The sequence below is a fragment of the Tiliqua scincoides genome, chromosome 9 (genome assembly GCF_035046505.1).
Source record: "Tiliqua scincoides isolate rTilSci1 chromosome 9, rTilSci1.hap2, whole genome shotgun sequence".
NCBI lineage: Eukaryota > Metazoa > Chordata > Lepidosauria > Squamata > Scincidae > Tiliqua > Tiliqua scincoides.
In genome coordinates this window covers 13,334,713-13,478,891 of record NC_089829.1, presented here as the reverse complement: position 1 = coordinate 13,478,891, position 144,179 = coordinate 13,334,713, and the positions used below count along the sequence as shown (strand labels likewise).

General features: G+C 48.8%; 1 protein-coding gene and 2 pseudogenes across 2 annotated transcripts; 1 reads left to right on the top strand and 2 right to left on the bottom strand.

The window, feature by feature from the left end:
• The first annotated feature begins 20,196 nt into the window (after positions 1-20,196).
• Positions 20,197-20,312, top strand: LOC136660732 (5S ribosomal RNA; annotated as a pseudogene).
• A 23,990-nt stretch (positions 20,313-44,302) lies between these two features.
• EPHA8 (EPH receptor A8) lies at positions 44,303-102,038 on the bottom strand. 2 transcript variants are annotated; one of them, XM_066636815.1, is made up of 16 exons: positions 101,979-102,038; positions 98,596-99,259; positions 76,342-76,497; positions 68,970-69,305; positions 67,306-67,430; positions 65,717-65,879; positions 63,481-63,574; positions 59,679-59,746; positions 57,892-58,017; positions 56,040-56,225; positions 53,170-53,231; positions 51,598-51,807; positions 49,165-49,314; positions 47,833-48,023; positions 45,460-45,615; positions 44,303-44,417 (listed from the first exon to the last, which is right to left on the bottom strand). In XM_066636815.1, exons 2-16 carry the CDS (start codon positions 99,239-99,241, stop codon positions 44,303-44,305), a joined length of 2,784 nt encoding a protein of 927 aa, XP_066492912.1. In that variant the 5' UTR covers positions 99,242-99,259; positions 101,979-102,038. The 2 variants fall into 2 exon arrangements, with proteins under 2 accessions (XP_066492912.1, XP_066492911.1); XM_066636814.1 differs by lacking the exon at positions 63,481-63,574 and having other exon boundaries at positions 65,617-65,879.
• Positions 97,833-97,952, bottom strand: LOC136660941 (5S ribosomal RNA; annotated as a pseudogene).
• Positions 102,039-144,179: the final 42,141 nt, after the last annotated feature.

The following is a 144,179-nucleotide window of genomic DNA, read 5'->3' as shown; positions in this document are numbered from 1 at the left end:
CAAGGATCTGTCCTGGGACCAGTGCTTTTCAACCTCTTCATAAATGACCTGGAGACAGGGTTGAGCAGTGAAGTGGCTAAGTTTGCAGACGACACCAAACTTTTCCGAGTGGTGAAGACCAGAAGTGATTGTGAGGAGCTCCAGAAGGATCTCTCCAGACTGGCAGAATGGGCAGCAAAATGGCAGATGCGCTTCAATGTCAGTAAGTGTAAAGTCATGCACATTGGGGCAAAAAATCAAAACTTTAGATATAGGCTGATGGGTTCTGAGCTGTCTGTGACAGATCAGGAGAGAGATCTTGGGGTGGTGGTGGACAGGTCGATGAAAGTGTCGACCCAATGTGCGGCGGCAGTGAAGAAGGCCAATTCTATGCTTGGGATCATTAGGAAGGGTATTGAGAACAAAACGGCTAATATTATAATGCCGTTGTACAAATCGATGGTAAGGCCACACCTGGAGTATTGTGTCCAGTTCTGGTCGCCGCATCTCAAAAAAGACATAGTGGAAATGGAGAAGGTGCAAAAGAGAGCGACTAAGCTGATTACGGGGCTGGGGCACCTTCCTTATGAGGAAAGGCTACGGCGTTTGGGCCTCTTCAGCCTAGAAAAGAGACGCTTGAGGGGGGACATGATTGAGACATACAAAATTATGCAGGGGATGGACAGAGTGGATAGGGAGATGCTCTTTACACTCTCACATAATACCAGAACCAGGGGACATCCACTAAAATTGAGTGTTGGGCGGGTTAGGACAGACAAAAGAAAATATTTCTTTACTCAGCGCGTGGTCAGTCTGTGGAACTCCTTGCCACAGGATGTGGTGCTGGCGTCTAGCCTAGACGCCTTTAAAAGGGGATTGGACGAGTTTCTGGAGGAAAAATCCATTATGGGGTACAAGCCATGATGTGTATGCGCAACCTCCTGATTTTAGGAATGGGTTAAGTCAGAATGCCAGATGTAGGGGAGAGCACCAGGACGAGGTCTCTTGTTATCTGGTGTGCTCCCTGGGGCAGTTGGTGGGCCGCTGTGAGATACAGGAAGCTGGACTAGATGGGCCTATGGCCTGATCCAGTGGGGCTGTTCTTATGTTCTTATGTTCTTATGTTCTTATGAATATACGTAGTAGCTTGTTAAAAGTACAGGTCTGTAACATTTCCCCAAGTGCAGTCACATACCATGGCAGCATCAAGTCTGCTATATTAAAAATAAAATATTGAAATGAATGGGGACCCACCCGAAATGGGCTCACGACCCACCTAGTGGGTCCCAACCTACAGTTTGAGAAACACTGCTATACATTGTATAGGATGACGGTTTTTTTTGCGGGGATTCTGCAGCTCCCCTGGGTGGCTTCCGTGGCTCCCCAGGGAGCCGTGGCTCACAGTTTGGGAACCGCTGCCAAATGTGTAGCCCAAAGCAACTTGGTTCACCCTGCTGCATAGGAGGGATGGCCTTGGACTGTATCTTAACATTGCACAGACCATCTTATTCATTTCCTATTTCCACCTTCCATCGCCATCTCAATGTCTGCCAGTAGGGGGAGGCGTATCCCCAATCTAGCTACTCGGAGGCCCTTTAAGTAGTTAACCAGCTCCTGTTTTTTTTCCAAGGGAAGCATTCTCCTTGTGGATCCCCTGCAGGATTCCATAATGGGGAATCGTTAGATTCAGAATTAAAATATCCTCAAAGAGGCGTGCGAGGCTGAAAAAGGCTGGCCTCCGACCTCTTGGCAAAGCACGGCCTCGCTTCATAATTAGCTGTGTTTGCACCCAGCTAACATGAACCTTCCTTGGGTTTAAAGGGGAGCTGTGTGCAGCTGCCGTGTTGCCAGAGTGCTGGTGGCGCCCTGGGGACCAAAGGTATGCCCCGCAACTGCTTTCCAGAATGTTCTTAAAGTGTAGAAAATTGATTGCAGGAAAGGATTGCCCCCAACCCCTTCACTTTTAGACCCCCTTCGGGCCCTCAAGGGGTGCCATCAGACCTTGGCCAAGGGCTCATGCAGGTCGAGAGCCCACCTGGTAAGGTCAATACCGAGGGCCATAGTAGCACCCAATGGCCTTTTCACATTAAAAGCAATGCAAAGAGGAAGGTTGGGGGTGATGTGATCACTCCTGAACTTCCAGATCACCGAGCCTCTCTGGGGTAGCACCGCAGTGGGTGGCACCCACTCTGGGGATGCCTCTGTTCTAAGGTTCCAGGGAAGGATCTTTCCCAACCCTTCCTGAAAATGCCAGAGACTGAAACTGGGACCTTCTACTGCAAAGCTCTCTACAATTGGGCCACGATCCCTCAACCCAAAGTGTCAGACGCACACAAAAGAAATGGACTCTGCTGATTTTCTATTCCATGGTGTGCCAGGAAGCCAACCCATTTGCCAAGCATGAGTACCATGTAATGAAAAGAACCTTATGAGCATCATAGAAGTTCTTAAAATACCAAGACGGGGAGCCAGGGATGGCAAATAACAGGAGAGCAGGATTGTGCGAGACTTTTGCTGTAGGCAAAATTCCAGGCCGTCTCTCCAGGTGAGACTTTCCAAATGGAGCGAAGTGCTTTTGATGTCTCTCCGTCCTCAGCTGCAAACCTTTAATTAACTTCTTTTATTACCGCATTTGTATATATCAGCATGGACTATATTTATTCTCAGGCCAGAGTCCTATGTTATTCAGAGCAAACCTGGGGTTGAACGCCAGGATGGACTGTGTCTTTCCAACAAGATTTTAACAGCCTGATCCTATTGGGCATATCTTCCACGCTTTGCCTTAACTCTGGCTCCGTAAAAATGCTGCAAGGCACTCCAGCACTAATGGTAAGGTCACAGTGCCTGAGCTGAGGTCAGCGCCAGTCAGCTCTGGGGCTCAGTGCCGAGAAGATGCATTGGGGGGCTATAGGTAGTCAGTATCGCCACCAATTAGTGGCAAGGCTTTTTGTGGTGGGGAGAAGGCAGAGGGAGGGCAGAACTGGGCAGAGGGAGGGTAGAACGAAGGGAGGAGAGCGGGGATAGTGGCAGAGGTTGCCGCTGCATCTTGTACCCCCTCCTGAGCAACAAAACCAACTCAGATCTCCTTGGTTCTGCACCCACTCAATAGCGGGTGCATATCCAAGGAGACCCATCACCTGGGCTCCAAACAGAGTAAGGGAACCAAGGCTCCCCTCCCCAGAGGAGATCTTGGGCAGCTTCCTCAGCCCCACAGGACACAGCAACGGCCATTTTGGTGCTGCTGCTCCTCCAGGCATTGGAAAAGTTGAGGATTGGGCCCTAACACTGCAATTTTCTGCACTCTTACCTGTGAGTAAATCCCATTGACCACAATGAGACTTACTTTTGAGTAGACATCCATAGGATTGTGCAGTAAAAAAGGGTCTAGGTAGCAGTAGTAGCCAGATAGACGTGAGAAAATCACCATCCAATGGCCACCGAGAATGTTGCTTCGCTGGGGTGATGAGGGACAGCTTCTCTCCCCCTCCATCATGTCAGCGAGTCTCCCTTGTTGCCCAGTTTCTTCTGCTCAGAGCCAAACTCAGAGGCAAAGGCTTGCCTTTTCTCTAAGTCAATTGAACTCACAGCGCTTCACGCGCATGGAAGAGAACTGGCTGTAAGTGGGTCACCAGGAGCGGTTGGAAGTCAGCCCCGGCTGGAGATGATTGCCACGTTCTTCCCAATGGGTTCGCCGTTTCCCTCCGAGTGACCTTGGCTGCCTGATCGATAGGAAGTTGTGTTCCGCATCGCACGTCCTCGGCTCAATTTCGAAGGCATCTGATTGTCATTTAAGGAGCCCTGATTGCCTCCTCCGCTAGCGTCCCTCTATCCACTCTATCCATCCCCTACATAATTTTGTATGTCTCAATCATGCCCCCCCTCAGGCGCCTCTTTTCTAGACCAAAGAGCCCCAGACGCTGTCGCCTTTCCTCATAAGGGAAGTGCCCCAGCCCAGTAATCATTTTGGTTGCTCTCTTCTGGTTGGTGGGTCAGGTACAGGGTGCTGGGGGTGTTTTGCTGGGGCACTCTGATGGGGGGGCATGTTAAACAGAACAGTCAACTGCCTTTAAATGAGCATCAAATGTACCAATTGATTATTCAGGTGGGGCCATTGCTCTATTTCTAGCCCTCTCAATTCCATAAGCGTTCCGGGGCTAGAAAGGTGGTCTTCAAGGGGGGGGGGGATCATCCTTGTCCAAGCAGGAACAGAAAACGTGCTATGGTTCCAACTAGTTTGCACCTGAAATTGAGAACATTTTACTCCAGATTATTATATGGTTTTGATTTGGTTGGCGTAAGTCTGAGTAGGCCCCAGGGAGCACGTCAAGGCTTGGAAGGGGGCATTGGATATTGGGCTCTGCTGCTGCCACTGATGTCTGCCCCCTGTCTTTCCCCAACATGCTCCGAGCCAGCCCAAATTCTTTCCCTGGTCCTCCCCTTCCCTCCCCATGGCCCAAACCTGCCAGCAACTTACTAGCACCGGTGGAGGTTGGGCATTCTAGTCAGGGATGGCTTTAATGAGACTTCAGTGATTTTGCCCAATTGGGCCCTTTGCCGTGGGGTGGGGGGGGTGCGCACTATGGAGGGAAGCAGCTTGTCCGCAGCCACATCTTTCCCATGGAGGTAAATTTCCATTCAGAGGCTGGCGTGGCAAGCTCTCACAGACCCTACGGACCATCACTGCTTCCAAATGGCCTGAAATTTGGCCAGTCCAGAAGCAGCTCCCACCAAGCACTGCTTCTGATTGACCCGAAATTGGCCACTTTGGAAGCAGTAAGACCCTGGCTCAGACTGCTGGTGGGTAAGCAGAGCCCCCCTCCCCCCGTGTGCTAAGACAGTGCAGCGAGGGAGGCCCTGCAAGGACTGTGCGGAACTGGGCCCTGCACTTCCTAAGGCCAGTCCTGATTCCAGTAACGTGCCTGGGAGGTCATCAGCCATTCACACTGGCCGCCCTACTCCATGCACTGTTGCAGTGGCTGCCGCGCCAGAGCCCAGACCTTGTGGTCGATTCCAAAAGTGGGTTCCATCAGGGAAGGCCTGGGTGGGACGGGGCAACTAGCCTCTTGCTTCGATGCATCCTCTGCTCTGGGCATGAGACTGCATGCTCGGGGCCACCCACTGCACTTATAAGACACACTCGGTTTGGGGCTCCTGATTGCAATGCACACTCCACTTCGCCAGGCTCCCAACAGGCCGATCTGCGCCGCGGCGGCACGTGGAGGAGGGGAGGGGGTGGGAGAGGGAAAGGCTGCTTGTCTTTCATGTCTGCCTCTCCGGCCTCCCCTCCTGCAGCTTTCCTTGCGCTTGCCTCCGCGGCCCTCCCTCCACCCACCCTTCCACGCCGGCATTAGCGACCCAGTGGGACGCACAACAAAGCTAGTTACTTAAGTATCAAAATAGCAAATTACAAAGACACAAATTAATGAGGGGAAAAAAAATCCCTCCGACGGGCACTTTGCAGGCGCGGCATGTGGAATTCCCAAGGATGATCAGAATTTAAATGCCGATCCCCGCTGAGCAGACGTGTCCCAGTTGCCGGATTCAAAAGTTCACTCCGGCTCTCCTGGCACCAGTCGTCATCTGAACGATGACCTCAGGGCAAGAGGGGTGAGACTTCTCCACTGCTCAGCCCTTCCCAGCCCCCCACTCAGGGCTGGCCCAAGCCCTCCTAATCCCCACGCCAGGCACTGCCCCCTTACCTGATCGTGTGCCAGCCTCTGCTCCTCCCACTCTCCAATGCTCTTGCTCAGCCCTCCCCTCCACACTTCCTCTTCCTCGCTGTCCTCTTCTTGCAGTGTGTGTGTGGGGGGGGGCAGTCACCCCAGGCAGCATGTGTAGGGAAATGGCGTTCGCTGTCACCCCATCTCCACCAGTCCAAGCTGACTGGCCTGTTTGCTTGCCCACTGCCGCATCTCCTCTCTTGCTGCTACCATAAATGTACCAGGTGGCCTTCAGCAAGCCACTCTCTCTCAGCCAGGCAGCCCAAGCCTAACAAAATCTCACACAGCAATGCAGTGGCACCGGCATTGCTTCCGCTGAATCCTGTGGGGGATTTTGAGCTGCTGGAGGTCTCCTTGGGGTAAGAGGACATTTGTCTCCTGGGGTAAGCCCCAGCAGTCACCATGGGTCAACTCAGATTTGTGCCAGTTTGATCATTGGCAGAAGTTCCATCTTGATCTGGGAAGGTGGATCAGGCCCAGGAAGGAGCCAAGGATTTGACATATACCACGGAGGCTGAACCTGCCCCCACCTGCCTGATCCACCCTCCTCCCTGCCCTGTCACCACCCCGTTCTGCTCATCAACTTCCTGATCCACCCTCCCCCCCGTTATCTTGCCCAACACTGCCTTGTACCACCCACTCTCTTCCTGTTCTACCCTCTCCCACCTTCACCCCAACCCTTTCTATCCCCTGCATGGCCTTATCTGCTCCAGCAGGTCTTTGGCTGTCTACTGGCACACAGGAGGCCTCTCCAGTCTCCCTACCAGTGGCCTGGTGATGCATGTTGGTAGAAACTGCTTTGTAACTGCCAGAACTTTGCAACTTTGCCACAGCCCCTGCCTCCTCAACATGTGGTGCACCGGTGCTCAGCCAGCAGAGTATTGGGGCAACAGTCTTCCCCATCTGCGACGTGAGGATCATAATGCTTAATTATCTTACAGGGTTGTTGAGAGGACCATGGCAAGATAATATCCGCAAAGTGCGTTGCCCTCACAGCAAATGTGGTAACAATCAATGCTCAGTATTATACTGGTCTGTTCATGTCTTCTTCTGCAGCATGGCACATTACAGAGTTCCAGTGAATTCTGGTCTCTCTTGTCTGCAGCAGACTTAGTTTAACGGTGAATCCTGCCTTGGCTCTTTCCAGCAGGCAAAAGTACCGTGTATGACCCTTGCAGCTCTGTCCTGACAAAATGCCCCTTTGTCCTCCCCACCCCACCCGATCAGGCTACCTGTACGAATGGTCTCAGACAGGTGCTGCAAGTGACCCTCCTAACCAGGGAAACCAGGGAGCTGTGAGCTCCCCTTTTCTGCCTTTTCTGCCCCCAACCACATCAGCTTTTTGCACCCCACCCCTTGAGTGCACTCAGGAGCTGCAAGGAGGTTTCAGAAGGAACACTTGAGAGCACCTGTTTTTGGGAACATTGGAGAAGGATGTTCAGTGCTGCCCAGCTCCCTCCTGACAATGCACAGATAATGGAGCTATCAGACCATTTGTGCCAGCAACTAATTTAGTGGAAAGGCCCCCCACTAGGCTGCACTGGCAGGTTTGCCACTAAAAGCTCTGCTCTGGAGTCAGAGGGAAAAGGCACAGACAGGAGCTAGAACCTTGCCCTGTACGGTACACAGCAGCGGCGGAGGAGACCACCGACCCGAGAACGGCCATGGGCAAAGAGTGGGACCTCTTCTTGCAAGCCCCCATGGAAGAACAGGAAGGGGGCACCCTGGGGCCAAGGACAGTGCTCTAGGATATGGGACAGGTGAGTGACAGATTCCAAACGTGGTTTTATTTTCTGTGTGTGAGCATTTTTTTCTCCAGGCACCCCATGAGAAAAATGGAGATGAAGGACCATCCATGGGATGTTCTGTTTCCTAGTTTCACCTGGTGCCCATAGTCGATCACTGCAGGCACCTGACACATAGATTTACCATGTTTGGCCTTGTTGTTGTGCAGGGTTTGGAAGCCGGTTTGTTGGAAGGTCCACTTGCGCAGGACCGTAAGGGCCATCTTGCTTGATCTCACCAAAATCCAACTAGGTAGGTCCAACGGCGTTGGATTTCTGGTGATATTTGGAAACATATATCCTGTATCTCATAGCTCCCAAAGTGGGCATGAAGGGATCGATCTCCCTTGCTGAACTTGACTGTAGCACCTGGCATTCAGAGGTATGTTTTCTGGTTCAGTGGAAAGTCCCATTGATATGGCTAACAACTGGTTTTTTTTTGGGGGGGGGGGGGGAGTGTGGATGGTGCCAGCTCTCCCTACTCCCGACTTCCATGTCTCGTATTCCACTCAGGGCCAGTCTGTTCATGAGACAGACTAAAGTGATCACCTCTGGCAGGCATGGCCACTTCCCATATTGCCCTTGCATTCTGCCATGCTTATGCATCTTGAATAGGAAGAGGAAAACCGGAGCAGAAGAGGAAGTAGAAGAGAGGAGAGTGATGGGAGTCACTCTAGCCTTGCATTCTCCTCTCCTCCAGTGCACCGAGGTGAAGAATGGAATGACGCCCTTCATGCACTGCCACGGAACCAGTTGAACATCTGCCTGCCAGGTGCAAGGAAGATGTGACAGGCTATGGGTATTTTGTCTCGAGTGCTCCCTGAGGCATCTGGTGGGTCACTGTGAGTGAGGTACAGGATGCTGTACTAGACCAGTCTCGAGCTTGAGCCAGCTGGGTTATCCTCAGGGCTGGCCCAACAAGAGGCCAACTGAAGCAGTTGCCTCAGGTAACAGATTGGTGGCTGGAGCACCCATCTCTGTCCACCAACTTGTCTCCACTGCTCCTGCTCCTCCTTCCACTCCCTGGATTGGACAAGGAAGAGGGGGACCGAAAGGAAGAGGACATGTGTAGGGGAGGAGAGTGCTGAGCTAGAGCATTGGAGAGTAGGAGGCACAGAGCTGGCATATCATCAAGTAAGGGGGGCAAAATTTGGCATGCCACACTAGACCACAGGAGATTTTGGTCTAGCCCTGATTCTCCTTACGTTCATATATATCCCATTTCATTGTATTTTTTTCTTCCTTAAACAAGGTCCTTTGTCATTCTTGGAAGGGAAGGTGTTCCAACTCATGGCTCTTTCCAGTTTGTCCTTTCCTATACATCTTCCTGTTGTGTGACATCCTTTTAGGGAGGGGGTTTGAGATGGGCCAATCTGAACAGCCGGAGCTGGGAATTTTTGTACGGAGGAACATTTAGTCTTCTCTAAAGTCAAGACACAAGTTTATTCCCCCTGGGAGAACTAGACCCTCATCTCTCCCAAAACACCTTCAGAATGTTGATTGAGTGTGGAGCTAGAGCAAAGATGGCATTTACTGTGTGAATTTTCTCCCTTGGCATTTGTCCTATGACTGTTCTCCATATGAAAAAAGCAATCAAATGGGGAATCAGTCATGCTCTGCCCCCTCCCAACTTGGGCTCAAAGAAGCCACAACCTCTACAAAGTACCCTGGCCAGTGACACCGATGGTGCCCCCCTCCTATCCCCAACTTCCTGCCTGGCCTTTAAAAAGTTAGCAAGGGTGAGAGAGGTAAAGAGGGAGTGAAGAGAGGATCCACTCTAGCCCAGCACTCTTCTCTCCTTCCCTTACTTCCTCCCCCCTCCTTTGCCTTTTGAAATGCTGAAGAGCAGGAAGGGAACACACAAGGAGAAGGGTGACAGTGTCAGTGACCAGGAGGGAAGCTCAGAGGCTGCACTGAGGTGATTGGGACGGGGCTTGAGGAGATGAAGGGGGCGATCCGGAACATTAACTGGGGTGGGAGAGTTTTGGAGGAGGCCTGGGGGAGATTAGGGGAGGCCAAGGCGGTGCAGGGAGATTGGGGCATTGCTGAAAAGGAGATGAGAATGCAAAAAGATTCATGGTGTGGTTTGCACACTGCAATTGACCCTAAGTCTCAGGGGGGCAGGGGGCCCTCCTTTGTACGTGCCAGTCATCTTGTAGAGGCATTCAGATCACTGAGGGCATTCCTGTACGTGGGGCAGTCCACGTCGATCTGCTGTCTGAGCAGCTGCGTTTTCCTTTTCTGTTTATTTGGTTCTGATCTTTGATAGAATACAGATATTTCATTGTGATTTGCTTCATTGTATTCTGCATGAAATTACCCATTGAATGATATATTACATGATGGTATTCAAAAATACCAAGGTTTTCACACTTTTGGCCAGTAGTGGTGTCACTCCCGCCCCCACCTGAGTGCGTCACCTGGTGCAGTCTGCACCCTCACACCTCCTAGTGATGCCACTGCTTGCTTCCCACTGTGATGGAAATATTGGAAGTGTCCAAGTGCACTGTTGATTCCAGTGACATCATCGCTTTGTCAAAAGTTCTCCAGTTATGAGAGGATTGCGTCTCAATCTGTGAATGGCAGCTCTAAGAGAAAACCAAGTGTGGGTGAGTTTGCTGGGGAAGGAGGGGCAGCTCTACACACCCCTTCACGACACTTGAACGTGTGAAACTGCCCACTGAGTCTGTCCATGGGTTCATTCTAGGCTATGATTCGGAACACTGGCAGCAGCCCACCATAGGGTCAGACAAGAGTCTTTCTCAGCCCTACATGCAGACGCTGCCAGGGATTGGAGTATTCTCAACACAAAGCAGTGCTCCACCACTCAGCTGTATCCACTCCAATATCTTACCGTCTGTGCAATCAACCCCATGCCAATTGTTAGATTGTAAGCTACTCAGGGCAGAGATCTCTCTTATGAACATTTGAAGCTGATTTATAGTGTCAGACTGAAGACCTCCTGATGCATGAGGCATCCTGCAAATGCTGTCCCCTCTTACCCAATGTTGTCCCTGCTCCTCCCACTCTCCAATGTTCTAGCTGAGCCTAACCCTCCCCTCCACATTTCCTCTTTCTTCTTGTCCTCTCTATTTTATTTTTTTTTACCAATCCAGGGAGTAGAAGGAGGAGGAGGAGCAGTGGAGGTAAGTAGGCAGATAGAGATTGATGCTCTCCACTGAACCGCTACCTGAGGCAATCATTTCAGTTGGCCTCATGGACGGGCCAATATTTGGTTTATCCTATCCAATCCTAGTCCAATCCTATCTCGCATTGGACTGTTAGGGAGAGGAATATCTGACAGTGGAAGAGGCTCTGCTTCTGTTGTCAGTTCCCACAGTGCCCTCAGGACCAAGTAAGGCAACAGTGGGGCAGGGAGAGGGAGGGGACAGAGGTGGGGCAAAACTGGTCAGGCAGTGGGAGGAACAGGGGCAGGGAGGCTGCGGGAGGGGGTAGATCCAGCACGCCAGATCCTGTCTTCTCTTTTAGCAGCTATCCCACCCACTTCTTTCCCTTGGACTTGTGCCAGCTACAGAGTTGGTGCAGGCCTGAGGAAAGCCATTGCTTATGGACGGTAAGGGAAAATAATTCCCTTTTCCCCTCTGAAGCCTCCTGATCTGCCCCCTTCCTGCCCCCCTTGCTTTTGGTACAGCTGCATCAGCAGTCGGGAAGGATAGGATTGGGCTCTTGTTGTCCATGCTGACTGACAGAGACTCTCCATCAGGAACGAAAGTGAGAAATTTTCTGCTTGGAAGGCAGGTACCGCCCCCACTTTGCTAAGTCCCCCCCCCCCCACTTCTGTGGTATAGCATCCTTGGCAGCGGCTCCTAATACAAGAATGCTCTCAAACCAACCTCCAAGAGGCACAGGGATGGGAACAGTCTTGTGGAACGGTCTTGTGTCAGCCTGGCACCGGGGTTGGACTAGATGACCTCCGCGATCCCTTCTGCCGCCAACGTTCTATGATACCAAGCAAATTATCTGCATGCATGGAGCTTCCCCCAGCTCACAGCAAGCTTGTCCAGCAGAGACAGGAATCAGGGAGATGGGAAAGGGTTTATTATGCCTGGGATTAGGGAAGTGTTTGACAACTGCTCGCCCTAAGCCGATCAGAGGGAAAGAAAGGACGCTGCTCTGCATTCTGATGAGTCTCCATGGAGGCGGACAAGCAGAGGCAACTCCGATTCTGCAATGCCACCCCCTCCACATCCCCCAAGTCGCCTGCCTCCCCTTTTGGTCTTCCGGTTTTCTGCCACTTAATTTTGCCATCATCCATGTGTGTAGGCAAAAAGAAAGGGGATAATAGAGGCCTGGCCGATAAGGGCAACCAAAAAATACAAGCCAGTGCTGCCTTCCCAAGCAAAATCTGGTGCAAATATATGGCACAGAGAGAAAGAGAGAGAGAGAGAGAGAGAGAGAGAGAGAGAGAGAGAGAGAGAGAGCCAATATGATCCCAAGGAGACAAAGACAACCCCCAATGGTGCAGGGAGGAGGAATCCCCCAGTGATAGCATGCATTGCAAACACAATGTTTTTATATTTTCTTTGAAAGATAAAAGATGGCTTTTGAGGCAGTGGCTTCAAGAAGCAGATTGAGGGGAGGGGTTGTCTATCCATCCACCCACTGTTGTTGCTCAAGCCACCCACCCACTGTACCACTCCCTGAGTTAGATTAGAAAAAGAGGAGGCTGAAGCAGAAGAGGAACCATGGAAGAGAGGAGAATGGAGATAGCCCAGTTGGAGACACTCTAGCCCACCACTCTCCTCTCCTCCTCACATCCTTTTCTTCCTTTATCTCCTTCTTCCGTTCCCAATCCAGGGAATGAGAGGAGAAGAGGCTGGCACTTCTCCAGGTGAGGTGGACCAACATTTGGCATGTCACTTCGAGAGCCCAGGTGTCTTGGGCTGGTCTTGCTTACATCTGTATGCAACTTACCCTCACTTATCCTAGGTTGGGCCCTTGGGCCCAGGTCTGACTGCATCCCACATATACTACTGAACCTGCACAGTGAGATCTCCCTTCAATTGGACCTTTTTTTGGTTTGTGGGGTGAGAAGTAACCACACTACAGCGGCTTCTGCACCGTGTAGGCAACACATAGCTCAGTGGTAGAGCATGTGCAGAAGGTCTCCAGCATCTCGAAGTAGGGTGGGGAGAGACCCTGACATGAACCCCGATGAGTGCTGCCAATCAGTGTAGATCATTCTGACCCAAGATGACCAATGGTCTGACTCAGTTGGCAGCAGCCTCCAGCGAGCCTCTGAGGCAGCATCCTTTGCACAGGACTCAACCCTGCACCTGAACCCGTACAAGCTGCTGTGGGCGGCCTCTAGGAGACATCACTGATGCACAGCCTGTGGCTTCCAACCTTTTCACAGAGCTGCTGGCAGCTGTTTTGAGAACACTTTTCCTCCCCCCCCCCCACACTTTCCAGGTTTGGCAGGGGGAATCTCAGCCACTTCTACAGCTCCCCTGTGGAGGTGGTGACATGTGCCCGCCATGCGCCCAATTGGTATTCCTTGCGCACGTAGCATTTCTGCAAGTTCAGCAGCATTTCTGGGAGAGAGAGAGAGAGAGAGAGAGAGAGAGAGAGAGAGAGAGAGAGAGAGAGAGAGAGAGCATCCCTCCCCTCCACTTCCAAGAGCCTGTGATCTGCTCCCACAAGGAAATATCTGTCATCTTTTTCTTGTCACAGCTGCCAACCCCTCCCAGGGTCAAGTTGGTTTTGAGGTCCTCCTTTAACACAGGGGTGCAGCTATGGCTTGAATGTTGGCCAAGCTGCCTGTCGCAGCAGCAGAGCCACAGCGTTGAAACGGATCTCCCCCATTCACATGTAAAACAGTGAGGGGCATTTTCCAAAGAAACACAGATGTGGGGGTAAGGGGTTCTGATGCAGGGGGTGGATAGAGAGAGACGCTCTTCTCCCTCTCACATAACACCCGAACCAGGAGACAGCCACTAAAATTGAGTGTTGGGAGAGTTAGGAGAACATATTTCTTTACCCAGCATGTAATTAGTCTGTGGAACTCCTTGCCACAGGCTGTTGTGATGGCACTTCGCCTGGATGCCTTTAAAAGGGGGTTTGAAAAATTTCTGGAGGAAAAGGTCACAGGTTACGTTATGATAGCTATGTGCAAGCTCCTGGTTTTAGAGGTAGGCTGCCTCAGAGTGCCAGATAAAAGGGAGGGCACTAGGACACAGGTTGTGTCTTGTGTGCTCCTTGAAGCATTTGGTGGGCCACTGTGAGATACAGGAAGCTGGAGTAGATGGGTCTTTGGCTTGATCCAGCAGGGCTTTTCTTAAGTTTTTATGTTAAACCTTAACCCTCTTAACCCTCTCTTAAACCTTAATCCCTTAATTAACCCTCTCCCTTAATTACTTACCTTCCAACAGTCTCCAGTCCCTGCCACTCCCCCCCCTCCACCAAAAAAAAGCTGGGTTCACCTCTGTTAAATGAGTCCATCTGGGGGTGCTAGAGAACAGATTGGTGAACCCTTTGGGGAGAAAGGTGGGGTATAAATAAAGTAAACAATAATAATAAATAATTGGTGAGAATTGTGCTGTGGGTAGGAGAGAGTTACAGCAGAGGGTTACAGCAACCCTCACCTGCATTGCCCTTCAGGTGTTTAAGGTCCCCCTCCAATTCATACACGAGAAGCAAGCGTTTCACTAGGCAGGCAAGAGAACTGTGAAGTAGCTGTGAGATCTCAGGAGAAGCATAAGATCTCACATAATCCTGGCCAGCCAAGATGGTATCACCTGGCAGAGCAGGGCAGAAGGGGCTTCTGGGGACGTCCCGCAGCACCCTTGTAAGTGTGGCACGTCACCCTTGAACGCCATGGCAGACAGTTTGGGAACCACTGACCTAAGGTTAGGTTGACAGGCACCCAGACCCAGGTACTATGCATTGAGCACACCTTGCAGTTCTGATGTCCTGAAATCTGGTAAAATATTTTTCCCCTTTGTAAAATTTCAAAGCCTGGTTCAGCCTGACCTTGAGAGGAGGTTGACTTCACAGTAGCGCAGCCAAGCCGGGGCTGGTGGGATTCACTCCCCCCCTCTCCTGTGGCGGAGTGGCGGTATTCTGCCATCTCTTCTGGGGGGAGAGGGGATGACAGCACTTACTGTTGTTACATGGTAAACACAGCAGAATCAGCCCTCCTGCCCACCCTAGTATTTCCAGGGCCTGGGCCATGCATGAACAGAGGAAAGGGTGACCACGCAGGCTCATGGGGGGGGGTGATGCAATGATGTGGGGGGCATCATTGCATCACCCTGACTCAGGTAACTGCCCCCCCCAGCTACACTACTGTGTCTTGAATAGCAGATTGGGGGCTATTCCCACCGGTGTGTGCAGCCGCCCACATCAGCCTTCTCCTCACCCTTCTCCACTACGGCTGGCAGCTGGCATGGCTGCTTCCATACACCCTGGGTTTAAAAAGGGAAAGGGGAAAGATCCTAATCCGAAACTCTGAAGGGCCGTTGCCAAAGAGGCAAAAGGGCCCAAGGATGGCCATTGGGCGTAAGACTTGAGACTTCTCTGGATCTGGATAATACCCCATTCTGCTTAGGAGGACTGACTCCTCTCTCTGGCAATCCACCCTGCAGGTGTAACATAAGCTTTGAAAGAGATCAGTTGCAGCAAAGCGGCATGCTGCCTTTACCCAGCGCACACCCTTTCCCACGTGCTCTTAGCTTGCTGCGCCCGAAGAAGAAAGACATGATAAGATGCTCTTTGTCATTCCACCCACGTCTGTGTAGTAGAGGTGGAAAGAGAAGGGTGGGTGTGAGGAAGGGGGGAGGCTTTCATGTTTCTCAGACCGGAGACAGCTGACAGTTTCCAAGAGTTGAAGGTGGTCTGAACGAGGCACTCTTTCCCCACAGTGCGCCTGCTTTGGTCCCCGCCGTTGTCTCCAGTCAAAGCCGTGTTGCGGGTTTTTTGAAGCGTTACAAAACGTTGCCAAGCAGGTGAGCGGAGGCAATATTGGGAGAGGTCTGAACACAGACGGTGTCGTCTCTGTCTGACCACCTTCAACTTTGAACAGCTGCTGTCTGTCTCTGGTTTGTGAGCTGGGGCTCAGCAGAAAAGGAAAGGGAGAGAAGAGGGAAGGCTGAGTGGGCCAGAAAAAAGGAAGGGAATATGTAAGGCTCTTGTGGATCTAGCCTTCCTGGGGACAGTATCGGTCCCCTCGCTCAGCTCTAACTAAGGCTGCAAACTGGATGTAAACCCCACTAGATACAGTGGGGTTTACTTCTGAGTAAGCGTGCATAGGATTGCACTGTAAGGTTAATAGCAGGACTTGCTTCAAATCTGCTGAGACCTAGGGGGCAAAATATCATCTCCCAGGTCCGGCCCATTCATGAGGCCAACTGAAGCCATCGCCTCAGGCAGCTGATTAGTGAGGGCCACGACCACCCTCTTACTTACCTCTACTGCTCCTCTTTCTCCTTTCCTCTCTGATCTGGAAAAGGAAGAGGGGGACAGAGAGGAAGAGGAAATGTGGAGGGCTGAAGAGTGCTAAATTGAAGCAGAATGGGAAGAGCAGAGGCTGGGAAGGGGAACAGCATTTGCCTTGCAGCGTCAGGCATCAGGAGGTCTTGGGCTGGTCCTCCCTGCCTCCCTTATCTGGCAGCACTACTTTTGCTGCTTCCCCTCCTCCTTCTCCCTCAACTGAAAAGGAAGAAGGGAACAGAGCAGGAGAGGAAGGGTGTGGAAGAGTAGTGGGCTAGGAAATGGGGAACAGAACAAAAGATTTGGAGACTCTGGGAGACAGTCTCCTGGGAGACAGTCTAGCATACCACTCTCCTCTCTTCCACACTTCATCTTCTGCTCTGTTCCCCTCTTCCTTTCTTAATCGAGAACAATGGAGAGGGGTGCATGGAGTCAGGCACTCTCCTACCTGAGGCAACCACCACAGCCTGTGTCATGGACAGCCGGACGCAGTGGCGTAGCTAAGACATCTGGCACTTGGGGTAGAAAATTTTTTTAGTAACACCCCATAGCATAGCAGCAACTCTAATATATTTAAACACACACATATACACTGTAGTTAATTAATTTAGCCAAGATCTCACTGACTGCTCCCTTGTCTAGCACCAGAGGGCTCACAGGCATCAGAACCACTTGCTTTTTTGACTCCTTGTATATGTACCCACCATGTCCCACTTAGTCACAGGGGGTGTATACTGAAGCCAGATCCTTCTCAACATCTGGAATTGAGACCCCAGGGCAAGCCATTTGGAGGGAGGCTTCCAAGCCCTGTCCCTGATCTTCTAGGCTTGTTTTGGCATGGCACACCTCAGAGTAACGCTCCAACACAAAACTCTGGTCAGGCTTGTCAGCTAAGAGGCTTTTCCTTCTCCATAACTGACAACTGGATTCCCCAATCAGCCCTTGTTGGCCAACGCAAAATGGGCTTTCAGAACCAGCACCCAATCCAAGCCCAATTTAAATCCCAAGGAGACCAGCAAACAAGAGAAGGCAGATTCAACACCAACACAGCCACATACCCCTCCTCAGAGATGCCAACGGGCAAGAGGTTTCATTAGGGTTTGTGTCACCCAGCGCAAGAGCTTATTGCCTCACCCCCAGGGTGGACCTCCTCCTGTACTAGACCACATGAAATAAATTACATGCATAGCTTAAATGCAGTGGCATCACTAGAGTTGGTTTAACTTCCATTAACTGGTTTAAATTCCATTAATTTTACTATAGAACAGTACAGGTTACCCAACGAATCAGTAGCCAACAAAAAACTAGTGGCCAACTTGACACTTATGCAACTGAATAAGAGTTCTGTTATTAGCTCGGAGACATGGAAATGAGAGCTGCCTTATACTAATACCTTACTGGTTCCCTGCTGTGTCATCATAACACCTCCTTGGCTCTCAGAACAATCCATCTCGTTGGTCAGTTTTGAGTTACGGAAATCCACTTTTTGTTACACAAGGCAGTTGTGTTTTCTTTGTCTGGTTAATTGGCCATACCTTTGGATAGAGTACAGATACTTCAACATGGTTTGTTTCATTTCATTCTGCCTTTCTAATAATATATGCTATGATTGCATTATTCACAAATACAAGTTGTCCAAAAGGTTTTCAGAATTTTGGCCACTAGTGGTGCCACTCCCCTGGGTGTCACCTGATGCAGCCTACATCCCTCTAGTGCAGCCATTTTCAACCACTGTGCCATGGCACACTAGTGTGCCGCGAACGGTCCCCAGGTGTGTTGCGGGAGTTTGGTGGAGGGTCATTTATTAATCCGACCATTGGGGCATATGAGCCCCCCACCATCAGCATGGTGTGCCTTGTCACTTGTCCAAAAACTGATGGTGTGCCTTGACAATTTTAGTACTTTGTCAGTGTGCCATGAGACAAAAAAGGTTGACAATCACTGCTCTAGTGACAGCACTGTCAACAAGGGAAGAGAGAAGCGAGTACGGATCAGGTTCTCTCCCCCCCCCCCCCAAGTTGCTCCAGGTTTACCCCTGAAGTTGCTCCTCCTCCTGGAGGCTTTAGAAGGGCACTTCTGTTTTCAAAAAAAAAACAAAAGTGTCTTTCTAAGGCCTCCAGGAGGCCTTCTGAGGCATAAGGAACCACATGCTGTTGCTGGGGGGTTCTGGAGGGGAGATTGAATGGGATTCCTACTGAAATGACAGATGGCCTGACATGGAACCTCAGGATCCGGTGGAGCAAGCTTCACCGGTCCCGCCTCCTTCCCACCCTCTCCCCCTTCCTCTGTCTCCCCCCACCCGCCCTGGAATGCCTTCTCCCCTCCTCTCCCCACACCCCCACCTACCTCTCTGCTGCCTGACGGTCCACGCGACTGCCAAGTGGCAGAGCCCTGGTGTTCCACCAGCTCTAGCCTAGCGCCGGCCAGTGCTAGGTTAGCACCAGTGCTTCATCAGTGCTAGGGCCCTCAAATGTACCTTACAGCACATTTATGACAGTGTGGCTGGCGGTAAGCCAGCACACACTCTTTAGGATTGGACCCTAAGTAAGTAAATGTCTACTACAGGTAAGTTTAAACATTTATTTAAAATAAAGAAGAACCCTCCTAATCCTCCAAGCAGTTGCTGATCTGTTTAAATAAAATTCCCCAAACATCCCAAAGGCTTCAATCTTATCCACACTTACCTGGGAGTAAGCCCCACTGACTACTGTTTTTTAAAGCATATATATAGTAGCCTGTTCAAAGTACATCCACAATTCCTCAAATGCAGTCACATACCATGGTAACATCATATATTAAAAATAAAATACATATTGAAATGAATGGGGACCCACGTGAAATTGACTCACAACCCACCAAGTGGGTCCCGACAGATAGTTTGAGACACACTGGAGTAGCAAGCTTGAATTAAACCATTGCTTTAATTCAGAGGGTGTATCTTTCGCCTCCCTTCCCAGGCTCCCCTCCCTTTGCAATGCATTGCTGTTAAGGACCCCAACCCTTTTAACCGCCAAGAGTCTTTTTACTTGCAGGAAAAATTCCACCCACCCTTTAAAGATCATTGTGCAGTTTTACAGAATAATACCAGGGAGTCTTGAAATTCGATTCTACTCTATCACTACTAGCAGTGAAATGAAAGCAAAAAACTGCCCAGAGCAGCCGGTTGTGATGGTGTGTGTGTGTGTGTGTGTGTGTGTGTGTGTGTGTGTGTGTGTTGCTGAACTGTGCAAATAAAAAAAAAAAACTGTTTGTGCTAAGAAATGTGCTGGTCGGCCTGGTCCCAACTGTTAGAAAGAGGTTACTGGACCTGATGGTCCAATCAGGCAAGGCAGGTCTCATGTTCTCCTCTGCCGCATCCACCTTGCCTTTGTTAGCGAGACAAAGTGGCCCCCCCCACAACACAACCCCTCCTCCCTTTGGTCACAAATAGCCCGGCGGCCTCTTGGTTTGCCCAGGGAGCGAGGGAACACTTGAAAAGCAAACGAACGTATGTTTCATGCTTTTTAAGATGTTGAGCGGAGTACAAAAGTTCATCTTTAATAGGAGGGCAATGCTGCCTGCTTAGAGCTGAAGTTTGACACAGATAGGGAGCTCCGATGCCTTTGAAGTTGCTTCTGATTTTCCATGCTGCCTGAAGTAAGTTTCTTATTTATGCAGCAGCTGGGAAATGGTCCCTGGGTGCCCGGCTCTCTTTTCCAGCACTGGCTCTGAAGCCCGATGCCCAGCCCAGCACACTTTAAAAGCTGTTAGACAGTGCCTCGGTCTTCGGGGGCTCCCAGGCTTGCTATCCATATTTTCCCCTGGTCCCCCTCCTCCCCTCCCCCCCAATTCCTCCATTTATTCTGGGTCAGTTCAACGTGGCACGACCATCATCAAAGGCAAGGCGCAAGGAGTTTGGCTCCCGGTGCAAAAGGTGAACCGCTTTTGAAAAAAACCAACACAGTCTCATTTGTAGGCAGGACTTCAAGCGGGCGTGGATAAAACGGCTCTTTGCTGGCCCGCTTTTGAAGACATCAACTGTGGCCAAGTCAGGTGCTCCATGAAGGCCCATGTGATATTGCCCCAATGCTCCTTTCAAACCAGAGAGCCAAAATGGAGTAGTGGTTCAGGTGTCAGCCACAGGGCGCAATCCGAACCAACTTTCCTGCACTGACTTAGCCACAATGCAGCCCCCAAGGTAAGGTAAGAAACATGTCCTTTCCTTGAGGAGGCCCCCTTGACTGCCTCCCCACCGCAGGATGCAGTGCACACCGCATTGGCACAGCTATGACAGTGCCCTGCACATGCCTGATCTCGTCTGATCTCGGAAGCTAAGCAGGGTCAGGCCTGGTTAGTACTTGGATGGGAGACCGCCTGGGAATACCAGGTGCTGTAGGCTTATACCATAGTCTTTCGAGACTGAAGCTTACCAACCATTTGTGCCCTTAGACCCGATCCTGCTCAACCATGAAGCTTCCAGGGTGACTTTGGGCCAGTCACTCTCTCTCAGCCTAGCCTACCACACAAGGTTGTGGGGCGGACAAAAGGAGAAAAGGAACCATGTACTCCGACCCTGAGCTCCTTGGAGGAAGGGCAGTTTTAAATTGTGAAAAATAAGTAAGAAAATAAATGGGAAACGCTGCATTACGATGGGCCAAGCAGAATCAGAGGACATTGGGAGATGGGGGGGGGGATGATAGTGCCCTTGCCCTGCCTCCCACCCCAGATCTCCCCAGAGGGTCATTTTCCACCATGAAGTTCAAAGTGCATGGTTGGGTCCTCCAGACATGTGGTTTTTATTCTAGTTTAAAAACAGACATGGTTTAATTGGGGGTTTGGGAATTAATAGGTAAGAGCAGGAATGGGATAGTTTCTGAAATATGTGATTTGGCGCAAATCTTGCCTTGAATTTTATTAAAGCCTTCCCACTACAAGGTGACCCAGCTGCAACCGGAAACCTCAGAGACAAAGCAGGTGTGATGTTAGTCCTGAATCTAAATTTGGAGTCCCATTGGAATGAATCTCTACCTGGTTCTCTTGTCACACATGCCCCTACTTTTTCTGTCTTTTCACATGTGTCTTGTTCTGTGCCTAACTGCCACTGGGCTAAGCCAGAGGTTCCCAAACTTACTGTGGTCATGGCACCCTTCTTTCATGGTGGCCTCTTCCTCCTGGCTCTCCTGGATGCCACTATCTTGGATCACTCAAGTCCTTGCACGAGTCTCATGAGAATTTATTGCGAGAATTGCACAACATCTCACATGATCCAAGATGGTGGCGCCCAAGAGAGCCGGGAAGGCTGCTGGGGACATCCTGCAGGAACTTTGTGAGTTCACCATGGTGTCTCATGGTGCCATGGTACACAGTTTGGGAACCACTGGGCTGTACAATTGTGCAGTGCTCTGCTTCCACAAAGATTATGACATTGCTGGGCAGGGCCAGCCCAACCATGAGACAACATGATGTGGCTTGCATCAGCAGTGATTTTTGAGTAGTGCATACCAACCACAGACTCAGGATGTGCTTCACCCCGAGCTTGCTGCCATCTCCTCCCAGCCCATGACTAACACAAGCCACATTGCTTCTCCTCCTGACTGTCTGCCTTATGCAGTTTCCTCAAAGCTGGAAGTACAGGACGTCCAGTTTCATTTCAATTAACAGGGGTTCCTTATTGGCACAGTCCTTATGAATAAAACCGACAATCCCACACTACTGGGTTTGAAGAAATGAAAGGAACGGATTGCTGAGGGAGGTGGTGGATTCTCCCTCACTGGGGATCATCAAGCAGGCTTGACAGACACCTGCTGGAGATGCTCTAAGACAGGGTTTCTCAAACTGTGGGTTGCGAGCCAATTTCAGGTGGGTCCCCATTCATTTCAATATTTTATTTTTAGTATATTAGACTGGATGCCAACGTGGCATGTGACTGCATTTGGGGAGATCTGCACTTTGAATAGGTTACAGTGCTTTAAACAATGATAGTGGGACTTGTTCCTGGATAAGCGTGGATAGGATGGCAGCCTAGTATGGTTATTTATTTATTTTTCACATTTTCATAACGCCCTTCCTCCAAAGAGCTCAGGGCAGTGTACACAGCTCCTCTCCTCCTTTTGTCCTCACAGCAACCCTGTGAGGTAGGTGAGGCTGAGAGAAAGTGACTGGCCCAAGGTCACCCAGGAAGCTTCAGGGCTGAGAGGGGATTCGAATCTGGATCTTCCAGGTCTAACAGCCCAATCCTATGCATGTCTACTCAGAAGTAAGTTCCATTACAGTCAATGGGGCTTACTCCCAGGAAAGTGTGGATAGGATTGGGCTGTAAGTCCACCTCCCAAACCACTACACCACCCTGGCTCTTATCGTTAGAATTTTTTCCTGCTTGAGGATGTCCTTTCCAGTCATGACATAACTTCCAGATTAATGACATCACTTCTGGCGGGTCCTTACAGATTATCGTTCTTATAAAGGGGGTCCTGGGTTAAAACATTTGAGAACCACTGCTCTAGGATGATTCCCTGCTACAGGCAGAGGGTTGGACTAGATGACCTTGTGGGTCCCTTCCAACTCTATGATTCTTTGAAGAGGAGAATATAATGGTTTGTTTTTCTACATGCTGCAGCAGAGGCAATGGTGGCCTCACTGGGCAGAATCTGAGGCCCTGTTCCTGAGTGACTCTAAATGCATTTCGACAATCTCTGCGGCTAAAGGTTAATTTTGCCGATAGCTGATCTGAGACTGGAGGAGGCAGCAGGGAAAGCAGTACAGACTGGGTTCGATAAAACAACGAAATGAGCTTGCTCATGTCCACGCTTGTTCCGGCCTGAAACTGGTGTCGGTACAGAGTGCAGTTCGCATCTTTCCAACGTAAGAAAAGTGGGCGATGAACCCATTTCAAACCCTCGCACCGCAAGGCCCCTGCCCCGTCACGTCCGCTCTGCCCGCGGCGCAAGAAATGAAATTGACCTTTGCATTTGCATAACGGGCAAGCCTTTAACTGGAGGAGAGGAGAACACATTGGCACTCAAACTATTACCAGAAGCATATCAAAACAGAATTAGCCTCATTGCCCACAGATAAATGTGCGCGACCTTCAGGAAATGAAGGTGCAGGGACGTGAGAGCGCGCCGGTTGAATGACACATCCAATTTTAATGCCGCAATTGGCCGGGACTGGAGCTTTCTTGTTGGCTCTCTACAGGTCAAATTATAGTCCTGCGCTGGATATATTTTTTCCCCCCAGTTCTGAATATCTTTTGTCTTCCTGTTTAACCTCCCTTTGTTGTGACACTGATTGGGTGAAGTCATGTTCATGTCGTCCCCCGTGCATCGTGTGACATTCTGTTCATTACATTAGGAAGGCCTGCCCCATTTCCCTCCCCGTTTGTTTCACAATGAAGGGCACAGGCTTACCTTGTAAGAGGGCAGAGCAGAAAGACCCTCTTTTCTATCATTTAAACTCTTTTTGAACTCTTACGTCTGCTGGACTCAGCAGTGGCATGAGCCAGCAGCCCGATTGCACACTGAATACAGAGACTCATCAGTGCATTCACCTGGCTTGGCTGTAGTGGCGTCACAATAGGGGTGCAGCTGGTGGAGGTTGCACTGGGTGTCACTCACACAATGGGGTGACACCACCCCACCTGAACCTCCATTCAGCAATCATTCAGCTTCATTTTTCAGCTGCTTCACATTGTCACCAGTTATTGTGCTTCTGTCGCCCCCCTGCAAGAACAGAAAGCAACAGGGCCCAGAGCAGAAATCACTGAATAGAGGTGGGCCAGAGGCGGGCTTATAGAATTAAAAGCAATGCGAGAGCCTGGAAGGTTGAGGGAGACATGACTACATAATTACATCACCCCTGAAATTCTGGGATGCCATGCAGGGAAGTGACTGAGTAAAAATCACCCCGGGACACCTCTGCTTGGTTGACCCCTGAACCTCTGCCTGGCACACTCATCCACAAATTGAAGTGTCCTTCCCCCAGTCCCTTGTGTCATTGAGGGGCCTCTATAGGACACACTCATTGGCCAGTGGGGAGGGCAAGAGAAGAGGAACTGCTGCCAAGTTTATCGTGGCCAAGAAATGTGTGTGGCAGCTCACATTTCTCTCCCTGAATTATGCCCATTTTGCAGATGGGGAAGATTGAGGCTTGGAGGAAGTTGCTATAGTCGTCTAGTGAGTTCCTGGCAGAGATGATACTCAAACTGGTGTCCTGATCTGCAGCTCAGGCTGTGGTCCTGTACACCCATTGTGTGATTATTCTGTGGAACACCTTGCCACAGGATGTGATGATGGCACCTGGCCCAGATGCCTTTCAAAGGAGATTGGGCAGAGTGTTGGAGGGAAATCAATCAATCACAGACAAGATTGGTGGGGTCAGTTCAGAGCTCCTCACAGTCTGATTCTGAGAGCTGGTAGTTCCTGATGTCTCCCCACTGTTGCTGTGTGGTCTAGATAAACATGTGAAAGGGAAAAGATGGATGACAGCAGTGGCCATTATGCATACATTTCCAGTTTTGTTTGGACTTCAGAGAGAGAAACAGAGCCATTGTCATCACAAGCATTAGAGCTGAGCTGGGACTTGAACTCAGGTCCTTTCCTCAAAGCAAAATCATCAGAAAGCACTGAAGCTTTGCCTGTCTCATGGCACCAGACATCAGAGCCACTGATGCTCTGATGGAGTCAGGCAGCGAGGGACAGTGGGCGGTGCCTACTCCAGAAGCTGTTTGTCTCGTCCTTTGCAATGAGACACTAATTAGTTCTCCCAATTGGGTGTCTGGCTGCTGCAGGGCCGGTGCTGGCTTTCAGCTTTGAAGTTCTCCCTGTAGATCAGATGCCCATCGAGCTGAAGTTCATCCTCTCACCTGTTGGGGTATTCTACTCCAGGCTGCCGTTAAGATTTGCCTGGCATCAGATACATCGTTTGCAAGTGGCATGCAATTTGGAAGCATGCCCTAATTAAAAATGACTTTAAATGTTTGACTTCCCAACAGATTTTTGGCATAGTTCAACCTCAGGTGAATGTGAAAGGAGCGTCATCATGTCAGCTCAGCTCATACAAGTCAGACCCCAGTATCTGTAGGGGTTTGGTGCTTGAGCCTCCCGTAGATACCGGAATTGTGACACGTTCTAGGGCAAACCTGGGAGGTGCAAGGAACCTCCATGTGACCTGGAAGTGGGTCTTTCAGCCCTGAAAATAACTTGGAGGCTTGGAAACGATGCAGTTTTGCCACAAATGGTAGGAGCCCCAATTTTCACATCTTTTTAAAAATATATTTAGATACATTTAAACTTGGATCTCAGTATCCACTGGCATCTGCAGTAAGTCAAAATCATGGCTGCTGGATCCATGGACACTGGGGTCTGACTTGACTGACTACAGGTGTCTCCTCTGGGTTTGTGTCACCCAGAGCTCACTGCATCACCCCCATGATGGACCACTTCCTGTATCAGACCATACAGAATAAATTATCATGCACACAGCCAGCCTAAATGCAGTGGCATCACTAGAGTTGGTGTAACCCACATTCAATTTATGCATTTAATATATATCACTCAACAAATCACTAACCAGCATAAAACCACTGGACTTCTTGATGGCAGCCACACAACTGAACAACAGCCCACTGGTTGGTTGGCAACCTTCAGTCTCGAAAGACTATGATATAAGCCTACAGCACCCGGTATCCCCAGGCGGTCTCCCATCCAAGTACTAACCAGGCCTGACTCAGGCTGCAGTCCTATGCTCACTGACCTGGGAGTAAGCCCCATGGATTCTAATGGGACTGAGTAGACCTACATAGGCTTGGGCTCTCAGTTCAGGTCCATCAGAAGATCAACAGAGAGGAGTGAAGTTCGGATGCAACAGCAGCAGTGCTCAAATTGCTGTGTCCAGGAAGAGAGAATAGAGACAGTTGCCTTCAGGAGGAAGACTCATTTCCCCCTGCTAGGCTCCTCTGGCGTTCTGATTGCTCATTCTGTGGTCTCCTCCTGAACTCTGGTTTAACTTGGAATTGGGAACCTGGGCAGGTCCTATAAGCTCTCGGTTTCTTCATTTCATTTGCACATTAGCACTTTTCTGTGCTAACACTGCACACGTGAGCATTGATAAAACACTGCAAAAAAGGGACCCTTGATGCAATTGTACATCAAGATTCGACAGCATCAAGATTCTTTCTGCTGAGTGTTTTACTTGATGTGCACAGGAGTGCTTGCATGTAGATAAAACCCCACACCGCACTGTCTTTTTCTGCTTACATCAAGAGTCATGTCTAGACTCTTGATATAAACAGACTCTGAACTTTTTTTTTCTTCAGAGTTCATCAGTGCACAGGTGCCCATCAATAACATGGGGGCTGACAGGGTGGGGGTGGGGAGAAAGGTGCCAATGATCTGAAGGCATTGGGAGCTGCTACAGACGGTTCGCGCACAGTGCGGTGTTGAAAATTCAGACACGAAAAACAACAAAGGGACAACAGGGAATTCCGGATGCACTGGATCCACTTCAAAAACAAGACCCAGGCATTTGAAACGCGAACATCTGGAGAGAAATTTAGATGAGAGTTTTGGAAGAATCCTTGCCTCTCACATATGTGTGTGCACACAGAGCTACTGCCTCTCTACTTGCAGAGAAGACGAGGCATTTACCCTCCTGCCTCCTTCCTGGCTTGCCTGCACTGGACTAGATGACCTCTAAGAACCCTCCCAACTCTAATATAGGCTTGCTGCAACATGGCATGCTGCATCCCACAGGGGAATTTCGGTTGCTGGAGGTCTCCTTTCAGTAAAGGGAACACGTCTCCCCTTACCCCTGGGTAAGCCCTGGAAGTTGCAATGGGTCAAATTGGACCTGTGCCAGCTATATCGCTGGTGCAAGTCCAAGTTGATCTGTGCCAGAGGATCAGACCCAGGAAGGGGGATAGGATATGGTGCATGCTAGTGCCACAAATCCTGTCCCTTCCCAAAATTGATCTGACCACCCCACCCCCTTCGCTACCCTCCCCAGCCCCATTGCACCTCCTCCCTGCCCTCCTCAACCCTTGCACCAGATTTATCTGCTCCCACAAGCATCCTCTTTATCTGTGAATGCGGGAAGGCTCTGACCTTGCCACTGGTGCACTGGCGAGTAATGCTATCACAATGCACTTTACAATACTTTTGCAACTGCGTGAAGGCAGGTGTGCTGGTGGAACACAGTTTCTGCTGGTACTTCACTTAGTCAGTATCAGGCTGCAAGTCTCCTAGGTGACTAAAGTACTGCCACCCCCTCTGTGGTTTGCACACCACTCTGCACCTCCTTTCCCTAGCTGCTACCCCCCCACTCCTTTCTCGTCCTCCTCTCCCCACCGCCCACTTTCTTCCTTGACCTGTTCATCTCCTCCTTATCGAGGTTGTCCCTCGCCCTTCTCTTTCTTCCCTTTCCACTTGCTTCCCAATTGGAAAAGCCTGGGAATGGGAAAGACAAGGAAGTGTATGGAGGGAAGTGGAGGGGAGGAACAGGCCTAAGGCATCTGCCCCCTCTCTCTTCCATAGAGAAGCAGGAAGAGGAGGGAGAAGGAAGTGTGGCAGCAGCAACAGCTGAGTCTGGGTCTCTCTCTCTCTCTCTCTCTCTCTCTCTCTGCCCAACTGGGGTTACCAAGACCAAGGACAAGGGGAGGTGGCAGATGATACTGTGGGTTTCTTGCTCGCTGTTGGTCAGACTGGACTGGCAGAGAACAAAGAGAGGCGAGTGCTCCACCTAGACACAACAGCTGCTGTTGCTTGTTTGCTCATTCACTCTTTCTCTTAGCCAGGGATGTCAGTGGTCCAGCAGAAGCCATTGGTACCATCTCCAGGCTCTTTGCAAGGGTGCACCACAAGCTGCGAGAGGGAGAGAGAGGCACCAGTGGGGAAGGATAAGTGACAGACCAAATTGGTTTACACAGTGTGGGGTGTGAACAGGACATCCTCGCTCACTACCATCTTCCATCTGCCACCTGAAATCACAGTCCTGGCTGTGGACAACTATGGAGGGAGAAACCAGAACCCCCAATTCACAAGCCAGGAGCCAAGGAAGCCGAACGCGTGGGTACTGTGATGTATTGGCTCGGACCAAAGCCCAGTCTGACTCAGAAGGTTTTATAGCCATTCAGGTTGGGCGGCAGCGAGAACCAAGTGCCACCCCATCACAGTGCATGGATGTAGTTTAGGTGGCTCACCACCAGGGGGCAGCAACACACCTCTGTGGGCCACATGTTGGAGCTCCAACTGTGCTGATCAGAGCTTGGGTGGAGTAGGGCTGCAGCATGGGGGACAGTGTCGGCCGACTCTCCTCCCCAGTGCACAGCCTTTCATGCAAGCTGTCGTCGCAGCTCCTCCTTGCCTAAGGCCAGCTGTCCAATTTGCTTCTGCTGTAGGCAGTGAGAAACAGCAGGGATCCTCCTCACTTGACACGATGTAGCAGAGGTGACTGGATCAGACTGTGGGGGGGGGGAGAGCGAGAGGCTCCCCCCTGCCAAAGGCCAGCCCCTGAAGGAAACAGAAGACAGCCAACAACCCTAGGGAGGTCCCCCTTGGGTGTGCAGTTAAATGAGGGAAGAGGAGGGAAGTCTGGAGCTTTGGAATAAGCCATGCGGTGCAAAACTTGCGTGCATGGAGGATATGCTCCTGGGCTTCAGAGCAATGATGATGAAGGAACTCCTGGAAGTGGAGAGGCGGCTGCTTGTGGCAGGCTAAACGTCTCCAGTTCAGACCCTAGTTTGGCAAAAATGTATCCAGCTGGAGGCCCTGCCAATCAGTGGTGGAGCATCAGCTTGGCATGTACAAGGCCCCTGGTTCAATCCGTAGCACCTCCAGTAAGGTTCAGATAGCAGGTGCTGGAAATAGCCACCATCGAAGAACATGGGACGAGGTTGCTGGGAAGACATAGGCAGTACCGGGTGTCAGGACTCAGCCATGGGCAGCGGCTACAGGAGTGTCAGAGCTGGAAGCCAGGATCAAGGAGTTTGGAAGGGAGTCAGGAGAAGAAATGGAGAAGAGAGCTGAGATAGTGGGGTAAACCAGAAGACATGGGGGGCACCTCAGGGCCAAGTGAATTTCATTGTCTAGACAGAAACGATAGTACTTCTTGTTCCAGAAAGATCCAAAGACCAGAGTAGATGGGTGGGGTTAATTAAGAGCCCTTAATTCCTGCGATGCTGTTGCAATTCTGGCAGTTTATCACATGGGGTATGTAAGCATAGGAAGAGCCCTGATGGATCAGGCCATGGGCTTATCTAGTCCAGCATCCTGTACCTCATGTTGGCCTACTGATTGCCTCTGTTAGCACACCGACAACAAGATATCTGTATCCTGCACCCACTCCCTTGCAACTAGAGATCAGCTACCTCTAAATCCAAGGGGTTGTGTGCAGTCATCAAGACCTGTCACCTGTGATGAACTTTTCCACCATAAAATCTGTCTGGTTCCTTTTTTAAAGGCATCTAGGTCAGGTGCCATCACCACATCCCGTGGCAAGGAGTTCCACAGATTAATCCTGTGCTGAGTAAATACATGCCACCCCAGGCAACTCCTGACAATTGTCAAGTTGGACCAATGTGGTAAAACACATCAGTTTCATAGGTTGCTGACTGAGTAGGTAGACCTACGCGCTCCTAATTTCAAAAGCTTTTTTGCAGTGGGAAAGGTTTGGGGTGGGTACTGCAGGTTCTGCTAGCTGCCATAAACATATGCAGCAGGGTCAAAGGGCTGCCAGGAACCGTGGGAACTGTAGTTCTTGACAAAGACCCCACTGCAGGGTTGGTTGTGAGTCCTCTTGCCTTGTTCCTAGTCTTTCAGGAAAGAGAAGGGAGCTGTCCAGCAGTAAGGTTAATTAATATTGGGTCCCAGGGACAAATTCAGTGCAGCAGGGGAGCTGTCCAGGAGGAAGAAAAAGCAAAGAGCTTGTTAATGTGGTGCGCATGATCAGTGTGCCATGCTCTCTACCTGAGCCAGTCACTCAGAGTCCAACCCTGTGGAAGGAGAAATGGTTGGAATGGAAAAACTATTCCCATCACAGGCTGAAGTTTGGAGAACCAGGAGCCCTCACAACTTAAGCCAGGAGACCTGCGACTGACAGCTGGGAGATCACAGAACTAGAGTGGAGTCATCAATAACTATAGCCCTTCAAGGAACCAGCTCTTCCCATACCCAGAACCTTGAATTTTGCTGAACCTGCATGTTGGTGTCACCCTGGGCCAGGAGAAAGGCAGGGTAGCAAAGAAGGGGTGTAAGACTCAAAGACAGTTAGTTGGCTTGGCCCTTCAGCAGCCCAGTCCTAACCTGCACTAAAACAACCAAACCACAGTGGCCTGTGCTGTATCCAGCACAGGTTAGGTGAAGGCTGGAGGCCACCTTTGGGTAAGGGGATATTTTCCCGCTTACCCCATGCTGAGCGCCAATCTGCTCTATGCGGCTACTCAGGAATCCGAGCAGACTGTGTAAGGTAGCAAGGCCTGGCAGTGGGATTAGTAACTGCCTCTGCCAATCCCACCCCCTTCCCAGGCCCAATTTGCCTCCCATTCTGCCCTCCCAAGCCCAAAACACCCCTCCCCGCTCCCAGAACATTTCCCCACTAGCTGTGCTCCCCTGCACAAACTTATGCGTCCAGCCAGCATAGGGGCAGATCTAGTTCTCCTGAGCGGGCATGGGCCTCCAGGCTGCCCCAGCCCCAGCCAACCTCTGAGTTAGTACAAATGTGCCTTGTGACACTCAGGAGCCAGCGCAGGGAGGCCTGGTCTGGCTCAATGCAGTGTCTGGATTGTGCCATCGGTCTCCACAGAACAAAGCAGAACCCAAGAGGGGTAGTTGCACGCCGAGAAGTATTTAAGTCCTCATTCCTCTCTGGGCCTTGCTGGAGCAAGTTGTTTACTTGACGCTCTTTAGCCCTGCCAGTCCATGTGGAGGACACGGGCAGGAGAACGGTAGTATTTGATGGTGCCACTTAGCTTCCCATCGATGATGCCCTTTGCCCACGAAAGCTCACAGCAATCAGCAGAGTAACCTTAAACACAAACGGGCCTGGAACCTTCCAAGCTCACCTGCGAGCCTTGGAGGCTGCAAGCCGGCGTCTCCGATACACTGATGTGTGTATTAAGTCAGTGGAAGGCGACAGCAAGGTGAGCCAGGGACTGGCATGTCTGAAATGGGCTGTCAAGCAGCACGATCGGCTGGCTTGATTATTCCTCCTTTCCACGAGCCTCCTCGGCTGAGAAGTCCAGGAGGCCCCGAGCTGTGGCAACAGAGGAGGAGATGAAATAAGAGCCGTCACAAGGGCCGCTTCCGAGAACATGCAATTTGTGTTCCTCTGATTGGCACTTGCTCGAAGAAAGGACAGCAGAGAGAGCTGAGGCAGAGGGGAGATGGCTGACAGGGAAGGAGAGGCTGTCAGCGCTCCCTTGGCCAAGAACCCAGAAGTGGAGAAGCTTTGTGGCATGCAAGCCATCCAAAATCTAAAGAGCCCAGCAACTGAAGTCTTGGACACTTCCATTCAAGAGAACCCATTCACAGCCCTATCCTATCCACACTTTCCTGGGAGGAAGCCCCATTAACACTAATGGGACTTACTTCTGAGTAGACATGCATAGGATTGGGCTGTTAAGTCATTTTGTGGAACCACTGAGGTGTGCAACGAAGAAGACCCAGGTTCAAATCCTGACTTGGCCATGCAGTTCAGTGGTGACTTTGGGGCCGTTCATTGTCAGTCTGCCTCACCAGATTTTTCTGCGGATAACAGGGGGAGACCACGAGAGTTGCCTGTTTGCTCAAAAAGACACTGTTTTTCCAGCTATTTTCCTTTTTCCAGTGAACAGGGTTGATTTCAAGGCAGTTTGGGGGGGGGGGTACTGAAGTATCTGAGTCCTGGTCAAATGCATTCTGGTCATTGGTGTCCCTGGACATTCACATCTGTTTTATTTTTTAATTTTTTTTTTTTTGCATCCCTGGACATTCACATCTTTATGTGTGTGGTTGTGTATGTATCCCAATCATTTGATTCCCACTATGACTGGGGCAACAAGCCACATAGTATATATCCTAAACCTCTTATTCAAGGCCTAACCCTACCTTGGTGTTTTAAAAATAAAAAGACACAAATATCTAGGATGCAAAAAGAATGGATGTAAATGTCCAATATGGGAACACGTTGACTGGGACACAGTTGTCCATGTAATGCTCCCATCACTGTTGAGTCCAAACTCTATACTATTGGGCCTCAACTTAACTACTGGGCCTCAAAGGATTGAGCCATGCCATTTTTTTTCCCAGAATTTCTCAAGGGTGGCATTCTTGTGACATCACAACACTCCCACCCATAAATCTTTGAGTTTTGGTGCCAACCGACCTGATGACTCTAGAGACAGCGTGCGCAATCTTAACCCTTTATGTCAGTACTTTCCATCACTGGTATAGTGGTGCCAATGGGACGTGTGCTGCATCCTGCAGTTGGGTGTCACTCATGGAGGCCTCCTCAAAGTAAGGGAATATTTATTCCCTTACCTCAGAGCTGCATTGCCCTTATGTCAGTGCTAGAAAGCACTGACATAAGGGGTTAGGATTGCGCCCAGCGTGTGCTGCTCTGAGATTCCTGGAGGAAGGGTACAATTTCAAACAAAAGGAAATAAAATCAACATACTGGTGAACATAAGAACAGCCCCACTGGATCAGGCCATAGGCCCATCTAGTCCAGTTTCCTGTATCTCACAGCTGCTCACCAAATGCCTCAGATGGTGGAACCTTGGTGGATCAAGGGATTGAGACCGGGTGTGGGGAGGGAAGGGGGTGACTCACCTTGGTAGCAGAAGGGATGTTTGCTATTTGGGTCACTCATGAAGAACCACCAAATTTGACTCAGACACTGTTAGGAAAGGGAGGATGGAGGAAGCCCAGAAGTGCCAAGGGGGTTGCTGTGGCAGGATGAAGCCTCCTGGGGACAAATGAGGGGAATCAAATCCTTGAAGGAAATTAATAGAGCAGAAAATTCCAAATGTTGGCATAAATCATGTCTCCAGCTTAAAGAGAGGCTCTGTGACATAAATTTCAGGGAGTTACAGGTTTCCCTATCGGCAGATGACTATTGCAAAGAGCAGACACCCCACCCCCCCCAAAAGAAATTGAAAATATATGCCAGCCGAACTTTTCTGCCCCTGCCCAGAGTGCTCCTGAGCAGGGAAAGGCAGAAAAGGGAGGAAGATTAAGTCAGAGCCTGTATGTAGTTAATGCAGATGGTCTAAATCCATCAGGGTCTAGCCTCTGTGGAAGCAACAGACGGCTGGGGACAGCCAGCAGGGTTCTGTAGATGGGGAGCCAGTGGTGTAGCTAATATTCTGAGAAATTTCTGTAAAATGTGTGCTGATCATCATCATCATCATCATCATCATCATCATCATCATCAGTGATATCACAATCCACCAGGTGTTTGGACAAGGGTTCTTGGGTTCTCACTACTTCAAACTCTACCCAAGTGTTTAAGAACTGGTGAGAATGAGTGAGTTTAAGAACTGGTGAGGCCTCCACATCCTGTGGCAAAGTGTTCCACAGACTAATTATGTAGCCGTTCACCCACTCTAGCTTTGCTTCTGTCAGCTCCTGAGCCTGACTTTCTGTTCCATCCGTGGCTCTGGCTGTATCAGCATATCTCCGTCACCCTTCAGCAAACTCAAGGGAGTGTCTGTAGCCATATAAAATGTGATGTTTGTAGTAGTGTGGCTTGTTGCGGTTGTTCAGCTATTGATAATGTTGCTGGCCTGGTTATATTCTGCAGTTTGAGATCAAGCAATGCTGTTTTCTGGAACTGAGCTGGTGTAATTTGCTCAAGGCGGAGAATGTTGAGATGTTTCTTCAGATCTCTAGGCACTGCTCCAAAGGCTCCAGTGGCACTGGTAAAATGCTGATATCATCATCATCATCATCATCATCATCATCATCATAGTTGTTGTGAGCAATTGTGATGCTGTGCAGTTTTCAATATGACAGCGACCATTTCAAGGATCCCAAAAGATCCACAGACCCATCCCATCCTTTGCAAAAATGCTCCTCCAGCTCGGCCCCTCCATCCTCCCCTGTTTCAACATGGTTTTTCTACATCTTTCTGTAGCCATTGTGTCCGTGATCCCTTCTCGCTTCATTCTGCACATGAAAGGCACATTGCCCATGCGCCTTTTCCCTGCTCCGTTCTCTGAGCCGCCGTGTACACTAATGCACATTTTAAAAGACTCTTTATAAAAACCCACTTGCTGTGCGCTGATGTGTAGAAATGTCAAACTTTAAAAACAATGGCGTGAGTCAAAGAGTTTTCAAAAAGCCAGTTACTGTGCATTAATGTGAATTACGAAATTGGTTGCTGTGCATTAATGCACAGATTCATGAGCATTAAATAACCATGGCGAAGAGGGAATGAGCTAAGAGAGTTACGCTCTTGCAAGACTACAATTTCAGACAAGAAGCATCCACTGCCAATTCATGCCAGTCCCTTTTACGCTGCTGGACATTAGGAGTAAGTAGGGCTTACTCAGTAGGGCTGAGTAATGTGCTTTAAAACATTTCTTTTTGGCTATCAGGAAAGGCATCTTAATGAATGGAGGTCTTAAAATCTTGACACCATTTGTGTATAAAATATCAGCCCTGCTGGATCAGGCCAAAAGCCAACCTAGTCCAGCTTCCTGCATCTCTACATTTGCCTCTGGGAGCACATAGACAGCAAATCACCAACATGCTGTTGCCTTGCATCTGGTGTTCAAAGGGAAGCTACTTCTAAAACCTGGAGGTTGCATATAGTCATCGTGCTTGTAACCTATAATGGACTTCCCCCCCCCCCCCGATAAATCTGTCCAAGCCCTTTTTAAAGACATCTGGACCTGGTGCCATCACCACATCCTGTGGCAAGGAGTTCCACAGGCTAATTACATAGCCTTGCACTCATTCTAGCTTTGCCTGCATCTGCTCCTGAGCCTGACTTCAGTTCCATCCATGGTGCTGGCTACAACAGCATACCTTCATCATCCTTCAGCAAGCTCAGGTGAGTACCATCCCAGTGCCATGTCATTGGCATCCTGTTGCCACTTCCTTGCACCTGGCATTACCTGCCTTGCCTCTGCGCCTGGAGGAAGTAGCAAGGGGGAATTTGGAAATCAGGAGGACGAATGATCAAAAGTGAGGAGTGGGGAGAGCAAAAGCAGGGATGGGTGACATCAAAGAGCAAAGAGGGAGAAACTTAAGGACTAGGAGCTTTATAATATGTGGCCTCTTGGCCCCCTCTCTCCCTTCCACGCTTGCTTCTCTGCCGTAGATGTAGACTTGGCTGTTCATGTGACATTGCAGAGGCTGAAATGCTTAATAGAGACACTCCCTGGAGAATGGAAGCAAGGAAGGCAGACAAGAAAGAGATCGAGAGGAGCCAAAGTCAAGGGAAGAGAAGAAAGGCAGGAGAAAGGAAAGGAGAGGCCAAGGAAAGAATCCCCTCCGAATTCTCTTTGCAGCTCTTTTGAAGACATTCATCTCTTTTCCCCCAGGAGCCGGTGTCTTGTGCCTTGAAGGCCCAGCTGCCATGCACGGTGGAGAGAGCTGTCTGTGCCTGTGTGTGTGTGTCAGTCAGAGAATCTCCCCGGCTAATTGCCCTGTTGTGACAGCGGTGGCGTGTAAAGGGGCTGTCCGTCGGAGAGGAATCGCGTGTCAAGTGCACCCGGGGGAAGTGGGGAGGGGGATCATTGCTCGGCTGCTACTTCTCGCCCCCCCATTCCCTTGGAACCAGAGGTGGGGAGGAGGAGGCAGAAGGCAAAGGGAAGCTCTGTTGGGAGTCAGCTCTGGTTTGCCTCTGTGTGCTTTTGCCTCTGGTGTGTGAGCCCCCTCAAGCCCTCCCAGCCTTCTCTGCACAGTTCACTGAGCTGCTTTGCAGGGCCAGGTCACATATTGTCTGAAGGGGATTGGCGGCCTACAAGGGGCCCACTGCAGAAACGGGCAAGCAGAATAGAAGAGTTTGCAGTGAGCCTGACGGAGAGGGTAGATTAGGGGCACAGCCCAGAAAGAATCAGATGCTTTGGCTGCTAGGAGATCAACAAGATCTGCCACAGGGAGTGGCAAGGTCAGGCTCTCCAGACTAGGAACAGGTCTGCAGTTCCAGCTGCCACCCCAGTTCTCAGCAAGCCGATAGCCCTAGTCAGGTGTTCAGACAGTTCAGACGCTCTGAACATACACAGGCAGTAAAAGAATGTCAGGAAACCTGCCCTGATGTGCTCCATAGCTTGGCTCCAATTCTGTGAACCTGGAGGTTGCATATGGTCATCATGTCTTGTCACTGGTAATTGACTTTCCTTCATAAGTCTGTCTACTCCCCTTATAAAGGTATCCAGGCCAAGTGCTATCATGACAGCCTGTGGCATGGAGTTCCACAGATCAATTCCATGCTGGGTAAGGAAATATTACCTTTTGTCTGTTCGAACTCTCCTGCCAGTCAATTTTAGTGGATGTCTCTTGGTTTAGCTGTTGTGTGAGAGAGAAAAGAACTTCCCCAAAACAGTAGCCCTTTCCTCGTAAGGGAAGTGTCCCAGGCCACCAACCAATCTCTTCTGCAGTTCCATTCTCCCCATGCTCAGAATTTGCCTGCACATGTAAATGCTGTCCACGGGAAAAGATCTTTCCTCGGATTGCTTTTTTGCTGTGTTTTATCCATGTACAACTGTGCATGTATAGCGTAGAGGGCAGAGGAAAGACACTAGTATATCAAAAGGGAGGAAGCTGGGTCAAAAGTCATGTGGTTGGCTCTCTGCCAGTGGTGTCGCTAGGGGGTGCAGGGGGGTGCAGGCCGCACTAGGTGATGTGCACAGGGGGGGTGACACCACTACTCATCAAAATTTTTAAAAATCTTTGTATTTTCAAATAATACCATCATGTTATACATCAATCAATGTGTAATTTCAAGCAGAATGCAATGAAGCAAACCACGTTGAAATATCTCTGTTCTATCAAAAGGTATAGCCAAAAAACCAGTGGGGTGAGGCAATGGTTCATTGCCACCCACACTGCCCGGGGTGTTGCCCTGCCCACTGTATGGGAGGAGATTCATCACGGGGTGACATGTTGGCCTCCTGCACCGGGTGGCGCAAACCCTACTGACGCCACTGCTCTCTGCACAACCTTTGGATATCTTAAAAAAAAGGGGGGGGAGCAATGGAGAATTCATTCCACCTCTGAAAGGACAGGATCTGGTTTGGATGAGGGTAAGAAAGGAGAACAACCGGTTTTCCTAGCCGGGCTTCGATATTTGCCCTGCCGTCTTGGCTCCAAGAGAGCAGGGCTGCTTTCTCTGTGACCCTTCCTGGGCTGCGCTGAGAGTGCCAGGAGAGGCGAGGAGGAACATGCCGGCTGCACGAAAGCGGGGGCGAGGCAGCCCTGCACAGCGGGAGGCATTGATCTGTTTGCATGTTTCCGTGACAAGGTTTTCGTGCCTGGCTGGTAAGTGGATGGATTCCATTCCCTCCTTGTCACCTCGTTTAAAGCTCACACAGCAGCGATAGCGTGCGGGGAGACCGACACGGTCAATGCCAGAGCAGTGGGGGGTGAGGCGGAAAGCAGGCAGTCTGGCCATGAAACGCTTTGGGGAGGCTCCCAGAGGGTACAGCGGCTTCTCAGGCCTATAGCCAGGGAGTAGCATCTTTCCTCCTCTTTGTGCTCTTGCAGCTGGTGCAGAATTCAGAAGGAGGCCTCGCCGCTTTGGCCGCAGTCAAGGTAAGCCAAATCGAAAATGGCTGCGTGAAGGAGTCCAACCCTTGAGCCAGCTCTCTTAGGATTGTCAACACTGACTGGTAGCAGCTTCTGAGTTTTGTTTGCTTGTTTGTTTTCAGGCCTACTTGGAGTGCCCAGGGATTGAGCTCAGGACTGTCTGCACGTGAATCAGGTATGCAACCACCCAACAGTGACTCTGGGTCAGGTATACCTCTCAGGGAGGTGCTCCTCAGGGCTTCTGAGAGAAATTTTATCAGAGGGTACAGAGATTATTTTGGACTAAAGTGGGAGGGGAAGGGGTGAAACAGAGTGGGGAGAAGATGGTGATGGGCTGGGCAGAATGGGTGCAGGGAGGTGGTAAAGCAAAGTGGAGGAACTGTGGCAACAAACTGACAAGTCTTTGGAGCCCAGGAATACCTTCCTAATGTGGAGTCCAGGTCTACCCACCCACTTGGAACCAGCAGCTAGATTCAGTAATATTGAAAACCTTACGTGGGGGCCACAGACCATTGAACTGACCACAGCAATGGTGGCTCGTGCAATAGAATGGTAGACCACAAGATCCACAAGCCCGGCTTGGGCTGTTAGTGTCATGGAGAGGATGAAATGCAAATGTATGTAAGGTCCCAAACGCTCCAAAAAATTGCCCCATTCCAGAGGTACCTTAGATATTCTCATAGTTAAACTGGAATGATGAACGAGCAGAACGCGCTTCTTCTCCTCCTGAAAGTCAATCAGCCTACTGAATGAACCTCTTCTTGGCACTTGGCCACAGTGGTCTCTTGAGTGGTCTCGGGAGCGGCGGGGCTTTGCTTGTTGCAAGGAGATGCTGAGAATGGAGGCTTCCTCTCTAGGGAGCTCCCTGCCCCCAGCTGCTTTGGCCAGTGTTCCAGCCCTGCCTTCCACCCCCTCCCCAGCTGCCAGCCAGGCAGGGCGTCGCATCAAAGGCAGCGCTTTGACATCTGCCTGTTTGAAGTCCATTGTTCACAGTTGGTATGCGGAGTACAGCCGGGCCGATTTTCCGCTCCCACCGCAAACCCTCATCGCTTGGCTCTGAAATGATCGGAGACACCTGCACCCAGGCAGTTTTCATCTTTTATTCATCGGCTCCTGCCTGCTCAGTCTCAATGCTGGTAAGAAGGGGAGGGTTTGGAAGTGTTCTTGACCCTCTTCCAGCACACAGATTGGGGGAGGGGGCAAAACACAGCTGCCCCACCCACTTGGGCAGTGGGCTGTAAGCCGCACAACATGGATGGCTCAGGGAGTGAAGTGTGGCCAAATCTAGGAAGGACTCAGATGAATGGGAGAGGGTGACTGAAGCCAGTGCCAGTTGAGACTTGGGCGCACACTGGGCTCCCTCCCATTAATCTTCTCCCTCATGTTGAAGAAAAAGATGGTCAGAGGAGTTGGCAAGTCAAAGGCAGTCTCGATTCTTGGACTTACTGCTGTGACGCAGACTACCTGAAAATGGCAGACCAGACAATCCCTCCCAATGGCCTATTTAATGGGCTTTTATCCTATGGAAACATCTTACATTCAACATTATCTGAAAGGCATTGAAGCCAGCCTTCTCTTACATAGAAGAACGTCCTGGTTGTATAGTTTCTCCTAAAGGTGAAGGTCAGTCTGTAACATGGTTATCTAGGAACAGTTTGTAAAATAGCATATCTTGTAAGCATCCCTCTCATTCCATTTATAATGAACTGCTTAAGGTCTAAAACCCACTTTTACTTCTGCTCTGGGTTTGGTAGGTTAAGACCACTGCATACAAAGACCCCTACTGGATTAGGCTAAAGGCTGACCTAATCCAGAATCCTTTCTCAACTATGATCCACCAGAAGCTTCTGGGATGCCCGCAAGCAGGAAGTGAAGGCACACCCCTCTTTTGTCATTCTTCCTGAATTCTAAGGTAGACTGCCTCTCAACAGGAAAGTTCTACATAGCTGCCATGATAGACCTATCCTCCACAACATGAACTAATCTCCTTTTAAAGGCATCCAAACTTGTGGGCAGCACCACGTTTTGGGGCAGCAAACCCCAGATCGGCATTTCCCAAACTGTGGGTTGTGACCCACCAGTGGGTTACCTCCTGATTGTTGGTGGATCGTGAAACTGACAAGCTGATAGCTGACTAGGAAAATGTATTGAGTCCTATGGAAAGCAAAACTGAGCTGTATGCGCTTGTTTACTTGCAAGTAGGCAAACGTGCCTCAGTATACTTCGAAGGGTAGGTCAAGAGGAACACATCACCACCAGAATGGTCCTGATTGAATGCATGCCCCCCAAAACACTCAAAGGAGGTCTCCCCTCAAACCTGACAAGGAAAGTATATTGAGATCTATGGGCCATATGTGCATGTTTACTTGCAAGTAGGTGGATGTACCTCAGCTCCTATCCAAGGCCAGGTGAAGGGGAATGCAAGGCCACCAGAAAGGCCCTGACTGATCAACATGGAATTCAACAAACACTCCAGAAGGTGGTCCCTCCCCACCATAGTAAAAAGGATGGAAACAGTGGCTTGAGCAACTGGTAAGGTGAAACTGGTTTTGTTAAGTCTTGTAAAGCTATGTGGGTCGTGGTAGTGTCATTTAAAAAAGTGGGTCCTGGTTGGGATGGATCCAAGAGGGGGTGCCATGGGTGCATGCCCTCCAAACGTCTGCCAGCGGGCAAGGAAGCCCGCCTGGTTGGGGAGCAAAATTGGGCACGAGGAGAATGCCCACTGGGCAGGTGCTGGCGGGATTGACTGGAATGGGAGCCCAGGTCTACCCAGTTGGTAGACCTGGGCTCCAAGTCCAGGTGGGAGCTTAGGTCTATCTACCCAGGAAATCTTGACCACAGAGGCCATCAACCCGGAGCCCAAGTCTACCTGCCTGGTTGACCACGGCTCTGGAGTTGTTAGTGTTCATGCCCCTCCCAAACACAAACACTGGATTTGCTTCTGGTCCCAGTACTAAAACGTTTGGGAACCACTGACCTAGGTTAATTATACACTGTGTGAATAAGTCCTTCCCTTCACCCATCCAAAATCTCCTGCCAACCAGTTTCACTAGAGGACCTCCTGGATCTCATACTGGACAAACTCTCTATCCGTTTTCTCCAGACTCTGTATTGTTTCAGATTCTTTAGCCACGTTTCCCTTTAATTTTTTTCCTAAACGGAGAGCCCCAGTGTCGTGGTTCTCCTCCCTCTGTAATGAATGGTCTCCTTTCTTTTCTGACAAATTCCCCACTGAAGGGGTTGATTGATTAAAATCAAATTCACTTTGAATGACCCCATTCAGCAAGGATCATTGACATTAATATGTGGGCTATCAGTGTAGCATTTTTTTTTTTTTGGGGGGGGGTTGTTTAGCAGCTCAACTGTCCCACATATACTTTAAAGCCTAGTTGCTCAGTAAGTGTTTCCCCCCCCCTCACCACTTTATCCTATTAAAATCAGACTTCCTCCCCCTCAATATTCCATCGTCCTTTCAAATATTTTTGAAGACGGAGGGCAGGTACAGGGCTGTTTTGCTTTTATTCCTCTTAAGATCATCCATGAGGAGGTTGCTGGGTGGGCTGCTGATCTGCTCCTGAAAACAGATCTACATCTGCCCACATCCACCTCCTGAAGTGGTTCACTTTGCTGCATGGTAGGACAGGCCTTGCCTTCGATCCATCTAGCTCAGGCCTATCTGAGGTTAACTGCCATCCGCTCTCCAGAGTTTCAGGTAATCCTAACCATAGCTGGAAGTTATGGTTCAAAACTTGAGCCTGGGATGTTCTGCAGTGGTTTCTCTGCTACTGAATGGCAGTCCTGCCTCCATCAATTGCCTCTTCTGATGAAGTGTACAGTGACAGAGCACCCACACTTCATCTGGTCTGGAGGGGCCAATTATGCTGTCATCGGGGATGGAGAATGAGTCTGTCCCTACCTGTTCTCTGCTCTGCAGTTCCTGGAGTTGAAATTGCTGTGAATCCTGCCACAGTTTTAAAGCAAAAGAGAGTGGCATGAAATTGACAAGATGGTTTCAATTTCACTGTTTTGGGCCTGGACACCAGAGAGGAAGGCAGGAAGCCTGTCAGTTTCACCTTTGGAAAAATACTGCACTATTTTTTTGTGGGGGGGGGGAGGGGGAGAGGAGAAGCTCACTGCCTCCATCCATGTAGTGTAGAGAAGAGTATCATAGATAGGTTTGCTTATGGGGAATGTGGTCAGCTGGCAGTTATCCCCGAGCACAGGAATGTAAGATGCTCTAGTTAAGGGAGAAGGCCAAAGGAATATTGCCAAGCACAGCAATAAAGTGATCCAGTGTACTTAGGGGCTTCATAGAACATAATGAGTGCTGTATGACATTAGTGTTGCTGTCATTTGGATGTACCTATGGGGAGATCTCGAGATAAACAGCAACAGGCTGGAGAGGACAGAAAATGCATCTCTTACCAAGGGCAGACTGCTGGGGGGGGGGTACCAGATGAGCAAGACACAGACCCCAGTCAATTAAAAACAAACAAGGACGCAGACTGTGTATGGAAGAGTTTTATTCTCTGAAGACAGCAGTGTTGCAGGTATAGAAACAGCAGTGCGGGTGAGGGGGACTTCCCCAAATCTCCCCATGGCAGCCTAGCAGGATCTTCATCTGATCCTACACCCGGGGGGGGGGGGAGGGGGTACAGGGCCAATCTGGAACCCATTATGGGGAGCAAGTTCTGTCCTGCAGCTTCTTCTCCCCAACCCCACCTTTCCCTCTCTCCACTCACAAGTCCTTTTGGAGTGGCCTCACCCTTCCCCTGTTGCAAAAACATTAGATTCCAGAGACACCCCTCCCTCCCCCCATCATCTACATGAGGCTGGCAGAGCCCCACGCTCCCTTCCTTCCTCTGCTGCCAAATGTATGCTTAAAAACAATGTTTTGCATCTATCCCTGTGTTTATCCTGTGTTTAAAAAGCTTCCATAGGAAGAAAGAGTCACTTGCGATGCAACTGTAGAGGAGAACCGAGGTGGTTTTTGCCCTGCAGAGATGGCTAAACAAAGCACGAGAAAGAGCCTGTTTAGCTAAGAGTATTGCATTCTGAAGAACGGCTCTTGTTCCCTTCCTGGTCCCACTTTCCTACGCAGGTCAATCTGGAGTGAATACGCATCACTGGCTTGCCTCAAGTCAAACCACTGGGCTACGTAGCTCTGTACTCTCTTTCTCCAACAGGCAGAAGATTTCATTGGGGTTGTCTTCTACTGATCAAACCATTAGTCCATCAATCCAGTATTGTTCAACACTGACTAGCAGCATCATCCTGGGGTTTCAGATAGGAATTTTTCCTCTACCCCACCTGAAGATGTCAAGTATTGAAGACTTCTCCACTGAGTTATGGTCCCCACCTAGTTTTGGCAAAGTGCAAGGGATGACTGGAATCAAATTCTTATGATAGAAGGCCAGGCATATATCAAGCCTTCCAAAGAGATTGACCTTGCTGATGTAGTGTGGTCATTTTTGCTCGCTTTTTCAAGCAAGGAACAGGTAAACAAAGAGAATAATTTGGAATGTGATAGAAAATCTTATTGAAAGGGAAAGGAAGTTTGGAGGCTGAAGGCTCCCTCATGTTCTGCTGGTCTCATTTATTGGTCTCCGGACATGGCTCAGTGCCTGGCACTAAGGGAATGGATTGTCTCGGCACCAAAATGTCTGGATTTTCTGGCTGGCTGAAAAACAACTGGATCACCCAGACCCAAGCTTTGTGCTTGCAGCTGGCCATGTGAGCCCACCACAGAACCCCCCCCCCCAAAGTTCCACCCACCTCAGTGTTCCACAATATAAGACCACAGTCATGCTTCATAGCAGTTGGACAAACCTCTTGTCCTAGTATTAGGGTCTGGGTACTGCTCTGTCCCAGGGAAGACAAATCTTTTGTATATCATAGGTTGAGTGCTGCTTTTGCTGCTTAGCAGCAATGGAAGAACAGATAGAATCTCCAGGACCTGGAAGAAGGACTGGGTGACTGTCCACCATTGTCACACAGGCAGGTTATTTCCTGGGTTGCGGTGTTTGTGAGCTGGAATGTGGGAAACCTGAGTTTGTGGTCTGAAGTCCTGGGCCTGCAGCCAGGTTTCAGGCTCATTGATGTGAACTGCTGGTAGATTCAAGGTGTGGGGGTGCTAGTTGGCTTTGCTCCCTGCAAGCAATGTTCTCCACTTCCCAGGATATCTGCATGATTTTGAGAAACAGGGCTTGGCAGGCACCTTCCCCATCTATGCTGAAGCCCTATGCTTTGAGGGCCTTTTAGGGTGCCTGCCAGAGTTTATTGCAATGGCCTTGGCAGGATTCAACCTTGAGATTGTGACTGCATACCTTGGTCCAACTCAGGACCATCATGCATGGCAGAGGAGACCATGCTGGCTCTTGGTTCTCCATCTCCATCTGCAAGCCCAGTCCAAGCTGACATGGAAGTGCCAGTGTCTCTGAAGTTCACTGCAAGGATGAGCTCGCAATTCAGTCCCTGCACACTTTCCCCATGTCTCCAGAAGATCTGCTCAGAGGCAAGAGGCAGCAGGTGATTCTCTATAGCCAGCCCTTATGGATAGGCATCCTGCCCCTCGCACATCTTCCTCTGCATGGTTAGCCACGTGAAACCGATTTTGGGAGCCACGAAGGTGAGGCAGCTTCTGGGATTGAGGTGGAAGGTGCCATCACAGATGTCGTCTGGAGTCCATGGTGTTGAGCAGCTGAGACCTCATGATCTGAATGCTGGTCAGGATTTTCCTCTGGTGGCCCATGAGGCTGATGCCCAAGCGCCGCACATCACTGTGGAAGCAAAGGCAGAGTAAGTTCTGCAAAACAAACTACTTGTATTGAGTCAACCCCATTGGCCCATGTAGCTCTGAATTGCCTAAATTGGCAGCTGCGGGGCAGAGTGAACACCTAAGGAGTAGAGGAGGGAAGATGTAAGGTTGTTTTTTTTTGCTTGTTTTTTGTAAATTCATATATGTTCCTACCTCCCACATTTTCCCCTCTTTCCTCCAAGAGGACAGCAACTTCTACTCTAGCTGGAGCAGATGATGAAGAATCAGCACCAGGCTGAACTGGACAGCTCCCAACTATGCCCAAGGAAGAATTCAGCATTGCTGATTCACCATCAAATACATCCTCTGGTTCCTTCATCCTATGGTCCATTTCATAGGTTATGGAGGCAGCTTCCTGTGGGGATGCCCAGTGGGGCATGATGCATTGCAGGAATGTTGGATAGAGGTAAGTTGTATGAAAACTGGCACTGTGGACTAAAGAGGGATACGGGGAAGGGAGGTATTGCAGGTGGGAAGAAGGAAGAATTGTTCCATGACCTTGGACCCTACAGAGGTTGGGATGCCCTTATGGCTGTACTTAGTAGCACAGTGCTTTTGTTCCCCATGTAACATAGTGGTTGAAGGCCCAGTCAAATGGAAGAGGGGAGACAGAGTGTATCTCTGAAGCTATCAAAAGCAAGGCAGTAGGGAAAACAGAGTTGAAAGTTGAAAGGGACCTTTGAGATCATGAAGTCTTGCCCTTCCCCTTCCCCCACCAATTCAGGCTATCCACAACTTCAGCATCCCTGATCAAAGGCCAGCCTCTGCTTAAATATCAGCAATGATGCAAAGGTCAGGCTGGGAATGTCACTTATGACAGCAACAACCTTCATTCATCATCAAAGATCCCATAAGGAGCTTTGGAACATCAGGTCAAAAATCTGAGCCACACACACACCTGACAGAGAAAGGGGTCTTGGCCAGAACCACAGCATTAAGGAAATAGAAGTTGGCTTTGATACCCAGTTTGGTCCCTCTTGGTTGTCTTCCCCATGTATACGTACTCAATATTCATCCGCATCACCATCCCAAGGGATGAGTATCCAGCCAGGGCAAAGTTCTCTTGGTATCGCCCGAGCCGAATGGAGTCCAGCCAGTCATCCACAGTAGCACAGCTGGTGAAATCGATGCAGTTTCGCTCAGAGAGAGTTTGGGTGAATCTGAAAGACCGGATTGAGAGGGGAGTCAAATTTTGAGTGAGTGACAGCCTGGGCAATACTTCTGATAACCAGAGCGCAGCACAGCACCTACAGAACTTCCTGATTTCCTATTGCCAGAAAAATTTATTTTCACTGAAAGCTCCCCATCAATTCTCCACTGTCCCCAGTCTTCTCTGATCCTAGTCTCCCTCTCCTTTTTCTTCCCCAACCCAACCTTGAAAAGTGACGGGATGGTGCCAGAGAAGACTGGGGACGGCAGAGGGAACATGTTTAAGTCATCATTTTGTTTCCAGCAGAGGTTTTCTGTGCATGCTCAGGAGTCCTCCCCCGCTTCTTTCAAGGTAAGTTTTGAAACAAGGGGAGGAGGCGAAACAGAAGCAGGTAAAGCTGAAGACAGTGGGCAGAGCTAATTACAAGCCAGTCTGGATTTGTTGTAAGAAGATAAGAAGATAATCGAGTCAAAGGCTGGAACAGGTCAAAGGCCCATCTAGTCCAGCTTCTTGCATCTCACAGTGGCCAACCAGATACCTCTGGGAGTACATAACAAGATACCAGCCCCCGTTGCCATTTCCTTGCACCTGACATTCTGAGGTAGCCTACTTCTAGAACCAGCAGTTGCTTGTAACGTGTGATGGCCTTTTCTTCCAGAAATCTGTCCAATCCCCTTTTCGAGGCATCTAGGCCAGACACCATCACCACCATCCTGTGGCAAGGAGTTCCACAGACCAGTCACACACTGGGTAGATAATTTTTTTTTCCCTTTGTCTATTCTAACTCTCCTAACACTCAGTTTTAATGGATGTCCCCAGGTTCTGGTGTTGTGTGAGAGGGAAAAGAACTTTCACTATCCATCCCTTGAATTGTCTCAGTTCATAACCAGCCCAGGTTTTCTGAACTGTATGGGTATGTTTCTGAATCTCAGTTCCAAACCTTGTCTCCACTGTTTGGCATGCTTACAGCACAATCCTATGTGCATCTACTCAGAAGTAAGTTCCTTTCTCCTCAATGACACTTATTCCCAGGAAGGTGTGCATAGGATTGCAGCCTTCAAGAGCCAAAAATTTTTTTTTTTCCCCCGGAGTGTTGAAGGCAATTACAAAGCAGGATCATGGTTTGCAGTACATTCACTTTCTTTTCTCCTATGCTAAATAGGTTTTGCATGTTTTTGCATTGTTTCAAACAACTGAGACCAGAGACAACAGTGGGATAAAAAGAAATCTCACTCCAACTGTCTCAAAATCTGTCTCCAGCCTTGGACGAAACGACCTTGGTTTTAACACAGTATGAATATCAATTTGGTAACTATATCCATATCTGTGGTTTTTTAACTGCAAACATTCAATTTAAAACAAAATCAAAACATGAAAATCAGGAACAGAGAGAAATAGCAGCAGGGAAAACTGGAGACAGACTAATTATGATCTGAGATGAATTTCAGAGGGGACTTTAACTCAGCTCGTAAACAATCCAGGTTTGGGTGAGGCACATAAGAAGAGTCCTGCTAGACCAGGTCATGGGCCCATTTAGTCCAGCTTCCTGTATCTCACAGTGGCCCACCAAATGCCTCTTGTCATACATAAGACAAGAAGATACCTGCATCCTGTTGTCACTCCCTTGTCCCTGGCATTCCGAGGTACCCTACTTCTAGAACCAGGTGGTATATCCATCATTGCTTGCCACCTGTGATGGACTTTTCTTGCAGAAATCTGTCCAATTCCCTTTTCAAGCATCTAGGGTGGATGCCATCGCCACATCCTATGGCAATGAGTTCCACAGATTAATTACACCCTAGGTACAGAAATATTTTATTTTTTTTCCTAACTCTCCCAACACTCAGTTTTTGTAGATGATTCCAGGAAGCTGAAGATCTTCAGTATTAAATACTGTTAATAATAATAATCTTATCTGGCCTAGATGCCTCATTAGGGGTTATCAAATCACTGGTCTGCCTGTCACAAGTCATCACCCATCACTTGTGAGAGCCAGGAAGCCTTGATCTACTGGAAGTCTCTTCCCTATTTCATCTGGTTCCACCTACCTCTTCTGAGATAACTGGTATGCTCACAGTCAGTAAACTGGTGACCAGCAAGAGGAAGGTACTGGGCACAGATAAACTGGTGGGTCCTTTTTGGTTTACTATCATTGGCATAAGCCTAGCATGACTGGGGTGTTCTTCATGCCACAGATGTAATCTCTACTCTGCTAGAGGCCACGTACCGGTTGACAGTTGCGGTACACTTCAGGTTCTGAGGGCTACGGATGAGCTTGTCCAGGATTCCAACGATCTGGGAGAAGCGTGGTCTTTCATTGCGTTCCTTCTGCCAGCAGTCCAGCATGAGCTGGTGGAGGGCTGTGGGGCAACCCATGGGAGCAGGCAGCCGATAACCCTCTTCCACAGACTGAATGACCTACAGAAAGAATTTTGCTGACATATGAATCACCCCACTGGTTGAGGTCAGGAGCTCTGTAGTATTCCACACCCTATATCCTGATCATGGTCAGCTAGATGCACCAGGTAGTGGGGAGAGAGATGACATGGCCTCTCATTAATTCCCTCCATCTGGCCTCTATAGCTGCCTTGGAAGTGGAGGGTGTAATTGTGACTTTCACAAATTATCTTCCAATAGACCAAGTTTCCATGGCTGACACCCTACTACTCCCACAAAAATGTGATCTGCCATCAGGGTCGGCCCATCCATGAGGCCAACTGAGGTGGTTGTCTCAGGCAGACAGCAGAGGAGAGAGTGCCCATCTCTCACCAGCTACTTGCTTTCCCTGCTTCTCCTTCTCCTTCCACAACCTGGACTGGGAAAGGAATGGGGAGGAGAGAGGAAGAGGAAATATAGAAGGGAGGAGAATGCTGATCTAGGGCATTGGGGCAGAGGCTAGCACATCCTTGGGTAAGGGAGCAGCATTTGGCTTATTGCCCCAGGGATCAGGAGGTCTTGGGTTAGCCCTGTCCACCATTCCCAGTCTTGTTATTTTTCTGTTATTTTTCCAGCTTGCACCTTGGACCTAAACCCCAACACATCCAGATCTTACCTTTCTCAATGATTAGGTTGCTTGCAGAGTGAAAAACAAGGTAGCAAGAAAGGATTGAGGCTGTGACCAGACACCTCCAGATTTACCCTCCAGCTTTTCATTCCCCTGCTCTGTGCCTCAAGCACACACACTTTCTGAACTAGTAGCTGCCATCTTAGTGGGACAAAATGACAAAGAATCCTATGAGTCCTTAAAGCTAGCCAAGGGAAGAGTTGACACCAGCAGAATGCCTCACCTCTGTGTGCATCTTTCCCACTGGGAAACTATGGAACAGACTTTTAAGCATCACCCCCAGTGCTTAACTACAGGGTTAGGGAGGAGGGTGGAGACAGAGCGGCTGATTCCAGAATCTGTCACCCTGGAACCAGAATTTCTTTCTGTCCTGCATCAGCTGAGACAATTTGGCTTGATGTGCCTGAGCTTTTCTGGAAAAATTTGCCCAGGTGAGGCTTCCAAGCAAAGTTTAATAGATAGAAACACTGGGAAGGGTGCAGCCATCTCTCTTACATCCCGGTTGGTCATGTTCCAGTATGGCCGCTCCCCGTAGGCCAGCACCTCCCACATGACAATGCCATAACTCCACACATCGCTGGCTGAAGAGAACTTCCGATACGTAATGGCTTCAGGGGCTGTCCACCGAATGGGGATCTTCCCACCCTGCAACACAAAGTCCAGGACAATTGCTTCATTGAATCATAGAGTTGGGAGGTACCCACAAGGTCATCTAGTCCAACCCCCTGTCTGAAGCATGGAAATCCCCATAGAGCAGTGATTTTCAATCACTGTGGCATGGCACATTGGTGTGCTGCGAATCGTCTGCTATGGGAGTTTGGGGGAGGGTCATTCATTAGTAGGGTTATTGGGGGAAGCAAGCCTCCCCCTGCTGACAGTTCTGTCTTCTATAGGACAGCTTTTCAGTTATTTGAAGAGTGTCATCGTATCCCCCTCTCAGCCTTCTCTTCTCCAGGCTAAATATATGAGTTCCCTCAACCACTCCTCATAGGGCTTGTTCTCCAACTATCTGATCATCCTTGTTTGCCAGTGAACATATCTGGGAGAACAGCTCCAAGACCCCTGAGAATCAGTGGATTCTGCAAAGCTGGTGTTCGGAGAAAGGAATACAATGAGCCTCAGTCTTCCAGTTGGATTGGCTCTCAACTGGAGGTGAGGGGAAGACCTTGCCCTCTCCAGTTCTGCTCTTGTGGATGAATTTTTTTTTTTATTAGGGTCCAGAAGACAGTGATGGGCAAACTCCCCTTGAATCACTCAGAATCAGCTCCAGGTTTACACAATTTCTTACAGCCCAATCCGATGGGTGCTTTCTGATAGTGGAACGAACATTCCCTTTCGTAAAATTCCCAGGGATGGTGCACGGATTGCGCCACTCCTAGACCATTTGGAACTGCTGCTGCCACAGAGTAGTGGTAGCTGTTCCCCCCCCCCCCCCGCAACTGCAGAACCCTGGCTCCATTGTCCCAGTTAATTGGGTGACAGGGGTATGTCATAGGCAGAGAGGGGGGAAGGATGAGTTGAGGTGTTCTGGGAGAGGAACCCAGGAGTGTGTTTGTCAGGGGTGGATTTGCAGCAGTCCTTGTTGTATAGCCTTAGTGGGATGTGGCTATGAGGGTGTTCTGATGAACTCCTGAACTTCTACATTTACCACTGTGCCGTAAAGAATATGGCCACAATACTACAATTTTCAACCACCTTGCCATGGCACGTTGGTGTGCTGTGAATGGTCCACAAGTGTGCTTTGAGAGTTTGAGGGTGGGTCATTTATTAGTAGGGCCGCTGGGGAATGTGAGCCCCCACCCCCCATCAGCATGGTGTCAATTGATAAAAATACTGATGGTGTGCCTTAACAACTGTAGTGCTTTTAGGTTGAAAATAACAGTCATAAAGGCATATTCTGGCAGTATAAACAACATGATAGTATACAGCAGGGGTGCCCAAACCCCGGCCCGGGGGCCACTTGCGGCCCTCAAGGCCTCTCAATGTGGCCCTCAGGGAGCCCCCAGTCTCCAATGAGCCTCTGGCCCTCCTGAGATTTGTTGAAGCCCACATTGGCCCAATGCAACTGCTCTCAGCGCGAGGGCGACTGTTTGACCTCTTGCATGAGCTGTGGGATGAAGGCTCACTCCACTGCTTGCTGTTTCGCATCTGTGATGCAGCAGCGGCAGCAAAGGAAAGGCCATCCTTGCTTTGTGCAAGGCCTTTTATAGGCCTTAAGCTATTGCAAGACCTTCATTCATTCATGTAAGTTCATCTTTAATATATTCATTTATGTAAACTTACGTAAATTTATTCAAATTTTAAATGTAAATTGATTCTTTTTTTGGCCCGGCCCCCGACACAGTGTCAGAGAGCTGATGTGGCCCTCCTGCCAAAAACTTTGGACACCCCTGGTATACAGTACCATGTATATCATTTATGGATACAGAGTTTTTGTTGTTGGCAACCTTCAGTCTCAAAAGACTATGGTATCGTGCTCTGAAAGATGGTTCTGGAACAACGTCTAGTGTGGCTGAAAAGGTTGACTCGGGAGTGACAATCCCTTCCACACTGGGAGCAAGTGCAGTGTGTCCCTGGCTATGGGCCTTCCTTCTTTGCCTCAGTCTGTTGGCCAAGTGTCTCTTCAAACTGGGAAAGGCCCTCCCTCCCTCCCTTCCTTCCTTCCTTCCTTCCTTCCACTTTTTCATCTCATGGCACACTGACAAGGCACTAAAATGGTCAATACTAAAATGGTCAATGGTCAATACTAAAATGGTCAAGGCACTAAAATGGTCAATACTAATTGGCCCTATTAGTAAATGACCTTCCCCCAAATTCCTGTGACACACCTGCAGACCACTTGTGGCACATCAGTGTGCCACGGCACAGTGGTTGAAAATGGCTGATATAGAATATATAGAAGAAGTATAAAAGAAATACAACACATACTGTAGTAGTATAAGCGGCATCAGGGTTGTTCTCCAGGACACGAGACAAGCCGAAGTCAGACACTTTGCAGACCAGGTTCCCATTGATCAGGATGTTGCGTGCCGCCAAGTCCCGGTGCACATAGCCCAGCTCCGACAGGTAGCGCATGCCCGCACTGATCCCCCTCAGCATGACCACCAGCTGGAGGACCGTAAATTGCCCATCGTGTTTCTGCAAAGAGACCAGCCCATTTTTCAGAATCTCAATGGATGTCTACCGTGCCAGTTCCCTGATAGGTCTGCATAGCTGTGTGCAACTGTTGAGCCTGAGTGGGGTTAGCTACAGAGGGAGCAGTGCCAGCCAAGTATTCTGTGCAGGTGTGTTGTGAACCTCCAACCAGAAGTTCACATAGCTTGAATGCTTGTGAAGCATTTGGGTGACCGCAGCCTGTTACAAGTAAACAGGTATTTGCCTCAATTCTGAGTAGTGCCAGCTCCTTTCTGCTCCAAGGCAGCCAGAAATTTACCTTGGGGCGAGGGGAAGGCTGATGTAGTAGAGAAGGCAGAGTCTGGCACTCCAGGCTCCTGTTAAGAATCTTTTCCCCATCAGGGACTACAAGTCCCAGAATCCCCAGCAGAAAAAAAATGTTGCTCTATATGTCACTGCCGGCAAGGGGGAGCCCCTCCCCCAAAGACATGGTGAGAGGAATAGCAAGTCTTTGCACACTTTTAGGGTGAACAAAGTGATGATTGTGTGCAGGACTGGCCCAAGACCTCAGGATACCTGAGGCTGCATGCCAAATGTTGCCCCCCCTCCCCTCCACACTTCTTCTACCTCTCTGTTCCCCTCTTCCTTTTCCAGTCCAGGGTGTGAAAGGAGAAGGAAGAGCTGTGGAGGCAAGTAGGCAGAGAGGGGCACCCCCCCACCTATTTGCTGCCCACTGTATCTGCCTCAGTTGGCCTCGTGGATGGGCCAGCCCTGCTTGTGCAACCCAAGTTCCTGGACAGCTCTTGTAAAACACAGCAGGGCCAGCCCATCTATGAGGCCAGCTGAAATGGCCACTTCGGACAGCAGACTGGTAGGGGGCATCCACTTCTGTCCACTGGCTTGCCTTCACTGATCTTCTTCCCCCAATTGGAAGAGGATTGGAAAAGGAAGAGAGGGACAGAACAGTGGGGGAGTGAAGGGTGGTGGGCTACAGTGTCAGAAGAGCAGAGGCTGACATATCACCAGATGAAGGGGGGGGGGCAGATTTGGCACTCTGTCTCAGGCAGCAGAAAGTCTGGGGCTGGCCCTCTTTAGAACCCATGTTCTAACACATGTGTAGCACCACTGTTGCACGGGGCTACCCCCTAAGCAAGCAGAATGCTGCAGGGGAAAGGAAGGAAGGAAAACAAAGCATGGCAAATGTGCTGGAGGTCCATCATTTTGCAGGGAGAGGAGGGAGAAGGTCCGCCCTGAACCTGCAGGCTTCCATCCGAAGCTGGAGGGTGCCGGCGGCTGTGCAGCTTCAGGAGACGCCACTGCCTGTCCTTTCACCTGTCAGTCACTCAGCCCAAAGTCATGCATTGTGAATGCGAAAGAGCATCTTACCCGGAGAAAGGAATCCAGGGAGCCGTTCTCCATGTACTCGGTCACAATCATCACTAATTTGCCTGCAAGAGACAAGAGAGATCAAATTAAGTGAGAAATTGCTTTGCTCTCCAGCAATATCTGCTGTCAAGAGGAGGGGTGGATTTGGAGCCCCTCGACCCTCATTGCCCCACAGTAGAAAGGTGGTCTCACTCATCTCACTCCATGTGAAATCCTATGGCAGGAGCTCCCAGTGTGTGCTACAGGATGTCCCTGGTGACCTCCCTACCTGTTCCCCCAGGTGCCACCACCTAGGATCTCATGAAATCTTGGGAGATCTGGGTGCTGCCACCTTGGATCTTGCAGGATTCTGTGACATCCAAGATGGTGGCACCCGGCTGAGAAGGTTGCAGGGTGGGTATTGTGACCCAGGTAATTTGGGAACCAATGTCCTATGGGATACCCATTGGTCTGACGGAGTGGCTATCATGTGACGTTCCGATTGTCCAAATGTCATTTGCATGTCACTACCAGCGCATGACACATTGCCATTTCCTTAAGGCACTGTACTGTGCATCCTGGGAACATGTATGGCACTTGCATCATTGAAACTAATGGCCGTGATCCGAGGTGTCCCAAAAAGCGTTTGAAGCCAAGCCTGACCCCAAGCCGAAGCAGTGGCCCAATTTTCTGCACCTCTTTGGTGGACGTACACCTTGCAGTCACCTTCACACACACACAAATACCACTTCATCTGTGTCCTCCTCTGCCCACTGTTTTGTTCCCAGTCTGTTTTGAAGAACTGGTGTGGAAGAGGAGATGGAGGAGGAAGCAGAGGCTGAAAGAGTGGGGGGGGGGGTTTGGGGTTGAGGGGCATTGCTTTGAGCTTCTTGGGTGATCAGGAACAGAATTGAAGCTGTCCCCTATCTCTGCCATTAGCCCGGCCGCCCTGACCAGGATGTTGGGCATCCCCTCCCAGTTCACCACTTTCCTCAGTGTGCCACTTGAAGCAGCCATTTTGCTCTGCCTCGTGGGTCTGAAGCCCAAGCCGGGCATCCGTGCATAGAATCAAGCGCAGGCGGAAACTGTCGGACTCCAGCCGGCCCTTTCATCTCCAGCAAATGACCAACTGCAGAAAAGCTGGCTGAACTTAAATGGCTCGTTTTGCTGATACCAGTCGGGAAATAAGGACGGCTGCCAAATACAGGCACCCTTTTTCTCCCCTGCCTCAGCCACCTTTTTGCTTTGAAAGTAGTAGCAATGTTCAAAAGAGGAACAGAGACTGATCTCTGCCCCCCTGGGACAGCACAGTTGTTGCTGCTGATCCGTGTCCTGTTCCCCCCCCCCAGTTAACTCAGGGTGTTGGACAGACAGGTGTCCCCACAAATAAGGTGTCCAAGTTCAGTGCCGGCCCCTAGAGCTGTCTCTCAAACATCCGTTTGGTCTGCCGCAACACACAGCTGCTTCTTTAATGATGTATGATTAATATCATTTTTCTCCCGTCTTTCCCTGCCAAGCAGCTGACAACCAGCCAGACACAACTGCGAGATGACAACATGATATAAAACACAACAAAAAAACCCAAAGAGCATTCATGAACGAAGGCAAAAAAGCACTCCAAACATTGGGTACTTGTAGACGGGCCCCTTATAGAGCCAGTGAGATGCTGTTTTCTTGTTTGCTGTCACATGGGGCAGTGGCATTGCTAGACAGGTGCGTGGTGGGGGGTGTGTGGGGCTCACCAAGTGATGTGTACAGTGACACCACTACAGGCCAAAAGTTTAACAATCTTGGTATTTTTGAATAATACCATCTTGTTATATATCATTTGATTTCCAAAATGTCCAATTTTCATTACTGATAAATGTGACAATTTAAGTATGTGGGAAATATAAGAGGGCAATGGACGGAGGACAATATTGTGTCAACCTCTTGTAAAATGTAAGTGAGCAAAATGAGACAATCCCAGTCGAATTGTCCCATTTGGTGATGCCCAACCAGTCCTTAAAGGATTTAACTAAAAATGCCCTCTGGACAAAACAGTCTCCCACTCATGTTCAAGTGTATCTCTCTGGGAAGGTCATCCCATAGTCTGGGCATCACAGCTAAAACAATGAAACACAGACCGTGTCATGCTCCCCTCCCTGACAGTGGTAGGAAGGGAAATCGCAGCCAACCTAAGAAGAATCATATATCATGGTGAGCCCGTCTGGATCCTTTCAGTCCCAGGGCCAGCCTACGTTATTTGGGCAAGCTGAATCGGGGCATCACATTCCAACTTCATCATCCACTGCCACCTCCTCATTTTGTAGGAGTACAAGTCTACCTGCCACTGCCGTCACCTTGATCAGATCTGAAAAAGCAGCAAGGACAGGGTGGAAGCAATAGAAGAGAAAAAGAGAGTGGTGAGGAGACTCTCTAGCCCACCACTTTTTTTCTCCTCCACTTCCTCTCATTCCCTTCTTCTTTTTCTAATCTCAGCAGGATGGTGGCAGGGAGGCGGGGTGGATACTGTCATGCCACCAAACCTGGTAGCAACTGGGGTGGTGGGTAATCTTAATCCTCCCCAGGTTTGCTAATAATCATCCAACTGTGGCAACACTCTCCATGCACCTCACAATGGGGCCGGCCCTGGCTGGCAGGATCTCAGAGCTCCTCTGGACTTGGTTCCCCAGTCTAAAGCTCTTGTTCTTGAGCATAGGTGCCAAACAGCCTTGCACTCCTGCCCTGTTTCATCCTCTTCTTGGATTGCTCCAGAACCCAGTGACAAACTTGCCCTCAACCATCTGCCTCTGGTCCTTTTAATTTCCCCTTGCTCCTGTTGGAACCTCACCTCTTGGGTCAAGCCATTTGACTCAGACCCCACTGGGCTCCAAGAAGCTCCCACCTACTTTTGGTGACCACCCCCTCCAGGTGGATGACGTTGGGGTGGTCAAACTGGGCCATGATGCTGGCTTCGCTCAGGAAGTCTCGGCGCTGCTTCTCGGTGTAACCAGCCTTCAGGGCCTTCACCGCAACCGGCAGTTCTCTCTTCCCTGGCAATTTCAGACGCCCGTAGCACACCTCTCCCGACTCTCCTAGGGAGCAAGAAGAGTCAGCATAGCAAGTCTGGAAATATCTCCCCCTTCACATTTCTTGGCTAAGCCCCCTCCTTCAGACCCACTAAAACGAACATCACCTTTGACCACCATCCTAAGATCTTGTCTTAAACCCAATCAGATCACTCAAGCCAATGGTGTCACTAGGGTTGAAGTCACCCAGTGCAGTAACTCAAGGTGTCACCCCTCTGGATTGAGTCTGCCCCTGGAGCTCTGGGAGCTCTCAATCTGCCTGGCTGGTCATCTCCCACCCTTCATTGGGTAGACCTGGTTTCACTGTGAATGAGAGGCTAGGCTGACCAGGAGACCGGATCAATCAGGTGGCTAGACCTGGGCTCTGCCTCAGGAAGTTCAGTAGACCGGGTAGACCTGGGCTTGCAGAGGAAAAGTCAGATGGGACATTCAGGTCTACCAGGCAAGTAGACCTGGACTCTGGTGCTTCTGGTGTCACACAGTGTGCTCCACACCCCTTAGTGATGCCACAGCTGTTAGTTCAGTCTCTTCTCCCCAAATTTGGCTCTTTCCAAGGTGCCAGGCATGTAAAGCATCCGAAAATGAAACCTGCTCCTTCTGCATGCTCTGCCCTTAGATGTGGTCTTTTCTATGAAGGTTGTGGACAGGAAGTATGACAAGTTACCGCCACACTGGCTACCTTCATTTACAATGTTGTCTTAAGGGAAATGGCTGCAATGCCTGAGGGGGGACATGATTGAGACATACAAAATTATGCAGGGGATGGACAGAGTGGATAGGGAGATGCTCTTTACACTCTCACATAACACCAGAACCAGGGGACATCCACTAAAATTGAGTGTTGGGCGGGTTAGGACAGACAAAAGAAAATATTTCTTTACTCAGCATGTGGTCGGTCTGTGGAACTCCTTGCCACAGGATGTGGTGCTGGCGTCTAGCCTAGACGTCTTTAAAAGGGGATTGGACAAGTTTCTGGAGGAAAAATCCATTATGGGGTACAAGCCATGATGTGTATGCGCAATCTCCTGATTTTAGAAATGGGCTATGTCATAATGCCAGTGCAAGGGAGGGCACCAGGATGCAGGTTTCTTGTTATCTGGTGTGCTCCCTGGGGCATTTGGTGGGCCGCTGTGAGATACAGGAGGCTGGACTAGATGGGCCTATGGCCTGATCCAGTGGGGCTGTTCTTATGTTCTTATGTTAATCCTATACACACTTACCTAAGAAAAAGTCTCAGTGAGACTTACTTCTGGGGAGACCTTTATAGGATTGCACCGAAAGTGATTTCAAAGTGTGCAGGTCTGCATTCCAGAATCAGAACAGGAAAGCAATTTCAATCTAATAAACCAATATTTGAAGATTTTCAAGGATATGGTGGGCGACATCCTTGATACCTTTGGGCATGTACTCTGAAAGACCAAATCCCCTCTAATAAATCATCACCCATGACACAAGGCTGATTTAGGAGGCAATCACCCCCAATCCTAAACACACATTCCCATGACAGGGATATGCCGTTGACTTGGGCACCTGTCTGAGATGCTCGCATGCTTCCAGGAGCCACTCGATCTGAGCTTCTGGTGCCAGGGTTTCCCCCGGGATACCTCAAAGAGATTTGGGTACCAAAAAGGGCCAAGGAAGATGGCTGCATAGGCGAAAAGGGATGACACACCCGATCCAATGACTCGCTCAATCTTGATCCTCGATGCCTCGATTTCTCGCGTGAATTCGTGTACTGCTTGGCAGGGGTCCTCGTATGTGTGAGGTTCCACATAGAATTTGGATTCGGGGAATTTCACTGTTCAGAGGAGAGGAGAAAACACAACATTCAACAGGCAGCAGTGTAACAGATGCCAGGGGAGCTGATTGCTAAACAGCAATAGTGTCAGAGGGCTGGAGGCCCTGGACAAAGCCCTACTCTAGGTCCCCAGGCTGCATAGAGACCAATGAGTGTTCCTGTGCTCAGGAGTGTTCCTGTGAACAGGAGGTGCCAACAGTTCCTCTCACCTTTCCCGTTTGCCACTAACAGGATCCTCAATAGACCGTGTGCTGAAACCAAGATCTCTTTGCAAGATGCTCTTGTTGGGAGGATCCAACAAGAAGCGACTGAGAGTTTGCCTGTTAGAAACCAGTTTTGAGGCAGGAAAGTTGGAGGCAAGAAATATTGGAAGAGACTCTCTGTGTCAGCTGAAATGCAAATGCAGAGATCGAAGCCTTCCAAGGGCTGCTAGCCAGTCTAGCCTGGGGGGAAGGTGATTTATGTAGGGGTGTTAGGCATGTCCCTGGTTGGGCTTTCAGTAGGAACTGTGAAGCCCTACTTCACGTGGGGACAGCACCCAAGGTCTCATCAAGAGAGGAAGGGAATGGTTCTCAAACTTTTTCAACTGGAAGTTCCGTCGACCTACTGGGCTACTGGCCACTGCACTCCACTGGGGCTACAATCCTATAGATTGTATAGGGTTTTTTGTGAGGATTATGCTACCTCCCCTGGCTGGTTACCACGGCTCCTTGGGGAGCCACAGCTCAGTTTGGGTACCACTGGAATAAGGGATGAATATTAAGCTAGCCGCTTCTCTCTGAGAACCAGTGATGAACTACTCAAAAGCTCTCTCAAAGAGAAACTGTCCTTCTCCCATCTAAGTTGCTTCCTTCTCTCGCAGGGCAGGCTCATTCATATGCAGCAATGGCTCAATCATTCTGCTCAGCACAAATGTTCTACGCACACCGTTAGAGAGACTCCAACTCAGCATCCATGCTGCTTCTGGGCCTTGCTCCTTGAATAAGCTCAGAAGAACTTGGCTTCTAGGAACTTGGCTACAGAGTTAGAACATTGGTGCAGTTAGAATCATAGAGTTGGAAGGTGCCCACAAGGTCATCTAGTCCAACCCCCTGTCTGTAGCATGACGTCCTCCTAGAACATCTCCAGCAGCTGTCTGTTGAGCCCCTGCTTGAAGAGCTCCAGTGAGGGAGGATCCAACACCTCCCTCAGCAATCTGGTCCACTGCCGAACTTACAATCAAGAGCTTTTTCCTGACATCCACTTGGAATCTCTTCCAGTGGTTTGTACCCATTGGATCGAGTTCTACTCTCACAGGCAGCTGAGAACCAATTTGTTCCTTCTTCCGTATGTCAGCCCTTCAGCTATTTGAAGGGTGCGATCATATTCCCTCTCAGTCTTCTCCTCTCCAGGTTAATCATACTAAGTTATCTCAACCTTTCCTCATAGGGCTTGTTCTCCACTTATCTCAGACCAGTTGAAAACAACTGGGCTCTCCAGGTCTCCTTCCCAGGACTACCTGGTGATGCTACCAGGAACAAAAGCTTTCCAGCATGCAAACCATGAACTTAGCCATTGAGCTGTGGCCCTACCTGTCTTTGCCACCGTTTCCAAATGTGAGTGGTGGGCTTGGTACTGGGCATGCATAAAGGCAACAGGACTGGGATCTGCTCTCCACTTACCCTGTCCGTTCTGATAGTGCATCTTCTCCTCGTCAGAGTCCTGAAAAGCCTTGCTGTAGCCACAATGTCTGCATGAGGAAGAAGGGGAAAGAAAGGTGTCGTCATATTGGCCTAAGGCCTTCCCCTTGTTACCTGATGCTGTTCCAGCCTCTGCCCCTCACACTCTCCAGTACTCTAGCTTAGATCTCTCCTGCCCTCCACACTTCCTCTCCCTCTCTGTCCCCCTTTCCTTTTCCAATCCAGGAAGCAGGAGGTGGAGCAGTGAAGGCCAAAATGGAGACAGGAAAGAGAGGCCCCAATCGATACGTTACCTCATGCAACAGCTACAGTTGGCCTCATGGATGGGCTGGCCCTGACTCCAGGGAGGGGGTGGAGGAGGAGTGGCGGCTGGTGCACTGTGGTCTACATTTGCTGTGGCAAGGTGCCAGTGCAAGGAGGAGCAGCATTTGGTGAGCTGCCTCAAGCACTAAGAGGCCTTGGGCCAGCCCGGCCTAATCACTATTGTTCACTAGAGGGGGGTGCAAAGCGTAAGTTTTGCAGGGAGCCTCACCGCCGCGTGCAGGAGGCCCCTCTCCCTCCCCTTCAGAGCCATTCCGCATACACCTCCAGTTTGCTCCCACCACCTGGAATGGCTCCGAAGGGGAGGGGGAGGTGCTGCTTGCACACTGTGGTGAGTCGCCCTACAAAATTTAGTGCTTTGCACCCCTCTAGCTATGCCACTGCAAGAGGGCTATGATCTTTTATGAAGTTGCAGCTCTTTTATGATGCAGCTCACTGTTCCAATCCACTGCTGAACATCTCGTCTGGAGCGACTGAGAGTTTGCTTGTTAGAAACCAGTTTTGAGGCAGGAAAGTTGGAGGCTCGGCAAGAAATATCGGAAGAGACTTTCCGTGTCAGCTGAAATGCAAATGCAGAGCCTGGAGCCTTCCAAGGGCTGCTAGCCAGTCTAGCCTGGGGGAAGGTGACTTATTGGGCCCAAATAGAGATGATAAGCATGAAGCAAAATCCATTCACCGAGCATCTCCAGAATCAACCATGCCTGGCCTCCTGGTGCAACCCCCATCCCTCCTGCGTCCAATCTCTGTTTCTGGCACACTGATACTCCAGAGAAAAGGAACATTTTGGGCTCAGTTGGACCTCATGAGAGACAACTGGAGGAAATCTTGAAAGAACCTGCAGTGTGTAAGGCAGAGGACCAAACACTCTCAATGGCAGTGGCCTTCAACCAGTCGAGAGTTGCTCAGGCTCCTCCCACATATTTCTTAGTGGGGTGGTTCACATGGTCGAAAGTACTTTTAAGGCACCAGAGGGATCAAACCAGGGAACGTGGCAAGATGCCTTACTCTCTATTTCGCCTCTGCTGTGCCACAGCGCCACCCACATCAGGCCGGAGAGGGTATTGCGACTTGTCAACTCAACTAAACCAGGGGATCTGGGGAACGGATAGCAAACTGGCAGGCATTCTGTTGCTGCTGTTTCAGTCCTGAGTCCTCAGAACAGTCAAACAGGCTTTTATCTTGGCCACAGTCTCCAGAGTAGTCCTTCCAAGAGTCTTGGCCAAAAAAAAAAAAAAAAAAAAAAAATCACATCAAAGCTGGCATTTCTAAGAGCTGCTTCAGCTGCTTGTTGTCACCACATCAGTGCCAGCCCATCGCAGGCACCAAATGGAGACCTCTTCCTTTTCCTTCCCTCCCCCTCTATTAAACTGACATCCCCAATCCCCTTGTCTTTCAAATCTCTCTCCCTTCCTCCCTTTCCTCTTCAAAAGGACGAGCCAAGCAGTGTATTTTCTTTTCACCTTCTTTCCTCTGCAGAAGGGGTGCTGGTTGGCAGCCAGCCTGCAATCGGCCACCTGAAGCAGCCTGCTGCCCCCTCCTTCATGGCAGGGCTGATCTTGCTCCAGTTTCTCTCTCCCATGTGCAGGAGTGCATCAATAGACCACAGTGCAATCTCAGCTGTACAGAGATGCACAGAAAACAGGATACGGGACTAATTGGTTTGCTTCAGCTATGCAGGTTTGTTCAGAAGTACAGAAAGTCCCACTGAGTTCAGTGCGACTTAGGCTGAAATCCTATCCACACTTACTGGAGAGTAAGCTCAATTGACTATAATGGGACTTACTTCTTCATATGATTAGGCTCTCAGTTCTAGGTACTGTGGCCTTAGGATGCAATCCTAACCAACTTTCCAGCGCTGGCATAGCTGTGCCAATATGGCGTGCGCTACATCCTGCAGTGTGGAGGCAGTCAAGGGGGCCTCCTCAAGGTAAGGGCATGTTTGTTGCCTTAACTAGGGGCTGCATTGTGGTTAGGTCAGTGCTGGAAAGTTGGTTAGGATTGTGCCCTTAGTGCAACAAGATCCACATACTATCTTTCAGGCAGTCCTTGGGAAAGAGAATGGCCTAGAGAGTTCTGAAACATTTCAGTCTCCAGAGCCCTTTGCACTGCTGAAGGTGTCTCCAGGAGTGCTGCTGGAGTCTTGGGGGCTCCTTGAGCACCAGTGCATGTGTGGAGTGCCAAAGCACCAAGCAGATTGTGGCCAATTATTATGTGCTTGTGGAGCCCCTGAAGGGGTCTCGGGGAATCCGAGGATTCCTAAGAGTACACTTTGAAAAACACTGATCTAGACATTAGCTTATGCCACTAGGCAAGTTTCTCAGTCTTCCTCCTACTGCGTCTGATGGTATATTTTTTAGCTAAGGTGCTTTCAAAGGCAGCATCTGAGCACTCACGTTGATGACATCACCATCCTGGGATAAGATAACTAAACCCCTGCAGCCCAGTTCATGTTGAGGTTTTCTTGGTGGGATTTCATACATAGAAGGGACAGCATGGAGGAGAATAGCTGGCTGCAGAACACATTTTCAGAACGGTGGGGTCAAATTCCCCCCGAACCATATCATTTACATGGAAAGTCCTGCCTCCTAATCCCTGATGCATGTGGATTCAGTAATGAGGGAAATGCACTCTGCACATGTTCAGAGGCATCTAGTTCATAATTAATCCATTCATCTCTGCCTGGGTGCAATTTCCCTCACAGTACATTGCAGTTTTCCATATCTTATGGAATGGGTGACATCGGGGGTGGGCCATGTATGGCATGAGCCCATGTGCATTGGAGACTCCCCGCAACCAAGACCGAACCAAGATCTCTTGGTGCTTGAGGCGACATGCCATGTGCTGTTCCCCTGACCCAGTGATGCACCAGTCTCTGCTCCTCCCATGCTCCAATGCTCTAACTCAGTGCTCTCCTCCCCACCACATTTCCTCTTCCTCTCTGTCTCAATCTTCCTTTTCCAGTCCAGAGAACAGAAGGAGAAGAAAGAGCAGTGGAAGCAAATAGGCAGAGATGGGCCTAATCTGCTGCCTGAGGTAACTGGTCCAATTGACCTCATAGATGGGCTGGCGCTGTCCACAATTCAGTCCTGAAGCCCAAAAAAGTGTTTGCTGCCATCCAACTGTGACTCAATAGGCCTCCCTCTGGGATCTGGTTTACCAGACAATGGTGTCCACCGCCACTCAGTAAGTCATGGTTCAATTGGTGGGCTTGCTGAGCATCAGGAGGTGAAAGGGGGCACTCTCCCTTTAGTTTTCCCAGGTGACTGAGAACCATAAGAGTTAGCGAATGTACACCATGGGAGTTGGGGACTCAATGTTTCATCAGCTGGTCCATCACAAGACTTTGCCACCCCTACCTCTAGGTCATATGCATGCTACCTCCCCTCCCCCACATATACTACAAGTGCATAGATGATTGTGATGTGATCATACAGCAGAAACTGCCCTTATGAGGCAGACCTACCTCTTCTTGCAGACCAGAAAGAGAAGCAGCGCAATGAGGCCGGTGATCAGCGTAAGGCAGATCCATACAACCATGGTGGTGTCGTAATGGGAAGCTACTGGGAGGGACAGATCACAGAGAATGTGAGCTGTGGGGCCAAAGGCTTGCAGACAAATACTCTCCAGAGCTCATCTGAGAGCCAGGATGGTGTAGTGGTTTGGGAGTTGGACTTAGGAAGCTGGACTAGATGGGCCTATGGCCTGATCCAGTGGGGCTGTTCTTATGTTCTTAAGATCCAGGTTTAAATCCCTACTTGGCCATGAAGCTTCCTGGGTGACCTGGGAACAATCAGTCCATCACAGGTTACAAGTCATGATGGGTATGTGCAACCTCCTGATTCTAGAAGCAATCTACCTCAGAATGCCAGATGCAAGGGAGGGCACCAGGAGGCAGGTATCTTGTCGTGCTTATTGAGGCATCTGGTGGGTCTAGATGAGTCTTTTCCCTGATTCAACAAGGCTCTTCTTATGTTAGTTCAGTATTGTCAATACCGACAGACAGCATTGTAGACCTGAGTTTTCTTTAGCCCTACCTGGAGATGATATGGATCCAAACAAGGACCTTCTGCGTGCAAAACCCACACTCTGTCCATGGAGCTAAAATCCTTCCTAAGAAGTCATTCCTAAGACTGGGCTACGCTTGCTTTCATAGCAGGGGCCTTAGGTTTCAGTTTGGGAAAAGGATTTCCATGTGCCAACCTACAGTTGTCAATATACTTTTGGATCACATCAATGGAGAAGGACGAGTGGAGGGTCCAAGGTGAGACAAGGCAGGACAACAGGCAGCTAGTTGGAGAAAGACTCCAGTGACTCATGCCCTGCATCACAAATGGTTGGCAACCTTCAGTCTCGAAAGACTATGGTACAAGCCTACAGCACCTGGTATTCTCAGGAGGTCTCCCATCCAAGTACTAACCAGGCCTGACCCTGCTTAGCTTCTGAGATCAGGCATGTGCAGGGTAACAGTTGCTGCACCACAAGGGGTATGCAAATGAGCCAGCATGTCTAGTGGTAGCATCAACATCCAGAGAAAGTGAGTTTCAGGGTCTCTCTCCAGGAGAAACTTTTGAGACTGCTCCAGGGAAATAATTTATAGAAGATAAGTGGAATTTCTCAGAGGATTCTGCTCATTCCATCTGAGCCCAAGACTCATAAGCTCTATCTGGATTTTATTCAAACAGTATATCCAGGATCTGGGAAAACTGGAATGCACTGGGTAGTTTCATCCATCATGCCAGCATGATGCCATACCCCTGGCTCTCCTAGGGCACAGTTCTTGCCACTGGGAACACAGAGGAGAGCCGAGGTCACAGCTACTGAGTGTCTCTGCACAGGGGGGTGGGGAGGGGGGAGGCACAACTAGTCAGAGCATTTTTGTTCCCCCTGAATTACACTGTTCATAGTTTGAATACACAGCAGGGCTTCAGAGGGGAAGGCTGGAGCTCCAGAAACATAATTGGGCCAGGAGGGGCAAAAGGCACAATGTCTCAGAGCCTGAAAACCTTTCCTCGATGGATCTTTTGAACATGACCCCCCCCTTTGTCCCCTAAAGTGCCTGTGGATGGCATGGCAATGAGGTCAGAGGTTCTGTCTATAAATCAAAACTCCCCCTCTCCCCAAAATACAACCATTTCCAGGATGGAAATATTGTAAACTTCTGTTGAAAAGCAGTATAAAAATACATTAATAAATAAAGAAATATCTGAACTACTAACCTCTGCTAAATAGGCAAAGGGGTACATTTTTAAAGTGGCAACTCCCATATTTAGCGGGGAGAGGACAAGTCTCCTTATCCACCCCTGCATCGTGTCTCGTCCAGTGGCTGTTTGTGGGTTCCTAGACTCCTTTGGGGCAGGGAACCAATTTTTCTGCTTTTGGTTGGCAACCTTCAGTCTCAAAAGACTATGGTAAAAGCCTACAGCAGCTGGTATTCCCATGTGGTCTCCCATCCAAGTATTAACCAGGCCTGACCCTGCTTAGCTTCCAAGATCAGACGAGATCGGGCATGTGCAGGGTAATCTGCTAAGTAATCTGATTTGTGAACATTTCTCTTGGTACATAAATACGTTCATTAATAATAAGTCTAGTGTGAGGATACCGGCCCCCCTCCCCCGGCACAAGGTCTGCAGACCTGCAGCCCTTTGGCACTCTACACCTGCAATTTCGTACACACCGCTCCTCCCCCTGCGTTGCCTCACTTGCTTTGGAGGTCTCCACTTCCACCGCCTGGCTGAACTTCCCACAGCCAGCAGAGGTTCGGGCTCGGACCTGGAAGACGTAGCGGGTTGCAGGCTTCAGACCTGACACGGTGGTGCTGTTCCCTTTCGACTTCAGGGTGGAGTAGCTCTGCATCTCTTTGTCCTGGGAGAACAGAAGGTGATGCTTTACTGGGCTGGGGGGGGGGGGGGTCTAGCACTAGAAAGATTGGCTTGGAAAGCACCAGCACATTTTGCAAAGGAGACGCAAGAGGTTCCATTCCATTCCATTGTTATTGTTCCACACCAGGGGTCTCCAAACTTTTTGGCTAGAGGGCCGCATCAAATATCTGGCATGGCGTTGAGGGCCAGAAAAAAAATTAAATATAAAAATTGATATAAATAAATTAGAGATGGAACTTCGATGAGTGAATAAATGAATGAATGGGCTCATTCCTTCAAACTCTCTGGCCCTTAGAACACCCTCCAATGCAACCAGAGCTCAGCTCCAATCATGTTCAGTCAAGTGGGCCAGAGGCTTTGAGGGGACAAGAGATTGGTCGTGGGCTGGATAGAGCCTGGACGCGGGCCACATCTAGCCCTCAGGCCGGGGTTTGGAGACCCCTGTTCTACACACATTCTACTCTGCTTGTCTGTGAGCATCTTCCACACCTCTGAACTGGGCACAGCAAATTTCTGAAGAAGTTCATTACGGGTTACAAGTCATAGTAGGTAAGTGCAAGCTCTTGGTTTAGTGGCAGGTTTAGTGGCTCTGATTGCTAGATGCAGGGGAGGGCACCAGGACGCAGGTTGTGTCTGTTGTCTTGTGTGCTCCCTGAAGCATTTGGTGGGCCACTGTGAGATACAGGAAGCTGGACTAGATGGGCCTATGGCCTGATCCAGTGGGGCTCTTCTTATGTTCTTATTCCAAGTGAGGTCTGACAAGGGCAGGAGCTCTTTCCTTCTCAGGATCTGAACTCTGTGCCTCAGTTAATTATATTTACTTTCTTTGCAGCTGCGTCACACTGCCAGCTTAGTGCCTGCATACAAGTGCGTGCATGGAATTTGATGACATTGTTACTCAAGCACATCAAGATGCCTGTGATTTCATTGCTGTGAATGGGTACCGATGCATCTAGGTGAATTGTGATAAAGGCACCACTGTGGATGGAAAACTGTGGTGCATTGCGCGTACACAATGATTTGAACAAAGTCAATAAATGAGGGGAAAACACGAAGATTGCTCATGCATTGGTGCCAGCAGATCAAGGAATTTGCAGAGAAATGTGGATGGGGAGCATATTATACAAATCCTATTGCAAATTACAATATCAGGGGTAGAACCATGACCCCTTCCCCATGGGACCCAGACAATGGTCCCTTTAAGCTGTGTGGATGTGTGACCATGAAACTCAAAGCCCTGGGAAGCTGAGGTTGCACAGAATACCTCAGCATTCCCAGAAGTCCAGTGAAGATGTATGATGTAAACACTATGTGCCCAAACATGTCATAAGGCTCCAGTGTGGCAGCTGAAGGGGTTTGCACACAGACATGGATGCCTTAGGGATTCTTGGTCCCAGCCAGCAGTTTACCTTCTCATAGTACTTTATCTCATACTCCAAAATGATGCCGTTTGGCTGTTCCGGCTCCTGCCATAGGAGTGTGACACTGTTCTGACCCACGTTCTCCTGGTGAACGGCCAGTACTTGGGATGGGGCTATGGAAACAAAGAGCATAGAACATGATGAAGGAGTAGCAGAGCAATGGTGACACATCTAGACTGTCAAGTTGTTTGCCATGCCAGCGTCAGCCCTGGAACTGCTGCAATCGGTGCCGTCACTAAGGGGTGGGGGCTGCACAGGTGACACCACTATTGGCCAAAATTTTCTAGGTAGCTTTGAACAATGCCATCACATTATATATCATTCAATCTGTAATTTCCATATCAAAATATCTATATTTTATCATAGCCAAAGCAGCAACTGTTACCCTGCACATGCCTCATCTTGTCTGATCTCAGAAGCTAAGCAGGGTCAGGCCTGGTTAGTACTTGGATGGGAGACTACCTGGGAATACCGGGTGCTGTAGGCTTAAACCATAGTCTTTCGAGAATGAAGGTTGCCAACCAACCATCATAGCCAAAAAACCAGTGGGAGTGAAGCAATGGTGCATTCCCATGCTCACTGCCCAAGGCACTGCACCACCCACTGCATGGGAGGAGGTCCATCATGGGGGTGACACTCTGGCCTCCTGCAGTGGTTGATGCAAACCCCAGTGACGCCACCGACTGCAGTAGGATGGTGAATGTATTTAAGGTTGCAATCCAATGCACACATCTCTGGGAATAAGCCCCACTGAATCCCACTGAATTCCCCTGGGGGCTGGGGATAAGAATAGGCCCTCAGTTTGGCTGTACTTGTCGTAAGAGGCGACTAAACAGCCACCGGGTAGATGGGGCTCGTCAGCCTGGGAAGGCAGCTCATCTGAGAGAAGGAAAACTCTGATCCCAAACCTCCTTATATAATTTATAAAAAAGGAATAAGAACACATAAAACTGCCTCCTGTACTTTTCTTCCTGGGGAAAAAAAAACAAAATTTGTGAAAAAATAAAAATCCTGAAGAATGCCTCTACCTACAAGCCACAAGATTTGTAGCTGGTGTGCGGAATGCCACCTGGGGGGAAAAACATTGCTTGTCTTGCAGAAACCCATTTGGCTTTCCTTAGGTCATCTCCAATGTTTTTGTCCTCGGCTCCTGGGTGCCTGAGCCCAGCTGCTTCCTCCCTGGCCTCCTCTTCCTTGGCTTCTGCCAGAAATCAGCATTTCTGGACAACGGGTGAGGAACAACCAGGGCACTCAGGAGGACATATGATCTCTCCCTGACTACCAAAAGGATGGATCTGTGATGCAGTTGCATATGTTCAATGCTCAGACAGACACATGTGCACAGATTCAATCAGGAATCTGGATGCACTAAGCAATTCTTTCTTATGGGAATCCTGATGCACTGGAAACCTTATGCACCAGCAACCTTAGAATCCCTTTGGGGGACTTTTTGCCACCAGGAATTCTATGATAGACAGAAAGCAGGATATAAATGCATTAAAATAAATGCACCAAGACTCACAGTGCATCCCTTTGGGACATATCTACTGAAACAGATGCCCTTGGGAGTAACGTGAGTCAACACTGAATTGACCATTGGGGAGCAAGGCCATGGAGAAGCCTTAAGTCAGGCAGACAAGGGCCATTCCTACCTGCCTGGTTTGTGGTGATGTTGACAGCAGCAAATCTCGGAGGCTCGAGGCTGAGCTCGGAGACGCCATTGATGGCCTCGACCCAGAAGGAGTAGTTGGTGTGGGCCAGGAGGTTGGTCACAGCCAGAGAGCCCTGGGCCAAGTTCATGGGCTGGGGCACAAAGCGTATCCCGGTGCCACAGGCCTCGCACTGGCCGGAGTCCCACAAGCAGCGGCGGCAGATCACGTTGTAGATGATGTCACTGCGGCCTCCTTTATCTAACGGCGGGCCCCATTCCAGGGCGACCGAGGTGCCATTCACGCTGGAGAGCAGGTTGGTGGGAGCGGAGGGGGGACCTGAACAGGACCAGAAGTAGAACAGTTTTAGGCAGGGGCACAGAGGCAAAGTATGGAGGGACTTCCATGTTCCATCTAGTCCTATCTGCAATGGTAGGGTGACTTCACTGCAATGCTCAAATTATGAGGAAATAGGAGAAGTCTTTAATTCAATCCACAAACTCCACCATGTAGTTTCCTCAATTAGGACATTATGGCCCCCTGCAGCTTTCTACAAACAGTAGCTTGGGGGGGGGGGGGGGATCAGTTCACTATTTCCCCTGTAATTCAAGCAGTACCTTAAGAAAGATTTCCATTCCATCACTCACCTCCAGCAACAATGCCGAAGTCGGGGCTTCCAGTTTGCCCCCCCCCCAAAAAAAAAAAAACAAAAAAGCCCTGCTTCATCAACTTTTACAATGTTTTGATAGCATGAGAAGCCCTGCTGAATCATCAAGTTCAACTTCCTATGCCACACAGTGGTCCACCAGGTGACTCTGGGAGCACATAAGAACAGCCCCACTGGATCAGGCCATAGGCCCATCTAGTCCGGTTTCCTGTATCTCACAGCGGCCCACCAAATGGGCCACCATAAAACATCGGGATCCCTATATCCTGTAGACACTCCCTGGCATCTGGTATTCAGAGACAGGCTATATCTGAAATCCAGAGGTTGCATACAGTCATCATGACTGTGATGGGCTTTTCTTCCAACAATCGATCCGCTCCCCTTTTAGAGGAATCCAGTCCTTCAGGTGCTATTGTCAGCTTGAGTTCTGAGTGTAGCAGAACCAAAGCTTACATGTTGGTTCAGGGAGCAGGTGCAGAGCAATGATTCAGCAGAACCTGGGACAGGCACACCCTGGGTGTGACCAAGCCAAATACTGATTGGCTGAGCTGACTATATGAAGATAGTCAGGAGGAGCCTCAAGTGCAGCAGTAAGGGAGTTGATGGAGTAACTGTGAGACTGCTGCCAGTGACTGAAGAGGCTGGATACTGTATGTGATATTAATGACTTATGGACTGAACCTTTGACTGTGTATTATGGGAACTGATTTGGATTTGTTATACTGGAACTGACTGCTCTCCGTTCTGACTCTTGGACTGTTAAATGACTACTCTATATGTGATATCCCTTGACCAATACAACTGCTGAAAGTACTCTGCTGTAGTTGAAGTGTTGTTCTTGCAACCTGCTCATATTGGGACAAGACTGGAACCTACACCAATCCTCTTATAATTTTATACAAGCCACCCTTAAACCTTAACAGCTATCACTGCATCCCGTGGCAAGGAGTTCCACACACTAATTTTGCGTTGGGTTAAAAAAAATCCTCTTGTTTGTTCTCCCATTTCATGAAGCAGGTGGGTACCCAAGGTTAATCTCAGGCCATCTGGTGCCTGTTGTGGGCTCTGCCCCCTTGCCATGGGGTTCCTCTAGATATTTCCCCATTTTTCAGTATTGTGACAATACCAGGTGCCATCTCTGAAACTTTAGTTTTCTGGAGGTATCCATGTGGCACCTTTACACCACCTTATCAGACTTCAAGTAAACCCACAAACCAGCATGCACAGCCATTGCAAGTTGTCCGCTGAGCTTTGATAGGGGTTTACTCCACAGGAGAAGGCTGGTGGGAAGCGTGACAGAGGCCCACATCTCAGGACAACTGCTGAGGCAGTGAAGGATCTGCTGCTTTCTGCTGTTGCCTGAGAGGGCAGGGTCCAGAGGGGTGCTTACCAGGCAATTGTGAGGGAGCTGCAACAACCGAGGACCATCATCTTATTCCTCCAAGCCACTTTACAATTACAAGCCTAGAATCATAGAGTTGGAAGAGACCCACAAGGTCATCTAGTCCAGCCCCCTGCCTGTTGCAGGAAACCCTCCTAGAACATCTCCATCAGGTGCCTGCTGGGCCATGCTTGAAGATCTCCAGTGAGAGAGACTCTATCATGGTTCTCAGCAATCTGTTCCACTGCCAAACCACCCTCGCCATCACAAAGTTTTTTCCTGATGTCCAACCAGAATCTCTTCTCTTGTAGACGTTTGATTTAATTTGATCAATTCTACTAGATCCCCTACAAATCCCCATTTGATTTAATTCTACTAGATCAATTACAATGGTCGCCAATTGTAATGGTGATCAATTACAATTCCTTACATTCGTAGGAATGTCTGGTCTTTGGAATGAAATCTTTTTTGCCTACTGCAGATTTTTCTTAAAATGAGTTTAGCCAGGGTGGCCATGACTGGCAGGAAGAGTGCCAGGGGTTTGGCGTCTTAGTGAGAGTCCAAGGGAGAACCAGAACTGTTCTCAAGAGATTGTTTGGTCTGGAGTTCAGGCAGGGGATCCGACTGGGAATTGAACCCCCATAGATGCTGACACACTAGTGTATGTGACAACACCAGACTCTGCCTTGTGACATCACTAGGCCCCGTTTCCTGACTTTCACCTATGGCCTGGTCCTATGGCCTGATCCAGTGGGGCTGTTCTTATGTTCTTAACTTGAATTCACTGTGGACTTTTAATGCTGTCTGTATTGATTTTTTGCTTGCTGCTTTCACACATTTTTTTTTTTTAAGAATCATTTGGGGACTTTTAAAAATCTCTCATTGACTGGAGTTTCTGTTTTATGTCATTTTAATTGCATTCTGTTCAGCGCTCTGAAATGATTTGTGACATGTTTTATTTATTTGGAGTAGTTATACCCCACTGTTCTTCAACCATGATGGGTAACTCTAAGCAGTTTATAGAGTCAAAAGTTTCCAAAAATTATAATGCATATAAAAATACATACTATGTGAGTATGTATTATAGTGTTTCCCAAACTGTGGGTCAGACCCCACTGGTGAGACACAACCTGATTTTGGGTGGGTTGCCAAAGGGTGGTGGAAAGATCAGGTAATTAATTGTCTCAAACCCTGAGGCTATTCAAGAATCAGATATCTGTGCTGGCAACCTTCAGTCTCGAAAGACTATGGTATCGCACTCTGAAAGGTGGTTCTGGAACAGCATCTAGTGTGGCTGAAAAGGCCAATTCGGGAGTGACAATCCCTTCCATACTGGGAGCAAGTGCAGTCTGTCCCTGGTCTGTCTCCCTGGCTATGGGCCTTCCTTCTTTACCTCAGGACACAGGCTGTGCCTGTTGTCTTGTGTGCTCCCTGGGGCATTTGGTGGGCCACTGTGAGATAGAGGAAGCTGGACTAGATGGGCCTATGGCCTGATCCAGCAGGGCTGTTCGTATGTTCTTAAGCATGTGTAAATATAGGAAGAGAAATGCTTGAGGGTCTTTTTCTGGTTATTATTCCTTATAAATAAATGAAATAATTTTTTTTTTCTAGCTCTCCTTTAAAAAAAAAAGTCTGGTAAACCTAGGTGGGTCCCAACAGAGTATCATTTTAAAGAGTGGGTCCTGGAGTTAAAAAGTTTGGGAACCACTGATGTATTACACACACATACCAACCCACACACAATGTAATTTAAGAAGAATAGAAATAAAATAACATAGTAATACTGTACCAATCTACTCACTACTACTATTCACAATCTACTCACTAATACAGTATCAATCTACTCACTACTACTCACAACTAATAAAACTATTTGACCTGAGAAAATATTTTTAAATGGTTTATTTTTGAATTTTGAAAAGCATTTAGAAACCAAATTTATAAAACTGCATTAAAACAAACAAAAACAGGAAAATAATCAATGGAAAGAAAAGTGCCCATTATTTGAATTCTATGTTTTGAACCAGTTGCTACTTCCTGTGTTTACAGCAGCCATTTTCAACTATTTTCATCTCAACGGCACACTGATGAGACACTTGAATTGTCAAGGCACACCATTGGTCTGTTGACAATTGACAAGGCACACAGCACTGCCAGCAGGGACTCACATCCCTACCAATGACCCTGCTAATATATGACCCTCCTCGAGACTTCTGAGGCACACCTGCAGACCATTCACTGCACATGGGTGTGGCACAGTGGTTGAAAAATAGCTGGTTTTGGGATTTAATTCTAGTTCTGCTTTAATGCATCCCTGCAGGTGCTTTGAATGGGAGACACCAGAGACTGAGCAAGGACCTGATATGTGCAAAGAAGATGCTCTGCTGCGTGTTACAATCTCTTTCTTGTTGCAGTATTGGGCTACTCATCTCATGGAAGCATTCACATGGCAGGTGTCCCTTTAAAGAAGGATTTACAATAAGGACTAGAACAGTGTTTCTCAAACTGCGGGTTGGGACCCACTAGGTGGGTCATGAGCTAATTTCAGGTGGGTCCCCCTTCATTTCATTATTTTATTTTTACTATATTAGACTTGACGCTACCATGGTATGTGACTGCAGTTGGGGAAATGTTACAGACCTGTACTTTGAACAAGCTACTAGTTACTTATACAATCTCTTGGTTTTGGAGGTAGACTACCTCAGAATGCCAGGTGTAAGGGAGTGGCAACAGGATGCAGGCATCTTGTGGTCATGCATGCTCTCAGAAGTATCTGGTGGGTCACTGTGAGCTACAGGAAGCTGGAGTAGATGGGCCTTTAACCTGATTCAACAGGACTATTCTTATGTTCTTAATTTTCTAACCCAGTGGTTCTCACACATTTAGCACCTGGACCCACTTTTTAGAATGAGAATCTGCTGGGACCCACCAGAAGTGATGTCATGACCAGAAGTGACATCATCAAGCAGGAAAATTTTTAACAATTCTGGGCTTCAATCCTACCCACCCTTACCCAGGAGTAAATCCCATTTACTATCATTGTTAAAAGAATATACAGTACCTTCCTCTCAAGGGCCTAGTGTCATTGGAAAGTGTAAGATTGTAAGAAGACCCAGGAAATTTTTGGGCCCCCTCCTTTGGCTCCTAGGTCCCCTTTTTTGACAATGGGTTCAGGTACAGTTTACCCCCCTGCACCCTCCACTCACAGGCCCTGCATGCTTGCATGGGAAATCCTGTCTATCACCATGACTCGCTTTGAACCAGAAGTCAAAGATTTTTCAAGATCCTGAAGTCAAGATCTGAGAGCAAATCAAAATGGAAGCCGTCATTTGGTGGATCAGCCTGGAGGTGTAGGTCGTCACTGTTCGGGCCTGGCCTATGCACTCAGATGCCTTGGGATGGTGTGCATCAATGAGGAATTAGCGCAATTCCAGATCTCCCTTAAGAAGTCAGAAAGTTCAGCATTCTGTTGCTCGTTTAACATTTTATAGCTGTCTTTCCTTTCCCAGTTGAGAGGTGCTCAAGGTGGCCAGTGGAAACAGTAAAAGCACACATTACTTGGAGCCATTTATTTGGATATCAAAGAGGAATTCTTGACAATTGTTTTGCCAGATTCCAAGGCCAAGCTCTGCCAGGAGAATTATGCCCACCTTAAGCTAATTCTTCTTTTAATTAGGAGTTAATAATTCTTAACTCCTCTTCTTTCCTCAAAAATGACCCTGGTTCTGCCCTGCAGTACTACTGGATCCCACCACCGGGTTAGCTCCCCTGTTTAGCATACAGAGGTCCTCCTTCCTGCCAGCAGCCTCCCACCACTACAGCAGCCCCTTGGTCCTCAGCAGGTCTTGGGCACGGCAGCCAAACACCAATCTCAGTGTCTCCACCAGTTTCTGCTCCAGCAGCCTCCAAAGTCCATTCACACATCAGTGCATCAGCAGTTCCAGTAGTCCATTAATCCAGTCTGTCCTTCCACAAACTTTTCTCCTCCTGCTACCCACACCCAACTCTCCCTTCATCAGGTGCTTTTATGCCTGAGGGCCCTATTGCCTTCAAGTGGCAGCAGCTGAGCTGCACACTCTCTGCTGAATGCCCCAGCCTTACCCTTAAAGGGGCCACTGCTGACACCACACCAGATCTCACCAGATCTTCCTCACCAGATCTTCCACAATTCCAATACAACAGTCAGGGAAGAATGGCAGTGGAGTGAGTGCTGAGGAACGTACCTTTACTGTCAAGAATTTCTTCCTAATGTCCACCTCACCAGATGCATTAGATCTTCAGATGCAGCAGGCACAGACAGAAATCCCCCGCCCATCCACACACACAGAGATCTTCCTCCCTCAATGGAGATCTTCAGCAGAGGCTTAACAGCCTGCTGGAGAGATGCTCTGGGATGATTTTCTAGGACAGGAAGGGTGGTTGGACTAGATGACCTTGTGTATCCCTTCCACTCTATGATTCTATTATTCTACTTGCACTCAGTTAGGTAGTACCATCAATGTAGAATCTATTGTATTTTATTTTGACTTTTTATGTGTTGTGTGCCACCTTAGGCATCTTTTTCAGAGGAAAGACAAGAAATGAATCTTTTAAAGAAATAAGTAAATTTTGGCACCTTACACAGAATGAGAGGGTAGGGCCCTTCTCTGAAGGACTTGCCATCTAGATCAGTGTTTCTCAGTCAGTGGTACCTGTACCACAAATAGCACTTGAGGTTGTGCCTGGTGTTGTATGCGGGAACCCCCAAACCCCCGCCACCTAGCAGCAAGACCAGCAACACAACGTGACATGCAATAGTAGGAGGCTTGGCTTGGTGGGCAGAGCAATCAAATACACAAGTGTTTCTCAAACACTTCAGTCAGGACCCACTAGGTGAGTTGCGAGCCATTTTCAGGTGGGCCCTCATTCACTTCAATATTTTATTTTTAATATATTAGAATGGACACTACCATGGTATGTGACTGCTTTTGGGGAAATGTTATAGATCTGTACTTTTAACAAGTTACTATGTACAGTATAGGGGATACATCGTACCTGGGCCCAGGGTCAAAAAGGAACCTGGAAGCCAAAGGAGGGGAGCCAGAAATTGCTGGGATCTCTGAAAATGTTTGCATATATGGTGTGAAGACTTTTGTTTCAGATTTTGTCTAAGCATTCAAAGAAATTCATAGAAATTGTGATCCAACGATCATATGAAGCTATGATCCAAAGGAGATGAGAAGGGGCCCAAAAGAAACATTGTACCACCTAATAAAATTCCTTTCAGAGACCCTGTAGGCATGGCATATGCAATGGCAGTGGTGTGGGGAGAGAGGGGGGGTACGTACGTGTGCAGGCTGCCGAAGGATGATCCAATGTGGCTCGGTAAAAACTGTTGTCACAGCGACACACCTGCGCAGCCGGGGTCTCCGAATAGCTGTGGAAAGGGCATTTGGCACACAGCTGATCCCCAGGGGAGGACTTGTAAAACCCCAGTCGACAGGCTAGAGGAGAAGGAGAAACATGAGAAGGTAGGAGCCCCAAAGGCTGGCGTATTCACTCTGACTGGACAGCTCCAAAGCCACAACAGTAAAAAAAAAAAAAACCCACCACCATCCCATTCATTGAGTATTTGCTGCCTTCATTGTATGGAGAGTAGCCATAACTCAGCAATAAAGCTTGACCTTCCCATGCAGGAAGGGACCTGACTCAATCCCTAGCAATGCCAGGCAAGATAGAAAAAGAAAACTGGAACTAAGTGTAGGTAGGACCGGCCCATCTATGAGGCCAACTGAAGCAGTTGCCTCAGACAGCTGATGTGGGGGGCATCTCAGTCCACCTACTTGCCTCCACTGCTGCTGCTCCTCCTCCTCCAACTTCCTGGATTGGAAAAGGGGGACAGAGAAGAAGAGGAAATGTGGAAGGAAGAAGAGTGTTGAGCTAGAGCATTGGAGAGTGGGAGGAGCAGAGGCCGACATATCATTGAGTAAGGGGGCAGCATTTGGCAAGCTGCATCAGGAGGTCTCAAGCGGCCCTGAGGGTAGACAATACTGAACTAGATGGACAAAGGGTCTCATTCGGCGTAAAGGAGCTTCATATTTAGACTCCCCTATTCCAGTTTCCTATTATTCTGGCGTAAACAATTATTCTGGCATAAACAACTTGAAAAGGTGGAGTCGCAGCTCTGTGCTATCTCACCGGCCTTGTCTGTAAAAGGTCCTGGGTTCAAATCCCAGGTAGGGTCAGGAAAGGGTGATGAGCAGCAGCATAAAGAACAGAAGGGAGTTTCATGTGTTTCCATAGCTCTACAAGGAAATAAGACTGAACTGGATTTCTATTTTCCTTTCCACAGACCCAGCTCTGTCCCTCTGTGCTTCCCGGGTCCCTTTTAGTCCTGTAGCGCTACGGGAACCACATGATAATCTCTCAGCAATTGTAGGAGCGAGTGTACACAAGCAAGGATAAATGATTTTTTTAAAAAGGCTTCTCCTTCGCCGTGTTTGCCCGAGTGCCCGCTCTGCACTCACAGGCAGGACACATGAAACAATCCTCTCGATCGCAATATAACCAACAAAACTTTGAGCCAATGTAATGTAGATAGTTAAAAGGAAATAGTTAATGTAAATCAGTGTTCCTCAAACTGTGGGTTTGAGCTAGATGGGTCACAAGCCAATTTCAGTTGGGTCCCCATTCATTTCAGTATTTTATTTTTAATATATTAGACTTGATTCTATCCTGGAAAGTGACTGCTTTTGGGGAAATGTCACAGATCTGTACATTCAACAGGCTACTATGTATATTCTTTTAACAATGACAGTCAATGGGACTTACTCCTGGGTAAATGTGGGTAGGATTGCAGCCTAGGATTGTTAAAAAATTTCCTGCTTGATGATATTACTTCTGGTGGGTCCTGACAGATTCTCATTCTAAAAAGTGGGTCCTGGTGCTAAAGGAGTGAGAACCACTGGTATAAATAGTTAAAAGTGCATCTCCCCTGGGCCCTGGGATACTTTCACATGCTTTCAGCAAGCCAAGATTAGGCCAGCTGGAGTGAGCCAATCATAGACCCTTCCAAAATTGCAAGCAAGGCTGTGGCGAAATGCATTCCCCCCCACCCCACATTTGTGGAACTCCTTACCGGCCTCTCGATGAGGCCAATTATTTCACTTTCTCAAGTTGTTTTTGCCAATCTCATCGCGGAGATTTGGTTACTTGAGCTTCCCAATAGTGAATGGCTGCTGTGCTTATTCTATATAGTTTAGCTTGTCACTCAACGAGGCCAGTTTCATATCCTACGATCTGATGCTGCTGGTTTCCATATTGATTGCTGCTTATTTTTTTCTCTATACCCATGTGTGTGTGTGTGGGGGGGGGGATTTTTGTCTGTGCCTACTGTGTCAGAAATTCTTGATGGTAAAGGCAGTTCAGCAATGGAACAGGTTGACAAGGGAGTTGGCGGATTCTCCCCCACTGCAGATCTTCGAGGCTTGACAGGCATCTGCTGGAGATACTCTAGGACAGGGGTGTCCAAAGTTTTTGGCAGGAGGGCCACATCAGCTCTCTGACACTGTGTCGGGGGCTGGGGGGGGAAGAATTAATTTACATTTATAATTTGAATAAATTTACATGAGTTTACATAAATGAATATATTAAAGATGAACTTAATGAATGAAGGTCTTGCAATAGCTCAAGGCCTATAAAAGGCCTTGCACAAATCAAGGCTGGCCTTTCCTTTGCTGCCTCTGCTGCATCACAGATGTGAAAGAGCAAGCAGCGGAGGGAGCTCTCATCCCACAGCTCATGGGAGAGGTCAAACAGTTGCCCTCACGCTGAGAGAAGTTGCGTCGGGCCAGTGCGGACTTCAACAAATCTCCAGAGGGCCAGAGGCTCATTGGAGACTGGGGGCTCCCTGAGGGCCGCATTGAGAGGCCTCAAGGGCCGCAAGTGGCCCCCGGGCCGGGGTTTGGGCACCCCTGCTCTAGGAGAGCGTTTCTCAACCACTGGTGGTACTTGAGGCGGTGTTTGGTGGTAAGCATGGGACCCAAAGACCCCTCCCCACTGCCTGGCAGAGAGACCAGCAATGCAATACGACAAGCAGCAGTAGAAGGCTCGGCTTGGCGGGCAGAACTCCAGACTGCACTCCAGCGTGCACTTTGAAAAAGTCCTTCCATTTATCCTGAGCCTCTTACTGGTGTTTGTTACATTGTATCTGGCATCCCAATCTGGAAGTTAGAACAGACAAAAGAAAATATTTCTTTACTCAGCGTGTGGTTGGTCTGTGGAACTCCTTGCCACAGGATGTGGTGATGGCGACTGGCCTGGGCACCTTTAAAAAGGGATTGGACAAGTTTCTGGAGGAAAAATCCATTACGGGGTACAAGCCATGAGGTGTATGCGCAACCTCCTGATTTTAGAAATGGGTTATGTCAGAATGCCAGATGCGAGGGAGGGCACCAGGGTGCAGGTCTCTTGTTATCTGGTGTGCTCCCTGGGGCATTTGGTGGGCCGCTGTGAGATACAGGAAGCTGGACTAGATGGGCCTATGGCCTGATCCAGTGGGGCTGTTCTTATGTTCTTAAATGACATCATTGCCAGTGGTACTTCCAACAGGTGACGGTGCAAAGTGGTATGGTGGGGGACAAACGTTGAGAAATGCTGCTCTAGGTGGATTTCCTGCTAAGGGCAGGGGGTTGGACTGGATGACCTTGTTGGTTCCTTCCAACTCTATGATTTGACTTTATGACTATAGTTCACAAAACCTTGTTTGGGGGGGGGCTACTTGTTCTGGCCTCAAGCTCTAAAGCACCCTCAAACTTTGATAAGTTTAATTTGGCTGGCAGGCATTGTCCATTCTTTATTATTATGGCCTGGAACTTCAAAAGCTGGAAGCATCCCAGGTCTCTCTGGAATCAACAAATGTCCTTGCTTAGCATCAATCGCCTGTGTGACTGATAGATGCCTGAGCAGGGCTCTCAGCAACAGCTAGTCTGACCACCCCTTCATCTCTTCCATTCCCTGCCACCTGTCGATGAAGAAAAGCTGCGGAAATTTCCTGAGCTCTTAAAGGGCCTTTTTGACGGAGGTGTAACATTTTACTTTGATGTAGAACAGGCCCCCACACTGGCTGCTTTTAAGAAGATGGTAAACACAAGACATTGCGTCTGGCTTTAGATTGCCTGAACATTGGCTCTGGGTACCAAGTTTTGCATTGATTTATCATAGGACTAATAAGGCACCTTCAAAGTGGTTCAAAATATAATGTTTTGAATTATATTTTGTTCTACCCATTTAAAACATGCATAATAGAAAGGAAAAATATGTCAGCAGAAGTGGGGGGGGTTATTGCTTGGGCCCTTTGATGCTGCACACCCACTGCTCAGGGTTTTGCCGCACTTACTGCATGGGAGGAGGTCCAGCGGGGGTGATGTGTTGGCCTCTCGTACCAGGTGATGCAAACACTTCTGACATAACTGGCTGTAGTTATGATTGGTTTCCATTTTTGCAAACTGCTTTGTGAAGATGGGCTTCCGTTGAAGTCGTACAGAAGTACCTTGACTTTCATCGCTTTGCTCTTTCAACCGTTTTCAACTGTCAAACTTCACTCACATGCTTTCTCCTGTCATCCAATTTCATCTGAACTTCCACGATGTTCTTATGTAGTATATTTTTCTTTTATTTCTGTTCATTTATGTTTTGCTTATTTAGTTTTCCACCAGCCAAAATAAATTTGCACGCTAAATACGGCATTCATCCATTTTTGACTTCTGTCTACGCTCTGCTCCCTAACCAAATGACAGTGAAAGGAATTGCTGTGTATATAACAGTAGCATATGACCCCAAGGTGATCCCAAGCAGAAACCCAAGGTGACAGGTTATGGGGGGTGTCGGGGAGGACGGTGGCTCATGGGCAGGTGGGTGCAGTGCTTGTTGCTTGGGGTGGCAAGCGCTGCGGATTGGGTCTACCTGCCCTCTCTTGCCTCTGGATGACTAAAAAATGAGCCATTTCGGAAGGGTGGGGGGTGTAGAGTGCAGGCACGGGGTGATGCGGGGGAGATGATGTCACTGCATCACCTGGCACCAGGTGGACCTAATTCATTGCTGATATATAAATAAAATAACAACAAAGTACACCATAGTCTTTAAGCTGCTATGTAATCCCCACTGACTGAGGAGGAGAGACCCAAATGTCTCATTGTAGAGGTTCACCATAACATCCTGGACACCTCCTGAGCCTTCCTTCTCCCTGTCCCCCTACGCTGTCCCTCTATCCCACCCCTTTGTTGGTCTGCAGTCCCTCATCCCATTCCCATCTCCTAATGTGCCTTTGTAACCAGCTACCACCTGCTGTGGCCTGTTTCAGGAGCTGACAAGCTCATCTCAGGAAGTGCTGAATGGGGTGGGAGTGCCCAGCTGAGCCATCTGCAGCATGGTCCATTTGTCCCGCGTCTCGCTCCTCTGGGAAAGGAGAACATCTGCTAATAAGCTGGTGGGATGGTTGAAATGATCAACGGACCTGTCTGTCAAGGAGATGATAGCAAAGAAAGAGCCGCTCTGCCAGGTCCAGCCTGGAGTCTGGGGGCTGCACTCTGCATATGAAAGCAGTTGGGGGAGGCCAAGGCTGCATTCAGAGCAGCTTGGCATAGAAGCAACACTGAGATTTGACCCCTCTGGGGAAATCTCCAGATTCTGATTCTGCCACTGCTCTTGAGGCTACAACCACTGCCTGTATACTCACGCTGACCAGACTTCAACACCTTGGCTTCCCTTTGTCTAAAAGCTCAGGCATGGAATTCAAAGAAGGCAGAAGGCCCTGCGATCCGTTGTGGGTTAGATGGTGCACATACAGTAGTGGGGCCTCAGAATTATTTACTTGACACAGAAGTCAAAGCAACTGTTACCCTGTGCATGCCTGATCTCAGGAAGCTAAGCAGGGTTGGGCCTGGTTAATATTTGGATGGGAGACTGCTTGGGAATACCAGGTGCTGTAGGCTTATACCATAGTCTTTCGAGAGTGAAGGTTGCCAACCAAGGCAAAACTGTATGATTTTAAAATTTAACAGCACTACCCTATACATGCTTACTAGAGCCATGGTGGTGCAGTAGTTTGGGAGGGACTTAGACTTGGAAGATTCAGGCTCAAACCCCTGGCTCAACCACAAAGCTTCCCGGGAGACCTTGAGCCAGTCACTCTCTCGCTGTCTCAGCCTCACCTGCATCACAGATTTCTTGTGAGGACAGAAGGAGAGAAGGAACCATGTACACCACCCTGAGCTCCTTGGAGGAAGGGCAGGTTGAGGATGATGAAGATGATGAAGAAGATGATGATAAATCCTTACTATACAGGTGTCTCTCATTTTACATGGGGGTTTCATTTTTGAAAAATCAGCAGGTATCTCAAAAACATGAAAATTAAACATATTTTTACCATTGGAATGTGCACAAATGGTGCAAACTGGGGAAGAAGACGCCTTACTGTCTACGCCATGAAATAAATAGTTCATTTATGAAGCCACTATTTACTGACTTTCCTCATTTACATTAAGGAAAAACAGCAACAGTAAAGACATTGGAAGTAAACATTGCTTATTTAAAACTATTTCTTAAAAAAATGAAATGCTAACTCTTATATGAATGACTGTTGACTTCTGCTTTGTTGAAGGTGGCATAGATGGAAGGCTGAGGTGGGAGGCTCCTCAAACTGGGGGGGGGGAGTTGTGTGTTCGGTCATCAACATTAGCTGAGGGAGATGGTCTCCAACCAAACATGTGGGAACATACAGAAGTTTGACTTTGTTGTTCCAAAAATTGCAAACATAATTGAGTTTTTTTTAAATTAAATAACTATTCTTTTTTTTTTTAAGTCCAAATTAAACATGCATAAAACGAGAGGTAGTTACATTGTAATCAATGAGGTTTACTCACAGTTGAGTAGATACAGGTCATGCCTCATTATCCACTGGGGTTCCGTTCTGGAACTCCTAGTGGATTAAGAAAAATCAGTGGATACCAAATCAGTGGAAAAACAGCTTTAAAGACGCACTTCCAGGTTTTCTTGCTCCTCCATTGACGCCCCAGAATGCCTTGTTAGAGACACTATATCAGCATTCAGGCACTAGATGGGGTGAATAATGGAAGCTGGTGGAATGAAATTATAATTATTTAACAGCACAAAGGTAGGAAATGGGATTTTGGTGCTTCCCCCCCCCCCTTGTTACAAGGCAATTAAAGGTGGACCCCAGTATCTGTGGTGAGTCAAATCAGTGGAAACTAAATCAGTGGATATCAAGGTCCCACCTGTATAGGATTCCAGCAAGAAGAGTTCTCCCCCCTATACTGGATTTGAGTCACATATTAAGACCCCTACAGATCTCTAAGCTAAAAAAAAACAAAAAACCAAAAACCAAAAAAATGTGAAAATAGTGAGTTTGAGCAACATCACTGGAGCTTATGGTTAGCAATAGCATTAAAAAAAAACCCCACTGGAATTTGAAGTGAATTTCAAGATTCCCCCTAATGTTCAAAGGAAGCTAAATAAGTGTCTATAAAATAAATACAAATTCTCAGAGGGTCCCCACACTTGCCTAGGGTTTGCACCAAAATTTTGCAAGAAGGTTTCTCCTAAGGAGAGACTTCTGAGAATTTTCAAGAGAGGCCAAACACTATAAGACTGATAAAAACAGCCCTGGTGGATCAAGCCAAAGTCCTGCTTGTCCAATACTGTGATTCCCGCAACTGTCAAAGAGTTGTCTCTGGGAAGTTCACAAGGAGGTGATTCAGTTCTTCTATGTAACTGCACTGTCTCCAATCCTGGAGATAGGACAATACTGACTATGACTGTCATCACTGATAGAGTTGCCTTCTGACAAGTTTTTGTAATACTCATGGCATTTCTCAAAGGGTTTCCACACATACCAATGTTCCCTTACTGAGAGCACGTCCACTTTCCATGTTTATGAACAACAGAATCGGAGGTGCTGGCTGGAGGGCACCTTGGGCTAAGGGGATATTTTGCCCCCTTATCCCATGTCGCAACCCCGCAACCCCTATAGGGCTACTTGGATCTGTGCCAGTGAATTAGCAGTCACAAATCTGAGCAGCCCATGTAAGGTTGCAGGGTCCAGGAATGGGGAGCTAACTCCCCATTCCTGGACCCTGCAATCTGCTATAGGTTGCTCTCTCTGCCACTCCTCCTGCCATTCTGTTCAGGCTGGCATGAACTTACCCCCACCAGTGGGGTTCTGGTGCCAGCAGGCTGTGCTGCCATGGCCAATCCCCTCCCCCCAGGACCGATCTATCTTCAGTCCCACCCTCTCCTTTCCCAAAATGCCCCCTCCCAGCCTCTGTTCTGCCCTACCGCCACCCTTTCTTTCCCACTCCCCTTGCTGTTCTATTCAGGCTGGCATGAACTTACCCCCACCAGTGGAGTTCTGGTGCCAGCAGGCTAGCTGGCACGAGAGTAGTTGCAAATGTCCTTTATGGCATGTTCATGATGCTCCTGGGCCAGTGAAGGGGACCTGCACCAGTTGAACAAGCACTCTGGAGGGTGCTCATAGAGTTTAAAGGGACCCAGAAGGCCATCTAGTCCACTCCCTACGGGTAGTAGAAACCCTCTTAGATCATCTCCAGCAGGTGCTTGTCAAACCTCTGCTTGACAATCGCCTGTGGGGAAGACTCCATCACCTCCTTCGGCAGTCTCTACCACTACCAAGCTGCCCTCGCCACCCAAAATTTCTTCCTGATGTCCACCTGGAATCTCTTCTCTTGCAGTTTGTACCATTGGATCTAGTTCTACTCTCAGAGGCAGTTGAGAACAAATCTGTTCCTTCGTTCAGATGACAGCCCTTCATCTATTTGCGGACCGCTATCATATCCCCTCTCAGCTTTCTCTTCTGCAGGCTAAACGTACCAAGACCCCTCAACCGTTCCTCGTGGGGCTTGTTCTCCAGCCCTGTGCCCCATCACATGCACTCACTTGAACTTCAGTTCCCCAGTCCCAACCACAGGGTCAGGATTTTCAGTCACTAAACGGCCAGCATATGAAGATTTATTACCCAAGTTCTACAGGAATCTGAAATTTGCCATTTTCATAGTCAGGTGGCCAGGCCTGAGAGCCCAGCTGCCGCTGCCCTCAGTAATTTTTCATTCTCCACCACTGGGACAGGATGATAGAAATCCCTCTTTGTGATCCTAATCATCTTTCTATCAATATCAGAGGAGCTCATTTTGGAGGTAAAAGCAGAAATGAAGCCTCTACCTTGATGATGATGTTCAAAGCGCAAGCCCAAATTAATTACCCCTTTACTTTGCACAGTCAGCCATCTTATTTGTTTTAGATGTTTGAACAGCTGAGGGTTTCTTGTCAGCCTTAGTGTTGATTTTTGAAAGGAACTGCAAAGCAGTGGAAGATGGGGCACTGGGTTAGAATTTCACTCTGTCTGTTGCAGAGGTGATTGTAACAGAGCTGGTTTGTCCATGTGGTGAAATGAGATGGTTGCGTCAGGTAGCAGATTAGCAGGGGAGTAGAGACCACCACCCTTACCTTCAAACTCCTATCTGAAAAGGAAAAGGGGAGTGGAACATAAGAAGAGCCCTGCTGGATCAGGCCAAAGGTCCATCTAGTCCAACTTCCTGTATCTCACAGTGGCCCACCAAATGCCCCAGGGAGCTGTGCCAGATCCAACAAATGCCCCAGGTCTCAAGACAACAAGAGACCTGCATCCTGGTGCCCTTCCTTGCATCTGGCATTCTGACATAGCCCATTTCTGAAATCAGGAGGTTGCATGTACAATCAGGAGGAACAGAATGTGGATACTGGAACAGAATAAGAAATGAGGAGTAGAGTAGAGTGGTGGGCTACAACAGAGGTGGGCAAACCCCAAACTGTGGGACATTGGCAGCCCTCAGAGACCCTCAATTCAGCTTGCAGGGAGCCCCAGTCTGCAATGAGCCTCTGGTCCATAGGAGACCGTTGGAGCCCATGCTGGCCCATGACTGCCGGTCGTGACCACCAGACACAAGCTGCGGGTCAAATCAGCGCAAGACCTTTTATAGTGTCCATGTGCTTTTCGCATTTCCCTGGGTGCTATTTTAACCCTGCCCTTCATTGCCCCTCAACAACTTATGTTGTTTCTGTATGTTTTCACCATGCAAGAGGTGTGTGTGGCAAACAGTTCCTAGTTCTCATGTGGTTCAACATACCTGTTCTCATGTGTATTGCAAACAAGCTCCATAAAATTCATTCATTCATCTAAGTTCCAACTCTAATATATTCATTTATGTCAATTTACTTAAATTCAAAAAGTAAATTGATTCATCTTTCCCCCCTGCCCCTAACTCAGTGTTAGAGTGATGACATGGCCCTCCTGCCAACATGTTTGTCCATCCCTGGGCTAGAGTATCCACTAGGAAGTGGTCAAGTCCATCACTTTTTCTTTTGTACATTTCCTGTTAGTCTGAAGAGAGGGGAATGGGAATAGAATAGGGAGCCTGAAGGTGAGCAAGATGGTCAGCTAGAAAATTTCCCAGGAGGTTCTCTAGGCTACCACTCTCTTCTTCTCTATTCCTCAATTCAGGGCTGGCCCAAGGCCTCCTAACACCTAAGAAATCATGTCCTAACCTGCCCCTTTACTCAATAGTACACCAGCCTCTGCTCCTGCCACTCTCCAATGTTTTGGCTCAGCACTCCCCTCCCCTCCACATTTCTTCTTCCCACCTTTTCCTTTTTTCAGTCCAGGAAGTGGGGGGAGGGGAGGAGAAGGAGTAGTAGAGGCAAGTTAGTAGACAGAGAGGGGCACCTTCCCAACCTGCTGCCTGAAGTGACTACTTTGGTTGGCCTCATGGATGGACCAGTTCTGCCCCTCTGTCTTTTGTTCTTTCTGGTGGTGATACACCATGATGTGCAAATGCTCAGTGCATTGATAAAACACTGCAAAGAAGCAACACTGCAACAATTATATGTATGATGGCAGCAAGAACACTGTGCGCCCATTGGAAAAAAGTTCACATGTTAAGTATCTCTAGATACATGTACTCTGCTAACTGAACAAAGAAGCACCTTTTAAAGTGGTGTCCTATCTAGCAGGGGGAAGAGCAACTGCCCTTCTTCATGCATCTTTCCAGTTGCTGGTGTCTCTTCTCCTCCATCTCTTTTTAGACTATGAGCCCGTTGCGGACAGAGACTCATCGACTGATTTGTTTTGCCCTGCCAACTGCTTCGTGAACTACTTTTTGGTTGAAAAGTGGTCTATAAGTATTTTATTAACAATGATAATAGTGGAAGTTGTACATTGCTTGCTCCAGGCAGTGTTTTATCAGTGCACCCATATGCATTGATGATACAGAGGAAATGCGGACGCATGAAGGCACGGAAGGTATGGCAAATAGCACATGCACAACACACCTTGCAACATTTGGCGTTCAGAGGAACAAGAAAGAATTCCTAATGTGTATTTCCTCATCGGACACAAGACCAGAACTCCAAAGTCAAGAGACAAAATTCAGAAGTCTCCCTAAATAGCTGGAGCTTCGAGGTCTGGTTCTTCAATGAGTTTTTGTTTCCCACAAAGCATTGCTTAAGCAGCTACTGGCTACTCCCTGCCACTGTGATGGGCTTCTGTCACTTACGCTAAGTAGGCTGGGACCCTGGTGCCTGTCAGAGGTAGAGAGGTTGAACTCTGGGCTTGCCCTCACTACCCCTCAGAAACCACCATCGCTGGGCAAAAACTGAACTCCAGATTGAGAGGTTCCCTTGCCCCTTACAAGTCGCTACAAGGCACCTCTCCAGAGAGGAGCACTTGTCATGGAGGCCTGGGTGCTGTCAGCTCAGAGCCGCCAGGCCTCCCTCCCCAGAGCTCCTCCCTGGCCTGACTGCGCAAAGAGCAGATACCCTCCTTGCATAACGAATAGATACCAAAGGGAAGCCAGACTCCATCTACTGAGTGTCAAATCCCCCACCCAGCTGCCAAGAGTCATTCTGGAGATGGAGACACAACTTGGGCATAAACCGAGAAAGGCGAGCGGATGTTGGACTCTACAGCAGCCAGGCAATGTTCAAACAGTCTCTCCATGGCACTGTGAGGTCTGTTCATTCTCAAGATGAAAGTTGAGTCAGAGGCATAGCTAAGGGGGGGTCTGAAGGGTCAATTGATCTGGGTGCCACACCTTGGGGATGTCAGGGGCACTTTGCAGAGGCCTTCTGAGGCTGGGGAGGCCATGCACAACCTCCCCAAACCTCAAAAAGAGAAAACCTTAGAAAGCCACTTCCAGTTTTTACTAAAACCAGGCATGCCTTTCTCAAGCCTCTGGAAGGCCTTTTGAGGCCCAGAGAGGCCTCCCTGCATCTCATACCACCTCCCAGATGCCTTCAGGGGATGTTATGAGCATCTGACCCCTAGGGGTGTGTGCCCCCGAAGTGACTTGGCACATTTTTTGTGCCCCCAGGTGACTTGGCAAACTCAATGAAAAAGCGGTTCTCTGTGCCTAAAGAACTCATGCACCAAAACTATCCCCCACCACTTGCGCCAAAGCAGCCATGTCACAGAGGCATGTGCTACATCTTATGGTGGGTGAGGGGAGCAGGCGGCCTCCTCAAAGTAAAGGAACTTTAGTGCCCTTATCTCCAGGGAAGTCCCTGTTGCCCTATGGATCTACACATATCTGTGCCAGCTCTTTAGCTGGCCAGGTGGTGCCAAGGGGGCATCACAAGGCTGGGCAAGGTGCATAGGACATTGGTGGCACATTTGCCACTAGTAGCCATGTCCTGTCCACCCACAACAGCCTTCTGGGGCCCCTAATCCCTGCCCTGGTCCTCTCTCTCTCCTCCCCAACCCCCCCATAAGAACAGCCCCACTGGATCAGGCCATAGGCCCATCTAGTCCAGCTTCCTGTATCTCACAGCGGCCCACCAAATGCCCCAGGGAGCACACCAGATAACAAGAGACCTCATCCTGGTGCTCTCCCCTACATCTGGCATTCTGACTTAACCCATTCCTAAAATCAGGAGGTTGCGCATACACATCATGGCTTGTACCCCATAATGGATTTTTCCTCCAGAAACTCGTCCAATCCCCTTTTAAAGGCGTCTAGGCTAGACGCCAGCACCACATCCTGTGGCAAGGAGTTCCACAGACCGACCACGCACTGAGTAAAGAAATATTTTCTTTTGTCTGTCCTAACCCGCCCAACACTCAATTTTAGTGGATGTCCCCTGGTTCTGGTATTATGTGAGAGTGTAAAGAGCATCTCCCTATCCACTCTGTCCATCCCCTGCATAATTTTGTATGTCTCAATCATGTCCCCCCTCAGGCGTCTCTTTTCTAGGCTGAAGAGGCCCAAACGCCGTAGCCTTTCCTCATAAGGAAGGTGCCCCAGCCCCGTAATCAGCTTAGTCGCTCTCTTTTGCACCTTTTCCATTTCCACTATGTCTTTTTTGAGATGCGGCGACCAGAACTGGACACAATACTCCAGGTGTGGCCTTACCATAGATTTGTACAACGGCATTATAATACTAACCGTTTTGTTCTCAATACCCTTCCTAATGATCCCAAGCATAGAATTGGCCTTCTTCACTGCCGCCGCACATTGGGTCGACACTTTCATCGACCTGTCCACCACCACCCCAAGATCTCTCTCCTGATCTGTCACAGACAGCTCAGAACCCATCAGCCTATATCTAAAGTTTTGATTTTTTGCCCCAATGTGCATGACTTTACACTTACCGACATTGAAACGCATCTGCCATTTTGCTGCCCATTCTGCCAGTCTGGAGAGATCCTTCTGGAGCTCCTCACAATCACTTCTGGTCTTTACCACTCGGAAAAGTTTGGTGTCATCTGCAAACTTAGCCACTTCACTGCTCAACCCTGTCTCCAGGTCATTTATGAAGAGGTTGAAAAGCACCGGTCCCAGGACAGATCCTTGGGGCACACCGCTTTTCACCTCTCTCCATTGTGAAAATTGCCCATTGACACCCACTCTCTGCTTCCTGGCCTCCAACCAGTTCTCAATCCACGAGAGGACCTGTCCTCTAATTCCCCCCCCCCCATTCCATGCCAACTTACTGTTTGTGGCAGAGGCCCAATACCCCATGAAAGTGCACTGCATTTTGCAATGCTGCCGGAACATGAGTTCCAGCAGCACAAATGGGGGACAGGATTCTGCAGTTGGAATCTTCTAATAGAAGGCACAAAGGAGATACCAGCAATAGTCACTTCGAGTGACACTCTGCTGGGACAAAAAGGGACACATCTCAATGGGACACATCTAATAAGGCTACGATAGCCAATATTCTTGCTTTAGGGTGAGTATATAGCACCTAGTTCAGATGGATCACAACACAGGGACAGGGGAGATTTAGGGCACAATCCAAACCCGCACTGGAGCAGGCAAGCCAGGAGGCTTGTGCTACAGGCAACATGGGTTTCTGGCCAGCAGTGGCTCAGCCAGAGGCAAGGGGAAACTCTTCCCCTTACCCCTGGGTAAGGGCTGCTGGGTAAGGGCTGCTGGCCCCATTGGGTCTCCTTAGACCTGGGAGAGCGGAGCAGCTTGAAGTCGCTCCATTCTCCCTGGGGATGGGGGTTGGGATCCGGCTGCCCTCCCTTCGCCCAGAAATGCCCCCTCCCACCTCCTCCCTGCCCCCCACACCTACCTTCGCCGCTTGTGTTGGCATGAGTGCACAGGCACAAGCGGTGGCAAGGAAGCCACCGCGGAGGCTTCTGCTGTCCTCCGTGCATCAAAACATCTAGATGCGCTGACGCAGCTTCCTCCCACAGAGGTGCAAACGTGCTTTACGGCACGTTTGCAACCCTCCCGGGGCTCCTACGCTGGCATAAGTGCCGGTTAGGATTGCGCCCTTAACCTTTTATGGTCCAGATCGGGCCCTCCATAGCCGCTCTTTACCCTGGAAGAAAAACTTATATTTGTACCAGTGAAAAAAAAAATGGGAACCAGTGGAGAAAATCCAAACAAATGAAACCACTAATGAACATTAATTTGATTTATTTTGCTATGTAAACCACTTTGTGACTGTTGTTGCATAGCCTTATTGTCTGCAGTTTCCCCAGCACCCAAAGCACCCCCCAGGCTGAAATTCCTGAGCCACACCAAATAGGGCTAGGAAAAACTCTTCTTCCTCTGAAATCTTGGAGAGCTATTTCCAGGACAGCTGCTGCCAGTCAGTGTAGGCAACGCTGAGCTAAATTAACCAGTGGCCTGACTCAGTAGGCAGCAGTTTCCTATGTTCCTATTTGTGGAAGGACTGTAGCAGTGGCATAGTGAGGGCATTCAGCATCCGGGTCCGTGACGTCAGATGTCATCCCCTGAACATGCCTGACCTAGAAGGATCTGCAGTGATGTGATTATGGCTGCAATCCTAACCACACTTTCTTGGGAGTAAGCTCCTTTGACTATAATAGGACTTCCTTCTGAAGAGACAAGCATAGGCTTGTGGGTCTGTGTCACGGCCAATTACGTCTGGGTTTATGATGAGTTTGGAGCGATTGTGAGCCACTCTGAGAGGTCAACACCTTTTTTCACCAGAAAAAGGGTGGTTGGCTGCACAGAGCTGCTCACAATAGCTCAGAATGCCCACAAGGGTGGTGCAGGAGTGGGTGCAGGGGGGTCCTCACCACTGCATTACCTTCTGTACAGACACACACCTGTGCCATGGTGTCACCCAGGGACTTACCCTGGGCAGAGATCCACAGCAGGGAAGGAGGAGGACGAAGAAAGGTGAGCTGCAGGAGGGGGAGCACAGCCCAAGGGAACCCCCAGGGGAATGCCCTGGGAGGACAAGGAGCCAGCCAGAGAGGGTAAAGCTCCTGGGCCATCCCTACCAGCAGCCTACTCACCCATTGGGCAGGGCAGGAGCCTCCCAAGAAACATAGCAGCCCAGGTGCAGCTACCCCTTTTAACAAGTGGGGCGGGGCCTGCAGTAGGAAGACCTGAGATCTCATGAGATCTCAGGCCCAGGCGGGACCAAGAAGAGGTGGGGCTGGCAGGGCTACCCAGGAGTATAAGAGGAGAACAGGCAGCCAAAGAAGGGGGAAGCACCTTCCTGAGCTCCAGGAGGGAGGAGATAGTTAAGGCAAAAGAAAGGAGGAAGGCCGGACCCCTTGCAGTTCGGAGGCAGACACAGCCTGGAGGCAGCCACAGGCCGGCCAAGGCCAGGGACTACGGCCCAAAGAGGGGAAACACTTCCCAGGGCTATGGGAGGAGACCCCAGGAGCCCATCTAGCCTGACCCCACTTACCTGGAGAGAGGACTATTCCCCATCCGACCAGGCAAGGAACCTTGGGGCCTCTGGGCCAGAAACTACCTGGGGGATCGAGGAGGGGGTGAGAGCACAATCCCGACTCCGCCCGTTCCAAGGAACGGCCCTGACGTACCTGTCTTCCAGCGGGGAGCACAACGTACCCGGCACAACTCGTGGTGAGGATTACTGGAGAGGGGACCTGTGAGGTAACTGACCCCTTTTCAGGGATTGTTATGGACTCTAACTGACACTGTATGGGGAATGCCCCGGGGTCCCTGTGATGAAACAGGGGCCCCTCAGATGAATGTAAAAACCGCAACTAAAGTGAAAAAAAAAAGGTCAACAAACCCCTTTTTGCGGCTCCCCGTTCTTTGTGCCGGCCAGGGAGAGACTGGACGGGCCTGGACCACACAGTAGACAACGCACCCCTTGATTCCGCCCCCAAAATGGACATCACACATGGGCAGGGACACATGGAGGGTAGACTCCGGCTGCAACAGAATCTGCCTTGGGGATGCAGGTTGGTACCCAGGTGTGCTACCCAGGGCAATGTACCCCCCAGCCCCTTTAGCTATGCCAGTGGGCTGTAGCTCAGTGATGGAGCATTGCATGCACAATATCCCAGTTTCAATCTGTGGCAGCTGGGAAAGATCAGTGTTGAAATTCTGGGGAGCTGCTGCCACCAGCCCGTGTCGATAGGTCGGAGGGTCTGACTCTACAGAAGGGGAGCATAAACTTCCAACCTGCAACATACACAGGACATCCCAAGGTGAGGAAACCAACACAGCCACATCCTCCCCTGCTTGACTTTGGGTGGCGGTAACCTTGCGTGGAACGGTGGCGAGGCTGTTGTGCGCATTTCTCCCCAAATCTAAACAAACCTCTTTGTTATTTGCCGAGTCAAAAGCGCCTCTCATCTAAATCGCTTTTGTGAAGAAGCCAAAAGCAAACAAGGCCTCCTGTAAAGACCCCCGTGCGCCGGCTGCTGTACACATGTAGCCCCAGGCCCAGTGCGCAGGGGTGCCTGACGCACAGCTGCCGCCTCCTTATCACCATTTATACAGTTGCAAAGTGGAACTCTCTGGGCGCGCTCTGGAGTCCTCGGCGCTGAAGCAGCTGCACTCGGAGGTGATGGATTAAGATAACTTTGCATTTATCGACTCGCGGGCCCGTCTTCTGTGTTGTCAAAACTTCCCGCCAAAGAAAGTGCAGGATTACATTTTTTTTTAAAAAAAAAAAAGCCTGCTGATGGAGCCCAGAAGTGGCCCGAGCCCAGGGACAACCCTGGAACGAAGCCAGCCACGCAGAGCTGGCAGGTTAGGCGCCATTGATGCCATTGGTTAGGCGCCAAAGAAGGAATGCGCTGGAGACTTGCGATTAGGAAAATCTCAGCTCGGAGCGAGTAGTGTATCGACATTATTAATTGCCCTTGCTCTGTGAGTACAAAAGGAGCCCGGGTTGGATGCAATTTGTATACATATCGGGGACACACAGCAAAATGTCATATATCTCCAGTCCCTTAGACAAGAGCTCCTGTTCTCGGGGTTCCAGCCACCCTTGATAAGGAGACTTGCAATGATGTTTGGGGCTTGCAGGAGGGAAGAGGTTTTCAGTGAGCAAGAAGGGGGGGGAAGAGTGACATTTTCCTTTCTCAGCCTCCCAAAAAAGCTTTCTCTGCTGTTCTATATTGTGCTAGAGGGCATTGGTTTGGGGTGGGCTGCTAGTCATGACCCAAACAGTTCATTGCTCTACTGTGTAGCAGAGAATGATGGGAGATGAGCTTTTCTGGAGTTTCCTCCTGAATCCTCTTGGAAAAGTGCAAGGAGGGGAGTTTTGTGTAATATCAAAACACGCATCCCTGATCCTTAATCCCAACCTCCAGGATACTTAGTAGAAGCAGTTATGAGTACAAGCTGACCACCCCCTCTCCATTTGCCCTTCCTTCTCAACTGACACTGTGTCATGTGGAAGCCACCAAGCATGTTCTCACCAGTCTGGCTTTTATTGAGGGGGGGATGCTTTTAGTTTTCTGGGGACTCATACAGAAGCCATCTTGTCAGGGGTGGTAGGGAGCCTTATTTTGCTAACTACCTGATAGGCACCACCTAAGTTCCCTATTGGAAGGAATTTGGCAATGCTAGTCAAAGAGGAGCGACATGTCCAATCCAGTGGTGTAGCTATTGAAAGTGTAGCCTGGTGCAGAGTGCAAAATGATGCCCTGGAAGTGACATCACACCCAGACTTTTAAAAAATTGAAAAATGGGGCAGTGGCATAGCTAAGGCATCTGCTACCCGGGGTCAAAGAAGATTTTGGTAACCCCTCCCCCATGACAAAATCAAATTTAATTTATTAATAAAAAGTTTTCTGGTAAATTGGCCATAACTTTTGATAAAACATAGGTATCCAGTGCGGTTTATTGTATTCAGCATTAAATTACCTTTCTAATGATCTATAATATGATAGTATTATTCTTACATACCAAGGTTTTCACAATGGAAACATTTGTCGGTTAATTGGCCATGACTTTTGATAGAACACATATATTACAACACGGTTTGCTTCATTGCATTCAACATTAATTTACCTTTCCAATTATATGTAACATGATAGTTTTATTTGTACATAGCAAGGTTTCACAATTTTGGGCATGAGCTCCTCTAAAGCTTGTAGCCCAGTTTAATTTCTACCCCCTGCACCCCCTTAGCTATGCCACTGGTTCAATCAGGTGTATGTATCGCTCAAGCTACAGGAGAGGGGAGATTTCACAAGAAATATGAGCATAAAAAGAGATGATTTAATGGTAAGACCAGTTCAATAATGAAACCAAACATCTGGGGTTGGCTTTTCTTCACTGGAGGTCTTCGAACAAAGGCTGGACAAGAGCCTCCAACTAGTGAGAAATTACCAAATGGGCAATCAAGGAGCCTTAATCCAAATTTTCTTTCCTCACCCCTCCCTGATAAAGCACACATTTCTATGGTTAAAATTCTGCTTCTGCACCTTGGCACAGAATTAAATTTCCTCCCTCTCATGGTTTCAGGGGAAGAGCCTCTCCATGTCTTTCCCCTTCCTTCAATTCCACCCCCACCTCCCAATATTTGTCTGGGTCCTGGAAACCCACCACTCTGAAGGAAGCTTGAAGGAACTGGGTGTGTTTAGCCCAGAGACAAGAAGTCTGATGGGCAACACAGTAGTGCTTTTCAAATGCCTGAAATGTTGTCACATAGCAGAGGATAAAGACTTGCACTCTGCTGCCTTACAACACAATCCTAAGCAAGTCTACTCAGGAGCAAGTCCCATTTTGTTCAATGGGGCTCACTCCCAGGAACGTGTGCACAGGCTTGTAGCCCTAGAGAGCAGAACCAGATCACACAATCATATAGTTGGAAGCGTGACCTACAAGGTCATCTAGTCCAACCCCCTTGCCTTTAGCGGAAAACCCTCCTAGTGGGAGAATCTACCACCTCACTTGGTAATCTGTTCCACTGCCAAACTGCCCTTACCATCAAGAATTCCTTCCTGATACCCAAATGTCTAATGTCCAGAGAAATCTACTATGCAGATCTAATGGGGTTAAGTTACAGGGGTGTACATTTTGGCTGGACATTAAGAGAAAGTCTGAATTTCCTTCATTGAACAGGGTATCAGCCTGCAAAGCTCCCACCAACTGTAGGATTCTGTGAAAAGTGGAGAGATACATATCTATTTCAGAGCCGTTATGAAATCATCATGTGGCTGTCGGTGTTTTGAAATGGGTATCTGGTATTTTAAATGCTAACCTATGCAAAAAGGGAAAGAAATGCACTTTTGAAGTTATGGCTCTCCTATACTTAGCAAGAGGATGGCACAACTATCCAGATATGTCCCAGCATAGTCTCTCTCCTGTTTGCTGGTATCGCTCTTATATTTCATTTTAGATTGTGAACTCCTTCAGGCCAAACAATCATCTTTTCGTTTGTTTTGCTTTGGAAATGGATCTTGAACTTTTGTGGTTGTTGGAAAGCAGTGCATAAATATTCTATAATAATGATATGGGTACCCAGAAACAGGAATGCGTTCCGGCACACTGGACGATGAAGGCTGCAATCCTATCCATACAATTACCTGGGAGTAAGACCCACAGACTTCAAGTTGGACTTACTTCTGAATAGATATGCACAGACTTGGGCTCAAAGTTAATTAAAACAGGCAGATTGAGGCTGCAATCCTATACACACTTACCTGGGTGTAACAGCCCAATCCCGAGCTGCATGAAGCGCGAGGCTGCCGTGGTGCCAAGATGGCTACCACGGCATCCTGAGCGTAACTGGGCAGCATGTGGCAGCTCCTCAGGGGAGGGGACTTTCGACCCCTTTCCCAGGTAAGAGAAGTAGCCCCCACAATGGGGCTACTCAATTCTGCGGTGACTCTGGAGCCAGCACAGAATCGGAGACGCCCATGTTGGGCCACATGACCTGACGTGGGGCTCAGGTTCCGGCAGAGCTGAGTTCTACCGGTTCTGCCCCCTTAAGCCCCACTCCCTCATCCTGCCACTCCTTCCCCTGCCCTCTCCCTGAACTCCTCCACCTCCCTCGCCCCCTCCCCATCTCTTCCCACACCCCCACTCACCTCTTCACCACCCAGTGGTCTGGGTGACCACTGGGCAGCAAACCACTGGCCTCCCACTGGCACTGGCCCAGTGCGGTCTCGTGCTGGGCCAGTTCTGGCACTCAGCCGGTGCTAACCCTCGCAAACGTGCTTTATGGCATGCTTGCAGTGGTGCGCCCCTGCAGTAACCTGGCGCACTGAGCTCAGGATTGGACTCTGAATCCCATGGAGACCGGTGGGTCTTACTTGTGAGAGTAGATATGCATAGGATTGAAAGAGAACAACAGTACATACAAACCAGGGATGGCCCAAGACCTCCTGATGCCTGAGATGGCGGGTCATAAGAACATAAGAACAGCCCCACTGGATCAGGCCATAGGCCCATCTAGTCCGGCTTCCTATATCTCACAGCGGCCCACCAAATGCCCCAGGGAGCACACCAGACAACAAGAGACCTCATCCTGGTGCCCCCCCTTGCATCTGGCATTCTGATGTCAGATGCTACCCCCCCTTACCCAATGATGCACCAGAGTCTGCTCTTCCCACTCTCCGTTGTTCCAGCTCTGCGTCCTTCCTCCCCACATTTCCTTTTCTTCTCTGTCCCCCTCTTCATTTTCCAACTCAGGGAGTGTCATGAGAAGAAGGAGCAGTGGAGGCAAGTAGGAGGACAGAGATGAGTAGCCCCCCCCCCCAATAATCTGCTGCCTGAGGCAATAGCTTCAGTTGGCCTCATGGATGGGCTGGTCTTGATATAAATCCCATCCTGAATTCAAGTACAGCAGCTCTCAACAGGAGATATCTTGCAGTCTAAACTCCATAAATCTGTGTTAAAACCCTGAGACTAATTTGGGATTAGAAAAAAAAAATATACACAGAGATGAAGCTGCTTTTTGCCAAGACTATTTGTACATCTAGCTCACTGTTGTCAACAGGGTTGTAGACAGAGGCCCTTATCAGTACCAATTTGGTTGGCAACCTTCAGTCTTGAAAGACTATGGTATAAGCCTACAGCACCCGGTATTCCCAGGCAGTCTCCCATCCAAGTACTAACCAGGCCTGACCCTGCTTAGCTTCTGAGATCAGACGAGTTCGGGCATGTGCAGGGTAACAGTTGCCTTAGATTCAGTACCAATAGAGATGCAGGAATCGAACTCGGGACCTTTAGCATGCAAAGCAGGTGCTCCACCACTGATCTAGAACCTCTCCAGTTTTTATAAGCTTCTATTATTGCTGTCCTTTATCACTGATCTGGTGTGAGTTTAGCCAGTGGCGTCACTAGGGTTTGTCTCACCTGGTGCAGGAGGCCAGGGTGCCACCCCTATGATGGTCATCCTCCCATGCAGTGCGTGGGGCTAGGTCCCAGGCAGTGGGTGTGAAGATGTATTGTCGCCCTGCCCCTGCTGGTTTTTCAGCTATAACTTTTGATAGAATAGAGATATTTCAACGGGGTTTGTTTCGTTGCATTCTGCATGAAATTACACATCAATTGATATATAACATGATGGTATTATTCAAAATATCAAGATTTTAAAAATTTTGGGGGAGTAGTGGTGCCACCCCTCCCCTTTGTGTCACCTGTTGCGGCCCACACCCCCTAGCAATGCCACTGATTCTTTATCACCGATCCGGTGTGAGAATAGCATCCTAACACACTTGCAAGCTCGCACCAGTGAAAAGCATCGCAGCATCCCTCAATGCCTTTTCTGTACCAGCTGCCCTTCCTCCATACAGGGGCAATCATAGTTCTGACCATCATCAGACTTACCCAGACATGAGTCCCTCCTCTCCTCATAGCCAGCACTGCAGACACACTTGCCAATGGGCACCAGCCATTCCCCCTCGGCACTGCAGTACATTTTCGGGGTGTCTCTTTCCTCTGAATGCCCCACGCACTCGCCCCGCACTTCCACCAAAGAGGACGAGTCTGCTCCGGTGACTGCCTCAGAGAAGGAAGCCAAGTTCCTCACCATGGCTGGGCACTTCTTGTAGTAGACCCGGACAGAGACAATGGCAATGCAGGCCCCAATGTCTTGGAAGGCCAGGTAAAAGCCTCGCTTGCTCAGCGGGCCCACCCCACGCACCTCCGTGTTGAGCTTGAGCCGCCGGACCCCTAGGTCCACGTTGGTAAAGCTCTCGTCAGCCGCAATGGTATCGATCTTCACAAACTGGCTCTCACGGGTCGTGGTGCCCAGGTCGCGATCTGACTGCAGGTAGTAGAGGTTGAAGGTCTCCTTGCATGTGCCCAGAACCCCAGGCATGCTGTTGCAGTCCCGGAGCGTGAACCGAATCTCAGCATAAACCCTCTGGGCCCCGTGGCGCTGCACCCAGTTAGTCCTCAGCCAGTTGTTCTGATTGGGGGACATGACGTTGCAGACTTGGTAGGTGTGGATGGGATTGAAAAACTCATCCATTTCATTGATGGAGTCCCACTGGAAGAGAGAGCAGGAGAGGAGTTGGCACTAAAGGGGATGGGAGTGTCATGAACACAAGCTTGGACTCTGACCCTGAAGAGGGAGGAATCACTCAGCTTGGAAGGACCACTCCAGGAGCTGGCTTTAGGCCTTCAAAGACTGGAGCCTACCAGCCAGGAGATCCCCAAAGCCAGTTCCCACTGAGCTGAAGCTCATGTCTCTAGGAACCAGCCCCACCAACACCCAGAATGCCACACTTTACTGATCCTGTGCTTCCATACCAGCAATGGGTCTGGAGTGGTGTGATCAGTAAAAGAGGTGCCCCAGATTTAGACTTACACGACCCAGAATGCAGAGGGAGGTGGTAAGCATTCTGGGCAGTTCTATGGGAGGAGTCAATTTGCGTCATCTGCCCATTTGCAAAATAAATAAATAATAGCCGTGTATACTAAGTGAGGATGATGATGATGATTGCATGGGAGATGCAAAATATATATCTTTTCCCAAGATATATTCCCAAAATATATCTTTTGGTCCCCAAAATATATCTTTTCACCTACACTCCAGACTTTCACCACCACACCTCTGCCTTACCCTGGGCAATACGTAGATTTCATTGCAAGGCAAAGAAGTGGGAATAAATACTGCACTGTGTGTTTGCACACCCCTATTCTGACCTAACATGCTGTGTCTTGTTTCCATGTATGGTCCTGATTTATTTTTTTTAACGAACACCACAAAAATACTGTCTTCTCTTCCCATGTCATTGAGATAAGGTCCCCTGGCAAGATGAAAATGAGGACATCATAATTAATGCACCAGGCAAGGGGGTTTGATTACATCTGCATTCAGGAAGTTGGCTAACAGTTTAAATTAAAGTCAACACAAGATTTAACAAAACAAAAAAGAAAGATTATACAGGAATAAAGATGCAAGGAAGAGATATGAGTGTGGACCACATGTGTGAGGGAAGGAGAAAGAGAAGGGAGGCACAGAAGCTTGAAAGGAGAAACTGCTTTGCACAGGATGGAGCTATGGCCTGCCTTTCCTGCTGCATGACTGCAATTCCTTAAGGCAGTCCAAAAATAGTGGAGCATCCTCTCAAATGGTTGCCTTGAGCCACCTGTTGGTAGCCTAGCCCTGTTCGTGGGCACCGGCCATGCTCTCTAGCAGATGAAAATAGGATTGCTCACCCCCCATCCTCTCACCCTCCCATCCTCTTACTGACAGACATTCAGGGTCACCAGATACAACGGAAGACACGGTGCCTATACCAGTGGTTCTCACACATTTAGCACCAGGACTCACTTTTTAGAATGAGAATCTGTCAGGACCCACCGGAAGTGATGTCATGATGGGAAGCGACATCATCAAGCAGGAACATTTTTAACAATCCTAGGACTGCAATCCTATCCACACTTACCTAGGAGTAAGTCCCATTTACTACCATTGTTAAAAGACTATACATAGCAGCTTGCTAAAAGTACAGGTCTGTAACATTTCCCCAAATGCAATCACACACTGTGGTAGCATCAAGTCTAATATATTCAAAATAAATTATTAAAATGAATGGGGACCCACCTAGTGGGTCCTGACCCACAGTTTGAGAAACATTGGTCAATACCATTAAGCAGTGGTTCCCAAACTCTCCAGCAGAGTTTGGGCCACTGTAAGTCCTTTCGGGGAAGGGGTGACCATGATGTCGGGAAAAGGACGTTTTTCTTCTTACCAAGGGCAGGCTCTGGAAGGTGCAGGAAGCCAGCGGCCCCCTCTGCAGGCCTCAGAATTGCTCCAAAATGTGATCACAACTCACTTCCATTTATTGTTGTGAAAGTGGAAGTGGGTCACAATTGCATTTTGAAGCAAGTCTGAGGTGCAAGGGGGGGGACCAAAGAGAGGACCGCGGATTCCCCACACCCTTCAGAGAGCCTGCACTGCCTCTGATAAGTATTTTAAAAGCTGTCGTCCCCCCCCCAGAGGTGCAATCATAGCAATTTGGAAGAGGGAATTTGGGCAGGTGCAATCATATGAGGTCCCATTACCACCATTACCGTCGCACCACCCCTTAAGGGGACAGCTACAGGGCTTCCCTGGTTGGGGCACTGTGATACCCCAGTTTGGGAACATCTGCCTTTAACCATTGTAAGGAAGAGGGAATTTGGGCAGGTGCAGCTGAGCATGAAAGGGTTGAAAAAGCTGCACCTGCCCAAACTGCCTCTTCTTGCCAATGATTAAAGGTATAGGCACTCTGAGCTCCATTGTATCTGGTCACCCTGCAAACATTCCACCAAAAGCGAGCACCCCAGTTTGAATGCTCGCAAGCAGGATTGAGGCGATCGCAGGCCGACTCGCAAAGGGACAAGCTTTTGTGAGAAGCTGAATCAACCACTTACAGAAGCTTGACGGCAAAGCACCCACTGCCGCAAACAGCTCCCTCTCCCCAGTTTCTCTTCGCTCAAAGCAAAGGGCTTACAAATTTGCTTTGGAAAGCAATGTTCAAACTCCTGAGTCATTGCTCAGTCTCTTGCAGCCTATACCTGTCTGTCTGCTCACAAGTAATCCCCATACTCCCCAGTAAGTGAGTTTAGGATTTCATCCTTAGTCCCACTGCGTCATGTCAAGTTTCGTGCCTTGTGCCTACAGGAGGCTCTCTTAATTGCATTACAAGAAGATGCTAGGATTTTCAGAAGCCCTACAAGCTCTGTGGTCCCACTGCTGATTCCCACCTCCTACTTACCCCATGCGAAGGATAAGTGAGCCAGCCCCAGTCACCAATGATCGTGGATGTGTCCAGCAAGTTCACTGCAAAAGACAGGAGGGGAAAGTGCATGAGAGAGAGAGAGAGAGAGAGAGAGAGAGAGAGAGAGAGAGAGAGAGAGAACAGGAGGTGAGCATCTCTTGATCATCTGCATACAGCAGCAACCTCTCCAGTCAAAGGTCAGAGACTGAAAAACATGGAGAGTCTCTTGGTTGCATTGGAATGAATGAACTAGTGCCACCTTTTCGAGTGGGACTGTCCAAGGACCCATGAGGGGGGTACAGTGGGTAAATTGTACCCTTGCCCAGGGTCAAAAAGGGGACCCAGGAGCCAATAGAGGGGATGCAAACATTTCCTTGGACCTCAAATTTCCAGTCTCACCAAGGACCATGAATGGGAGGGTGTAGGGGGTACATTGTACCAGGGACTGGGGTCCAAAAGGGGAGCCAGAAAAGAAGGGGAGCCAGAAATTTCCTGGCAGAAAATGCATAAATTGCATTCACATTTTGTGTAAGCCTGCATAATTTTATATATAGTAATTTGTAGAAATTAAGATCCAATGACAAGGGTGAGCAGGCACCTTCTTTTTCCAGGACAAGTCGTCTTTTTTTAACCTTGTGACTTAAATGTCCTCCTCTTCTCTGTGAGCAGGCCTCTGCGGACAGCACATAGCCTTCTTGTAATTAATAAGTTATATTTAATAAATTATAAATATATATCTTTCAATTAATAAATTATATTAATTATATATAATATATAAATTATAATTAATAAATTATATTTAATAAATTATATCCAATATAATTTAAACTTTAATAATACGTAAAATAATAACTACATAAGATAAATATGTGTTTATCTTATGTGTTTATCTTATCTTATGTGTTTTTAGTTTTTATTTGGTCACGTCCTACATTTTTCTTGGTTGACATACATTTAGGGAAGGCCTTGTTCTCTTTTGTGGCTTTTATTTGGTCACACCCTACATTTTTCTTGGTTGTCCTACATTTAGGGAAGGCCTTGTTCTCTTTTGCGGTTATGACATCTGGTCACCCTGTCAAGGTTCGTATGAAATTATTATCCAATGGAGAAGGGACTGGCCCCAAAAGAAATTTTGTACCCCAAAAGAAACCCCCTGATAAAATTCCACTCAGATGCCTTGGATTGTCCTCGCTGTGCAAAGAAACCTCCATCACCATTTCTGCTTCCCAAAGATTTAGTCGAGGCCTTTGTGTTTGTTTCCATGCATCCCGTGGGACGTAATCCCCAGATGAAATCTGCACACTGAAAACCAAGGTAATTATGCCCTGTGGTGCAGTATGACACCCCCTCCTCCCATCTTTCTCTGCTCGGTCTCCTAAGTGGAGATAGCAGGAGGGTAGGGTGGGTGGTAGGGAGGGAAATCAGTCCCCTGTTCTAAAGTCTTGGGCCTCCAGGGAGTCCAGCTTAAGTTAATGAGGAAGTCCGGGCAAATCTCTCTGCTCGTGCTGAGAAAACAGAACAGCCTCTGAATACCTCCACGAACATTCTCTTCAATTCAGCTCTCCGTGTGTAAGTATGTAGGGTGTGTGTGGGGAGGGGGGGCGGAGAGACGTGACAGCCAAAGACCAGCTGCTTGCCTCTTGAAAATTGGCTGCGCTGATTGCCAATTAGCGCCATGAGACCATTTTTGAGAGATCGTTGCGATGACTTGCGGGGAGAAAGCCAAACAGCCTGCAGCTCAGAGCCAGGCCATACGCTTTCCCCAATCGTGTCCATGCTGTCAACTTGGACTCTGGATCGCTGGAGGTATTCTGCAGACTCACACATTGGGTAAGTTAACCTTGTTCTGTACCCGTTGCAAAGAAGTGAATCCCATCAGACAGTGTAAGAACATAGGATGATCTATCCTGCTGGCTCAGGCCAAGAGCCCATCCAGCCCAGCATTCTGTTTCCCAGCTGCCCACAACCAGGAGACAAAGGCAATGCCTGTTCCTGCAGTCACCCCCCACCCCCCGCTTGACTCAAGGAGGGAGGTTCATAGTAGCAACCTCTAAATTCTGCCACCTTGTGCCTACTACCACCAGAATACATCCGGGGGGGGCATATTAGCCTGCCACCTCCCTCAGCTCACTGGCAGTCCCATCTTTTTCTCACATGGCCTCAAGGTACAAAAGGGAAATAGGTGATGGGCTTAACTTCTCCTTCTCCTCTGACCTCCATAGGTCATGATGGGCTTAACTTCTCCTCCTCCTCTGACCTCAGGACCTCCTCTGACCTCCTCTGAGCTCCCCTATCAGCTTTTGTGAAACTGATTCTCTCCTCAGAAACAGTTCTGAGGAGAGAATGGTAGGCGTGGGACCCCTTTAGAAGAAGCAGCGGTGGAGCTTGAAGTCAGAGGACTAAGCCCTCCCCACTCTCTTCTTCTGCACTCTTGGAGTGTCCAAGAAGACGGTGGAGCCACCATGTAGGAAGTGTGCTGGAAGAGGTGACAAGTGGCCATGGGGTAAGGCACTACTTGCCCTAGACCACTGCCTGAGGCAAAGTGTTCAACCGATCTCATGACTGGGCCAATGCTGTCATGACTCACGGCCATAGATCTTTCCTCCTCTATGAAAAGGTATGTTCCCACTGCTTGAAATCCAGTGCACTGCATCATGGGACAACAAATTCAATTATTTAATGAGGCATGGCGTGTAAATAGAACTTTCTCCTGCCTGCTCCAAATCAACAGCCAGTCATTTGCATTGTAAAACACAGATTTCAGTCTGCTGTTTCTTCCACCTTGACTTCTTGCTTGGAGAAGGGGGAGACAGTGATCATTGTGATTGCTGTTCTTGTTGGTGGAGGGGGGGGGGGCAACATGCATTTCCCTCATCAGCCTGCATGTCTACTGCTGTTGTAGGTGCTAAATGGCACATAATAGCATGTGGCAAAACCAACTCATTCCTGACATTGCTAAGGACGATGGGTTAAATTTCATGCCCACACCATTTTGAGCATGAATCTCTCCTTCTTTTGGTTTCTTTTAATCTTGCAAAACTGACCATCAGCACCCATCTCTCTTGGATCACTGGAACCAGTGGTGTAGCTAGAGGGGAGCGGCCCAGTAAGTACTGCTGGCGCCTCCCACTTGCTGTCGGAACCATTCCAGGAAGCAATGGCAGTGCGTAGGACGGGCCACTTATGCCACTGACTTGAACACAGCAGGGCCCAGCTAGCCCCCTAATTCAGGGGTCTTCAATGGCTGGGTCACAACCCAGAGGTGAGTCATGACCCAGCCTTAGGTGTTCTGCAGCAATGCTGCCGCCGCCGTTTTGCTATAATGCACAGACATGCACAGTCGGGACACTGGCCAGAGCTGATGTATTTTGCATTTGTCCTGCCTCGCTTCTCACCCCACAACATGGGAGGGTCAATATTCATATCTGAACCAAGAGCAGTCAAACACTGCTGAGATAGATAGATAGATAGATAGATAGATAGATAGATAGATAGATAGATAGATAGATAGATAGATAGATAGATAGATAGATACTTTGTCATTGCACAAGGTACAATGAAATTTCAATGCACTCCAAGACATGGACATAAAACATTTCTTCAACAATCATACAACACATTTAGATCCATCCCATATTCATTTAGAGGGGGCATATGTGTGTATGGGTTTCTTCTATGCTACAGAACACACTATCCCTTATCATTAACAGAAAGAGAGAGAGAAAAGGAGGGAGAGAGAGATGCACACACTTGGGTCTATTTTTGTGCCGCACTTTTGCTACCGCAAGTGAAATTGACAAAACTCAATTTAGGGCACTCAGCAGCATGGCATCCCCTAAGCCGGGCAGAGGAGCTCTCCTCCTCCACTCCCTGCACATTCTGACCTGTGCAAACGGAATATAGCTCAAAGGGCAGCCTGTGGGGAAAATTGCACACAGGATTCTGTGGTGCTTTGCAGGACGGCATGGAGAAGCCCTGGAATGAGCTGGTCTCACACGCAACATTCTTGCTCACGTGGGCGAGATCTCTTCAGATTGGGGGAAAGAGAAAAATCACAGCCTCTCCTTCCTGCAGTTGTGGCAGAAGGTATGGGTCATGTGTACAGGGTGACCAGATACATTGGAGGACAGATTGCCTCTACCTTTAACCATTGTACAGAGGAGGGAATTTGAGCAGGTGCAGTTCAACATGGAAGGGAAAGCTGCACCTGCCAACATTCCCTCTTCTGTACAATGGTTAAAGGTAGAGGTACTCTGTCCTCCATTGTATTTGGTCACCCTGCATGTGGACAACTGGCAGGCAGGGAGTAAAATCTCTCAGTGGTACTCAGCTGCCAGAGGACTGCAGATCATTTCTGTGCTCAGTATGATAAGAAGAATATTTGGACAAAAAGAATCACAGCAAGATGACTTTTTTGCAGTGTTTTATCAATGCACAGATGTTACCTCTCTGGGTAACAGAGAGGAAGGGGGAAAAAGATGCCTGAACCAAAGGGATTGAGAGCTGTGATAAACAGGGCATGCTCCAATTCCCGGATTGATTTTTCAAAATGCTCCTGGTTGAACTGCCTTTCTGGGGAAGTGGGAACTCAGGCAAATTCCTGATCATGTCATACTTTTAAATAACAGACCTACCCAAAAAAGTTAATTAATTAAAAGGCCACAACGTTTTTTACAGTTGCCAGGGATGTTTGAATGAATTTAGGATATTTTGGGGTGCTGAATCCAAAAATGGCATCAATTTTGCCCATCGGGTTCTAGTGTTGGGGATACGGCATAATTGCTTGATAGTCCAATTCAAGCAGCTTCCTCAGGAGGAAGCTGATACCTCATGAGGAAGCTGCTCTTCCAGTCAGGCAAAACAGATACCGTTTTTGGATTCAGCACCCCAAATATACCCAAGTATAGGTCTACCTTTTACAGCGATAAAATGTGTGTAGGCTTACAGGATTAGGAAATGGTGGAACAGTTTGGTAATATCTGGATCTGTAATGAAGTGGTGAGTGTAGAAGTAGTGGTATAGCTAGAGGGGGTGCAATGCACTAAGTTTTACAGGGAGCCTCCCTGCAGTGTGCAAGGGGCCGCAAAACAGAGGCATATGCAAAACTTATTTTTTATTATTAATTATTATTATTATTATTAATATTTATATACCACTTTTTGGCGACTCCCTGAAAAACTTAGTGCTTCACATCCCCTCTTGCTACACCACTGTGTTGAAGTACAGGAGCTCACCATGACACATCCCAATAGCCATGTCCCATGAAGACTACATTCCCCCCCCCCAAAAAAAAATCAACTTTAAATTTCTATATCACCATGTTGATTCTTCTACCATTTGCTCCTACCTTGAGAATTATTGTACTTCATTTAGAGCATAATCCTATGCTTGTCTACTCAAAAATAAGTTCCATTGTCTTCAATGGGATTGCAGCCTTAAAGACCTCCTAGCTCAGTGCTTCCCACACTCCTACAAGGGAGTTGGGAGGGAGCACTGTAAGTCCTTGCAGGGGAGGGAGAAAGGCAGCAATGTGATCCCCAGGATTGCTCTGGGGAGGAGGGTAACTTTCTTGCAGCAAATGCTGCAGTTCAAGGGGGTCTGAAGGGTCCAGAGAGCCCTTCTCAGGGCTTCCCATAGCTGCAAATGACTGAAAAGGGGGGGGGGGAGACAGGGAATTTCTGGTTTCATCGCAAAAACTGGAAGTACCCTTTTTTCTTTTTTTTAGACTACTGCAGACATGGGGAGCCCCAAGGAGGGCCCCCCAGATCCCCTGGACCCTCCCAGGACTGCAGCACTGGCTGCAGGTAAGTGAAAAAACCCCTCCCATCCCTGGCAGCAGTGCAATCCTGGAGATTGAGTTGCTGCCTCCCCCCCCCCCCCTTAAAGGGACACAGACAAGTACTTCCCTGGCTGGTGGGTTGTGATGCCCCAGTTTGGAAACCACTGTCCTAGCTCTTGGAGGGGATTGTAATACTGGAACATGGATGTGTGCAAATTGAAAAACTGGATTAACAAATATCCTGGAGGAATACAAGACCTCTGGCCTATGCATGTTTCCTGGTCTTCCTCAAAACCAAGAACGCCTCATGAGTAAGGCTTACAGCACAATCTCATGCTTTTCTACTCAGATGTAGGTCCACTGTATTCAAAGTGTACTGCGATCACAACCTCAGTTAGCATTGCGACAAAAGGGACACAGATGTGTGCCTTCAGCAAATACCCACAGAGAGTGTCTCTTTTTTTCTTGCATCAACAGCTGGAAAAAAATCAGCTCAGGGCCCACGTCTTTGTGCAAGTTCCTTAAGTGGTTTGCTGAGCAGTGAGAGGTTCAACATCATTTCGCCAGGTGGGAACAACACTGTTGGGGGGGGAGAATACCCCCAGGTAGTTACCCTGCTGCCAGCAGCCCAAGAGCAAGGATCACTAGATCACTATAAGGATCACTTCCTTATAATATAACCCTTTAGTGGATCCTCTTTAGTTCCTCTCTCTTACCCTCTAGTGCAACCATTTTCAACCACTGTGCAGTGGCACACTGGTGGGCCACAAATGGTCCCCAGGTGTGCCATGGGAGTTTGATGGAGAGTCATTTATTAATAGGACCATTGGAGATATGAGCCCCCCACCAACAGCAAGGTGTGCCTTGTCAATTGTCCAAAAACCAATGGTGTGGCCTGACACAGTGTGCCATGAGATGAAAAAGGTTGAAAATCACTGCTCTAGAGGAAGGGAGCAAAGGTCGCAAGTATGTCAATAAGGCCCAAACAAAAAGGAATGAGGAACACATGATTTATTAAGATCCTTTAACAAATAAAAAACTTTAATGTAAATTCAAATAAGTAGTTGGCTTTTTTTTTGTATTGGCAACCTTCAGTCTCGAAAGACTATGGTATCGCGCTCTGAAAGGTGGTTCTGGCACAGCGTCTAGTGTGGCTGAAAAGGCCAATCCGGGAGTGACAATCCCTTCCACACCGGGAGCAAGTGCAGTCTGTCCCTGGTCTGTCTCCCTGGCTATGGGCCTTCCTTCTTTGCCTCTTAGCCTCAGACTGTTGGCAAAGTGTCTCTTCAAACTGGGAAAGGCCATGCTGCACAGCCTGCCTCCAAGCGGGCCGCTCAGAGGCCAGGGTTTCCCACTTGTTGAGGTCCATCCCTAAGGCCTTCAGATCCCTCTTGCAGATGTCCTTGTATCGCAGCTGTGGTCTACCTGTAGGGCGCTTTCCTTGCACGAGTTCTCCATAGAGGAGATCCTTTGGGATCCGGCCATCATCCATTCTCACGACATGACCAAGCCAACGCAGACGTCTCTGTTTCAGCAGTGAATACATGCTAGGGATTCCAGCATGTTCCAGGACTGTGTTGTTTGGAACTTTGTCCTGCCAGGTGATGCCGAGGATGCGTCGGAGGCAGCGCATGTGGAAAGCGCTCAGTTTCCTCTCCTGTTGTGAGCGAAGAGTCCATGACTCGCTGCAGTACAGAAGTGTACTCAGGACGAAAGCTCTGTAGACCTGGATCTTGGTATGTTCCGTCAGCTTCTTGTTGGACCAGACTCTCTTTGTGAGTCTGGAAAACGTAGTAGCTGCTTTACCGATGCGCTTGTTTAGCTCGGTATCGAGAGAATGAGTGTCGGAGATCGTTGAGCCAAGGTACACAAAGTCATGGACAACCTCCAGTTCATGCTCAGAGATTGTAATGCAGGGAGGTGAGTCCACATCCTGAACCATGACCTGTGTTTTCTTCAGGCTGATTGTCAGTCCAAAATCTTGGCAGGCCTTGCTAAAACGATCCATGAGCTGCTGGAGATCTTTGGCAGAGTGGGTAGTGACAGCTGCATCGTCGGCAAAGAGGAAGTCACGCAGACATTTCAGCTGGACTTTGGATTTTGCTCTCAGTCTGGAGAGGTTGAAGAGCTTTCCGTCTGATCTGGTCCGGAGATAGATGCCTTCTGTTGCAGTTCCAAAGGCCTGCTTCAGCAGGACAGCGAAGAAAATCCCAAACAAGGTTGGTGCAAGAACACAGCCCTGCTTCACTCCGCTTCGGATGTCAAAAGGGTCTGATGTGGTTGGCTAAACCACAGTAGTTGGCTTCAAGTTGGCTAAAGCCAAGTAGTTGGCTAAAGCACTACAATAAGAGGAGGCTCCCAAATCTGCAAGATTTCCCCTCTCCCAAGGCAAAAACCCTTTTATGAACTTGATAAAGAAAACAAATACAAAGAAAAAAATAAACACCCTAAAACAATCTAACCTTTTTTTCTGACTAGCCAGAACTGGTTTAATTTCTCTTACTCACAGTACCAAAAGTAACTCTCTTTCAGATCTCATCCACCAAGAGGCAGCAAAGTTCCCTCCCCTAAAGGTTTTGATCCTCTTTACTAATAAACCCAACCCTTCTCACCTGGATCTTTTACACCTGAGGAGTCCCAACTACTCTAACTCCAATGGAAGAAGCAAAGACCTACATGAAACAGCAGTTTCATGACAGACACTTTTGGAGTACTGAGTGCCATAAAGTCTTTTCTACAAAGTATGCAGTTAATTCATCCTTTGTGTTGGGATGAGCCTTTTCAGGGGAATATTTGATGGGTGTGAAAAGGTCACTGAATTTCTGTTGAAGGCAACTGGCACTTCGACACATCTTGTTTCCCATAGGATGGCTTAGAAAATGGCTCTTCAGGTAAAGATCATACCCATGATGAGTTTTTGTCATACGGCCACTGTGTCCTTTGGAAACTCTAATGGAGAGTGTCAGTGGCACATTGACAAATAAAGATACCATATTGTTTGCTGCTAGCTTGTGGTGTCTGCTGTAAAATATGTGCCAGCTACGCAGTAAGGCAGGGGTGCCCAGACTTACTGGTGCCCCCTCAGCTTAGGCGGTGCCATCTTGGATCATGCAAAATCTCATGTGATCCAAGATGGAGATTTATTTATACAGGTACTTATAAACAGCCTTTCTTTGGTCGTCAGATTTCTCCTCAGACTTTAATCCAAGGCGGTTTACGTAGGCAGGCTGTTCTAAACCCCCGTAGGGATTTTTGCAATTGACTAGTTCTAGTCTTTCATAGAACTCCTCCTTCCAGCTGGATTCCTCCCTGGTCTGGCCTCTCTCTGGCCCTTCGCCTCCCATGCTCCACTTGACGGCAACTCCTCTCTGCCACGGAGGGTCAGCTCATCAGTAAATCAGCGTGTCATCAGTTCTCAGGTACTTCCGGTTGTTTCGAACTGGCAGCCTCAGATCTTCAGGCATACAAGGTGGCAGCTCTACCAACTGAGCCAGACCTCCTGCCCAAATCTCGCAAGGTCTCACACAATCCAAGACGGCAGTGCCCAGATCTCATGATACTTGGGTGCCACTATCTTGGATCTTGCATGATTCAAGATGGTGGCTCCCAGGAGAGCCAGTAGGAGGGGCCCCTGTGGCCCCTGTGTGAGTGCCATGGTACCATGAGGTGCCGTGGTGCACATTTTGGGAACCACTGCAGCGTTTCCAGAAGGCTTTGCATGATACTGATATGAGTTCTGAGATCCTCCTCAGCAGCAATGGCCTTTCCATGAGGGCTGGTGAACTGGTTGCCTCAGGTGGTGGATTGGTGAGAAGCAATGGATTATCCCTGTGCACAGGACTGGCGTCAAGAGATTGGCCATGTTAGACCCTTGCCAAGAGTCCGTTCTCAATACAGGACCTGGCAAGGACCACACCTAAATTTCAGCTGTGATGTTCAATGCACTATTGGGGGATGGGGGAGGCCCATATAAGAAATTGCACAGGGCAGCCAGCAATCTGTTTATGCCCCTTTATTAGTGAATAAGAACCAAAAACAAAACAAAGTTAAAACTGGTTATGCAAAGTTATTTGCATAAATAAAATTAAAAAACTATGCATAAATAAAATAAAAAATCAGAAAGAGCCTTAATAAGCAATCTGTAAATAAATATCTATTTATGGAACAACTCTTCCAAATGTCCAAAAATATGTTCATATGTACTTGCTGTCTAGAAGCCGTACGCTCAAATATTGATCAAGCTGAGAGGTCCTCAATCCATTGAGTAATACTAGGAGGGTACATAGCCTTTCAATGTTTTAACATGTGTTTGAGCTATAGTAAGGGTACAAAGAGTCCATTTCCGCTTTCCTGAAGCTAACTTCCATGGAATAATCTTGAGCATCCACCACCCATCCATTGCCCTTACTGGCTGTCTGTCTTGCCCTCACCCTTGGCCCTGACATAAGAGCTGTATTTCAAAACAGTGGTGAGGAGTCAAAAAAGTAAAGTGCAGGGAAGAGGAGAGGAGTGGTCATGTCCTAGACTAGCGTGTCACCCACAAGATGCTCTAGGTCACTACTACTCTTCTCCTTGTCACAAGTCACTTCCTCTTCTGTTCCTTTCTGATCTTAGAAATGGCAGGAGCGGGAAGATGCTGCAGTGGGAATAAGATCAGGAGAAGGCAATAGTGATGGTGCAAACATTCCACTAGAAGGGGAAGGGATCCACAAGGCCATCTAGTCCAACCCCATGCCTAGAGAGGGTGCACATACACTGGTGAACTTGTGCAACCAAAATTGAGCAGTGGGGATGACTTTCTGCTGTGAGCTGCAGCAGAGGTGTTGGGCTGGCTCTGCTACTTATCCAAGACTCTCTTCAAACTCTCCATTCTACTCCGATTCATATTCTACTGAATGACCTGCTCAGGTTTTTTGATGTACGGCGAATACATTAGGAGTCATCTCTTGTTTCATTCCTTCTTCTTCCATTTTCTACAGAGGGCGGTACATGCCTGGCTTGCCATTGCTGTCAGTTGCTTCAATTCTCCAGTGACGTCTCCCTGCAAACCGCATGTATTGCGTTCCACACAAGCAGCAAAACCCTGGTGCGATCATGCGCAAGGCAGCATCAATTTGATTTTTTTTTTGTAGCATCTTACCAACGTGGAGAAGTACATGTAGATGCCAGACTATACACAGGAGGGATTTGGATTCCATTGCGTGTTTCATCATGCCACATTTGCGTGTTGTGCAGGGTTTTAGAAATGAGCATTGGCAGCTTTGAGGAGTTAGTATGTCAGACTAGAACTGGAGATTCAGGTTCGAATCCCTCACCCCAACCATGATATTCGAGGGCGATCTTGGGCCAGTCACTTTCAGCATAACTCAAGCCATTTCTGCCCAACGTTGCATATACGCAACAGGGGTCAAATGTGTATACCTGTGGGATGGGCAGCGTTAATTTACAGCCCAATCCTATTCAGGACCAGCTGCGCAATGCAGGGATGCTGCTTCAGCTTTTACTGTACCCCACAGGCCAGCTGGGAGTGGAAGGTAAAGGAAAATTACTTCCTCTGCCACTCCCTTGTCCCCTTTGGGCCTGCTCAGTCAGCCTGTCTTGTGGCATAGATCTGAACTATTGCAGAGGGCATTTCAGGCCCAGGGTAGCAGTTCTGCATCTTGTGGGTGCTGCTGCCATCGATGTCTACCCTGATCTGCCCCCAGCCCAGCCCAATCACCATCCTGATTCTGCTGCTAACATACCCCCACTGCCAACATACCTGGCAGCTGCTGTGCCACGGGCAGCAGGCCACAAACTGAATAAGTGACTGGTGTGATGGCGACCCGCACAATACTCTAGCAGACCACGAGATCCACCAGCAAATTATACAGATAGGATTGGACCATTACAAGATTAATATTGCAAGGATACAGTGTAGGGGGGAGGGGGGAGAACCTAATCTGCCATCCTAAGCTCCTTTGACAATGGGTGGGCTAGAAATGCAACTAATGACAAAGATGCAAAGGAACTGCTTTTCAATATGCAGGTTCCAAATGCACAAAGAACAGTCGTCTTGCTCGGAGGGGTGCAGACAGCTCAGGTGATGCACACCAGGTTGGGGGGGGGGGTGACACAACTACTGGCCGAAATTTTTTAAATCTTGGTAGTTTTGAATAATACCACCTTATGTTCCGTCAGCTTCTTGTTGGACCAGACTCTCTTTGTGAGTCTGGAAAACGTGGTAGCTGCTTTACCGATGCGTTTGTTTAGCTCGGAGATCGTTGAGCCAAGGTACACAAAGTCATGGACAACCTCCAGTTCATGCGCAGAGATTGTAATGCAAGGAGGTGAGTCCACATCCTGAACCATGACCTGTGTTTTCTTCAGGCTGATCGTCTGGTCCAACCAGAAGCTGAAGGAACATACTAAGATCCAGGTCTACAGAGCTTGCGTCCTGAGTACACTTCTGTACTGCAGTGAGTCATGGACTCTTCGCTCACAACAGGAGACAAAACTGAACGCTTTCCACATGTGCTGCCTCCGACGCATTCTTGGCATCATCTGGCAGGACAAAGTTCCAAACAACACAGTCCTGGAACGTGCTGGAATCCCTACCACGTGTGCACTGCTGAAACAGAGACGCCTGCATTGGCTCGGTCATGTCGTGAGTATGGATGATGGCCGGATCCCAAAGGATCTCCTCTATGGAGAACTCGTGCAAGGAAAGTGCCCTACAGGTAGACCACAGCTGCAATACAAGGACATCTGCAAGAGGGATCTGAAGGCCTTAGGAGTGGACCTCAACAAGTGGGAAACCCTGGCCTCTGAGCGGCCCGCTTGGAAGCAGGCTGTGCAGCATGGCCTTTCCCAGTTTGAAGAGACACTTGGCCAACAGACCAAGGCAAAGAGGCAAAGAAGGAAGGCCCACAGCCAGGGAGACAGACCAGGGACAGACTGCACTTGCTTCCAGCGTGGAAGGGATTGTCACTCCCGAATTGGCCTTTTCAGCCACACTAGACGCTGTTCCAGAACCACCATTCAGAGCGCGATACCAGAGTCTTTCGAGACTGAAGGTTGCCAACATGCATCTTGTTATCTATCAACCGATGTGTAATTTCAAGCAGAATGCAATGAAACAAATCATGTTGAAATATCTCTATTCTCGCAAAAGTTATAGCCGAAAAACCAGTGGGGTGGGACAATGGTACATCACCACGCTCACCACCTGGAGTGTTGCCCCACCCACTGCATAGAAGGAGGTCTACCTTAGGGGTGATACACTGGCTTCTCCCTCCAGGTGGCACAAACCCTAGTGACACCACTAGGAATGAATGTTAGAATTTTCAGGTATTTGTCTTCTGGACAATTGTGTCCTGGTCAAATGTGTCCCAGTCATTGCCATCCTGGGACACTCACACCCATTTATTTTTTTCCCCATCCTGGTTATTTACATCCCACTATAACTGGGTAACAAACCCCATGATATATATCCTAAGCCTCTCATCCCAGTCCTAACTTTAACCCTACCTTTGTGTTTGAAAAATAAAAAAGTGCATCCGATATAAATATACATGTATTGGGGTCCAAATGTCCAGGATGCAAAAAGAAGAAATGCGGTGTCCAGTATCAGGACGCATTTGATCGGGACTCAGTTGTCCCAAATACAAAGGTCCTGTCACTGAATTTTCACAGTTAAACAAGAATATGGGAGGGATGTACAATTAAGAGGAATTAAACAAGAGGAGTCCTCTGTCCCTATCTGCTAAGACCTGCATGCCTTATTCATAAATTATGCAAGGGATGGATAGAGTTGATAGAGAGATGTTCTTTCCCCTCTTGCACAACAGCAGAACCAGGGAATATCTGCTAAAATTGTGTGTTGGGAGAGCTAGGAAAGACCAAAGAAAATATTTCTTTACACAGTTAGTCAGTGGAACTCCTTGCCACCAGATGTGGTGATGGCATCTGGCCTAGATGCCTTTAAAAGGGGATTGGACAAACTTCTGGAGGAAAAGTCCATCACGGGTTACAAGTCATGATGTGTACGTGCAACCTCCTGATTTTAGAAATGGGCTGTGTCAGAATGCCAGTGCAAGGGAGGGCACCAGGATGCAGGTCTCTTGTTATTTGGTGTGCTCCCTGGGGCACTTGGTGGGCCGCTGTGAGATACAGGAAGCTGGACTAGATGGGCCTATGGCCTGATCCAGCGGGGCTCTTCTTATGTTCTTATAAACTGTGAATTCACAGGCTGTTGTGGCATAGCCACAGTTTCCTGGCATGCATCAATCGCTCTGCCCGGAGTGGCGTCTTTTTGGTCCCCTGGCATCCCATGCCCCGGAGGCTCGTCCTGTGCCATCCACCTACAGAGTCACTACCACAATCAAATTTGTAATACAGCAAAGAGCAGGTACAAGAAACTCTCCGGTATTCGTCCCCTGTTTACCAGACCACAACTCCCCTCCCGCTGCCGTCTCCCTTGCGTTTATTTTAGATTGTGATCTCTTCAGGCTGTTCTGCTGCAAATTGCTGCACACACCAATAGCACTATTTAAATTATAAAATTATGAAAAAGTAATATATAAATACTCATGCCAAGATGCACATGCCTGATCAATAACATCAAGACACTCTTTTCTCCCTTTTGCCCAATAAAGAATTGCCGCCCCCCCCCCAATTACGGGACCACCTGATGATTAAATGCTTTGCAATTGACCAAATGCCTCAGGTAGATCCATGGAACCAATTGAATGAAATATGACATGATGATTGCCATGAGTAGAATTCTGAGGATATTGAATGGCAACCGCAGCACCAGGCTCCTTAATGATGTGGCCAAATGGCGCATTGGAAAATCGGTATTGCCCGCCCGCTTTGCTTATAAGATTGTCATCTGCATCACTTCAAACGGGGCAGCTTTTTGCGTACGTCAAATGAAACATTAGATTTTTAACTCCATGGCTGTACTGATCAATACATTGCTGAATTCAATCCTTTTCCCCGGCCCAATCCTATTGGCACCATATGGCGCCAGAACGAGTGTTCCGGCATGTGTGGCACTTTCTGGCTGTCACAAAAAGCGACATGATGAAGCGCACAGCCTGGCCGCCACCACAAGCAACTGGTTCCACATACCAGCAGCCTCTGGGTGCTTGCCAGCACAGGTAAGTGTGTGCAGGGGGTGGGAGAGGGGTGGGATGGTGACGGGCGGGGAAGAGGGCAGATCGGGACTTGGAAGGAGACAGGTTAGGTGCCAGCGGCGTAAACCAAAACTGAACCCCCTTCCTGGCCTCAATCCCCCGACCTGGGCCCATGTAGACTTGTGCCAGTTATAAAGCTGGTGCAGGTCTGAGTAGAACCAGCAGCCCAGCACAGGATTATGCCAGGGCAAGGGAACAAATTTTCCCTTGCCTCAAGGAGACCTCAAGGTGGCCCAAACCTACCCCGTGTGTTACAGTGAACATTGCATTGGTGTCACCGCTCACCACACGGGGAGTTGGTTAGGATCGGACTGTCGAAAAGTAATATCCACAAAATATCAAGGGGGCCAGAACCAGAGCCTTATTTGGTCTCAGATCAAACGGGTTTGCTCCTTCCACCAGCCAAATGACTGCAACTGACATATTTCCCAGAAAGTTGCTCAGTTTGAGGTCATGCTACTTGATGGTGTAAGCCTATGCCTCAGAACAAAATGGCGGCAGCAGGACAGCCATGCCCCACACTGCGACCCACTTCTGGATCCTGGCCCACCTGTTGAAGACCTCAGCTTGAAGTTGCAGAGGTGAAGTCAAGGATGGTGAAAGGTGGATTGCATGTAGGGTGGAGCAGTGGTGGCCATCCCTGCCCCATGCATGAAAAAGGAGCATCCTGGGGATGACCCTGCCCTGAGGTCCTGGTGGACCAGCACACAATACCAGCAGCACTCGGCAGTGGCATAGCTATGGGGGTGATGCGATAAGTACTGCAGGCACGCTGTTTAAGCAGCCCCTCCCACTCGCCATTGGACTGGAGCCATTCCTGGCAGCAACATCAACACCTGCGCATTGCCATCGCTGCCCGGCCTGGCTCCGACAGCAAGCGGGAGGGACCACTTACACAGCATTTTGCAGCACCTGCAGTACCGACCATGCTCCCCCCTGTAGCGAAACCACTGGCACTCAGACCTCTGAGATTCCAGGCTGGAGACTTAGCAGATTCTGAAACCAGCAAAGCAGTAGCAACAACAGACTCCGCACTTCTCATCATCGTCAGGTCGGAAACTGCTGGGTTCAGCAAAGCCTGAGCACAAACACTCCTCCAGACAGCACATCTCAGCATCAAAACGAAAGCCCTCGAAATTACGTGGTAATTTCTGGAGCGATTTGAAAACTATTTTCTCCGCAAGAGCTTTGGTGTGGCACACCTGAGAGCTGCTTTTGGGGGGGACGAGGACTTTCTCTTGGGGCGGGCAGAGGAACTGATTTGCAGAGAGGCCTGTCTTGAAAAATCGCAGGCGGAAAGCACTGCTAGCCCTTTCGTGCGTGGCAACGATTTTACACAGGTAAGTGTCACCAAGCCGGGTCAAGCAGAAGTCAATCTTCAATGGAACGAGATGGAACTTCCTTCTCATGTATAGAGCGGGCAACATATCCCATTTCCACTAGCTAGGAGGGCATTCCATTAAATATCTGCAACCAGAATGAATGGGAATAGATGCAAATGAGCCCCAGCAGTATATATTTCAACATCATCATCATCATCATCATCATCAGTGTCACCGGCCACCAGATGTTTTGACTGGAATTTTTGGGTGCTCACTAGTTTGAACTCTACTCAAGAACTCTACCCCTACCTGCATGTGCAACCCCTACTCCATGGGCAAAGAGGCACTTCTTCAAGTGGGGCTCCTCTTATACTTAGCAGGGTGAGGGGTGAGGAGTAACTGCAGCACACTGCCTCTTGCTGCTTGCTTGCGTGTCGGCTGCAACTTTTTTTTTAATTGCGAGCCCTTTGGGAACAGGGAGCTATCGAGTTGTTATTTGATTTTTGCTTTTGTGAACTAACCAGCAGGAGAGAAACTCACACCAACCGATTAAAAACACACTGCAATGACATGGATTGGCAGAAAGCCAGCGGGGTGAAGCCAGGTGTATCCCCCTAGAGAAGGAGTTTCCGAGCCTGGGCAAGACTGCAGAGAGGGTTCTCTCTTTGACCCAAACCAACTGTGTGTCTGACATTAGCGGGACTCACAGGATAGCCTCTGCTGCTGATCATAGTAAAAAGGTAGGTCTACATGGGAGGAGGCAGTCCTTCCATTACATACAGCTCAATCCTATCCTGGGCACTCAAGACCAGAGACCCATGGAGACATAAATGAAACTCTTTTGGACTTATCTACTCTATGGTTATACTTGTCCCCAATGGGCCTACTTGGATTTGCACCAGCTCTTGACTGGTGTAAATTGGGCAGCCCAATCCTAATCTGTGCAGGCACAGCCAGGCCATATGCCCTGCACTACATCCAATGCAGCGTAGGAGCTGGCTCGAGGTCATGTCGGGGTAAGGGATATTTTTCCCCTTACCCCGAGCTGTCCCTTTGGTGCTTCTCAGATCTGTGCCAGCTATATAATTGGTGCAAATCCAAGCAGCCTATGTAGTGCTGCCCGGCCTGAGAACAGGGCTTAGGATGCAGCATACGTTGCCACCAGCAACCCTGCCCCCCTCCTGGGCCCAATCCACCCCATGTTCGGACATTCCCTGCCCCCAAATGTCCCCTCCCTGCCTCCAAACCTCACACCACCTTCTTCCAGCCCCTGAGCTACCCGGGCAAGTATATCTGTGCTGTCTGCGACACGGATCGTAACTGGCTGTGCCCACAGGCTCTTGAGTAGACACAAATGTGCCTTAAGGCAGGTTTGTGACACTCTGGCCCAGCACAGGGATGGCCACGCTGGGTCAAGCCAAGATTTGGATTGCACTGCAAATGGGTCAAGAGGGTCATGTCAAGCCTGGGCCAGGGACAAAGGATATCAGCACCAGTGCTGCCACTGATATCTGGCCCCAGCTCACCCTTGACATGCCCCAGCCATTCTCGATCCCTGACCCAATCCTTCTCCCTGAGAAGGAGAAGTAATGGGGAAAGACTGCTCTGCTGTATCTTTTAACTGGAGATCCATGGCAATTTTCAGATCCACCTGGAAGCATCCACATAATTATAGAAATAATTTAGCTGACAGTCCTTTGGAGGTCATCTAGTCCAACCCCCTGCTCAGCTCAATTTCTCTCCTCTTTCTCTACATTGCCAGCCATGCCTACGTCTTGCCTGACCAGAGTAGACAAGCCAGCTAGATGCGGAGGAGGCAGTATAACAGTTTATCCGTAAGTCTGAAGTCTAACTGGAAGTAGCTTCTCTATCTCCAAAGACCCCCGTGATCCAGTTTTAAACTGCAGTGGTAACAGTGTTGAAGCCCCCTACTCAATGCTGCACTTTCACTGTGGTTTGCATGACACCCCCCCCCCCCCCCACATATTCTATTTACCAAAATCAAGGAACAATGAAAGGCCAACTCAAGTATTCAAAATATCATGGGTTCCCTGTGATCTTGGATCTCAACAGAGGGTGAAGCTTCAGGGAAAGGTGAACTCAGAATCAGAGGCGTGGACTCTGCAGCTGAGGACCTTTATACAGAGAGTGGCATAGCTAGAGGGGGGCAAAGCACTGTTTTGCAAGGCGCCTCACCGCAGCGTGCAAGCGGCCCCTCCCCCTCCCCTTCAGAGCCATTCCAGGAAGTGGGAACAAAATTGAAGCATACGCCCTAACCCCTCTAGCTGCACACAGTCTGCACACAGTCATTCCCCATCCCAGCAGGAACAGGAATGAGTTGGCTTTTAAAGCAGATTTGAACATTGCTATCCGACCTTGGGTGTGCCTGGGTCGTGTCATGCCACATCTTGGTTCAACCTATGGTTTGAAAATTCTGCAGGATGCACTGAGCTATGATCTGAGCTATGCGCTGAGCGTGGTGAAGCGTTTGCAAGACCAGTGACAAATACATACCTTCACTACGCCTGTCAACTGAAAGTCAAAACATATATTTTAAATGTTTGAGTTGGCCTTGCATTGTAAATATGGGGGGAGGGGAGTCATGCAAACCACAGTGAAAGTGCTGCCGTGAGTAGGGGGCGTCAATGCTCTGCTACCACTGCAGTTTACAACTGGATCGCACATGTGCTATTAATGGTGGGGGGGGGGGTTATTTAGCTGCAAAAGAAGCGTTTTCCAAACACAGTTCAACTGATTTCAGTTGGCACTTGTTTTTCCTATTGCATCGTATGCAGTCTGGATTGAAATTGTGGCAGGGAAAAGTGTTAAAAATAATAGACTCTTCTGTCCTGGTTTCACTGCAGTTTGCATTTCCTCTGTGCATGATACTTACACACACACACACACACAAAATGCAAAATAGGCTAACATGTATTTGGGTGCCCATCTGGGAGAAAAGCAGCATAAAAATTGAATAAAGAAAATAAATGTAGAGTAGCATAAGATTGGACCCTAACCAATTGGCATCGGTGGAATCACAGAATCATAGAGCTGGAAGGTACACTCAAGGCTTTCTAGTCCACCCCCCCCCCTCGCTTGAAGCAGGAGAATCCTCTCTGGAGCATCTCTGAAAGGTGTCCATCAAACCTCTACTTGAAGACCTCCACAAGGAGAACACATCTCCTCCCTTAGCAATCTGTTCCATTGCTGAACCAGTCCTACCATTACGAATGTCTTCCCCCTATCCACTTGAAATCCCCCCTCCTGCAGCTTAAACCTAGCAGATTTCTGAGATGGCAAATTTTTGCCCTCTTTCACGTGTGGTAAAAGGAACACACAGAGTTCCAAATATGGATCAGGACCACAGAGGAACTAGAAAGCTCCCCCCACCACAACCCAAATGGTTCCAGCAATCCACCCGGGATTGGGCCACATAAGCAGGGCCGGCTTTAGAAACTGTGGGGGCCAATTGGAAACATTATTATTATTATTATTATTATTATTATTATTATTATTATTATTATTATTATTATTATTATTTTGCAGGGCCCCAGGTACACAGCCAAGGTCTGCAGAATCTAAGAGATATAAATAAAATTTATTATAGATTTTGTATCTCTATAATAGAACGGAAAGCAACCAAAATGTGTACTTAAAAAGTGCATGTGAGTTAATGGACCATATGCATCTAAATATATTTTAATATAAAACTGCATAATACCTAAGACTGCAAGTAAACAATCAAAATGTGTAGATTACCTTTGTAAACTGCTATAAAGCCACTTGTTTTAGTGACTGTGAAATGATCTAGTAAAAATATTGATTTTATTTTTATCCTTAGGTGTGGTGCCCAATAGGGAACAATTGATCCAGTTGGCTTGAAGCCAGTCTTGCACATGAGAACATTGGGATGCTCCCTGGCATCACAGTGGCCTCACCTTCTCACGATGCTTCAGGGCCAAAGTGCATATACAGGCTTGAACCAACGTGCCTAAACCTTCTGGGGTAAATAATATTAAAAACCGGACTGTGTTGAAGGGAAGGATTATAGTTCCCCCACAATTCAGATCCAGATTGGGTTGCCCCATGTGTTCCTTTTAAGAGGGATATGAACATTGGAGTTGTGGTTTGCACAATGATTCTCTTGTTTACGTGGATCTGCTCTCGCGCCGAGCATTCAGGAAAGTGTTTTTGCTGCTCCCCTCCCCAATGCTTGGTGCAAACCTCTCAGTGCAGAACCTTCTGACTCAGAAGAATCCTGATTCAGGATGGGGGTCTGAACTGGGCCTGGTCTGCACCGGACTGGTTTTTCGGTCGTGCGAACAAGCTGTGACAAATCGGACTAAGTACAAGTTGCCGGCCTGAACACACACCATAGTCACGGTGGGAAAAGGCAGGTGGCTCGACTTGTCGGCTGTGCACACCACTGTCGACAAGCAGTTGGCGTAGGGGAGACAATCATAAAGACAGCTTGAGAAAGAGTCTTTATGAACGCAGTTGCTGGCAGACAGGGGCGCCCCGAACCGGTAAGAGTTGGGAATCAAAGGATGAAGGAAGGGTCTGAAATAGGCAGGCTCCCGAAAATCAAAAGAACAGTGGGAAGGAGCCTTCTGAATGGAGAGGTCCCTCCTACCCAATGGTGTAGCTATGGGGGGAGAGGCGCAGTAAGTACTGCAGGTGCTGCAGCACATCAGGTAAGTGGCCCCTCCCACTTGTATTGCTGCCCAGAACGGCTCCAATGGCGAGTGGGAGGGGCCACTTACATGGTGTGTTGTGGCCCCCCAATACTTACTGTATTCTCCCTTAGCAACACCACTGCCCCTACTCAGCCATCCTTCCTCTAACCAGGCATTATTGCCAGTGTCAAACCTCCTCATGGCTTGATGTGATCCTGGGAGCACGGCCAACATAATGGTAGAGCCAAGGACAAATGAGCCCCTCTTGGCTCATTTTTCAGATTCGCCCAGCATCAACAGAAACCGTTCTCCTTTCTCCAGCCCTTGCCAGGAAGGCGTTGCTGTTACGTAAGCAGGCCAGCCACTTTCAGTGTGACATGATCAGCTCGGGCAGCTCACGGTTGAAAGGGCCCTGAAGCTAGGTGGAGGGCGCTTGCTCCTGTGTACCGCTCACAGCGGTTGAGCCCAAGGTGATGGACCCCTTGTGCAGCTGGCTGTAGTCCCTTCTGAATTCTCATCCCATGGAGCAATGCTGGTGCCAGGTTGCTGGTGAACTGGTCTCCCCCCCCCCATGGCACATGCTGCCCAGCCGGCGCATGGAGTACATCCCCATCACTGAGTGCTCAAGGGTTGCCTGGCTCCTCTTCTGACAAATGTGAGTCTCTGTGAGTCAGTGCCCATCCTGGCCAACCTCTGATTGGCCAACCTCATCCCTGCCCTGGACTGTGACTAGTAGAAGACCCCAAGATGACCCTAACCCAGCAATTTGCAACCGCTTTCATCTCACAACACACTAATGAGGCACTAAAACTGTACACAGTCCGTATTTTGACCATTGACAAGGCACATTGTGCTGCTGGTGGGGATGTGAGTGCCTCATTTTGGTTATGTATTAAGACATTATCCTCCCCCAAACTCCCACAACATACATGTGGACCATTCATGGCACTCCAAGGCACAGTGGTTGAAAATCACTACCTTAAACCAAAGAAAGAGCTGAGCCTCTTTCACGTATCCTCTGTCCCTGCAAATCACCACTTGGCTCAATCCATTGCACTTCTAGTCCTTTCTATCATATCCAGGCATGCTGGCATCTCCCCATCCTGCCACCTGCCTATGACTTGACCTGCTCTCTCTGAGGGCCGGAGCTGGTGCAAGTAATGACAGAAGTGGGCAAATGTCATCTACTGTACCCTGCGATGACCCTCTTGCAGCTTGTCAGCCACTAAGTCTACAATCCTCTATGCATGTCCCTGGGAGCAAGCCCCATTGAACACAATGGGACTTCCTTATGAATTGACATGATTATGCTTGATGAGAAACAGGTCAAAAGCAGTGGATTAGCAGCTAGTGCATGTCTCTGGGAAGCAATGGTCTAGCACCCATTGCATATTTCTGGGAAGCCAGGAAAGACAGCTTCACTGGGGATTGACAAAGGTTAGCACACGGTAGAAGAGGACGACGCTGAGAGCATGTGAGCACCTAAGAAGAATCCTGTTGCATCAAGACCAAGTTCCAGCTAGTAATGGCTAATAGTTGCCAAAAGACTTCACTGCCATGGATTTGTCTAACCCAGTCCAAAGAGTGGGTGAATAGGCATCAGAGCAAGGGGGTGATGGGCCATGATATTTGGAAAAGATAATGAGGAAAGGGCTCCAAGGATAAACGGGTTGGCAGAGTTGGTGGTGACAACCAAGGTTTGGGAGGAAGACAGAGATGGGAAGACATGCTGGGGGTGAATTGGCTGTCACGGCCAAGGTTGGCTGAGTGGAAGGGCATGAGTTCAGCACCATTGGGGTCTGCAGAGTGAAGGGGAAGTGACAATATCCTAGCCAGTTACCTGCACATTTGAGATTCTGATTTAGGGTTTCCTGGGATAATCATGGATGGCGTAAGGGGGGGGGAGCAAGAATGACTGAGGTCAGCAGGGCATACGAGCAAGGCCAAAGGACTGACATGATTGATGTCAAGGGACAGACAAAAACAGCAGTTCTGAAGAAGGAGTGGATGCTCCAAGGGCCACGAGGTCATTGCGCATGGATATGCTGAGATGGAGAGATAAGGCAGTGGCGTGGCCAGGGTTCGAGGGAAATAAGAGAGGCAAGAGAGGCAAGAGAGGCAATAGTCAGAGCACAGACTGAGATTGCAGCCAGCCTCTTCCCCATAATAAAACTATAATAATAATAAAACTTTATTTCTATCCTGTCCTTCTCCCCAAAGGGACCCAGGGCGGCTAAGGGTAGCCCCATCATGGCTAAGGGTGCTCAGGTGAGGATCTGGACAGGAGGGCGGGTAAGAGTGCAGGACAATGGAGTTGGAGAGGCATGTATTTCCACCTCTCAGCCCTGGAAGTTTGAACACATCATGCTCCATCTCCCACACACAGGCTCTCCCTTCTGTTGCGAGCACAGAACCCTCCAACACCCGCTGCGCTGCAATCAGGGGCCCTGGTTGCATGCCCCTCTTCTCTGCCACTTTGTTGCCTGGCGTCAGGCTCAGAGGAGGGGGCTCATCCCTGGAACCAGGGCACCCCAACCCTTGCACTTCTTGGGCTCACGTACCATGGCAGGGTCCCCAAACATCTGGGAGCATCAAACTCCAAGAGTTTTGATGAGGGAAGGGAGGTGGTTGCCAGACAGGGTGGAAGTTTGGTGAGAGACGATTCGGCCACGGTGGCCCAGTGCCCAGCTCACAGGAGCCAGCTGACACTGCTATGAAGAACGCCACGGCCACCCCTCCTCTCCCCGGGAGGACCCACGCAGAGGCTTACCTTCGCTGGTGGTGGCTGAGAGACAGGCAGCACAGGCTGTGAGGAGCAGGAGGGTGACCAGGGAAGCTGTCCGTTCCGCCTGGGTTCTGGCCATTGTGCGTGGGCAGATAGCAGCCCGTCGGGCCGGAGCAGGTGTGGTGCCGGAGTGCTGTCAGCTCGGCCCAGCTAATCCAAATGCACTTTCCCCACATTTGCTCACATCCACACACAGGCAAGCTGCAAGGAAGGAGGGGACAGGCTGCCTGTCATGGCTCTGAAGCCAATTGGATTCCCAGCCTCGACCGAGATCCCCCTTCCCTCCCCTTTCTCTCCTCTCCCCCCCCCCAATAGCCACACACACTGTGCTGGGAGAGCATCTCCTTACATGCAGCTGGGAGGTGGGGGCTCTTTTGTCCAGCTGTCTGTTGCCATAAGCCCCCCCCCCCGCCCAGGCTGCTTAAACAGACCTTTCAGCTGCATGGCCCCTTGGTCCTCCTGCATGGCCAAATGTTTGTGGTTGCTAGGAAACCAAAACTTACACTGGGGTCTCCTTCCTGCAGTCTCAGGTGCTGTCCCAGGCTCAGGTGGCTTTCAGGTGAGGGGCAGTCTGGACTGGACTTCGTTGATCCGGAAATGTCTTCCTGACAGTGGCTAGACAAAAAGGGTGCCAGAATTGAGTTGTCATAGAGAAGGGATCCCTTCATTGTTCCATCCATCAGTCCCTCTGGACGGCCATCTGGTCACGGGCTCAGGGAGCCCAGCCCTCCTTCCCGAGAGTCGCTGATCTACTCTGCCCTCCTCCAATTGACATACCCAGCCATTCATTGTCCTTTCGCTGAAAGTCAAGCCAGGTTGAAAATTCATTTTGCAGAAGTTTTCAGCTCGAATTTGGGATGTGTTGAGAGGGATTCAGTGGGGAATTGGGGTGCATGGCAGGAAATAGGGGGGGCAGTCACAATGCTGAATGACACGAAGAAGAGGGGAAAGTATGCCTTGTGTTGAGACTGGCAAGATGTATCCTTATACGAAAGATATTGGGAGTCTGTTTTGACTTCAGTTATATTGAATATTCTTCGCTTTGGGTGAAACCATCTTTACTCCTGAGGAAGAAGTTGAAATATACCAGGCATTCATGTTTCTATTAGAGGATTCTGCAATTAAAAAAAAAATGTTTTCAGCATTTCTGCCCCCCCCCTTTTCACTTTCTTGTAATCAGCTCCAGGGCCCATCTAAGGGCTTCCAAGCACCTGAGGCAGTATGTGAAATGCAGCTTCCTCCATCACCCTTCATTCCTCCTACTCTCTTGATTCAAAAGGGGTGGGCAGCAAAGGAAGTGAGGAAGAGGCACAAGTGGTGAGGTAGACCAATACCACCATGTCTCTAGCCCACCACTCTCTACTGCTCCACACTTCCTCCTCCACTCAATTCTTTTTGAATTAAGGAGCAGGATGGAAGAAGATGCTTCCTCCATCAGTCATCCATTGACAGCCCAATCCTGAGCTGTCTGAAGCACGGGGCTGCTGTGGTGCCAAAACAGCTGCTGCGGCATCCAATGCACAACTGGGCACCCCACAGTGGCTCCTCGGGGGAACATTTGTCCCCTTCCTCCGGGTAAGGGAAGCAACCCTGCAATGGGGTGACTCGATTCTACGGTGACTCTGGAGCTGATGCAGAATCGGAGAGTCCCATGTCAGACTGCACAATCCCACACAAGGCTCAGTATTGGTGGAGTTGAGCTCTACTAGTCCTGCTCTCCTCCTACTCCTCCCCACCCTCCGCCCACCTTATCCTCACATTCCTCTACCACGGAGCACCTCCTCTCTGCCTCCCTCCCACACCCTCACTCACCTCCCCGCTGCCAAGCGGTCTGGGCAACTGCCAGGCAGCAGAACACGGGTCCAGTGTTGGAGCTGGTCCAGCATGGACACACGCTGGGCTAGCTCTGGTGCTGGGCCTGCGGTAAGGGCTCACAAACGTGCCTTATGGCACATTTGCAACAATGTAACCGGCGATGAGCTGGTGCGCATGTGTCTGGATTGGGCCCTAAGGCAGCTGCCATTTTCCTTGAGAAGTTGCTTGGAATTACAGTATATTATAACACCATTCCCAGAGCATTCTGGGGAAAAAATGGTGTTTGGGGCTGGCTGCCAGGAAGAGATCCCCAACAAATATACCCCCTCCAAAATACTTGCTGAAATTCACAACTCCACCTCTGAAATTGCCACAGGCTTAGCTGTAGCTTGAAGATAGAGTTGAAATCAGTATTCTTCTGAAATCCTCTCAGCTGAGTTTCTCCCTGGATTTCTGAGTTCTGCATTTCTTGTCTGGCTTTCAGAGCAATACATTAGGAATTCTCCATCGTTCCACGTTTTATTTCGGAACGGTGTGGAAAGCACTTGGAGTGCTCAGCTTGTCACAGCTTTCAGACTCTTGAGAGAATCACACAGTCGATCACATCCAGATGGCTTTTTTGCAGTGTTTCATCCATGCCCATGTGTCATGGAGGGAGGGAGGGAGGGTGAAAATGGACAGAAGAAACCAAAAGTTTGCCCCGCTAACTGGACAAAGAGGCACCTTTTAATAGGTGGCTCTTTTATATCTAGTACTGGGAGAGCAATGGCTCTCAAGGCTGATCCATGGGAAGCAGGCATCGAGGCATGGTTGCACATGAAATGCAGGACATTTGCCACCCCTTAGCACCATTGCCACCTGCTCATCCACCTCCACCCCTTTATCTCCAAACAGTGGGGTGGTGCTTGGCCATAGTACAATAGAACTACCTCTGGGAAAACAGACACAAACAGAGAGAGAGAGAGAGAGAGAGAGAGCTGCTATCAGCTTCCTTAACCATTTCTTTGCATGTTCAGAACTTCCTGTTTTATTTAAAAGGACCAAGTGAGGAAGCCGGTAAGGAAGCAGATTGGCACCTCCCACACAAGATTTTTGGGAGGAGGCTGCACATGGACAGCAGCAAAAACCCACTTCCCTATTCCCTTATCTCAGTCCTTCCTTGTGTGGTCCCTTTAAATAAAACAGGAAGTGCAGAACATTTCGGCACACCTTGTACTTCCTGTTCTATTTAAAGGGATCACATGAGGAAAAACTAAGTTAAAGGGTCAGGGAAATCAGAAATGAGATACAGGAAGTTGGACAAGATGGGCCTTTGAATTCATCAAGTGGAATCTTCTTATGTCACATAAGAAGATTCCACTTGATGAATTCAAAGGCCCATCTCGTCCAACTTCCTGTATCTCACAGTGGCCCACCTCAGCATGAAAATACAAGATACCTGTATCCTGTTGCTACTCCCTTGCACCCGGCATTCTGAGATTGCCTACATCTAAAGCCAGGAGGTTGCACATACCCATCACGGCTTGCATAATGTCTTTTTTTCCCCAGAGACTGTCTGCTGGTGCTGCTCATGTATTATTATTCAATTGTGTGACCTCTGGGGCAGGGAAACATCTCTTCGTTCCTTTTGCTAGGTGAACTGCTTTGTGAACATTTTTGTTGCAAAAGGCAGAGAGAGAGAGAGAGAGAGAGAGAGAGAGAGAGAGAGAGAGAGTAGTAATTAATAAAAATAATATTGATTATTACTTAATATTGATGATAAAAGGAATAAACTGTGGCCAGCTGTGCAAGAAACTATAAGCTGTGCTCTGTATAACACCTTAGAGTTTGCAAACATGTATTCAGTACCTTAGAGTTCATGCGCATGTGTTTGCATTCATGAACATGAGATACAAGAAAGATGCAATCCTTCCTTGCTCGCATATACACCTGAGAGAGGGGGGCAGAACCCTGGTGTGGCAACACAGTCAGGTTCTGCAATGGACCCCTATGGTACTCCCACCTGCCCCCAATGGTGCATTGGATACTACTGCTTCCGCCAATCCCAAGAGTTCAGGAATGAGCCCCATGTGGCAGGCCATGTGATGAATTTGGGTCCTCAGCTAAGCTGGTTGACTCCCTGACAAAATTTCACTACAGCATCCCCAAAGGGTGAACACCAGGTACTGATTTACCAGGGACAGGAACCAGGGACTGGACAGGTAAACAACAGAGATTGTGGAAAGGTAGATATTGTGTATCTCTTACTTAACAGCAGGCTTTCTGGTTGTTCTGGGTTTTTGCCCTACGACTATAAATAGAGTTGACACTAGTTCGATTTAAAATCAGTAGGACTGTGTGGGTTTGTTTGTTTTGCTTAACGGCCCACAAAAACAACAGATTCCCCCAGTCTTAACACAGAGCCTCAGCTATGATGAGGGATATAGCGGGAAATGTAGACAAGGGATTGCTCCATATATAAGTAAAATGGGATCTATTTTTCTGGACCAAAGGCAGCAAAATCCAGGTTTTGAGCAGCTGAGCTTGTGAATTCAAAAGGACTTCCCTGGGCAGCCCCCCCCCCCCATCTAAGTTATTTTCTCAGGTAGCATATTGGGGAGAAGCTGCTGCCCATGTCCACTCAGGCGCCTTCTCTTGTACTTTGCTGGATGTGGAAAGTAAAAGGGAAATGGTGCAGAAGAGAAGGAAAAGAGAGGGGTGGGCTAGAGTGTGTCCCCTACCACTGTCCTCTCTTTCACTTCCTCCTCCTGAACTCTCTGGATTTGTAAACAAAAAAAAAAAAAAAAAAAAAAAAAAGGAGGAGAGAACCATGGTGGGGAGTCACTCTAGCCCAGCAGTCACAAAACTTGAGGCTGCTGTGCGCCAAAAAGCTGGTCCCTGTTCAATCTGGAGCTTACCATCCAGCTGTGGCACCACATGTATTCCTAGTTGATCAGGGTACAGGGATGCTCTGGGCAGTCACGTCTATTGCCCAGCGTCCCGGAAGGCTGTGCAATAGGACATCCAGGCATACGTGACTGCCCAGAGCGACTTGAAAAACATGTGACGCCGTGGCGGAATGGGAAGGCTTTCACCAAACCTCGGATCCAGCCCATGGACCGGGGCTTGGGGGCGCCTTCTCTGGCCCATCTCCTCCACTTCCTCTTCTGCTCTGTTCCTCTCCTTTACAAATCCAGAAAATCTGGGAGGAGGAGCAGCAGCAGCTGTGATGGCAGTTGTTAAGTGGTCAGCTTCTCCCACCCTATCTTGCATACCAGAAGACCTTGGCCACACCTAGAGAGCCACTGCCCATCAAGAGTGAACAATGCTGGTCTAGCCATCATTGCAGCTTGACCTGATGTGCAACAGCTTCCAATGTTTCGCTGGCACCAAGCTAGACATTTCAGGAAGGGCCACCTATTTGATATACATCCATAATGCAGAGCTATTACGTTCAAACTGTTGTCTTTGCTGCTGGGCCTTTGCTCCTGCTGTGAATGCAAATCTCAGAACGGTCCAAATTACAGAGTAATATGCATAATCTCTTTGACAGCATATTGGTAAAAGAGTAGGCTTCACACATCTCATCATGCCCTTGTCCTGAACCAAATTATCAGGAGAGCTCGGTTACACATCTACAGGTTAAACATCCAGACCTCTTCCAGTCTGAAGGCCTCTTCCGTCCATGTAAGGCAAACTAGAGAGACTTGATGTCATTTTGACTGGGAAGGAGGTTTATTAGTTGAGTGTTTTGCTTCTGTTATTAAGGTGCAATCCTAACTAACTTTCCAACACTGACATAGCTATACCAATGTGGCGTGCACTGCATTCTCCAATGGGGAGGCAATCAAGGGGGCCTTCTCAAGGTAAGGGTATGTTTGTTACCTTAACTTGGGGTTGCATTGCGGCAAGTCAGTGCTGGAAAGTTGGTTAGGATTGTGCCCTAACTCTGTTATTTTTCCTGTTCTCCCTCCCTCCCCCCCCCTCTCTCTCTCAGTTAATCTTCCCTAGTCATTGGGAGGGGGAAGAGAATGGAAGATTATTCATTAGAGAATGGAAGACCAACTCACATTCATCCTACGAGTGGAAGTTATGACCTGGTTCAGAGAATGAGAAACACCAGTTTCTTGGGTCTCTCTTGAGTCCATCCAGTCTAACTGCTTTCTGCACAAAAGCTCCAGTCATGCACGGACCACCTCCCACCATAGAGGTCCTGGGCGCATGGCACAGACAGAGAGCAGAAGCAATCAAGGTGCCTGCTGAGCAGAATGGAGAACGCTATTGCCTGATCAGATTCAGCAGAAGCAAGGACAACCTGTACATGAGGTAGACTGGGGTGATGGTGCCACTTCTCCTCTCACACAGGATATGGAACAGAATTGAAGTGGAGGAGAGTGGTGGGCTAGAGTGTATCTCCACCACTCTCTACATTATTTTTAAATCCTGGAAGTCTTGGAGGAATTGAAAGTAGTTCAATTCCTCTAGTTCTCACTCTCTTTTCCACCACTTCTTTTTCATTTCCCTCCTCCTTTTTAAATCCAGCAAGCATAGTAGATGCAGAGAAGGTCCACATTTGGTGCTATGTACCACAAATAAGGGGGTGGCATTCCCCCCCCCCCCGGTGCTAGAAGATCTTGGATCAAGACTGAGTAGAAGGTTGAATTCCTTTTGCTCCCTGAGCCTTGAAAGGGAAGAAACAATAGCATCACTTGGGGCCATATTGCCCCGGGTGTTGACATCGCCATGTGATGTTGTGATGTCACTTCTGGTTCTCTCAGAGGAGGGGGCCTTCCCCTCTTCATGTTCAGCAAACATGAAGAGGAGGAGGCCACAGTGACAGCTTCTTGCTCTCGCTGCTGTGCCCCTTCCTCCTACTTTGGATGTCCAAAAAGCATTGCAGATGCCGCCATGAGTGTGCACATGCCCCAACCTCTGTTGTGAGCCAGGAAGCATCTGGAGTGCGTGCATGTGTACCCCCTTCCAGCCTGGCACCTGGGGTGGACCGCCTCCTGTCCCCCTGCTTGCTATGCCACTGGAAAGAGGAACAGTGTGGTCTTCACAACTCTTTTCACAATGTCTTTACGACAATGAGCTCTTCCTGATGGAAATATCCATCCTACACAACTACCCTGCACAGACAACCCTCAATTCCATCGGGTTGAGCTCCTCTTATTCCCACATGACACATTTCCAAATCTCTCTCTCTCTCTCTCTCTCTCTCTCTCTCTCTCTCTCTTTCCTCTCCAATCCTCTTCTACTTTTCATCCCATCACCCTCTTGGTAGCCTTTTCCCTTCAATGCGCTCTGCCTCCAGACCCTCTCTTGGAGGATCATGCTTTTGTCTTCTTTCTTCAGCCTGCTTGCAGATTTTTCTAAGTACTGGTGCACGAGCATTGCAGGTGCTGCTTTGCGTGTTTGCCGTATCCTCGCCAAGGCTGCGCACAGCTGCTCAATGTCTGCCATGCTCCCCTGCTGGGTGCTGACCTGCATCTCTCTTGAAAGCAAATTAAATGTATATAATTCTAACTGGGGCTCTCAATAATTATGGGATCTATCCATCATCATCTCTTCTCCTCCCTCCCTTCCTAGGAAGCTGCCTTATACCAAGTCACAGTATTGATCCACCTGGAACAGTATTGCCTACAATCCTGGCAGCACCCTCCAGGTAAGGCTGGGAAAGGTCCCATTCTGAGACCCCGGGGAGGTACTGCCAGTCAGTGCAGTAGTGTACTGTAGACAGTACTGAGCTCGATTAGCAGGAGCTACTTGGCATGCAAAGTGAGAGCCTTGGATGCCCCTTGTGGCACGCTGCTGGAACTGCAGACTGGGATATTCTCATAGCCCAAACAGGCACCCAACTAGCTTTGCCTACTCCAGCTGGTATCTGGACCCAACAGGAAGAGCTAGAATGGGCTGGGGACCTGGTCTGAGCAACAAGGACTCTGCGGCTCTGGTTTGACTCTGTGGTTCTGACTCCTGGCTTGCAGTCTTGACTCCTGACTTTCAGTCCTGGCCTTCACTCCCTGATCAGTGGTGTTGTTTGGGTGTGTGTGGCAGGCGCAGAGTGCACCAGGGTTCACATTCAGTGGAGGGATACACCACTACTGGCTACAATTGTGAAAATTGTGTATTTTTGAATAATACCATTGTGTCATATCTCATTTGATGGATAATTTCATGCAGAATGCAATGAAACAAACCACACTGAAATATCTCTATTCTATCAAATGTTACAGCCAAATAACCAGAAAAGGTAAACAAAACTGCCTTATGTAACTAGAAATTGATTTCTTTAACTCAAAACTGACCAATGAGACAAATTGTTCCGAGAACCAACGAGGTGTTATTATGACAGAGCAGGGAACCAATAAAGTGTTATCAGAGCTAATACTAGAATTCTGATTTACTAGTGGTCAAAATTGTGAGAAAAATAGTATTTACTAATAATGTCATGGTATGTATCATGGTAAGTATCATTTGGTAGGTAATGTAACGCAGAATGCAATGAGCTCGATTAGCAATTCATCGTGGTTGAATTATCCGTATTCTATCAAACCTTATGGGCAAGCAACCAGAAACGGAGAACACAACTGCCTTAAGTAACAAAAAGTTGATTTCCTTAACTCAGAACAGACCAAAGAGATTGATTGTTCTAAGAGCCAATGAGGTGTTGTTATGACACCTCAGGAAACCAATCAAGTGTTAGTATGAGTCAGCTCTCATTTCCATGTATCAGAGCTACCACTAGAACACCTATTGAGCTGTGTGAGCACCATCAAGTTGGCCACTGGTTTTTTTTGTTGGTTACCGATTTGTTGGGTGACCTGTACTGTTCTATATTTAGACAGACAGACAGACAGACAGACAGACAGACAGATAGATAGATAGATAGATAGATAGATAGATAGATAGATAGATAGATAGATAGATAGATAGATAGATAGATAGATAGATGTTAATGGGGTGACAACCCTAGTGGCGCTGCTACATTTAGGCTGTATGATACTGTAATTCATTCTGTATGGTCTGGAACAGGAGGAGGTCCACCATGGGGGTGACGTGATGAGCTCCTGCACCAGGAGATGCAAACCTTAGTGATGCCTCTGCAGTGGGGTCATCCACCAGCTCTGGTCACCTGAGAAAACCAAAGAAGAGGATGCAAAATGTTCTAAATACTGGCTCGGAGTCACCACTTGCACCCAACCACTGGAGAGAAGATGGGACAAGAGCAGTCAAGCTCTGGAGCTTACGTGCACTTGGAGTCTCTTGGCTGTCCTGAGCAGAATATAGATGCCTCACTCAATTGCCCCCCTCAAGTGCAGCTGGCAGGTCAGTTTCCTTCTAATCCCGTCTGACAGTGTCAGTGCCGCTCGGTAGACACAGGCCTAAGCCCCTGCAGTGTCAGCTTTGCACAATGAGCGGTGCCATGAAATCTCTCTGACATTAGCCACTTCCTAATAAAGCTGTCAGATGCGCCCCTATTATCTGCCGGCCTACCAGCCCCACTTGCCCTCTGTTTCACCAGTTAATCTGCCTTTTAAAAACAGATTTTCCTCCAGCTCAGAGAAAGTTCAGACCCATTTAAGCAACCCGTTAGCCAAAGCACCCTGCAAAACGAGCGGCGCACAGAACCGGCATCGTGCAGTTCCTCTCAAGTCCTGCTGAATGTTATTCAAATGTTCCCCGGGAAGCCCCAATTGGCTCTTCCTTTTCACCTGATCTGAAGAGCTTGTGATCCACTGAGTCAGCTTCAGTTCACCACCAGGACAGGGATGGCCCATCCAGGAGGTCAACTGAAGCTGTCGCCTCAGGCAACAGATTGATGAGGGGTGCTTTCCTCTGTCCACCTTCTTGCCTCCACTGCTCCTCCACTCCATGGATCATAAAAGGAAGAGGGGGACAGAGAGGAAGAGGAAGAGAGGAGAGTGCAGAGCTAGAACATTGGAGAGTGGGAGGAGCAAAGCCCAGCACAGGATCAGGCAAGGACAGCATGTTGCCTTAGGTGCAGGAGGTCTTGTTCCAGCCCTGGCAAGCAAAGAGTAGAAGCCTGGAGAGCCTCAGAGGAGATTTTCTAGTTGAAATGATTGATTTTCTAGTTGAAAATTACAAGGAGCATCAACAAAGCCAAATCACAACTGAAAGTCCAGTACACGTTTCCCAACACCATCACAGCTGTCAACACCTCTCTAAAAGCCAAACAAAAAAGCTAAATTTTCACAGATATCCTGAAAGGGTTTAGGGTAGGAGACACATCCCAATCTTCAGGCCCTCAGATTCCCCTTTGCTTGCTCCATAATGTACTAAGACCACTTCCTCTGCCAAGACCAGCTCAAGCTTTGCCTGTGCCTGAAGTGAACAACCAAATGTTGCAACCTTTACCCACACTCCTGCCATCTGTGTACATTCCTGGTCTTCCCGCTGGTCCTCCCCTCCTTGGGCATTTCCTGCATCTGAAAAGGTTGGAGGAAGTACAGCAGAAGAGGAAATGTGATGGAGAGGAGAGTGGCAACCTACAGTGTCTGCTGGAAGATACTCTAGACCAGTGGTTCCCAATCTTTTGAGTACCATGACCCACCACATCCTCTGTGGTGGGTTATGAACCAATGCTCAATGCTTTCATCCACAAAGCCTTTCTGGAAGCCCCTGCAAGCCACATTAGGTCACACTGGACCCACAACCCCCTCCTTGGGTCCCATAACACCTCCCAGAAGTGACCGGAAGTCATGTACACAAACAAGAAGTAAACCAGAAGTTGCTTACGGTCACTTCTACAAAGCGTTCTGGGACCCGTGGAGGCCAATGAAGAGGGTTGTGGGCCCAGTGCAACATGGAAGTGGCCTCTGGGGGTTCCCAGAAAGTTTTGCAGGCAAAGCATTGAACATTGGGTTGCAACCACCATATATTGGGTTGCAGCCTACTGTTGGGTGGTGACCCACAGTTATGGGAACTGCTTCTCACTCTAGACCATCTCCACACTTCCGCTTCCTTTTCCAATTCAGGGGGCACTGGACTGGCAATGGTGGACGCAGGCGACAGCAGTGCCTCCACTGATCCACCCCCTTAGGAGATCACCTCTGTCTGCCTTATGGACGGACCGGTCCTGCCCTCTGCCCCTTTGGCCCTTCCACTGTCTGTGTTAGAAGAACCCAATTCTGACCAGCTGGATGGCACCTTGGGGTTCCGGCTCTGATGGTCAGCCACATTGTGATGGCTGAAGCTAGCCCCACAGAAGTGAGAGAAACCCACCACCATGCATCAGTGGCACAACATACTTTACCCTAACCGATTAGGTACTGATGAGCAGGGTGATGAGATGTAACTGTTCCAACCACTGAAAGATCTCCTTCCTCCCCATTCCACCATTCAGCTTTCTCCCTGATTTTCCGAGCCGCAAAGCATGGCACCCTCATTGGGATGCATGGGGCTTATGCAAGATTGACAAAGATATCATGCTTTTTCTCCATCTCCTTGTCATCACCCCGCCTCCCCGGCCCCTGAGAATGGCCCCTTCTGGGCTCTCAGGGCTATTTTTCATTCAAGCCGATCCCCCTTGCAGTCTGAAAGCACTAGGCTTGCTGTGGATTGACTGGCTATGTCTGAAGTCCGGGCGAGACCAGGTCAAAGCAACTCAGGCCCCATTCACATCACACCATGGACCAGGATCTCTGGCCATGGCCCGCCAAGCCTGCTTTGTCCCCGCCAGCTGGCATCTGAAGCCCACACAAGGCAGCAGAGATGAAACCGTCAGTGACAGGAGAAGTTAAAGATGTAAAGAGAAGCATGAAATTCCCAATGACAGTCGCAACCGTGGCAGAGCTCGGCATTAAACAGAACATGGACCACACAGCACGGCGCCTTTCTCACCATCAGCTACGTGGCACCCTCTGGGAGAGAGCTCGTCCTTTGTAAAGGTAACAAGCTTTCGAAGGAGAGAAAGGAAAAGACAGACTTTGCCACTAAGCCCGGAGAGTTCCAGTGCAAGTGTGCTATCTTCTCCGTTTGCCCCATGAACTTACACAATTCACCCACAAATAAATAACGCACTAGGAAAAATTACTGTCAGCTAGACTTGAAAGGCACTCAAGAGGCCTGGAGATAGTTTATTAGCGGAGCGATGGAGATATTTTATTAGCAGGGCTTGTGAAAAACTGGAAAAGGAACTGGCCCAATGACAGTGATCATAATGTAGAAGTGGAAATGGGAAGCTGGGCCAGCCCATTCATGAGGCCAGCTAAGATGGTGGCCTCAGGCAACAGATTGGTGGGTGTCCATCCAGTTGCGAACCTACCATAAGGTCCAATGGGGCAAAAGCCCCAGGTGTGACGTGCTAGGGCCCCACGGAAGCCTCTCTGAGGCTCCCGATGGGGGTGGAAACTGTGATTCCAGTTTTCCGAAACCTCAGAGAGTTTCTCTGACACGTTCTTCCGTGAAGCTTTGTGAACTTTACTTCAGGTGAGTAGGGGGGCTGGATTTTTGTGCAGGGGGAGGCGATAGCCTGCGGGGGACGCCATCGCCCAGGCGCGGGGCTGGGGAGGTCCGCCACTGAGCCCACCTCCATCTGGTTGCCTGCCTCCACTGCTATTCCTCCTGCTCCCTGGATTTAGAAAGAGATGGGGAATGGAGTGAAGAAGGAGGTGGTGGACTCAAGCATCTCTGGCTCAGTGATTGGCAAGCTGACAGTCCCAGATTCAGTTCCTGCATCTACAGTTAGAGCTGAGAAAAGATGCTTTCTAAAACTCCGGAGAGTTGCTGACTGTCAGTGAAGAGAATATTGAGCTAGATAGACCATAGGTCTGACTTAGTTGCATATTCATATGTTGGACACCGGTCAGTATGAACTGTTCTGGTGAGCTACATGACTGATGCACAAAATTGATAGTGGTGGTATTTAGGGAGAAGAGCACCAGGTTTTCCCAACAGCAATTCTATATTTTCCACAGCATCCCCTCTTACAGCACAATCCTATGCTATACAGTGCTTCCTTAGAAGCAGGTCCCATTTTGTTCAGTGAAGCTTACTCCCAAGGACGTGCGCTTAGGATTGCAGCCATTCAGATTGCTTTTCTGCCACATTTTATCCATGCACACGTATGCATTGGTAACACAGAGAAGGGAAAATGCAAATGTTTCGAAAGACCTGGGAACTGTGGCACTCTGCACATGCTCCAAGCCTGAGCTTGATTGCTGCAATGTTCCTAGTTAAGATGGAATTGAGCAGGGGCGGAACTTGGGGCAGAGTAAACACATCTTCGGTCAAGGAAAAATTGAGAGCACCCCATTCCTGCCTATATGACTTCATCAACATAACCCCGATCGACCAGGCCTTTTACAACCTTCTGTCAGGTGGTTAACCCTCATCCACCCCCATCAGCTGCAGCCTCCCCTGTTCCCTTCCTCCCCTTCTCTGCCTTCCATGTTTCATCTCCTATTCCCTTTCTTCTCAGTCCCTTGGCTTGCTATTCACAGCTTGTAGCTCCGGATCTCATTCTTTGCATTAAAAATATAAGCGATCGCGGAGCTCGTATGTGGTTGGACAAATAAAGTTGTCTTATCGTGGCTTCAGACTGTCGGTCCAGAGATGTGCAGAAGCCATTTGAAAAACCTTTGCTTGGATTCTCAGGACCATGTTCAAATGTTTCTCCTTGGGAGGAACTCGGAAATTTGCTTATCAGACTTTCAGGGCCAAGCCTAACCTAGCTCAGTGGCATCTGTACTGACGAAATCTTCTCATGAAAACATAAAAGGATCCCTGCTGGATCAGGCCAAGGGTCCATCTAGTCCAGCTTCCTGCATCTTTCAGTGGTCCACCAGATGCCTCTGGGAGCACACAGACAATAAGATACTGAACCTGCATCCAGCCTCCACTGCCTTGCATCTGGCATTCAGAGACAAGACTGAAACCCAAAGGTTGCATATAGTCATCATGACTTGTAACCTGTGATGGACTTTTCCTCCATACATCTGCCTAATTTCTTTTTTAAAGGCATCTATAGAGCACGCACCACCACCACATCCTGTGGCAAGGAGTTCCACTCACGAACTCATCATCAGCACCTGATGATTCCATCAGACCTGCTTTACATACCACATCGCACTCCAAAGACTTATACCTGGTTCGTTCCCCAACCTACCATGGACTGAACTAAGGACCTTTCCAACACTGATCTGCTCTATTGGAAAACGTACCATTTTTATATTTACAGGTCCTATATTTCGCATGCAGTTATTGTATCTTCTCAAAGATGTCTAAGGTGACCTGTAAGTTCCCCCAGATGCATCGCTCCCTTCTTTCTTCTTGTTGGCCTTTCTGCCCATCTCTTAGTCCTCTCTTGTTGTTCTGTTGCCACCACCAGCCCGGGCAGCTTTGCTTCCCCTTGCTCTTCCCCGCCCACCCCGGCGCAACCAATCAGTAGCACACAGCAAGAGTAAGCAGTGCCGGTGACAGATAGAACTAGTGCTATCATCTCTCTTGAATGTCACCGGGAAAATTGCATGGCACACTCTGAAATTCAAATTAGGGTTTGCTGAAACTGCTAAAACTCATCAAATGCTTGCTTTGAAGTCCACTGGGAGGCTGGCCATTTCTTTTAAATTAGTCCCTGTTGAAAATGAAAATGCAGGGAGCTGGTGTATTAGCATACCAGAGTGTCAGAGATGGTGAAATGTTCCCTTTTTAGGGAGTGTCGGTACTTTTACTTGCACACAAAGCGCGCACTCTCAAACGGAGCTCTTAGCGCATTAGCAGACCTGAAGGAATCATGTCAAAACTTCCAATTAGGGGGGTGGTTTTCTACAGGAACGAGCTGGAGCAGCGAGACGTCCTCAAGACATTTCCGAAATTCTCCCAGCCCAAATGTCTCCGTTGGTTTTGGAGTTTCGGATCACCAAAGTGGAACCAACAGATTAGGAATTCTCCATTTCGCCTTTTTATTTTTTAAATGCTTTACTGAGTGCTGTGATACAGCCATACGTACAAGTATCAAGATTCTTTTGGTGTGGTGTTTGACCGATGCACATGTGACTGTATGGGTCTTAAAACACTGCAATAAAAGTACACTTTATAAATTAATAAAATAAATAAAAATAAATAAACCAGGAAGACTGCAAAGGAACAGAATAGGAAAAGACCTCTCATCTCCAGACCCCCCAAACCGTGTTAGGGTTCTATTAAATAATCCATATGGTAGACAAGAGTTCAAGCAATTGTTAACATCCTTAAAATTAAGAAACCTTCTGGCCCAGATAGTGGAATTGTAGACTTTTATTTATAGTATTCGGTCACCATTTTTTAATTTGCTTCTGTCACGGATAAATAAGATTAAACGGGATCTCATCTTCTCGGTCTGGGGGCAAAGCTAAGATAATCCAGAAATTAGGAAAAGACCCTGGACTTCCAGTCTCCTGTAGGCCTAGATCTCTACTTAAAGTAGATTACCAAATATTGACTATGCTTTTAGCTATGCAATTATACGGATTTAAAAATCAATACAGCCATTCCAAGCAAGGAGAGGTACATATTCTCTAATTCTGTTAGAAGAATTATTAGTATAATAGGATGATGAAAAGCAGAAAACCAGTTCCTTTTGAATTACCTGCCTGTTCATGAGGCTAACCGAGGTGGCCACTTCAAGTCACAGATTCCCACTACCATTCACTCATCTACTGCGCCACTTCTCTTTCTGCTGTTCTCAGGATTCAAAAAAGGGAATGGAGTGGAAAAGGAAGTATGGAGGAGAGTTGCGGGCTAGAACATCATGACACTCTAGCCCACCACACTCCTCTCCTCCGCACTGCCTTTTCTGCTCTGTTTTTATCTTCCTTTTTGAATCCAGGGATCAAAAGGAGGAAGCGGATGCTCTAGTAGCCACCCCAGCAAGCTGGTATGTCTCTGGGCAAGAGGGGTAGTGTTTGGCATGCTGGGACATCTTCGCTATCCCAGCATGTGGGTACCTGAAAGACTTTCAACCAGGTGGAATGGATGCGAAAGGCAAGTCTAGGGAAAAATTTGTCCACAGAATACATTTAGGTTAACACTTTCAGGGCACAATCCTAACCAGGTCTACTCAGAAGTAAGTCCCATTTTGTTCAATGAGACTTACTCTCAGGAAAGTGTGGTTAGGATTGCCACCTCAGTGGCATACATAAGAACAGTGTATCACACATTTATCACCGGGACTCACTTTTTAGAATGAGAATCTGTCAGGATCCACCGGAAGTGATGTCATGACTGGAAGTGATGTCATCAAGCAGGGACATTTCTAACCATCCTAGGCTGCAATCCTACCCACACTTACCCAGGAGTAAGTCCCATTTACTGTCACTGATAAAAGAATATACATAGTAGCCTGTTAAAAGTTCAGGTCTGTAACATTTCTCCAAATGCAGTCACACACATACCATGATAGCATCAAGTCTAATATATTACAAACAAAACACTGAAAAGAATGGGAACCCATGTAAAATTGGCTTGTGACCCACCTAGTGGGTCCCGACTCACAGTTTGAGAAGCACTGCATAAGAACATAAGAAGAGCACAGCTAGATCAGGTCAAGGGCCCATCTGGTCTACCTTCCTGTATCTCATAGCTGCCCATCAGATGCCTTAGACAGCACTCAGGACAACAAAGGACCTGGATCCTCTTGCCACTCCCTTGCTTCTGGCATTTGGTGATAGGCTACCTCTCGAACATGGACATTTCATCAACTGTAGTCATGATGGCTTGTAAACTGTGATGGATTTTTCCTCCCATCAATTGGACCACTCCCCTTTTTCAGACATGTCGGCCACCCATCACCCACCACATCCTGTCACATGTCATCACCCACATCCTGTCACCCACATCCTATCACCCATCACATGTCATCACCCACCACATCCTGTGGCAAGGAGTTCCAGAGATCAGTTAATTACATGGTTGCAAAATAATCCCAAGGCATGGATTCCAATGAATAGAAATGACTTTTCTTGACTTCACAATGTCATTCATCTGGGGTGTATCCATACCCCGCTCTCTCTCCCATAATGTTTGTTTTTTGTTTTTTGTACATAATGCTTGGCAAATGTTATACTGGAGAATTGTAACGGTACCCGAGATTTAAAATTGCTCGAAAAGAAAACCACCCTTCCTCAAATGGCATTATATGCAGGTGATGTCGCTGTCACTGTGCAAATTCAAAATGCAATCGCTTCACTTCAGAAGGCCCTTTAGATATACTACATGATTACTGTAAAGCTTCTGGATCTAAAGCAAATGAATTCTAATCAGAACGATTAGCCGTGAACATTTCACTCGACAAAGCAAACAAGATAAAACTGTTTCCCCATGTTCCTCGGGAGCCTCGGACAATTAAGTACTTGGGTAATAAAATTGCATCACCTTTGTAAAATTCATTTACGGACAATTATTTGACATTCATTCATTAGGTCTGGAAGACGAGGCTTAATGGGGGGCAATGCTGTTCTAACATGCATATCTCGCCTAAATTTGCTCTTTTCAAAAAAATATGTGATGGTTATAACTTGCACCAAGCTCCTTGTTTGGAATAGAGAGGAGGACATGGTGACCGGGGAAAAAATTAACTTCTAGCTCCCCATCAATCTCCCTTCATTGTTTCTTTGGCTTTCCATGCTCCTTGGATTTTAAAAGAAAGCCTTCCCTGCTCCCCTATCCCCCCCCCCCAATTTTTCAAATCCAGGGATTTGTTTTCTTTCCCAAAAACAAAACCACCAATCTGGACTGTGACTGAAACTACCTTGGTAGTCATCTGTAATGGATAGCTGTCAAACCTTTCAAGGGAAACTGCTGCTTTTCTATTCAATATCGGATGCAATCTGCACTTGCGAGAAATCTCCAAGAAGATTTCTCTCCTCTGTGAACAATCTCTTTGTACAATTGTGTTCTCCGTGTGCCCCTTTCCGCCTTTGAGTACATGCCTCACAAATGCCGGCAGATGTATATTGGAACTGATAAACTGCTTTGCCATTGGTTCGCCTCAGCCCTCTCGCCTCCAGCAAGCATTCTTTGGCCAAAACCATTCAGTTCGCTTGTTGCTCTGATCCCTCCTCTGTAAATCCCTCACTGAAGGTCTGATGAGGGTCTGTTCCTTCATCCTGACCTTTGAAGGCCTCCATGGCCTTCTCTCCAGGTCTGGCCCAAGCTGGATCAACACCCAAGACAAATTCTACGCTCCCCTTTCTCCCTTGGTGTTCAGTAGTATGCGTGCCCCATGAGGAACAGTCCAAGACCTCCTGATGCCCGTGGCAGCATACCAAATACTGCCCCCCTTACTCAAAGATGTGCCACCCTCTGCTCTCCCACCAACTTGCTGCCTAAGATAACAACTTGAGAGCCCAATCCTGAGCTCAGCATGCTGATTCACTGCCAGTGTGCACTGTCACACATGTGCCATAAGGTACATTTGTGGGTCCTAGCACTGGCGCTCTGCTGGTGGTAGCCCAGCACTGGCCAGTGCTGGGCGAGCACCGAAGCACTGCCGAGTAGTGGTGAGGTAGGTGGAGGAGTGGGGGGGAGGTGGGGAAGAGGCATTTTAAGGTGGGGGGAGGCAGAGGAAGGGTGGGGAGAGGACGGGGAGGGGGTGTTCCAGGGGAGGGAGGGAGGGAGGACTGGATCCTGAGCCTTGGTTTTGGGCTGCCGGCCCAACATG

Coding starts and splice junctions, on each gene's coding strand:
- EPHA8 (XM_066636814.1), bottom strand. CDS start 99,241: ATGGATGAGTTTTTCAATCCCATCCACACCTACCAAGTCTGCAACGTC. Junction 59,747..65,616: donor GTGCCGGGGGAGGGGGGCCG/GTATCCTCACAC, acceptor TTCCTCATGCAG/ACATTGTGGCTACAGCAAGG. Junction 58,018..59,678: donor GCACTATCAGAACGGACAGG/GTAAGTGGAGAG, acceptor TCCTCTGAACAG/TGAAATTCCCCGAATCCAAA.